The sequence below is a fragment of the Giraffa tippelskirchi genome, chromosome 4 (assembly GCF_054371585.1).
Source record: "Giraffa tippelskirchi isolate mGirTip1 chromosome 4, T2T-mGirTip1v1.2.pri, whole genome shotgun sequence".
Classification (NCBI taxonomy): Eukaryota; Metazoa; Chordata; class Mammalia; order Artiodactyla; family Giraffidae; genus Giraffa; species Giraffa tippelskirchi.
The window spans coordinates 191,835,542-191,966,204 of NC_137278.1; the positions used below are offsets into that span (position 1 = coordinate 191,835,542).

Here is a 130,663-nt window from a genome sequence, read left to right on the forward strand (position 1 = left end):
AAAGGTCAGGCATACACAATGGGACAAACAGACAAGACTTCCTCATCAGGACCCTCAAACTGTCATTTTATCTTAGATGCTCCTGTCTGGTGGTTTTCTTTTTCTGACACTAAGCAGAAATGTTTTTGGTCTAGTAAACAAAATTTAGGTCTAGGGGCTTTTTCTCTATAAATATTACTCTTCTGCTTCTATCAATGAAAGAGGAAAGTGAGTTATTTCTTGCATTGTGTGTGGCTCATTCATCCTTGTACAGAAAAATTATACTTGGCTATTATCTTTGAAATGTTGCAAAAGTCAACCATGAGAATTACCACAGCACCAACTTGGAAGAAGTTTGCAAGTCAATCATATTGTTGCAGTTTACGTACACAGATACCAAGCTGGTTATCTATATCAAAGGAATAAAAACAAGTTTCATTCCTTTGTTTCTGGCTAACACACTGGAGTTGGTTCAAAATGCTTTCTTGTAGGACATGCAGAATATGACTTTGGATGAGGGTGTCACAAGCAAACAGGATAACTGGGAGAGGGTTATTAGCTCAGCGGTGGCTTAGCTTCTCTGGTCAGGGGAAGTATGACAGTTTCAAAGACTGTATTAAAAGCTTTTAGCATAAATCTTGCTTCACTATATAATAAAAGGTAGCTACAGGAATTTGCCTTGATTGGTAAATAAAGTTAATCAAATCATCGATAAGTTCCAGCCTGTCTTATGTTGACACTGATGACCCTGAACAAACTCCTTAGAGTATGGACACACACACACACACACACACAGCCAGCCCACCACATGAGTACTGCTTATACTAATGAGCAACTAGATTCAGTTGCCAAAAAAGTTTTAACATTATGGTTTGAAGCACAGGAATAATTAAGTTTTCTGGTTACCCTTTCCTTCTGTAGTCCCAACATCTGCATGGGAGGTACATGCCTTGTGTGTGTGCAAGAAATTCAGAGTTACCGACCACAAACCAGAAAACAACAATGACATCTCTTAGGAACTGTGTAGCTCTTAACAAAGGAATGAAAGTCAGGGTGAGGGGAAAGCAAAATTACTTCTCTTCCAAGAAAAAAACCTACACCTAAAAATTCCACAAGAAAACATTTCCCTTCTCTCTACTCTGCCCTTCAGGTTTTAGCATCAACATTTCAAGTAATTTCCGACTGAGTACTACATATCCAGGTTTAGCTGAGGGGTAAACAAAATAGGAAGATAAAATTTTCAATTACTCTAGGAAACAGCAAACCCATCACATTCCCAAAATCTGTTCAAAAAAGTAAAGTATTGAGGAGGAAACAGTAAAATGTTACCAGTCAGGGTTCAATCCATGAAGAACCATTAGGAATGATATAGAATAAGGAGATTGTTCAAGAGACTTACCTTAAGCAATTAATTACAGCAGCTGGTCAGAGTCCTAGTTCGGCTGTTTCTTCTTCACCGGAAGTCGTTAGGCAGGTGGTCGCGAAAGCAGCTAGATGGGCGGTGGGGAGGGATGGATGGGGTGATGGGGATGGGCGGTGGGGGATAGAGGGACGGGCGGTGGGGGATGGAGGGATGGGCGGTGGGGGATGGAGGGATGGGCGGTGGGGGATGAATGGATGGATAGGCGATGGGGGTGGATGGATGAGTGGTGGGGGATGGATGGATGGGCAGTGGGGACACATGGATGGGCAATGGAGGATGGAGGGATGGGCGGTGGAGGACAGAGGGATGGGTGGTGGGGGATGGAGGGATGGGCGGTGGGGGACCGAGGGATGGGTAGTGGACAGAGGGATGGGTGGTAGGGGATGGAGGGATGGGCGGTGGGGGACGGAGGGATGGGCGGTGGAGGACGGAGGGATGGGCGGTGGAGGACGGAGGGATGGGCGGTGGGGGATGGAGGGATGGGCGGTGGGGGATGGAGGGATGGGCGGTGGGGGACCGAGGGATGGATGGGTAGTGGGGGGTGGAGGGATGGGCGGTGGAGGATGGAGAGATGGGTGGAGGGGGAGAGCCAGAACACCTGAAGCCTACAACAAGCTAGAACCAGCATCTGTCTTCACCAGAATCCACGGTGGCCTTGTCCCTTCTCTAAGCCCTCATCCTCTGCTGCAAAAGACCTAAGGAGACGCTGGTGCTCATACCTGACCCAAGATGCTGAAAAGCTGAAGGCAGAGTTCTGGAGAGCTGGCTTGACTGCTGCCCGCACCACAGGTGCCACAGCTCCCTGAAAATGTGCACGAGATGCAACAGGGGCTGACCGACAGATACTTTCATCAAACACGCATGCATGTTGCTTTACTACCACTAACAAATCTCATACAAATTTCTTTTGTGGCCAACCCTAATCGAAAAGAGACAGGAAAAGGAATTCCGGGAAACATAATCCAATTTGGCCAAAGTTAACAACACTACAAAACCACCACATACCATAAATATTCAATTAACTAGAATTATTTCAAAACACATCAGATCTGCCTATTGTTCTCAGTGCCCTGCCTCTTCCCAGTAATAAGTAGCCTGTGGACCCAAATCTAAGTTAATACCATGTTTTGTCTAACATCTTTATAAGAAGGAAAAGAACTGGGTGGAGAGCTGGCTGGCAGAGTAGTTTTGCACACTGTGCTCGGTTGCCTTTTTGCCATGTACAAACCATCTCAGTTGCAGCGAAACAGTGAGAAAGCTCTGTCCTCATAGGCTGAGTCTGTGTGCCACTGTGTTATGTACTTTTATTTATAAATTGTATTAAGTGCAGTGAGGATAATGGGACCTGACCCCTGAGCTGTTCTTACAGCTCGGTAGACAACCAGCCCTTCCTTCTTTGAAGGCTACAAGCTACTTAGTGTTCAGAACCACCAAGAAACTCAAAAAGACGGTGATGGTGAGGGCTGAAAAATGCCATGTTCTGTCAGTCTAGTGGAAGGGAAGATGAGAAAGCCTTGTATTATTTTTTTCCGCTTTTCTCCCAGTCTGAAGTTAAAAAAAAAGTGAAGTTAGGAAAAAGGGGGTGTTTAGTGTAGCTACATCAGATACTAAAATGTATTACGAAATGTGTCAAAAAAAGAAAAACAGCATGAAACAGTATGAAGACAAAGATCAATGGATTCAAACCGAGTCCAACACCAGATTCTCAATTACATGAAAATTTAATACACGGGAGGAACACTGCAGTGTGGCAGTGTGGTGGGGGTGGGGGGCATTATTTAGCAAACCTTGTGGCCTTCCCATCTGACATTTCCTAGAATAACCTTAGCTACTCAACAGGTTTCTAAAATTACAGAACATCTTTCCTTGATGTGAACTCTGATGAACTGCTCTAGAAATGGTTTAAAGCCCCACTGAAATCCCGACCATCAAAGGCATTTATAAAGACAAGCTTCTCAGGGCACCCAGAGTCGGTGCTCTGGGACAACCTAGAGGCATAGGGTGAGGCGGGAGGTGGGACGGGGGTTCAGGAGGCGGGGGGACCACAAGTATACTTGTGGCTGATTCACACGTTGATGTATGGCAAAAACCACAATATTGTGAAATAATTACCCTCCAATTAAAACATAATTTTTTTAAAAACAGGAGGGAATACAACTTGTAAAAAAAGAAAAAGAGCTTCTTTCACCAGAACGGCCCCCAAACCCCTGACCTCTGAAGGTCTAGCTTCCCACTCCCAGTGCAGGGCTTCCTACCCCTCCCCGGCTCCCTCAGGCCACTTCACCTCCCTGGGCTGGGTGTCCACCCACTTTCCTCAGGTTCCTAGAAGCGTGCCCTCCGAGGAGGGCGGATGCCATCTTGGCCTCTTCACTTGGCTCTGGGTTCCAACCTGTCTTTCCGGCTCCGAGAGAACCATCTTGCTATGTTTTGGTCCTTAAAGAATTCTAGAAGCTGTTGATTTTTACACCATGTCTAAATTTTAGAAAATTATATTTTCCATTGAGCTTGGTATGTTTATACTTAAGCCGTCATGCAGTTGTTTTATGCTCTATATTTTACTCTGGGTTCTAAGAACCTTACAGGACACTGTTCGATCAAAATCTGATTAGAAGAATCAGATGACGTTTACCCGAGAGAAGCTAAATTAAGTGGGATCAGTTTTAACCTTATAAATATACCGAAGGCTGTCTGGATCATAAAAAGTCACCCTCTGAGGTTTGGAGAAATCTTGGGGGCCCCATGGGCCCCAGCGATCTCCCTCTATCCCTAGCTCCTGGTCTCCGTCTGCTGGCCTAGGTCAGTCTTACATTCCATTTTTTGGCTTCTGCAGTCTTCTCTTCCACTAGAACCTTTATGACGTGCAAAGTACTGTGCTAAGAACTTCTGTGGGTCCTCAAATTGCTTCATTTCCTAAACTCCCAGAGAAATTCAGCAGCGCTTGAGGAGTTTTTTTCTCTTCCAGAAAAGAAGGGCAGGGACTACAGAGCCCTTTTTGTATGCAGACACAGTGTCTGGCCCAGGCAGTGGGCACCGTGCTTGCCTGCTAGGTGCGCGCTCTCCTCTGCTCCACGCGTCTGCGAAGCTAGTAAAGCAATGCTGGCTAAAACCTGGAGGACTCCTAAAAACTGGAGTCTTGCCAGCACTGATGTAACAAGAGGAAGCCTAAACTATGGCTGCATCAAGGAAACCCATTTTCAGTGGGAGAGGAACCCAACCAGGCTGTGGAAAGGCAGGCTTCAGTTTCTGATGACGACACGGCAGGGACACCCTAAGCTGACACAGGAGTGATGCCAGCGCCCTGCCAGGCCAGATCGAGACTGGCTGCGATGGAAACATGACACGCACACCTGGATTAAGTTAGTTCTTTATGTTTACAACCTGGACAGCCTATGGAGAAAAATGTCACAAAGGCATCAGGGACACAGGGCTTCCTCAAATCTTCTTCCCCCTTCTCTTCAGTTTCAGTCTGCAAGCTAGATAATATACACTGTCAATTAAAAAAAAAGCAAACTAAATTAAAAAAATAATAATTCCCAAGGCAGGGTCTGTACAGAATTCCTAAGAGTTCAAATATTCCCACTTCAGAGACCACGGAGAGCAGGTTGGTTGGCTTTGCAGGGTAAAGCTCGTCAAGGGGAGGGCTGGGGCATCGCAGGTCTCCAGGGCAACAGACTGCCTCCCGTGCCCTCGGGGAGCACCACACTCCCCTAACCTTGGTCACCTCCTGTGTCTCTGGTTCCAAAGGCCCCGGGGCCCTGGCGGTGCCGGGGGACGTGGCTACAGCCTGAGCTCGCGGTCGGGCTTCACGCTGAAGGGCTCCAGGCGCTCGGCCTCGGGCAGCAGGCTGTTGAGCCGCTCCAACAGCGGTACCGTCTGGTCGATGCCCATCTGGATGCGGCGCAGGATGGCCGACATCTCGTTGACCTTTTGGATCTGCTCGGCGTATTTGGCGTACCTTTTCTGGCGCTCCTGCATGAAGCTAAAGAGGGTTTCTACAGACAAATCCATCTGCAGGGGCGAGAGAAGTGAGACACTTTCAACCCCGTGGAAACAAGTCCCGGCGAGAGGATGGGGCGGGGGCGGTGGGCGGTGAGCAACAGGCGTGGGACCACGGGCCACGTGGGGGAGGACCAGCGTTCCCGGAAGTGGAAGCGTGGGGGAGGAAAAGCTTCCGAATGTGGCTGGAACCCTCTGCAGGGGGAGTGAGGTGAAGGCCTCCAGCTCCCGTTCTGGTTCTGGGCGGTGTGGAGCCATTTAGTCCCGGGTGAGGCCCAGGGAGTTTCTAGCTCTTTTTCTCTATAGAAGGAATCCTGGGCTGGGAAATCAGGCAGATGGGGTTTGACTCTGGCTCTGCCGCTTTTATAGATGGAGAACCTCTATAAATCAGCAAAAACAAGACTGGGAGCTGACTGTGGCTCAGATCATGAACTCCTTATTGCAAAATTCAGACTTAAATTGAAGAAAGTAGGGAAAATCACTAGGCCATTCAGGAATGACCTAAATCAAATCCCTTACGATTATACACTGGAAGTGACAAATAGATTCAAGGGATTAGATCTGATAGAGTGCCTGAAGAACTATGGACAGAGCTTTGTGACACTGTACAGGAGACAGCGATCAAAACCATCCCCAAGAAAAAGAAATGCAAGAAGGCAAAATGGCTGTCTGAGGAGGCCTTACAAATAGTTGAGAAGAGAAACCTTCCTAAGTGAATAATGCAAAGTAATAGAGGAAAACAACAGAATGGGAAAGACTATAGAGATCTCTTCAAGAAAATTAGAGATACCAAGGGACCATTTCATGCATAGATGGGCACAATAAAGGACACAAACAGTATGGACCTAAGAGAAGCAGAAGATATTGAGAAGAGGTGGCAAGAACACACAGAAGAACTGTACAAAAAAGATCTTAATGACCCAGATAACCACGATGGTGTGATCACTTACCTAGAGCCAGACATCTTGGAGTGTGAAGTCAAGTGGGCCTCAGGAAGCATCACTACCAACAAAGCTAGCGGAGGTGATGGAATTCCAGCTGAGCTATTTCAATCCTAAAAGACGATGCTGTGAAAAGTGCTGCACTCAATATTCCAGCTAATATGGAAAACTCAGCAGTGGCCAGAGGACAAGATCAGTTTTCCTTCCAATCCCAAAGAAAGGCAATGCCAAAGAATGTTCAAACTACCACACAAATGCACTCATTTTACATGCTAGCAAAGTAATGCTCAAAATTCTCCAAGCCAGGCTTCAACAGTACGTGAAGCAACAAGCTGGATTTGGAAAAGAGAGAGGAAGCAAAGATCAAATTGACAACATCCACTGGATCATAGAAAAAGCAAGAGAATAACAGAAAAACATGTACTTTTGCTTCATTGACTACACTAAAGCCTTTGACTGTGTGGATCACAACAAACTGTGAAAAATTCTTCAAGAGATGGGAATATCAGACCACCTTACCTGCCTCCTGTGAAACCTGTATGCAGGTCAAGAAGCAACAGTCAGAACCAGACATGAAACAATGGACTGGTTCAAAATTGGGAAAGGAGTACATCAAGGCTGTATATTGTCATCCTGCTTATTTAACTTTTATGCAGAGTACATCATGTGAAATGCCAGGCTGGATGAAGCACAAGCTGGAATCAAGATTGCCAGGAAAAATATCAATAACCTCAGATATCCAGATGATACCACTCTTATGGCAGAAAGTGAAGAGGAACTAAAAAAGCCTCTTAATGAGGGTGAAAGAGGAGAGTGAAAAAGTTGGCTTAAAACTCAACATTCAAAAAACAAAGATCATGGCATCTGGTCCCATCACGTCATGGCAAATAGATGGGAAAACAATGGAAACGTGACGGATTTTATTTTCTTGGGCTTCAAAATCACTGCAGATGGTGACTGCAGCCATGAAATTAAAAGACACTTGCTCCTTGAAAGAAAAGCTATGACAAACCTAGACAGCGTATTAAAAAGCAGAAACATTACTTTGCCAACAAAGGTCCTCTAGTCAAGGCTATGGTTTTTCCAGTGGTCATGTATGGATGTGAGAGTTGGACCATAAAGAAGGCTGAGCGCCGCAGAACTGATGCTTTTGAACTGTGGTGTTGGAGAAGACTCTTGAGAGTCTCTTGGACTGCAAAGAGATCAAACCAGTCAATCCTAAAGGAAATCAGTCCTGAATATTCATTGGAAGGACTGATGCTGAAGCTGCAATATTTTGGCCACCTGATGCGAAGAGCTGACTCATTAGAAAAGACCCTGATGCTGGGAAAGACTGAAAGCATGAGGAGAAGGGGATGACAGAGGATGAGATGGTTGGATGGCATCACTGAGTCAATGGACATGAGTTTGAGCAAGCTCTGGGAGATGGTGAAGGACAGAAAAGTCTGGCGTGCTGCAGTCCATGGGGTAGCAAAGAGTGAGACATGACTGAGCAACTGAACAACAACTGCCACTTGAGTTGCTAATACTCATCCTTCCTGTCTCAGGTTTCTCATCTGCAAAAATCAGGAGACTGATGGCAGATTTGTAGGGTTGTTGGGAGGACAAAATGAGATGAGGTGTGCTAACACACCAGCTCCAATACTTTACTTTGGCCACCTGCTGTGAAGAGCTGACACACTGGAAAAGACCCTGATGCTGGGAAAGATTGAAGGCAAAAGGAGAAGGCGGTGGCAGAGGATGAGATGATTAGATAGCATCACTGACTCAATGGACACGAATCTGAGCAAACTCTGGGAGATAGTGGTGGCTTCCCAGGTGGCGTAGTGGTAAAGAACCTGCCTGCTAATGCAGAAGATATAAGAAACATGCGTTTGATCCCTGGGTCAGGAAGATCCCCTGGAGGAGGACATGGAAACCCATTCCAGTATTCTTGCCTGGAGAATCCCGTGCACAGAGGATCCTGGTGGGCTACAGTCCACAGGGTTGCAGGGAGTCAGACATAACTGAAGCAACTTAGCAGATACACACGCATGCATGGGAGATAGTGGAGGAGAGGGGAACCTGGCAGGCTGCAGTCCATGGGGTCACAAGGAGTCGGACATGACTTAGGGACCGAACACCACCACCACCCCAGCTCAGGACTCGGCCTGGCACTGAGGAGTTTTACAACTCGCTTGGTGCTCTGTCCTTGCTGCGGAGCACAGTCAATCTACATGAGCTGCCTGGAGGGAGTGGCACTCTCTGGCAGAACCACAAACGTCAACCAAGTCAACAGCACGAGAGGTAAATAGAGGACTGTTTCATGTACCCTCCCTCCAGTCAGACAAACTTGGGGTTCTGGGCTCCCCTTCTGGGATCTCTTTTCCTCCCTTGATGGGGCTCTTTGGAACTGATCATCTGGATAAAAGCAGGGAGAGGACACCACCAGAGTGTCAGATGCCCGTACCCGTCCTCTGCCCGGACCCACATGCACTCCCTCTCTGCCTGCTGTTGTTCCCTGACCAGGGAACAATCACACCACCAAGACTCAAGTTTCTGTCCCAAAGCTCAGATGCTCCTCAGTCCTTCCTTCTTGCGTCTCCCAGAAGCATGGCCCTTCCTAGCCCCGGCATCAGGCAAAGTGCTGGCAGGCGCTCAACGCTTGTTTCTGCAGAGAGAGCCCGAGAGCATGGTGTGATCAAGACAAAGACAAAACACTCTAACCTCTAAGAGAGCCTGCCTTTCACTCTCTTACCACTGCTCCTGACCACTAAGCCCTAATCCCTACTGTAGTATGTACCCATGAGCCCCACGTACAGACTTACTCTAGCATATCTGACACCACTTTAGGCACTGTCAGTATCTAATACAATTTGGAACCTTTTACTGTTTTTTTAAAACCTTTTTATTCTGTATTGGAGTATAGTTGATTGACAATGTTGTGATAGTTTCAGGTGCACAGCGAAGTGACCCCGCCCTGAATCTTACCATCTGGACAAACTGGAACATGTTTACCTTTCCCATTTTTATTCTGGCACCGAGATTCCAACAAAGAAGCATAAATACAATATACAGAGACAGCAGACATTTACTGCCACACATCATGTAGGGTCCTAACGATACAGATATTGAGAATCTTTACACCCACGCAGCAGACTGTGTACATTAACATGACTTTTCTCTTCCACTCCCTTTGTTAACATGACTTTACTATTCTAGAAAACTCAGGCCCAGAAGGAAAAATATTGCAAATAACCTTGTTTCAGGAACTTTCAGCAAAACCATTTAAGTTCAAGAAAAAAACTATTAGACTTTTCCAACAGACAGAGAATGACTGGTCTCCGTGACTCTTGCCTCAAGATCCTGGCCTTGCTGTGACCACGTGACTAAGGACTAGTCAGCAGCATGTACAGGAGGAAGTCTCTCATGGAGCTTCCAGGCGTCTTCCTTAAAAGTTAGCAGGCCTGTTCCTCCTCTTCTCCTTCATCCCTTCCCTCCCTCTGCTGATGCTCAAAGGCAGATGCAGTCCTCGTGGGTCACCAAGAATAACGAAGGTCACAATCCATGGGTTGGCACAGTGGTGAACCAGATGAAGTCAGGGCCCATGAGGACTTTTGCCCAATGCAACTTGTACCAGGAATGGGAGAGAACAACAAATTTCCATTCTGTATGAGCCACCATAACTCCAGGTCTCAGTAAACCAGTGGGATTTAATCTTACACTGATAGAATGAATGTGATAGAGTCCCTACCCTTACGAACTTGCTGTTTACTCTTAAATTCATACTTTAAAACTTGCCCCACATATTCACACATTGTCACTGGTGGCAGTATATTTCAAAGGGCAGGTGAAAAAGGAGATAAGATTACTTGTACAAGTACAAGCTTTACTAAGACATGAGACATCTGTAGAAGGGGTTTGGACTCGTTCCAAATACCTAATGTGGATCTGCCCATCTGGCTGGTCCATTGGCAGCAATGGGTCCAAAATATTAGCAAATCAAAGCTAGCAATATGCAAAAATATCACTACCAAGTGGAGTTTATCTAAAGGATGTAAGCTTTCTCAGCATCTGAAAATCAAAGTTTGTCATTTTGATATAGTAAAGGTTAAAAATCACAATCATTTCAAATCGATGCAGAAAAAGCACTCGACAAATTCAATTATAAAACATTTCAGCAAATTAGGAACAGAAAGAAACTCCCTCAATCTGATAAAGGTGTCTGTGAAAAACCAACACTTAACATCAAAGTCGTAGACAACACTTCTCTCCCTAAGAGCAGGAATAAGGCAAGGATTCTTGCCCTCTCTCACCACTTCTCTTCAACACTGTACTAGAGATCCTACCCAGTGCAATGAGGCAACCAAAGGAAATAAAAGGCACAGGAACTGGAGAGGAAAAAATAAAATGGTCTTAATCTACAGATGACATTGATAGTGTGCCTAGAAAATCCTATGGATACTTACAACCAAAACCTAATAAAACCAACGAGTGAATTTAGCAGGGTTGCAAGATACACAGTCAATATACAAAAATCAATTGCATTTCTACATATTTGCAATGAACAATCCAACAATGGAATGAAAAAAAATATATAAAACTTAACAACTGCATGAACATTAACTTAGAGAAAATGTCAAAAAAAAAAAAAATGTATAAGACCTGAACACTGATATTACAAAACCCTGCTGTGAAAAATTAAAGGAGATCTCAAAAAATGGAGAGGTATATACCATGTTCACGGAAGATTAAATATCAAGATGTTAATTTTACCAAATCAATTTATAGATTCATTTGCAATCTAAATCAAAATTCTAGATGGCTTTTTTGGGGGGTGGTGGTGGTAGGGATTTGATTGGTCAAAAGAACTATGAAAAAGAACCAAGTTTGGGAAGCTCCCTGATGTACTGTGGTTAGGATTCCAGGCTTTCACTGCAGTGGCCCAGATTCAATCCCTGGTTGGGGGACTGAGATTCCACAAGCTGTGCAAGGTGTGGCAAAAAAAAAAAAAAAAAAAAAAGCACAAAAGAACAAAGTTTGAAAGACTTATAGTACTTGTTTCAAGACCTAATATAAGCCTACAGTAATCAGAATAATGTGGTAGTGGCATAGAGACAGACATATATAGACCAGTGTAACTGAACAGAGTATAGAAACAGATCTAAACATATGTGGTCAATTGACTTTTTTTTAACCAAAGTTTCCAAGGTAATATATTAGAGAAAAGAAAGTTTTTCAACAACTTATAGAACAATTAGATATCTATACAGAAAAAAAAAACCCTGAACCCACACATCTCACTCCCTTCACAAAGATTAGCATGAAATGAAACACAGAATCTAAAACTATAAAACTTTTAGAAGAAAACACAGGAGAAAAACCTTTGCTATCCTGTAGAAAGCAAAGATTTCTTAGGTCTGAAAAACATTAACCATAAAACAAAAAATGGTTAAACTGATCATCAAAATTTAAAACTTCTCTTTGAAAGATACCATTAAGAAAATGATAAGACAAGACACAGACACAGACTAAGGTATTTTATATATATATATATATGTATATGTATATATACACACACATATATTCAGAATATATAAAGACCTCTTACAACTCAATATTAAGAAAAAAAAAAATTGAAGTTTTTTTTTTTTTTTTTTTTCAGGAGAACTGACCTGGGCCTCTGTCTCATTAAAACATTCACTGAATTTCTAAAGAAAATCTGCTTTTAAGATCTTTTTGCATGCATGCTTAATCAGTTAGTTGTATCTGACTCTTTGAGACCCTTTGGACTATAGCCCACCAGGCTCCTCTGTCCATGGGATTGTTCAGGCAAGAATACTGGAGTGGGTGGCCATTTCCTTCTCCAGGGGATTTTCCTGACCCAGGGATCGAACCCACATCTCCTGTGTCTCCTACATTGCAGGCAGATCCTTTACCCGCTGAGCCATCAGGGAAGCCCTGAAAAGGAGAATCAAGATCCCTTCCAGGAAAGTGAGCCTCCAACTGATCAGCTGAATGTCAACTGAATTTATTATGAAGGAAAGGAGGGGAGCCCCTGGAAATCGTCTGGGAGCCCAGGGGAAAGTCCTGCCGGAGGTGAGCTTGAAGTAGAATCTGGATCTCTTGGTTAAAAAAGTAAAACTTGCCTGAAGATTGAACCCATGGGCACTGCTAAGTAAGTTGGACTACAGATCAGGAAAAAGAGTAGCTAGATATTAACCAGACAGCATTTTCCACAGAACTACCCAGGGGAAGCCCCAACACAATGTGGAAAGGAAGACATTGTGGTCAATGGCCATATCACTGTGAGGACACTGGAGGCTTTTTGTCCATGATCAAGATGACCCCGCATGCCATGCCTATCTCTAGATAGCTACTGCTCCCAGATGAGAAGTGGCTGCTCATGACACCAGCGCCCACCGGGCTGAGCACTTCACCAGGGCTGAGCATTTCACCGCCAAGGGACCTGTTTCACAGATGCTCTTGTCCTTGCTGAGCTGGGGTGGCAGAAAAGCACTCAGTGGTTTTCAGATCCATTGGCTTAAACCCTCAATAGCTTACCTCCTAAGGTTTTGCCAGAGCTTTCACCTAAGGTGTGAACTAATCATCCAGACCCTGAATGACCTGCTCTGACATCTGAGGCATTTCTGAGCTGGAGCTGAGTGATTCAGAGTCACTCTGAGAGCGGTGGGCTTCTCTCAGAAGTGGGGCAGGGGCTTCAGGAGAAGCAACAAAATAAAGGATGACTGTGACCATGTCACCATTCTAGCTTTACGGCCGACTGTATATAGCTTGCAGCTGAAGACAGTGCTGTCAGACAAAACTGGGTCAAAATCCCGGTTGTGCATATGATTGATCACCTTTGTCACCTTGAACCAATTACTTAACCTCTTTGAGCTTCAGTTTCTTCACCCTTAAACTCAGCATAATGGTCGGACTTACCTCATGTGATTAATGTGAGGAATAATGAGATAACACGCACAAAACACATAGAGGACCTCCAGATAAACACACCACCAAACACATGTGAACTGAAAGAGAAACTATGTCTAGAAACCTCTTTTATATGAAAAATGGAAAAGCAAGATTAAGTAAACATGGGCAGAAAAAATTATGACCTTTGAAGATATCCACATAGGCGCATGTATCTCTGTTTTATAAAGGCCCTGGTGGTGTAGTGGCTAAGACTCTGTGCTCCCAATGCAGGCCTGAGTTTGATCCCTCATCAGGGAATTGATTCCACATGTTGCAACTACGAGTTCTCATGCTGCAACTAAGACCCAGTACAGCCAAATACATAAAGAAATAAAAACATTTTAAAAAAAGGAATTTTAAAGGCAGGTGAGCAATTTTTATGCCTCATCACTATTACACTATCTTCAAGGTTTACACACTCAGAGGACAATCTACCATTGTGTTTTTTGCTGATAAGTTTTATTTTTGTTCTGAACTTTTGCTACTGAAAATCTTACAACACAGTCACATTACTTACCCCCAAGTTCCCTTACAGAAACATTTCACACTATGTAATAACTGAAATCATTATTTACCTACAAGTCCTTCCATATGTTTTTGATTTATATGTTCAGCCATGAGAATGAGTTACTATTACCACTGTTTGGTGCTACCAACATGGCAAAATAAAAATATATACATATACTTGCATGTATATATATTTTTTTCAAAAAATATTTTGAAAGCAAGCAGAAGAGCTTCAATAAATGATACCCTCTCTAGCGAGAGTACACTGCTTCAAAAATTATTTTTTAAAATTTCCTGATAGAATAAGCTTTGATGCTGGTTTGGGAAAGGTAGGTCATCCTATGGAAGATGTCTAAATGCTTCACAGAACTTCCCTTCAAAGTAAAGGTAACCTTGTCAAAGTAGTGATACATACTTCAAGAGTAAATAGCTCTAAGTTAGAAAAAAAGATGCATGACAACAGCAAGAGCTTCAGAAAGAAGAGTGTACATCTTCTAAATTCTAAAACCCTAAGCTGTAGATAGGTCCAAGATGGTGAAAGGCAAATTCAACTTTTTCACAGATCAAAAGAAAATGAGTAGACAAACTGTGTTTCACAGTTAAAAAAATTCAACTCTATACAATCAACAGATTATTGCTTTTCCTCTTCTTCTTAAGTTACTTAAGTCTTTTTAAAAAACTGTTAAAAAAAAAAAAAAGACTGCTTAAGGACATGGGACTCACCTGATGGTCCTGTGGTTAGGAATCTGCCTTGCAATGCAGGGGACACAGGTTCGATCCCTGGTTGGGGAACTAAGATCCCATATGCCTCAGAGCAAGTAAGCCCACACACGGCAACTAGTGAGTCTGTGCACCCCCCCAGCACAAGATCGCACATGATACAACTAAGACCCAATGCAGCCTAAATAAATATTTTTTTAAAAGGATTACTCAAGAACTTGAGACTATTTTAAAAAGTCACTCATCTTTTCCATCCTTTAAAAGTAACGTTCAGCTTTTAATGTGATGTCTCAGTTAACTTAAGTTTCAAGGTCAATTTTTATTTGGTCTCAAATAGTCCACTTTCTCTGCGTTCATTCTGCCTTTAAATTCTGGTTTCCCAAGTTGGTCAATTTAGGAATATGGGAGTTGGGAGCTGGAGGCTACGATGGGCTGAGGCCAGCGAACCAAGGGCTTTCTGCCTTCTCCTCACATTTCAAATCCAGCCCCAGCTTTGTTCTTTGTATAGATATCCTTCAGCGCCCCCAAATGTAGTGAATACACAGGGGTACACAACTCTGCTCTTTTATTATAATTCTTTTTCTAGCTAGATGGGTTAAATGGAAAACTGAGAATTCATTCTAGTTTACATATATCCAAATAATGAATTCTCAGGTCTGTAACAATCTATAGGGATGTGGCCAAGCCTTTAATGTCTTTTTGGAGATGGGCATATCACTGATTTTTAGCAATGCACGCTCACCCCCCAATCCTTGACTTGGCTAATAATTAATTCACTACCATAGCAAGATAGAAGTCAGAAGGCTTGAATTTAAATCCTACTATTTGTGTGAGCCTGAGTTTCTACTTCTTAAAAATGGGAATAGTAATACCAGTCCATCCATCCACCTATTATTTTACAGCAGTATTATGAAGATTACAAATGAGATGATATATTTAAAAATGACCTAGAAAGAGACCAGAGCTATAAAAATGTAAAGTTATATTATTATAAGAAATTCCATCGGACGGCCAAATCTGTTTGGAGATCTGTTTTTCATAAGTACTGACATAAAACTAAGAAATTCCCCAATTATATGATCACATTCAAAAGAGACTGCTTTAATGCTTTATAAAAAGCTTCACTCTTTCTCCCATTCTGAATCTCAGAACTACCAATTGTGATTAGAGAGCAGTTGACATAACTAAGTAAATTAGTACTGTCCCAAGGGCAAAATCTGGGGCTGCAATTACAGCTTGACATTCTGTCCAGTGGGCAAACAGAAAGATGCTCAACATCTTCAGTCATTAGGAAAACGAAAATCAAAACCACCAACAGCTACACTGGACACTCACTAGGATGGCTGAAATAAAAAGCTAGGCAGTAAGTGCCGGTGAGGACGCGAAGAAACTGGAATCCTCATGCACAGCTGGTGGGAATGTGAATGGTACAGCACACTTCAGTCTCTCCAAGAATTAAATACAGGGTGACCATTAAGTACCACATGACCCAGCAATTTTACTCTTTGATACATATACTCAAGAGGACTGAAACGGCTATTCACAGAAAAACCTGCAAGCAGATGTTCATGACAACATTATTTCATAATAGTCACAAGGCAGTAACAAAGAAAATTCCCATCAACTGGGAAATGTATAAACCAAATTGTGACATATCCATACAACAGAATAGTGCTCACCCATAAAAAGGGAACCACTACTGATATAAGCCACACCATGGATGAACTCTGAAAACACTATGCTAAGTGAAAAAGCTGGGCACAACAGGCCACATCATATGATTCCATGTATGCGAAATGCCCAGAAGAGGCAACTCACAGAGACAGAAAGGAGATTAGTGGTTGCCAGGGGTGGGAGGATGGGGAGTGGGGAGTGATGGCTAATTTATACAGTGCTTGTCTGATGAAATATTCTGGAACTAGATAGTGATATTGGCTGCACAAGTTTGTGAATACACCAAAAACCACTGAAGTGTATCCTATAAAACAACGACAGGTACCTCAAACTCAAGTTCTTAATCATTGCCTGGAACCTTCCTTCAGTTCAGTCCAGTCGCTCAGTCGTGTCTGACTCTTTGCGACCCCATGGACCGCAGCACGCCAGGCTTCTCTGTCCATCACCAACTCCCAGAGTTTGCTCAAACTCATATCCATTGGGTCGGTGATGCCCTCCAACCATCTCATCCTCTGTAGTCTCCTTCTCCTCCTGCCTTAAATCTTTCCTAGCATCAGGATCTTTTCCAATGAGTCAGTTCTTCACATCAGGTGGCCAAAGTATTGGAGTTTCAGCATCAGTCCTTTCAATGAATATCCAGGACTGATTTCATTTAGGATTTGTTCTTTTTAAAATTTTTTTTTGTTTTATTATTTAGCCATGCCACATGGCATGCAGGATCTCAGTTCCCCAACGAGGGGTGGGACCTACATCCCCCACAGTGGCAGTGCCGAGTCTCTAACCACCGAGCCACCAGGGAAGTCGCGTTCCTGACTTGTTCCTGCACTGACCCCATAATGGCCACCTTCCTAACGTCATTCTGACTGGAAGCATCTTCCGGAGGTCTTTCTTCAGCTCTAAGAACCTGATGCTGTGGCTTCGTTGCTCGAACTTTCACACATCTGTTACCTCCTGATTTTGCCCGTGACCCATATGATCAGCTGTCTCTGCTCCAGACAGTGGACTGCCCCTTGCCATCAACCAAAGTTTGGCCCATTCTAGCCCACCATCATCCATCCATTCCCATGGGGATTCAGACAGATTATAAAGGTGAGGGTTTCCTAGGTTGCAACAAAAACTCTTCTGAGTCAGCTCTGTGGTTTCTGGCTTCTGACCCTTCTCCAGACGACCATCCCCAAAGAGGACCGGGAGCTCTGTGGGAATCTTCTCCGCGGTGCCGCCCTCTTGCACAATGGACAGAGGACAGGCAGATGTTTTCATCAATTACACCACAGGCTCTATGACATCAATTACCACACACTGGATGTTTTGAAGTGACTGTTTTCAAAGGCAATCATTTACGGTGACAGCTTATAAGAGTAAACTCTTGCCACTCATTCTCATATCACACCTTTGATCTGTAAGTAGGACAGTAGGGAAATCCTTCCTTGGCAAATCTCAGTCTACAAGATCTACTGAAAACAGAAACTGAAATCCATATTAGTTGGACTGTTTCTTTTAGTTATCTTGTACATCATATTAGGATAACTACGAAGGTAGAACACAATATATAATTTAGTAATTCTCTAGATATTTTAATGAATGTAATAAAATCATATATAACGGGGACTTCCCGGGTGGTCCAGTGTTGAGGAATCCGCCTTGCAGTGCAGGGAACATGGGTTCGATCCCTGGTCAGGGAACTAAGATTCCACATGCTGCAGAGCTGCTAAGCCTACACACCGCAACTATGGAGTCCGAGCACCACAACTAGAGAATCCATGCACCGCAATGAAAGATCCCACATGACGCAACTAAGACCTGATGCCGCCAAATAAATAAAAGTATTTTTTAAAATAAAATAATGTTTAACAGTTACAACTACTATCCACTGTGCATGCATGCTCAGTCGCTTCAGTCGTGTCCAACTCTTTGCGACCCCATGGACTGTAGCCCCCCTAGGCTCCTCTGTCCATGGGGATTCTCCAGGAAAGAATACTGGAGTGGGTTGCCATGCCTCCTCCAGGGGATCTTCCAAACCCAGGGATCTAACTCACGTCTTTTAAGTCTCCTTCAGTGGCAGGTGGGTTCTTTACCACTAGCACCACCTGGGTGAGTGTCAATTAAATGTCAGGCACTGTACTATGTACCACAGATACATTATCTTTATTTCTCACAAGAGGCCTATAGGGAAAATACTCTTCTACTAGAGCTGCAGAATCAGGGGTCAGAGATCATAAAATGTGTCCAGGGTCACACAGCTCATACTAGCAGTGAAGTCAGAATTCAAACCTATGCTTTTTAGCCTAATCTCCCCCTATCTTTTCTTCAGAGACCATTAATTCAAATATCGATTCACTTCAATGAAATATATACCATGTTGGGCCATGAGTTTGGGACCTTTTTGACAGATGCATTAATATGGCAGTTTTCACCGTTTTCCAGTAGAGCGAAAGGACACTTTTGTTTCTAATTTAAGCATCATTTCCTTTTTAATAATAAGGAGAACAAGCTGCCAGACATAACACGAACATTCACAAAACAAAAACCAAGAGGAGACCAAAGGGAATACACTATTTATTAGCAGATAACTTGAGTGACATTTTCTCTGGCAAAGTCTGTTTATACATTCTGTACTCTGACATTTCACTTATACAAGAATTTCACAATCCTTGACTTCACGGAGGGGGCTCAGAACATGGTGGTTTAGCACAGCAGGGGGCCTCAGAGATCATTTTGTCCCACTCCTCCTCACTTTATAGAAGGAGGCCACCCCGGAGAGGGTCAGTCCACACGGCAGGGACTGCCAGCGCCAGGGCTGGACTCCAGATCTGATCGAAGGGCCACCCCACCACACTACCACCAGCTTTTCCACAGTGAGCTGTACCTGGTCAAACGGACTGTCAGTGTGTGTCACAACTGTGACCTAAAACAGAAGTTTTCCAGACTCACAGACACAGAGGACAGACTTCGGTGGCCAGGAGGGGAGGAGGGGAAGGGGAGGGATGGATTGGGAGTTTGGGGTTAGCATATGCAAACTGGTACATACAGGATGGATAAGCAACATGGTGCTACTGTATAGCACTGGGGGCTATATTTAATATCCTGGCATAAACCATGATGGATAAGAATACAGAAAAAGAGTATATGTGTATAAATGAATCACTCTGCTGCAGAGCAGAGATTAACACAAGACCGCAAACCAACTATGATGATGTGCGTGCTTGGTCTATACTTCGATCATAAAAAAATACATACATAAAGTTTCTCAAGACACCATTTCTGGCCAAAAGGAAAATAAAAGCCTATCGTGAATTGATGTCAAAATCAAATGACAGGGTCCAATCAGTCAAGCGTCTCCATGTCCATTAGGAACAGGAACCTGCTCAGGTGGCCTCGACCTGCAGCTAGGAAGGAGGGTATCATTCACAGTGGTGTGCAGTTTCTGTGCCCTTCTGGAATTACATAAGCCTCCTCCTGCTCCCGAGTAGTCGGCCATTTCCTGTTGCACAAGGGACAAACAATGGGCAGACTGTCGCCAGTGTTTTCATTAATTACACCACAGGCTGAATGGCATCGATTACCACATAATGGACATTTCACAGTGACCCTGCTTCCTTTGTTCAAACAATGTATCTAAATGTCTCAGCAAAGGAACCCATTCTATTTGGGTCTTTAAGAGAATGAAAAGACACCAGGATCTCAGGAATAATTGCATCACTTTGCCCCAGTAATGATTTTATGACTCGTCTAACTTCCCATGTGCCTTCTTACCCTTGGAGGCGTTATGTCCAGGCAGGATGGGAGGGAAGAAACCTCAAAACCTTTAAGTGGGTCTCAAAGGTTAATACATCAACTGCAGGCGGGTCACCCCGCACCCCGCTGCCCTGCCCTGAAAATGGGCTAGAGAGTGACACCGAAAGGCAGCCAAAAAGGAAGAGAAACAGATTAGGGTCAAAATCAAAGCTCAAGGGCAGAAACTCCACTCTTCCCTCCCCCTGGGAGACTTGTCCTGCACTCTACAAAAGATACTAGTTCAGGGCCCATAAACATTCTAGAACAGGGGTCCCCAACCCCTGGGCCCCAGAACGGTATTGGTCCATGGCCTGTTAGGAACAGGGCCTCAGAGCAGGAGGTGAGCAGTGGGCAGGTGGGCAAGACAGCAAAGCTTCATCTGTATTAACAGCCGCTCCCCATCACTCACATTACTGCCTGAGCTCCACCTCCTATCAGATCAGCGGTGGCATAATAAACATAATGAACTTGAATCATCCTGAAACCATCTCACTCTCCCCTGCCCCACCCCGGTCCATGAAAAAATTGTCTTCCACAAAAGCAGTCCCTGATGCCAAAAAGGTTGGGGACCGCTGCCCCAGAAGATCTGCCTCCCTGGGAAGTCTCTGTTCTGCTTTCTCTCTCATTAAAGCCCCACTTTCTGCAGCCCTCCTGAGTGGGAGAGGGGGCAGCATGAAACCACTGTCCAGCTTCCCAGATGGTGTCCCTCTGTCCACCTTCAATTCCACCACAGTCCTCTGAGATACTGGTAAAAACCCCTTTCTCAAAAAAGTGACTGATCAAGCGTATGGAAAAGTTAGCCTTAAATCGGCAGAGCTGGCACCTTCGAGATGGATATGTGGGGTCTTCAGGGTTATTTTCTTAAGTGTGGCTGCATCCCAAAAGGACTGCATTTGAAATAAAAAAGTGTGCTGTGAAACCACAGAGAGAATACTAGAAAGGAATATGGGATCAGGGAAAGAGAGCATTAATTGTGATCAAGGAGAGGAGTTGGGGAGTAAAAAGCCTTTGGATAAAGAAGTAAAGAGAGGGACTTCCCTGGCGGTCCAGTAGTTAAGACTTCATTTTCCAATGCAGGGGGTGTGGGTTCAACCCCTGATCGGGGAGCTAAGATTCTACTTGCCTAGCAGTCAAAAAACAACAATATCAGACAGAAGCAATAGTGTAACAAATAAAAGACTTTAAAAATGGTCCATAAAAAAATTTTTTTTAAAAAGAAACAGAAAAAGACAGTAGAAAAAGCAAGGGCTCTGGAGTCTTCCACGTGGGTTTCAGATTTGGATTTGAGTGTCCGGCTCCACCATTTAACAACCACATGCCCTTGAATGGTTTGCCTTTCAGGTCTCTGAACCCTGGTTTGTATCTGTCAGAAGTCTATGACAAGGTACATCAAATGCCTGCTCTAGACCTGGCATATGGTAAACATGTAAAAGAAATGACAGTGGTCTTATTATTACTATTCTTACTCCCACATTAGGAGAAGAGAAGTGAAGAAGAAGAAGTGAAGTCGCTCAGTCGTGTCCGACTCTTTGCGACCCCATGGACTGTAGCCTACCAGGCTCCTCCGTCCATGGGATTCTGCAGGCAAGAATACTAGAGTGGGTTGCCGTTTCCTTCTCCAGGAGATCTTCCTGACCCAGGGATTGAACCCGAGTTTCCCGCATTATAGGTAGATGCTTTACCATCTGAGCCACCAGGGAAGTCAGGAGAAGAGAGCCTTGCTAATAGATGGAAGTGGGTGGATGTGAAGAAAATCTGGCCACTAGCCAGGTTACTGTGTGTAACCTGGACACAGTAACCTGGACTCCCCTTCCCAATGTCCAGGATTATAGGGAAATAAAAGTAAGCTTGTACGATCTAAGCAACACATTCAATATTTTAAAACCTGAGCTAAGCAACCAACCAATGTAAAACTGGGTTAATAATGTGCTCTATAATCCTCTCACTTATGCAAATTGGACATGAATATAACCCTTTCTCTGACTTAGAGAACAGACTTTGGAGGTAGTGTGCAGGTAAATATTTTACACCTAACATCCTCTATGCTACTATGCTTGAGGAAAGAACCAGATACCTAAGATAAGACAGTGATGATGCTGACAATCAAGTTTATACTAACATAACCATCTGGTCGACCTCAAGTGACACCAGAGTCTGTGCTCTTAAACACTGTGCCAAGTGACCTCTCCTGACATCTGAGGGCCTGACACAGAGTCCGGAGGCCCATGTCATTGACACCTCGACTCCCCTACACAGACTCATGCAGTGAACACTTCCTCGGCACAAGGGGAGAAATGAGGCAGAGACCCCTTGACCGGGCAGAGCAGGAATGTTTTTAGACAGGCTGTTGACATATCTGGAGGAGGATGAAGATGCACCGGGCAGAAATGGGGGCAAAGTCCAGCAGAAGGGAGCACACAGAGGGCATGGAGTGAGTGGAGGTCAGAGGAACACTTGAAGCGAGTGGATTCTGTGGCACACAAATGTGACAATTACAAGACGGAAAGGCAGGTATGTGGTGACATGGAGTCTTGGTCTCAGCAAGGGTGAAAGAGAAAATGGTTGATAAAAGACTGAAATAATGCCATTTGCAGCAACATAGATGGACCTAGAGGTTATCAAACTAAGTGAAGTCAGACAAGAAAGATTAAATATACACACTACAATATATAAAATAGATATACCTACTGTACAACACTGGGGTCTACACTCAGTATTTTGTAATAACCTATTAGGGAAAAGAATCGGAAAAAGAATATATATATATATGTATGTACATGTATGTATAAATGAATCACTCTGCTGTATACTTGAAATTACTACAATGTTGTAATCAACTCTATTTTGATAAAAAATTAAAAAAAAAGAAAACAGCTGAGGTGTGCTAGGATGCTTCCCTGATAGCGCAGTTGGTAAAGAATCCACCTGCAATGCAGGAGACCTGGGTTCGATCTCTAGGTTGGGAAGATCCCCTGGAGAAGGGGAAGGCTACCTACTCCAGTATTCTGGCCTAGAGAATTCCAGACCATATAGTCCATGGGGTTGCAAAGAGTCGAACACAACTAAATGACTTTCACTTTCACTTTGACTTTGTGCTAGGATCCAGGAAGAAATCCCTACTACACGCTATTTTAATTGTGCCATTAACGCTCATTCTTCTACAGTAACATCCTGCAAGAACCCCACTGGTGGTCTTGCTGCATTTTAAAGAAATGACTTTTACTCACTAAAAGAATCCTTTCATTTACACAGCTCCTTAGAGTACTGCAGAGAGCTTGCATCTTCACTGTCCCATTTGCTCTAGAATGCAAGTTGGCTGTCGCCTTAATTTGCTGCAAGAGCAGTTCTAGCAATGGTTGGATACGTCCCTGGACAAGTGTCAAGATCTCTACTCATGTGCAGAATGAGCCCTGGGGAGTGAGGCCAGGACGGCATCTAAAATCTCATGATACCGGGATTACCCTGGTAGTCCAGTGGTTAAGACTCTGCACTCCCACTACAGGACACATGGGTTCGATCCCTGGTCGGGGAACTAAGATCCCAAATGCCACATGGCGAGGCCAAATGAAAATAAAATGATGGAGCATTTTAAAAAATAAATTAAAAAATATAAAAATCTCACAATACCAAAATACAGTCTGTCAACAAGGGCAGAAAAAAGCTAACTGTTGCCTCAAGCTCTAAGGACACTTCGTCGAGAAAATCTTTGGGAATCCTTGAGACCTGAAAGAATGACAGATGTTTTTCAAAGGAGTTTGGCTCTGGAAGTGTCCTCTCAAGAAACAACAGAGACAGCAAATGAGTCTCTGGTTCAGGACATCCCAACAAGTGTGATAATGAACACACTGTTAATAGTGGATAGACTTAGGTACTGTGACTGTCATTGGTCGAAACATTTTTTATAACTTTTAGGTGTAGACAGTTGTGAGGAAGAGTCCTCCTGGCTTGCTCTGTCCTAGCCAAGAGGTCGCTATATAAATGTTTCTTTTCTAATAAGACTTTCTGGGCCTACCCTACCTAAAATTTACACCCCACTGACACTTCAAATCCTTTTTCTTGCTTTCTGTTTTGATTCTTGGCATTTTTCTTACATGTGATATGTAAAACTACTTTTTTCATCTTGTTTATTATCTGTTTCCTCAACGGAACGTTAAGGTCTATGAGGAAGGGAGTCTGTCTCTTTTGTTCAGCAATACATCCTTACCACCTGGAGCAGAGCCTGGCCCTGAGCTGAATGAGTTCAGAAATGAAGCGAACATGTAGAGGTACATGCATAGAACGTTCTGAAAAGCATATTCTTATCTCAGTGAGTCAAGCGGCAGCCAAAGAGACAGAACCCTAATTAGGCTCATATAAATGAGAAAAAGAGAAAAGAATTACTCCAAGTTGGGGGGAAAAAAAAAATGCACGTTCAAGATAGAGATTCGTTAAAAAGGAAAACAGAATAAACCAGGCTAAAAGCAAACACTGGTCTTCTCATCACTAAAGTTAGCAACCATGGCTAACTGTCACATTTCCTTCTAATCTTTTTAAAAAAGAGATTTAACATATCTGAAATTCTATTAACTATATAATGTGTATGAATTTTTTCCACTTAATATTAATGATTTAACTGTTTGCTTAATATCACTTAATTTTCACTGACAGAAGGACCTAAATCAAGTGAAATTTACTTGGGACCTCGGGGCCTTGCACCAACCCCTGTGAATCTCAAAGTTAGAATGAAGATGCATTTTAGAATTATAAGTTCAAAGATGGCACAGAGGGGCTTCCCTGGTAGCTCAATGGTAAAGAACCCACCTGCCAATGCACGAGACATGGGTTCAATCCCTGGTCTGGGAAGATCCCACATGCCACAGAGCAACTAAGCCCATGCACCACAACTATTAAGCCTATGCTCCAGAGCCCAGGAACTGCAGCTACTCAAGCCCGAGCACTCTAGAGCCCGTACTCTGGAACAAGAGAAGCCACTGCATTGAGAAGCCCGCACACTGCAAAGAGTAGCCCCCGCTCACTGCAACTAGAGAAAAGCTCACACAGCAACAAAGACCTAGCACAGTCAAAAATAAATAAAGTTACCAAAAAAAAAAAAAAAATACTAGAAAAAATTGAAAAAAGAAGAAAAAAAAATGAGATGTTCAAAATGTAGCCCCAAACCACCCCGGGCACACAACAGACTACATTTCCCAGCTTCCTCTGGAGTTAGCTGTGGCCATGTGACTGAGTTCCAGCCAAAGTGACCTGCAACATTTATAGGTCTGATCCAGGAGAACCTCACATCTGTGCTACTCTACTGTTTTCCCCTCCTGCCAACTGGAATGCTATCAGCAATGTGGCCTTGGATATGGCAGGGCCATAAAATGGGAGGAGCCTTGAATTCCTAACTCAATGGAGGAGTCACCTGCTAATCAGAAACATCTTCCCTGAATATAAGCAAGAAATAAATTTCAGCGGCATTTGAGCCATTACACATTCTTCAGTCTATTTATAGCTGCAGTCTAGCCTACATTTACCTAATGTGTGTGCTGTGTGCTTAATCGCTCAGTCGTGTCCGTCTCTTTGTGACCCTTTGGACTGTAGCCTTCCAGGCTCGTCTCTCCATGGGATTCTCCAGGCAAGAATACTGGAGTAGGCTGCCACTCCCTCCTCCAGGGGATCTTCCTGACCCAGATCACATCTCCCGTGTCTCCTGCATTGGCAGGCGGATTCTTTCCCCACTGAGCCATCAGGACATTTACCTAACAGAACTCTCATAACCTTTATATTCTGTAATAGAATAAGAAAGCTTATCAGTCACTATGACAAAGACATTGACACGTGAAGAATATATTAACTTGTTCATTTAACAAGCATTTATTAAATGTCTACTATGTGCCAGGCATGTGCTGAGCATCGCAGCAACATTCAAATGTATTAACACACATTGATTGGGAGATTTCTGCAGCAGCTAATGCCTGTGGCTGGTGATTTATTTTGCAAGTGAAGACTGAAAGTCTCCAGTCAGTAATATTTGGGTAACAAAAGACCTATTTATACATCTCTGGCCAATAATGTGTTACACTTCCTTATTTTTCTTCATTAAAGAGACACAGGACAGGGACTGTCTTTCCCTGGTCCTACTCCAGTTCTGTTACCATGTGCCTGGAATACTGCTCACCTGCTGGCTTACAGACTGCAGTTCCTCTGGCTTTCCTCACAAGAGAGGTGGCTGAGGGGCCTCCAACATCACCCATCCTCTCAGGCTGGAAAACGAGCTGGGGGACAGAGCGGAGTGGGGCTCCAGCGCCTGGCCCGTGAGGCCTGTACTAGGAAAGCTGGCCGAGCCGGCTGTCCAGGGGCATGACTACGGCAGGTGACCTGGAGGCAAACCGGGCTGCTGCTCACACGTGCTTCACATCAGTATCCAGAGCCTGAATGGAGGGGAATCTCAAAGCAGTCGCATAATTGGGTTTTGCTCAGGCCTCGCCAAAACACACAGGCCCACATTTCCAACAGGCGAGTAATAAACTCGATTGGGCCTTCGTCCAGGATTTCTGCCTTTTGGCAGGCCAGTGCTGGTGCAGAGGAAGTGAGGGGCCAGGTCTGAGGAAGTGCTGTACGGCGTCCCTTACAGCCAGATACACTAGAATGTGCCCAATCCCTTAGCTGGATTTCCTGCCACACAGGGGACCAGCTGTGTTTCTTACTGGAGAGAAAGGCTGCCCAAAGGACAAGAAGGGGGCACAACTCTGTCCCAAGGGCTCAACCTGAAATTCACACCAGGGTAGCTTGTCAGACAGAAAGGAAACCCAGAACGTTCCAGAAATGCCTCGCCCTCAGCCTTTCAGCAAAAAAACCCCCAACATTTCAATGCTCTTGTCAAAATTTATAGCTTTAACCAATGCTGCCAAACCCATTTTATAATGTGAAGTCAAGCAAGCAGTGACCAATGCCAGGATATGTTTAAAGGCAGCAACAGGAATCTAACAGTGTTGTCATTTGGAGGACATTGGTTCAAGGTGGCTGGCAAAGGGTAACAGCCTCACCTGGCCAGCAGCTCACACAAAGCAGGTTTCTCGCTGAAGGGGCTCAGAGTGAATACTAACGCCAATTCAGACACGGATTCTCTGTGCAAACTGTGAGAAACTCACTTAACCTTCGTCAGCCTCTCCCCCAGCCCCATGGGAGGAAACATGGTACAGGAAGTCAGGTCAAATACTTGGAAAATGGCTCCAGCTGGGTATCAAACATTACAGTATTGTCGACTGAAAGAAATTCCTGCCCAAGAACGGGATCTCACTCCTTCCAACACTAGTTGAGAGCCTACAGCACGAAAAAGGAATAAAAATCCGATGATAAGGTTCCGTGGAAGTGGAAAGTAAGTAGTAAGGTAACGCAAAAAAAGAGGATGGGAAATCAGAAAGATTCATCTTCTATTGTCTTAGTTATTAACTAGGAGAAAAACCTTGGACAAATGCTCAGTAAACTCGGGGACCCCTGGTTTTCAGTGTGCCATGAAAGGGCTGAATTAGAGAAATTTGAGGGTGTCTATAATCCCAAGTAATCATGTGGCTTACATGTCCATCTAAAAATGCTTCATTTGGATTAATGTTAAGAGAGCATGCTTTCAACACAGGTAACAATGAAACACACATGAATTTAATGAAACACACATGAATTTAGTTTTAAGGCCTTTAAGCAAGCACACAGAAACTGTAACAAAGTTAACCTAGTGGGTCAGCGCAGCTAAGAAGGTATTCTAAAGCGTGAACACATTCCCTCACTGACAGCAACGAGAGTGGGGCAGAAACAAGATCCAGGTCAGTGACTGTGAGCCACTCAGCTGTCTCAACTGTATCTTCCTTGGGCTTCCTTCCAGGTCTTTGCCACTGGCCTTCCTCTCCACGTCCCCCACCCCCCACCTGTGGAAAGCCCTTATGTTAGGAGGATGCATGTTCCTTTCTTCCTTACCTTTCAGTAACCTTGACTTCAATGGAAGATGTGACCTAAAACTCAAAGTGTCTGCCTGCCAACCTTACTCCTTAACTAGAAACGATGAGATACCAACAGAAATCACTGAAACGATCAGAGGCGAGACATTCACAGCTTAAAGGCCGAGGACCACTCACGTGTCACGCCCAGCTTCACATTTCTCGTGGTCCACACTCCCCAGGCACCAGTTTGCTTTTCACAGAGCAGAATAAACAGTTAAATTAACCACAAAAACTCCAGACAGCACGTATCTGTGGCATGAAGGAAATCAGGCAGGGCTTGCAGCCTGGGTTAAAAATGGTCAGTCTTGTCTCTGTGTAGTTCTTTGTGATACTCCAGTTGTTGATAGTACTGAAGATGAGTCAATATTTAGGCTGTTACTGGTATCAGGAAAGTTCACACAGGCCAATCCAGAGCAGTAAGGTCAGGCTTTTCTCTCTCAGTCATTATTTTCTGTTGTTATTTTTTTTTCTATTAGTCATTATTTTTATTCAAAACAATAACAAGAGCTAATACCACAGTGTTTACTATATGGCAGACATGGTCCCATACTTTACACAGAGTAACTCATTTAACCCTCACCAGAACCTTTCTGAGGCGGACTACTATTTTTATCCTCATGTAACAGAAGAGGAAACAGGCTTAAAAGAATCAAGTCCCAGGACTTCCTGGTGGTCCAGCGGCCAAGATTCTGCACTCGCAACGCAAGGGGAAAACCATCCCTGGTCGGGGAACTAGATCTCATGCACTTGTCACAACGGAGAGTCTGCATGTCACAACTAAAGACACCACGTGTCTCAACTAAGAGACATGCCTCAACTCAGCACAGCCAAATTTAAAAATAAGAAGAATCAAGTAACTTGCTTGAGGTCACACAGCTCATTAAAGGCAGTGGCAGGGTCTGAACTCGGGCAGTGAGGCTCTGGAGTTCACACTTGGAACCTCTACACAGAACTGCTGACAAATCAAGGCCCGTGTTCCTTCCACCTCCGTTGAGCCCTCAATAACTCCTGGACTCACAACTGTGCTACTTACTACTCAATAGTTACTCTCAACAGATGGCCTCCCCTCTCCTTCAGAGAATACACAGGCTCCTCAGGCATGACTGGTCTGTGCCAGGCACCCTCTTTTTAAAAACGTGCCTAGTTCCCCCCCGTTCTTTCAAAACAAATGCCCCCAGGGCTCTTGCTACCTCAGGGACCTCACTCAGAATTCACCTTGTATCCTTTATCCGTCATCTCTTCTCTTCTGTCTCTTCACCCTCAACCCATCAGTCTGTTCTAATATACTACCCGCAAAAAAAACCAAACCCAAAACTCATTCGATCTTCATCCACTTTGAATTCCATAGTTTCAATTTCTGCGTCTGCGTAACGAGGGCCTCGGACCAGAAGCTCTCTCCGGTCCTTCCAGTTCTGACATCTGCTTCTTACCAGAGAGATTTCCTGGAACAAGTTTAGTTTCTCCACTGTCCTCTGAAGCCCCGAGGTTAATTTTCTTCTGAGACTCTCAGCTGGTCCCACAGCCGGCAACGCTCTCCCCTCTCCATTCATTTCCCAAATCCCAGTTTTCCTAGAAGACGTGGCTTTCGCCTCACCCAATCCAGAATATTAGATCTTGACCTCTCCCAGGCCTTCGGTTTTGAACTACAACTGAGTGCTCCACATTGGTGGCACCAATCTTTCATCTTACTGTTCTGTGTATCTTTGTTCCCTTGCCTAAATGAAGCTCTCGGCGAGCAGGGACCATATTACGCTTCTCTATCACCCTTAAAGCCCCTCACTCTAGGTCAGTCGACAAGAGCTGCTCAGCCATGCTGGGCAGGGAAACTACGAGGGAAACTAGTGGTCAGTGGACAAGACTCTCTGGTGTGAAGGAGGATACCCCTAGCTTCCACTCCTCTCTGATAAAACAAATTCCCATCCACTTTTTATTCAAGAGCATCATCCCAATTTAGCAATAGGAAAGCCCAGCTAACTTCTTGGTTTTCTTCTATCTGAATCAGCAATGGTTACAGCCACATTTCCCTCTGAGCCAAACGGAAGTGATCCCAAGCGCTGCAGCTTTCAGGGCTTCTGGCTGATCCGGGCTCTACTTCCACTAACACACATTCTCCACGGTTATTAAGTTCCTTGATTTTTCCACACATATAGCATTATGTTACTTCCTTATACTTGCAACCCAACTTCCAGGAAACATCTGGAATAATATGAGTGAGCTGCTGTTTGATCAAAACGACATCCTCTGTTTTATTCCTTTGGAAGTGACTAATTTCAACCCTGGGGTTTGAAGTGAGCACACACAGACACGTGTGTTTCAGGAGTTTGCACCAAGAGAGATGACACGTCTCCAACAAAAACCTGCAAACTGTGCTCACCTCCTTGGCCCTAAGAGAGCTAATGAGGCACTGCTCATACCGGGCCTGCTGTCTCTGCTTGGCAACAATCCTGGCCACTACTGACGGCTCAAAGTGAATTCCAAGGCTCCTCAAACACAGAATTTTAAACTCAGTCTAACTGTCTTTAATGAATGCTCCACAGCACTGGTGCTCAACCCTGGTCACTCGTGAGAATTATCCAGAGCGTGTTCACGATACCGAGGCCCAGCTTCCTTCACCCGCCACCCACCTCCCTTCAAAAGTTTTCATCTAACTGGTTTGGAGTGAAGTCAACACGTTACTTAAAAGCATCTCAGCTATACTGCATGAATGAAGGTGATATTTTAAGTATGATAATGGCACTCTGGCTGTGTTTTCGAAAAGGAGTCTTTCTTCAATGGAAAAACTGGTTTAAAAAAAAAAAGATCTCCATTTAGTTAATGGTGTTGTACCAATGTGAATTTCCTGGTTTTGTCATTGTGCTAAGGCTTTGTAAGATGCTTGCTTTAGATAAAGTAATGAAAGGCATATAAGAGATCCTCTGAATTATGCATTGAACTGTTTTCTAAGTCTGAAAGTAATTCAAATTAAAAGGCTTTTTAAAGGAGTCCTCTATTTTTAAAGATATATATGCTTAAATATTCATGAATGAAATAATATGCCTGAGATTTCCTGCAAAATAGACCAGTTGGGGAGGTGGCAGGGAGTGAGTGGGGGTGTGGATGAAACAGGGGTCTTCACAAGTTGATGTCTATAGTAGCCGGACAGGACAGGACAGGACAGTAGCAGTGAGGACAGGAAAGGTGCCAGGATTTGTCTACTTCAGTGTATGTGTAAAGTTTTCCACCATATATACTGGAGTAAAAATTCCCAGGTGATTCTAACACTCATCAGGCCCAAGAAACCACTCTGGAGTTGAAAGTGTGGTATAATGAACTCTGTCTGGTACTATCAACTACAAAATACTTTGCCCAGATCTTTGACAGTGAGCTAGTCACTTAATCTTTCTGTACCACATTTTCCTAAACTATGAAGTGACAGGTATGGAGTAGAGGACCCTATCAAAAAGAAGATAGGAAACAGTAAAATGTTGATTTATTCTAAAATCTGAAAATTAATGACATAGTTAATTTCTAACATAGTCAAAAATGGTAAGGTCTTACGTCTACAGAAGCATTTCCCAAAGAAGGCTCTAAAAAACACCACTCCTGGGACTTCCCTGGTCGTCCGGTGGTTAAGAATCTGCCTTCCAATAGAGGAGACTCAGGTTCAATCCTTGGTCAAGGTACTAAAATCCCATATCATGCAGGGCAATTGGGCCCACATGCTGCAGTGAGGAACCCGCATGCCGGAATGAAGATCTTGCACGATGCAACTAAGACCCAACACAACCAAATAAATACTGTTGTTGTTTTTAGAGAGAGAGAGAGAATCCAGAGGGTATGTGTACTGTGAAGATGCTAAAGATCAACTTTAAAAACAGACTACTCATATAAGATGTTAACAGATGTTACCCAAGATAAGAGTTCCAAAATCAAATAAGTTTGAAAAGTGCTTATGTTCTTTACTGTAACATTGCTAAGAACTTTTAATAAGATAATATGCATTGGGACTTTCTGAGGATGGTAATAAAATATGCAAAAAGTCTGACCTTCTTTGTAAGGAAACAGTTTTACAGAACTTATCTTGGAAAATAATGCTCTAGATCAGTGATTCCCAAACCCCACGTAATGGAGAACTGCATTCGTATCATTCAATAAGTTTATTAAAATAATGATTCATAGACCACATGCTAGGCCTACTGGAGAGGAGAGAAGAATTCAACACTAAAACTAACAAAAAAATCCAAGTGATTCTAAGGCATAGTCATGTTTGGAACTTCAAGTTCTGCAGACCATAATGTAGTAAAATAAGTCTAATATCGAATAGGCCACATGCATGCTGACCAGTAAAAAAGTCATATTTAATACCTTTCCATATAAAAGTAGTTAGCCCATAAGAAAAGCATATATGCACACAACATTCTATGGAGAGTAAATAGTAAAATAATGGAGGTGTTGGCACATTTACATCTATCAGTAGAGCTAACGACTACTTTGTCATCTCAAGGATGTAGTACTTCTATTACTAACTGATCATTAATTTGCAATGATTCTACATTTTTTCCCTGTGTGTTTCCTCATGTCCATCTTCTCCTGCCAGAAGTCAATGACCAGGACTACTTTGTTAAACTCCAGGAAATGCCATTCACATAGGTGATTTCTCCAAGTTACAGCTCCTGACCTTTTCTTTATATGACATCACTTCAAGGTATCAGAAGAGAAATTTCTTCTTGATTGAAAATTTTTGAAAACATACTTATACCTTGGTGCTCCCAGAGCTGTGTGATGTGCTGGCCCAGTCAATGATATATTTAAATGTTTAAAAGAAGTATCCACTTATTGTTATTCATAATTACTTAACATGTGTACCACACACTCTTTCACTTACTAAGTACTTTCATGTGAATTATCTTCTGTCTTTCTTCACAAAAACCGTGGGTTAAGTAGGCACAATTGTTTTTATCTAACCAATAAGAATCACTGAGCTCTTCCTGCTAACGCAGTGAAAAATATAATTGAGGAAGATGTCAGATGCTTTGCTCTCAAAGTGATACTCGATTGGCAAACAAAATATAAACTACACACAGGAAAGAGTTGAAGTGTTAGTCAAAGCAAATTAGTATGGCAGGACTTCACACATACTAACAACAGTTAATACTTACTGAGCAATTTAATCTTCACTCAACCCTTCAGGAAGGTTACTACTATTAGACCCATTTTTCGTATGAGGAAACTGAGACCAAGAGAAGGGAGGTAACTTTCCCAAGCAAATAAATGGGGAACCAGGATTTAAACTCCAGATTAGTCTACTCCACAGACCACTCTTTTCCATCACCATATTTTACTGCTGGGAAAGACAATGGGGACACCACTGACCCCAAAGCCATGGGGACAAATGTCAAGACACTGAAACAGAAAATGACTACTTCCCAGAAAAGTGGGGTCAGTGGTGCTATACCCCAGGAGAAGAGGACTCAGGAGTCACAGGGAATCACAAGACTGAGTCAGCCATGCTACTTTCTCATGATCCATTACCTCTTTGATTCGTTTCACCAAAGCGTTCTGATCAAAAGCAACAGCCTCAGCGCACTGATGGAGGTGGTCCTGATAGCGGAGACAGAGCTGCAGCACTTGCTGAGAATCTAGTTTCTCCAGTTTGGTGTTTGTTGGGGAAGTCTGGCCACTCAACTGCCCTTCAAAGCAGAAAAAAAGAAAAAAAAACCCAAATGAAATGAAAAATTACTAGTAAATTTGTGGATAAAGTAGTTTAGTAACAAGTTCATTGAAGATAGAGTAAGAGGTTTAAATTTAACCTTGCATCTTTTGTTGGATGCTAGTGACAATCACAGCAACTATCATTTATGGAGCGTCTAGTATGTACCAAGCACTTGGCAAAGTGCCTCCTGGGCATTATTTTTCAGACTTATAATTGCCCAGGAAAGTAAATGATCATTAGCTGCATTTTACAAGTAAGGAACCGAAGATGCAGAGAGGTTAAGAAACTTTCCTAAAGTCACACAGTAAGTGGTTTCTCCAAGACTGACCTTATGGCACTACTTTAAGATAATAAGAACATAAATCCCTTCTTGACCAAAAGAACTGTAAAATGGTTGTCTGAGAAAGAGACAGAAGAAAAAATATATATAAGGAAACTGTTAGGAGGAAATAAAAACATGAAGACATTTAAAAGCTGAGCAGGATGTCCACTAACATACCATGAGCCTCATCCTTTACATTTTCTTCCAACATCAGTTTAGCTGGATAACTATTAAATTCCCTTAAATTTGAACAGGACATTATTTTTCAAAGCCTTTCACACAGAATTACCTTACCTTTCTTTAAGGTGTGTAGACCAGGATAATTATTAGCAAAAGACAAAATATAAGTTAAAGAGTTTAAATGACATGCTAAGGGTCACACAACAAAGTCCTGACCAGAACTCAAGTCCCCTGATTTCTCATCAAGTGCTTCCTTCCAACTCAAAGGTTCACAAACTTTTTAGTGTCAGGACACTCTGATCCTCCCAGAAATTATTGAGGACCCCAAAGCACTTGTGTATGTAGTTTAAAGCAATATTCAAAGCTGTTAAAAATTAAAACTGACGAGACAGAATAAGAGACACAGATGCATAGAACAATCTTATGGGCTCTGAGGGAGAAGGTGGGGGGGGACGTTCTGGGACAATAGCATTGAAACATGTATATTATCATATGTGAAACAGAACACCATTCCAGGTTCGATGCATGAGACAAATGCTCAGGGCTGGGGCAATGGGATGACCCAGAGGGATGGGATGGGGAGGGAGGTGGGAGGGGGGTTCAGGAAGGGGAACACATGTAAACCCATGGCTGATTCATGTCAATCTATGGCAAAAACTACTACAATATTGTAAAGTAATTAGCCCCCAACTAAAATAAATAAATTTATTAAAAAATAAAATTAAAAAAAAAAATTAAAACTGAGCAGGGGGAGGAGAAGGTGAGACGAATTGAGAGCAGCACTGAAACATATACATTACCGTATGTAAAACAGATAGCCAGTTAGAAGTTGCTGGTGAAACTCAGGGAGCTCAATCTGGTGCTCTGTGACAACCCAGACATGTGGGATGGGGTGGGAGAAGAGAGGGAGGGGACATATGTATACCTACGGCTGATCCATGTTGATGTATCGCAGAAACCAACACAACACGGTAAAGCAAATGTCCTCCAACTAAAAAATGAAAAAAAAAACCCAGAAAATTCTTGAACATTTATCATTTTAAAAAATAATATTGCTGCTAAGTCGCTTCAGTCGTGTCCGACTCTGTGCGACCCCATAGACGGCAGCCCACCAGGCTCTGCCATCCCTGGGATTCTCCAGGCAAGAACACTGGAGTGGGTTGCCATTTCCTTCTCCAGTGCATGAACAGGAAAAGTGAAAGTGAATCGCTCAGTCATGTCTGACTCTTAGCGACCCCATGGACTACAGCCTACCAGGCTCCTCCGTTCATGGGATTTTCCAGGCAAGAGTACTGGAGTGGGGTGCCATTGCCTTCTCCGAAAATAATATTACTCAGCTATTAAAAAGAATGCATTTGAATCAGCTCTAATGCGGTGGATGAAACTGGAGCCTATTATACAGAGTGAAGTAAGTCAGAAAGAAAAACACCAATACAGTATATTAATGCTTATATATGAAATTTAGAAAGATGGTAACAATGACCCTATATGCAAGACAGCAAGAGACAGAGATATAAAGAACAAACTTTTGGACTCTGTGGGAGAAGGCGAGGGTAGGATGATTTGAGAGAATAGCACTGAAACATGTATATTACCATATGTGAAACAGATGACCAGTCCAAGTTCAATGCATGAAAAAGGGCACTCAAAGTCAGTGCGCTTGGACAACCATGAGGGATGGGATGGGGAGGGAACTGGGAGAGGGGGTCGGGATGCGGGACACATGTACACCCATGGCTGATTCGCATCAATGTATGGCAAAAACCACTACAATATTGTAAAGTAATTAGCCTCCAATTAAAAGTAGTTAATTAATAATAATAATAACCCCATTATGTGTTAATGTAAATAACATATTTTAAACGATGTAACTATTTTCCCAAACAAAGAAGTGCGAAGAGTGGCATTCATTTACATTTTTGTAAGTCTTTTCACTGTCTCCGCTTCATAGCAAACAGCTAGAGTCTCAGACCTACTTCTGCATTTAATATGTTGCTATTTTACATCATGAAGCTTCTGAAAAACTCCACTGTACACTTTTGTAAGAGGATGAGAGTAATTAACAATCGTCTAAGTATTACTGTGAAAATAGTTTTGACCTCTGAGAATCCCTACTGGGAGCCTGGGGATCTCGGAGACCCCCTCCCACTCACACCAGAGCCTATGGCACAGCACAGGTCCGAAAAAAACATGACGATGGTGCGTGCACTGGGCACCATCAGGATGGACTTGCACGCATCTGAGCTTGTCTTGGGAAGCCTTCCCCACTCCTGCCTCCCAACCGCCAATGTCAAACCTCCACTAGTTCCGAGGAACTGGAGTGTAAGCCAAGTTCTTCATCCCCTAAAGAAGCTGGAGGCTGGCTGACCTGATGGAGCTGTTCCAGAGAATTCTCTCAGCTCCTCCTCTGGCCTGACAGCAGAGTGCAGGCTACACCCCAAAGCGCCCTGCTCCCCCCGACCTCCGCTGCTGATCCTGGCATGGGAGAGCCTGGAGCTCCTCAGAGCCTGCCTCTCCATAAGAGCTTTTGACAGGGTTAACTTTGGCAGAAATAAGGATTTATTTTTTAGATCTGACATTTTTATTGAGATCCTGTGTACAAGATCTTGTGTATTCCTTTACCTAGCTTCTCCCAAAGGCAACATCTTGCAAAGCTATAATACAGTATCACAGTCAGGACACTGACATGGGTACTACCCACTGATATCTGCTCAGACAGCCCCACTTTACTTGGACGTGTGTGTTTAGCTCTGGACAGTTTTTTAATATGTGTAGATTTGTATATCACTACCACAGTCAGATACTGAGCCATTCCAACACCACAAGAAGTTCTTCTGTTGCTTTGTATAACCACAACTACCCCTCTTCCATCCTCAGCCCCAACAACCACTAATCTGTTCAACATTTCTGAAATTTTGCTATTTCAAAAACGTTCAAAAAGGGAAAAATCCAAAATGTGACCTTTGGGATTGACTTTTTTCACTCAACATAATCCCTCAGAGATTCATTTACTTGTTGCATGTATCAGTAGTTTGTTTATTTTTATTTCTGAGTAGTACTCCACGGTATGTATCACCCAGAGTTTGGTTAACTATTCACCTGTTGAAGGACATTTCGGTTGTTTCCAGTTTGGGGCTATGACAAACAAAGCTGCTATGGACAGTTGCCATACGGGTTTTTCTGTAAACACAGATTTTCATTTCTCTGGGATGAATGCCCAAGAGTACAACTGCAAAACAAAACAAAGAGTACCTCATCAAAGACAAGACCAGGAGCTGACTGTGGCTCAGATCATGAACTCCTTATTGCCAAACTCAGACTTAAATTGAAGAAAGGAGGGAAAACCACTAGACCATTCAGGTATGACCTAAATCAAATCCCTTATGATTATACAGTAGAAGTGAGAAACAGATTCAAGGGATTAGATCTGATAGAGTGCCTGAAGAACTATGGATGGAGGTTCATAACACTGTACAGGAGGTGGTGATCAAAACCATCCGCAAGAAGAAGAAATGCAAAAAGGCTAAATGGTTGTCTGAGGAGGCCTTACAAATAGCTGAGAAAAGAGAAGCAAAAGGAAAAGGAGAAAAGGAAAGATATACCCATCTGAATGCAGCATTCCAAAGAATAGCAAGGAGACATAAGAAAGCCTTCCTAAGCGAACAATGTAAAGAAACAGAGGAAAACAATGGAATGGGAAAGACTAGAGATCTCTTCAAGAAAATCAGAGATACCAAGGGAACATTTCATGGAAAGGTGGGCACAATAAAGGACAGAAATGGTGTAGACCTAACAGAAGCAGAAGATGTTAAGAAGAGGTGGCAAGAATACACAGAGGAACTATACAAAAAAAATCTTAATGACCCAGATAACCACTATGGTGTGGTCACTCACCTAGACTAGTCATCCTGGAGTAAGAAGTCAAGTGGGCCTTAGGAAGCATCACTACAAAGCAAGCTAGTGGAGTTGATGGAATTCCAACTGAGCTATTTCAAATCCTACAAGATGATGCTGTGAAAGTGCTACACTCAATATGCCAGCAAATATAGAAAACTCAGCAGTGGCCACAGGACTCGAAAAGATCTTTTCATTTCAATCCCAAAGGCAATGCCAAAGAATGTTCAAACCACCGCACAATTGCACTCATTTCACATGCTAGCAAAATTCTCCAAGCCAGGCTTCAACAGTACGTGAACCGAGAACTTCCAGATGTTCAAGCTACATTTGGAAAAGGCAGTAGAACCAGAGGTCAAATTGCCAACATCCGCTGGATCATCGAAAAAGCAAGAGAATTCCAGAAAAACATCTACTTCTGCTTCACTTACTACGCTAACGCCTTTGACTGTGTGGATCACAAGCTGTGGAAAACTCTTTAAAGAGATGGGAATACCAGATCACCTTACCTGCCTTCTGCAAAACCAGTACACAGGTCAAGAAGCAACAGTTACAACTGAACATGGAACAACAGACTGGTTCCAAATCAGGAAAGGAGTATGTCAAGGCTGTATACTGTCACCCTGCTTATTTAACTTCTCTGCAGAGTACATCATGTGAAATGCCAGGCTGCATGAAGCACAAAATGGAATCAAGATTCCCAGGAGATATAGCAATAACCTTCGATATGCAAATGAGTCCACCCTTATGGCAGAAAGTGAAGAGGAACTAAAGAGCCTCTTGATGAAAGTGAAAGAGGAGAATGAAAAAGCTGGCTTAAAACTCAACATTCAAAATACAAAGATCATGGCATCCAGTCCCATCACTTCATGGCAAATAGATGGGGAAACAGTGGAAACAGTGACAGACTTTATTTTCTGGGTCTCCAAAATCACTGCAGATGGTGACTACAGCCATGAAATTAAAAGACACTCCTTGGAAGAAAAGCCATGACAAAACTAGACAGCGTATTAAAAAGCAGAGACATTACTTTGCCAACAAAGGTCCGTTTAGTCAAAGCTATGCTTTTTCCAGTAGTTGTGTATGGATGTGAGACTTGGACCATAAGGAAGGCTGAGCGCCACAGAATTGATGCTTTTGAACTGTGGTGCTGGAGAAGACTCTTGAGAGGCCCTTGGACTGCAGGGAGATCAAATCAGACAATCCTAAAGGAAATCAGTCCTGAATATTCATTGGAAGGACTGACACTGAAGCTGAAGCTCCAATAGTTTGGTCACCTGATGCAAAGAGTCAACTTATCAGAAAAGACCCTGATGCTGGGAAAGGCAGGAAGAGAAGGGGATGACAGAGGAAGAGAAGGTTGGATGGCATAACTGACTCAATGTACATGAGTTTGAGCAAGCTCCTAGAGATGGTGAAGGACAGGGATGCCTGGTGTACTGCAATCCATGGGGTTGCAAAGAGTCGGACACAACTAAGTGACTGGACAGCAACAGCAATTGCTGGGTTGCATGACAACTGCATGCTCAGTTTTATAAGCAATGGCCAAACATTTTTCTAGAGTGTCCATACTGAGAAAATGCAGGGTTTTTCAGACTACTAAAATCTCCTAACAAAGTTGTCAATGGCTACACTACTACTGACAAAGAATACAGTTTCAGGAACACAGACTTGGGAAGAAAGACACCTAAAGCATTTTGTTGTCAATCCAGGACTGAAGTAGTAAAAGACTGAAGACAAACTGTGAGAAGAGGAATTAAATGATTTTGTGCCATCAAAAGTGGGCCAGGATTGAAAAAAAAAAAAAGTGGGCCAGGAAAACACAAAGACCATAAAGGAAACATTGATATATCCAAGAAGATAAAAATCAAGGTTCCTCATGGCAAAAAGCACTGTAAGCTAAAACAAAACAAAAAACCTGCAAGAAATATTTGCTACATGTATCATAAAGGGTAAGCTTCCTATTAGATAAAGAGCTCCTAGAAACTGGCAAGCAAAAAATCAGCAAAAGCAAGACAGACAAAGGATATGAATGGCATTTCACAGACAAGTAAATACCAGTGCCACAACTCTAAGATGCAGAAGTTCACTCATAATAAGAAAATAAAAAAGAAGACTTCACTGGAAGTGCCTTCTTCTCTCAAACTGGTAAAAATCCAAAAGTGTGATAAAAACTCTGTGGGTGGAACTATGAAGAAACAGGCATTGCTGATTTGTATGTAAGCTGCTAACGATGTCATAGAGGGTTATTTGGCAAAGATATCAATTTATGCAATTACAAATGCATAAAGCCACTAATGCAGCAATTTCTCTACTAGGTAATTTACATGTTAGCACACATGCTAAACGACATTATCATTATTTAAATGATTATTCATTGTAGCAGTGACTATACTAATAAAAGGAGAGCGAAGAGCTCAATATCCATCAAGGGAGCTTGCTATCAATATCAGTCAAGGTACATCCATAAATGGTATCACATGGCCACGGAAAAGAAAGAAGACGGTCTGTACATGTGTGTGTGTTAGTCACTCAGTCATGTCCAACTCTTTGTGACCTCAGGGACTGTAGCCCACCAGGCTCCTCTGCCCATGGAATTCTCCAGGCAAGAATACTGGAGTGGGTAGCCTCTCCCTCTCCAGGGGATCTTCCCAACCCAGGCATCGAACCCAGATCTCCTGCATTGCAGGCAGTTTCTTTACCATCTGAGCCACTAGGGAAACCCAAGGTCTGTACATACTCACATGGAAAAATCTCCCAAGGATATGAAGTAATAAAAGAAAGGTATATATACAATGAAGAAAATACGTTGCCTTGGTGAATTTATCATGTTCAAATTGTCTTATTAATAAAGTTTTTCTAGCGTATCTTGGCTTTTTCAGGTGATATCTTTAAAAAGACTTTTTCATTTATGTATAATGTTAATATATAATATATATAATGTATTTATAAGACTTTCTTAGACAGTTAAATGTAAGTGTAAGCAGGAATCTCAGTCAAGCTCTTGAATTTAAATGTAAAGATTTAAGTATTTTGCTGTTTATTGTGTAATTGCTATTGGTAGTTATTAAATAGTCTTTACCATATTTAAATATTTACTTTAATTATCAAGAATGAGGGACTTCCCTGGTGGTCCAGTGGTTATGATTCCAGGCTTACAGTGCAAGGGGCCCGGGTTCAATCCCTGGTCAAGGAACTAGATCCCACAGGCTGCAAGTAAGATCCAGGGCAGCCAAATTAATAAATTATTTAAAAAAAAAACCCAAAGAGTGAGCTGAGGAAAACTGCAGGAGGAAAAAGGCTTCTCAGGGTCCCTGCTCTGCTTTCCCACATATACTTCAGAGTGAGGCCTGCTCTCAGCCTGCACCTGCTCCTCCAAGGCGAGTGGGGAAGATTCCAGAGCCTGCCCTGAAGAGTGGCAGGGAGGAGAGCTCCAGGGCTGGCCATGGCACCAGAGGCTGAAGCAGAGCGCCTCCAAACCAGCGTCAGATCTTCAATCAAAACCCTGACCCTACTTCCGACAAAAATGGGGGAGGTGGGGGGAAAGTTTGCTAAGTCTAGAAGGCATCCTAAGGTGTTCAAATGAAGCCGCTCAGCAACTCCAAGGTCAGAGAAATTACACTTGAAGGGACTTCCCTTGTAGTCCAGTGGTTAAAACTCCATACTTCTAAAGCAGGGGGCATGGCTTCTAACCCTGGTTGGGGTACTAAGATCCCACATGCTGTGTAGCCAAAAATAAATAAATAAATAAAATTAAATTTAAAAAAGAAAAAGAAATCACCCTTATAAATTGCAACTGTACCCTCCCCTAAACACCAAACAACAAAGCCCGGGTACACAGGTCTATCATCAGAATGTGCTTCTTAGACTCACAGGAATCTCTGAAAATCGTCCACAAATCCAGCTCCAGGACAGGGAAGGAGCAAGACAGAAAGAGAGAGAGGAAAAAAAAAAAAAGATGGGTCACTTTTTTCTACTCCTGAAGTTACAGAGCTCCAACAAGACAGGCTGGTCCTGCAGGCAACGAGAACAAAGTTTTCCCAGGTTCTCAAGTGTCAGGAACTCAGCTCCCTCATTCTGATGCCTGAAGCACCCCTCTATCTTCTGATGAGAGGAGGAGAACAGACAGAAAGCTGGGTACATTAAGAGATGGTAAATTTTTTCATTTGCAGGAGATCACATACTGCCAGCCCTCCAAGAGGTTTTCATTTGGAATACAAGTTCAGTTTTAGAAACTGTTGATGCTTTAACTGTGTGCTCTCCTGCTCTGTCAACCTCTTCCTCAACACAGACAACCAGCATCCCTCATTCACATTACCTGCCTGGCCTCTAAGGGCCTCTAGGCTTATACCTCTATTTTGCGTCTTACTTACCAACTCTAGTAATAACCTAAACCTTTAGCTTAGGTCACAGACAATGAACCCTACATACCCTTGAAATGATCTTTTGCATAGTTTTATAAATGCTCTTTATGGTTAAGTCTTTTTTACATTTTATTACATAAATTTTCAAATATACAGAAAAGGAAAACTATATACCCAAATACCATCTAGAATCAGCCACTGACATTTTATCACATCTATTAATACTTCATCCTTCTGTTGTCTTTTCCTAAGCCATTAAAAAATTAGCAGTCATGATACTTCATCCCTGATACTCTAGTCTTCTATGGATTTATGGTTAGTTTTTCATGTTAAACAAAAGTTTCTAAATTATGTCTTCCTTACTGTGTTAGGGAACAGGGCCATTACCCTCAGCTTGCTAACTCTTCTTTAGCTTAACACAGTGATGTACACAAAGTAGAGGTTTATTGAGTTAAAAACGTGATTTAATAGATTCCATATTTGCAAATGGTAAATACTGAGACATACCCTAAGATCCTGTTGAAACCACTTTGTTTACACAGGAATGAAGAGTGGGCTCTGGGGAATGGGTGAGGACCACGCCTGAGTATTACACAGATACAGCAACTTGCCATTTGTACTTACCTCCATGTGTAAAGTGTTGAGTGGAAAAACCATCAGGGTTAGAAATTTGGAACAGATTTTTGCTGAGAAATCTTTTTCTTTCTGAAATGTCAGGTAGGAAAAAAAAAAGGTTTTCTAAAGTATAGTACAGAGCCATATGGCTATTAACCTATGCTATTACTAAGCTGAATTCCTTAACTTTTAAAAACTTAGTTACTTCCAGGAGTAGAAATCAGTATTATGAGTAATGGTACTCAAATTTGGGAAATAGTATAACAAGCGTCATTTTCTTTTGCAGAATCCAGAAAGCAGAAGCTATGTAACTTTGACAACAGCTATTGTGAAGGTACAACTAAGCAACAGATTATAAAAAAAAAGAAATCACCTCCCCACAAAATCAAGGATTTTTGACTCTATTGGTCACAGAATATTTCAAAGTCAAAAGTACATAAGCCATGTGTATTATTTACCTAAACTCTAGATCCCAAAGGCACTCAGGTCTACAAATACCTGCCTATTTAAACAGGACCTTATGATGTACATTAGTGAGCGATTCTTTTGTGGTATTCAGAAAAGGGTGCCCTCTATGACTGGTTCCTTGAGGAACTTTTATGTCCACCTCAGAGGCACACCAATCTCACTCAGGAGAAGCAGCCACCCAGAATGGCTACCATTATTGTTTTGGTTAATCCATGTGGCAGAAGAGACTGCAAGTATAGACAGCCCCAGTGTAACAGCCAATCTATCCCAGTTTTCAGTGTGGACAGAATGCTCCCTCCTAATGATTTCTACCAGAGGTTCTAACTACCAGAGGGCCAAGGAAGAATTTCCTCATTGAGGTAGTACTACGTACAGACTAAACGTTTGTATCCCCCCCCAAAATACATGTGCTGAAACCTCATGTGAGAGTATGAGGAGGCAGGGCCTTTGGGGGCGATTAGGTCATGAGGGTGGGGCCATCACAAATGGGATTAGTGCCCTCATAAAAGAAAGCCCAGAGGGTGAAATTGATTCCTTCACTATGTAGGACACAGTAAAAAGACTGCCGTTTTTGAATCAGGAAGTGGTCCCTCACCAGCACTGAATCTGCCAGCACCTTGACTGTGGACTTCCTGGCCCCCAGAACTGGGAAAAATAATTTCCCGTTGTTTGAAGACATCCAGTCCATGATATATTGTTATAGAAGCCCAAATGGACTAAAACAGGGAACATGGGGAAAGCTAATTTGAGCCCCATTATTTATGAACTGTGTAAACTTAGACAATTTACCTTATACCTCTGAGCCTCAGTTTTCTCATGTAAAACTGGGATAATAATCACTTTCCTTTCAGGATTTACTTAGCATACAGTAGGATCCTGGTAAATATCTGTTCCCTTTCATCTTCCCTGTCTTAAGACTCAGGAGGTAAAGGGGTATTCAGGCTTGGGGGGAATCAGCAGTAGAGCACAGAAAGCATTTCACCCCTCCAGGTTAAGGCACCCATTTGTCCATGGTCAATGCCCTGGTTTATGGTACTAAAGAAACAAGAACAGAGGATGTCAACAACCCAAAGCAGATACAGCTTTTCCAAGCATGATCAGTACCCACAAATGAGACACTTCACCATCTTCAAGGAATCCTATCCACTGGTATGAACTTAACTTAGCTTTTTATAATCTCCTCCACTTTTTCCTCCCAAAGAGTTAAGTAAAGGTTCAATTCATTACCCTACTTCAAGAGTCTCCAAGTTCAAAGCCTTACACTCTTGTTGAACTTACTGGGCAAGGAAGGGAGGCAGCTTGACATAATGAAGAAAGTATAAGCTTTGGAATCAGACAGACCTGGGAATTTGAATCCAGGAATTGATGTTTATCACCTGTGTCATGGGAGGGTGGATGCTTAACTTTCCTGAACTCAAACCCTTCATCTGCAAATTAAATACTATCTACATTAAAGGAATACTGAGAAAAATATACCAAGTTATGCCTGCCACAGTGTAAGGCACAGAGTAGGTACTCAATTCATGTTAATTTTCTCAATGTCCTCAATGTCCCCAAGTCCCCAACTACCAACTGTTGCCATAATCAAATAAGCAGGGCCAACCCTACCATATACAAATGTCTGCTACTACCACCTTCTATATATTACTATATATATCAGCACTGTGGAAAATAACAAAAAAGTGATCCCCCTTCTCAGGCAGATTACCAGAAGAAGCAGGAGTTAAATACAAAGAACACAGAGGTGAATAGGGACTAAAATGAAAGTAACAACAAAACCCAGTTCAAAAATGGGCAAAGGACTTAAGTAGACATTTCGCCAAAGATACAAGGATGTCACAAAGCACATTAAAGATGCTCAATATCATTACTCATTAGGGAAATGCAAAAAAATCCCAAAAAACAGAAAACCCACAATGAGATCCACTTTTAACTGACATAGTGGCTATTATCCAAATAATAGAAAATAATAAGTTCTGATGAGGATGTAAAGTGTTTTGAAAACAATGTTTCAAAACATTGCTGAAACTGAAACCCTGAGGCATTGCTGGGAAGAATATACAATGGCACATCCACTGTGGAAGACAATATGGTAGTTCCTTTAAAAATTAAACAGAGAGGATTCTGGGATGATGGCAGAATGGGATGTACCAGGAATCCGTGTCTCCACCTAAACAACAACTGTACTGGCAGAATCTGTCTGATATAACTATTTTGGAACTCTGGAATCTACTGAAGGCTTCAACTTCCAGGGGAAGGTCTGGATGGTAAATGGTGCTCGATTTCAGTCACTTTCGGCCTTTTAGCACAGTAGCATCTTACCATCCCCAAACCCCTGTGGCAGGCAGCGGTGAGCAACTTACATGCAGCTTATAGGAGCCAGGGTGGGCAATAAGGAGCCTGTCCCTCCAAACACCAGGGGTCCCTGTTCTGATCACAAAGGGGAAGACAAGCAGGCAGTGGCCACTCTTGGTGCACATCCTCCACTGTTGCAAGGCTGCTCACCCTCCAGCTGAAGTGATTTCCGGGGACTTAAAGTGTTGGCACCTTTTTTCTTCCCTTTCATTTTTCTCTTTTTTCCTCTTTTGGAGCTAGACACTGAACGTGAGAACATCTGGAGCTAGACATTGGTCATGAGAACAATCAAAAGCAACCATATATATGGGGGAAATCAGAAATTCACTGTGTATGCCCAGGAAAGGTGCAGGCTTAGAAAAGATCTGGGAAGTCCTGATCCTCAGCAGAGAGACAGCATGGTAGCAGGATACAAATTTAACACACAAAAATCAGTTGCATTTCTATATGCTAACAATGAACAATACAAAAAGGAAATTAAGAAAACAATTACATTTACTGAAGTATAAAAAAAGGATACTTAGGAGTTAACCAAGGTGACAAAGCATCTGTACAATGAACACTGTGAAACACTGCTGAAAGAAGTTGAAAAAGACATAAATAAGTAGAAAGACAACTCATCTTTCATGATCTAAAAGACAAGATTATTAAGATATCAATACTACTTAAAGTGATCTACAGAGTCAATGCAATGCCTACTGAAGTTCCAACAGTTTTAACAGAAATAGAAAGGCACATGCTAAAATTTATATGGAGTTTCAAAGAAACCTCAATAAGCAAAACAATCCTAAAAAAGAAGAGCAAAGCTGGAAGACTCATACTCAAAACTTACTACAAAGCTACAATAATCAAAACAATGTGCTGCTGGCATAAACAGACATATAAATCCATGGAATAGAATAAGAGTGAAAGTGTTAGTCACTCAGTCACGTCTGACTCTTTGTGACCCCGTGGACTGTAGCCCACCAGGCTCTTCTGTCCATGGAATTCTCCAGGCAAGAATACTGAAATGGGTTGCCATTTCCTTCTCCAGGGGATCTTCCTGACCCAAGGATTAAACCTGGGTCTCCCACATTGCAGGTAGACTCTTCACCGACTAAGCCACCAGGGAAGACCTATGGAATAGAATAGAGAGCCCAGAAACAAACCCTCATGTATATGGTCGAATGATTTCCTACAATGGTGTCAAGACCATTGATGGGGAAAAGAACAGTCTTTTCAGGAAATGGTGCTGAGAAAACTGGATATTCATGAGCAAAAGAATGAAGCTGAACTCTTATCTAACACCACATACAAAAATTAATTCAAAATGGATCAGACTTAACTATAAAACTCTTTGAGGAAATGACAGAAGCTTCACAACATTGGATTTGGCAATGATTTCTTGGCTATGACATGAAAGATACAGACAACAAAAGAAAAAACAGAAAAGTTGGATTTCATGGAAATTTTAAAATTTATGCAACAAAAGGCAGTAACAACAGAGTAAAAAGGCAGCCCACAGAATGGGAGACAATATACGCTAATCATATATCTGGTAAGGGGTTAAAATTTAGAACACATTAAAAAAAGACTCCTAAAACTCACATTAAAAACCAAACCTCTGGGTACAAAAATGGTCAAAAGACTTGAACAGATATTTCTCCAAAGAAGATATATATAAATAGCCAATAAACACATGAAAAGATGGTCAAAATCACTGTATCATATGGGAAATGCAAATCAAAACTGCAATAAGTTACTACCTTCCAGTCATTAGTAAGGCTACTATCAAAAAAGCAGAAAACAATAAGAGTTGGTGAGAATGTGGAGGAATTGGAACCCTCCAAAGTGTTTTTTGCATTGCTGATGGGAAAGTAAAATGTGTAGTACAGTCACTGTAGAAAACAGCATGGTAGTTCTTCAAAAAATTAAAAATTACTGTATGACTATCAGCAATTCCATTTCTGGGTATATACCTCAAAGAACTGAAAGCAAGGACTGAAAGTGATATTTGTACACTCATGTTCACAGCAGCATTATTCATCCGAGTTAAGAAGTGGAGGCAAGTCTAGCATTCATCAATAGGCTAATGGATATGCTGAAAGTGGTATATACATACAATGTTATATTATTCAGCCTAAAAAGGAAGGAAATTCTGACGTAGGCTACAACATGGATGAACCCTGAGAACATTATGCTAGGTGAAATAAGCCAGACACAAAAGGGCAAATATTGTATGATTCCACTTACATGAGGTACAAAGAATAATCAAATTCATAGAGAGAGAAAGAAGAAGAATGGTTGTCAGGGGCTGAGAGAGGAGAAAATAGGAAGCTACTCTTTAATGGGTGCAGAATTTCAATTCTGGATGATGGAGAAGTTCTAGAGATGGATGGGGGTGATGTTACACGATAATATGAATGTACTTACTACCACTGAAATGCACATTCAAAAAGGGTTAAGATGGTAAATTTCGTTCCTGTACATTCTACACAACAAAAGAAGTCAAGTAAGCTGATTTTCATTTTTGCTCAATAAAAATATTTCACAATACCTAATAAAGTGGCCAAAAATGTGTGGCCAATAGGGAATAAAAGGAAAACTATAAAAGGATAAACCAAGGGAAAACATCTAAGTCTCATTTCCTTCTCTGAAAATTGAGTGAGTTGAACCATGTTTGCTTCCAAGTCTAAACTTCAAAAATTCCAAGTTTCTCTGCAGAGAGAGACAAATAGTAGATTGCTATACCATGTTTCTTTCTTTTTTTTTTTTAAACAAAGTCAAGACTAATTCAGAATTATCTGCAGAAAGGAACATATTTAAATTCAGAAGACTCTTACCCTGAGTATGAAAATAAAAGATATGAAGGGGGAGAATGGACACATGCATGTATGTGGCTGAGTCCCTTTGCTGTCCACCTGAAACTATCACAACACTGCTGATCGATTATACTCCAATATAAAATTAAAAGTTAAAAAATAATCAGAGAAATGCAGTCTACTACAAACATACGTAGTTCAGATGCCACGGCTTTTCAGTATCTCTCACTGAATGAACGCAGAAAGCCCACTCTGTCTCCCTCCTCTGAAGAATGAATGCCAGCCTGTAAACTGGGCACCTGGGTCCTCCTCGCAACTTGGCAGCTAGCATCCACCACCCCCAGCTGTTCTCCACTTACTGAAACATCAATACCCTCAAAATGTAGCTTTCCAGACAAAGTAAGGATGGTTTTTTTGGAGCATCAAGGCCTTCTTCCCCTTCTAAAAGAGTCTGCTTTAAGGAACAAAGTGTTCTTTTAAACACTAGCATCTAACACTTGATTCCACTGACGCTTAGTTTGAGGTGTGTGTGGCACAGCTCCTTCCAGTACAGACTCTGCAAGGGTCTTTACAGAGTCAACAGCAAGCACACTGGAGACCTGAATTTTTTTTTTTTTAAGGTTTTCAGAAAGATGAATCACAGATTTGCTTTATACAAAAACAAATGAAGTACTAAGAAAAGGATGCAACGAAAAAGATATCGGAAATATTAATGTCAGGACTTCTTTGTTCAGAGGAGTCACCCTTCTTGTCGGTGTTAACTCATGGCTTCCTTGAAGGATTACATACTCTGTCCCACGGAGTAGGGGACACATTGAATAAATTGTTTACACTGAACAAAACACCCTGAACGGACAGAATGTTCTCACACTCACTAGTAGCTTAAAATGCTCAGGCAATATTGTTTTAAATTAACAGCTAATTTCTAAGAATGAAATGGATTTTAGAGAAAAATTGATTTTTTTCCACACATGAGGCCTACTAATAAGGAAAACAACCTTGATTTCTACTCAGCTTATATACAATTAACAGGAAATAAAAGAGTATTTTTTTTTCTTAACACAGAGAGTTAAGACCCAAGGAGCTGGCAATAAGGCAAAGTGTCACCCATGAGAGTCTAGTCACCTATTATACCGAAACTGAAGAGCCAAAAGCCTCTTTTTTCCCACCTGCCCTGCAGCCAGAACACAAGCTCAATGACTGAAGTTCCATCCATCTATCCACCCGCCCCAGCTTCTAAATAGGGAGCAAATGTTGCAAAACAGGGGTCTTCCAAGAGGTGCATTCCCCAGTTTCTGGAGAACCAGCGTTTCTGAGGAAGCAACAGAAGCAGAAAGAGTGGCCAAGTCCAGTCTCCAAGGCCAGCCGTCACTGTTTGCGGTACAAGGTGTGTCAAGTGCTTGGTCATGACAGCCACAGTGACCTCACCGGGTCAGTTCTGTGGCCTGATTTTGGCCATCTGCTTGAGTAGGTTGTCCAAAATCTGATTCTAGAGTTCTTCAGGAGATTCTGTAAACCAGTCACTGTCCTTTCGGTAAATTCTTTCTCGGCTTAAATCAGACGGAAAATCTGACTGACAAACTTAACTTCAATTTCTCTATCAGTAAAAGAGGGGTAAAACTATGTACCTTGAAGGCAGCTGAGAGGCTTAAACAGGTATGTGAAAGCCCTTTACAACCACGTATTATCAAAATTTACTAAAACCTAACTATATGGCAGGCACTGTATAAAGCATTAAATTTCAAGAAAAACAACAGTGAACGTTAATGATGGCACTCTCTTAGCCAAGCACTGTGCTAAACATATATGTTTTATTTTAATTGTCAGAACGACCTTAGGAGACAGATTTTAGTTCCTTCTCTACCAAGAAGGTAAATAAACAGTAATAATAATCATGACAACAAACCACAGTGATGGGATTAACAAAGAAGAAATACTGTAAATTAATGATTTTTGGTGACAGAAATACTACTGTAATTTAAGGGAGATAACAGCCAAACCAAGAGAGCTGTAGAGTTGCCAATTCTTGAAATTCTAGTGTTCTAAATTTGGCAACTCACTTGAGGAATTAATTTAAAATACCATTTTCCTTGTGATTTATGCTTAGGCAGTTTTGCTTCTTTGAAACTTGGTTATACTTTGGAGTCAAAATGTTTTCAGCCACAAAATAGCTCATTTATTACTAAATCTTACTCTTCAAGGGGCTGGAGCTCTGGAAAACACCTGGTTGAAGATTCATTTTTGGCAGTTATCATAGAATCCTTTTTGTATATTGTTATTGACCTTCTTGCTTTCTTTCCAGTTATTGGGCAAGGTCCTAGAGGAAGGAATCATGTACTTCTGTCTCTGAAATTCAGACACAAAGCACATAAGTAGCTCACAGATATATACAAAGTAGTACTCCATAGATGTCTGCTGTTTCATATACTGAGGAGTGCTCACTTTTGTATGAATTCTGCAAACACACAATTGGTGCCCCCTTGGGCCTTGGCTGAAGCTCCCAAATTCTAGAGGCTTGAGGGCTCGGTCACTCCATTCCATTTCCTCAAAGTAAAGTTCTGATTTAAATTTATTTTTCCCTAGAAGGGTGGGATGGGAGGGGGGAGGCAGGCTCAAGAGGGAGAGGATGTATATATCTATAGTTATGACTGATTCATATTGTACAGCAGAAACCAACAGAACACTGTAAAGAAATTATCCTCCAATTAAAAATAAATAAAATTTTCAAACCAATACACTATTCAGTTAAAAAAAAACTTTCAAGTGTGCTTGCCAAAAAAAAAAAAGAAAGAAAGAAAATTATTTCTCATGAGAGCAAGAGACGCACATTCTGTTCATATCTCTCCAAAGAAATGAACTCATTCCTGTCTCTAAAGTAAACTTACGTCACCCGTATTGAAAGATATAGGCTCCTCTTGTGCAAGCAGTACATGAGACCTTAATCTGTAAATCACTTGACTGCAGTCTTTTGAAAATTCGGCAAAGGCAGGTCTATGGAACTACAGATAAAAGTGATACCAAAGGTCAAGAAAACCGCAGATTAAACTTTGTTCTCCTCCCCTAGCAACTACTGAAACACACACACACTGTCCCGTCATCACTCAGCCAAAGCTTGATTAATCTAGTGTAATTAAACCATATACTCAACAAGTCCCCTCCTTGGTCTTCGGACCCTTGGTCTCAAGTTCACTAAGGTGACATATCTGGATCCCAATGTGACCGCAAATGCAAGGTCACTATGACAGGGCTGAGAGGACGGGTTTCCACATTCCAAGTTCATCAAACCATGTGCGTCACTCCCTTTGTGGTAGAAGACACCCAAGTTATAAAAATTCAGACTTTCCCCGCTACCCCTAAAGCACACAGCTGTGAAAACATCCTTCTTTACAGAACGTATCAGCTGACAGCATTCAGAAAAAAAAAAAAAAATGTAATTATTTGTGACTTTTTCTCACCCTGTGCTTCAGTTTCCCCAGAGACAGGAAGGAGCCCCACAGGGCACCAGGGAGAGGTGGGCTATCATAGGAAGGAAACCCTTGGTGTGTCCAAACCATGGATCGAGGAGCTGGGGTTATGAAATGGGAAGCAAGCAGAAGTAACACACCTCTGATAATCATGCCACACTACCAATACGATATCCCAACTGAGTAAGCCAAAGGTGCGAACATCCTTTGAACAGAAATACATCTGATTTTATGATGAAATTCATGAAATATGATGGCAAAATTAATCGAAATAAGTTACAGAGACAGACCTGTAAACTGGTTTAAATATACAGGTTTGAGAATCAGACCCAAGTTTAAAACTGGCACTCCCTTTAACAGCTATGTGACAGAAAAAGTCTTTAAACCTCTCTGAGCCTCAGCCTTCTCATTTGCCAAATAAGGAAAGTGCCCACTTGAAGAGGTTAGACAGGTTTTAAAGGAAGTAATACATGTAACACCTTTGGGGGAAAGAAAGAGAGAGAAAGATAAAAGTTGCTATTATTATTAGTGGAAAAGTGAGACTATAAACCAAAACCTCTGATCATAGGCAACTTAGAAATAATAATAAAACAAATAGTCCCCACAGACACTTTGGAACTTTTCTATCAAGAATATGTGGAAGATTTTTCTAGCCTACCTATGTTCACATATGTAATTTTCACTACAAAATCAAAATAAAGCTAAATTGTATCTTGAAAAGAAATAAGATAAAAAGTACGTCAAACATAACGTTTGTTTTCATATTAGTTATAGTAGAAGCTAACAAATAAATAAAGGTGAAGAATTTCTAACCATACTTTTAGGGAGACTTTCATTAAAAAACAAATGAAATGGTAAGTGAAAGTTACAGAAAATCAAACTTGGGCTTAAGTGACAGAACCACATTCAACTAACTAATCAAAGCTGAGCAATAAGGGAACAGTTGCCTGTGTTGCAACAATCCGCTTGGAATCAGATATTTAGCAAGTCAAACCTGTAAGTCTACTTCAATGAGATAGTCTACAAAATACACTCAATTTAAGGACTATGCAAGTAGAAGACTGGGTGATAAAATTTCAAAAGTCCTTCCCAATTCAAAAATTCTATAAACACTATAAAATTCTATTGACACTACAATACACAAGAAACTCTCTGGTGTCCGTGGTCAGATAGAGTTCACCTCTAAAAGTGAAAGTCATTCAGTCTTGTCTGACTCTTCCCAATCCCATGGACTGTAGCTCACCAGGCTCCTCTGTCCATGGAATTCTCCAGGCAAGAATGGATTGCCATCCCCTTCTCCAGGGAATTCACCACTAAAATCATCCCGATTAAGAGAAAGATTAAAATTCAATTAAAGATTTGCCACTCAATTCAAGGGGCTTCTCTGGTGGCTCAGTGGTGAAGAATCCACCTGCCAATGCAGGAGACCGAGTTCAATCCCTAGGTCAAGAAGATCCCCTGGAGAAGGAAATGGCAACCCACTCCAGTGTTCTCGGGGTTGCAAAGAGTCAGACATAGTGACTTAATAACAACTCAATTCAAATATGAGAGAAGCTAAGTTAATAGATCTCATGACCCCCCTCTGTTTCCTCTCCAACTGATTTTTTCTTCTGTATGGATGCCTTTCTCATAATCTCTTTCTTCAATCTAACTCCACACACACATGTACTGACCTTTTCCAGAAATCTATCCCAAAGAAACAACCTGAAACTCATAATATTTACATACCAAGACTGTTTACTGCTGTATTATTTTAATATCAAAGATGTCCTCAAAGGGTAGAATGCTTAAATTATAACATTAATATAAAGAAACGTTATGCATCTATTAAAATAGTGTTTTAAAATAATAGTCAATGACAGGAAATGCCACAATATAATCTTAAGTTAAACTGTGATATAAACTAAATTTAGCATGATTCTAATTGTAGAGTAAATGTATATCACATATATGTTTACAATACAAGGAAATACATAATAAAATGTTAACAATGGCTATGTCTAGGTGGTGGAATTTTTCATCTTTTTTTTGTAACTTCTGTTTTCTGAACTATCCAAAATAACTATGTATTCACTTTGTGATCATAAAAAGAAACATTAATTGTTAAAAATAAATGTGAGCAAAGTAACCTGTTATAGTTACCTTGATTCTATAACTCTGAGAGTGAAAACAATTCCTTTAAAAGGAAGAAGGCTGATATAAAAAAATAAGTTTACATCTGTTGACCCATGTATGAGCTGGTTGCTAAGCACAGAGCTGTCTTTAAATGAATCAGTAAACAAGGAACAGCTGGGACAATATCTAGTGTGATTGAGGATGCAGAACAGGAACTCACACACAGCTAGCAAGGATATAAATCGGCACCATCTTTGAAGAGCTGACTATATCTAGTAAAGTTGAAAATACCTGTGCCCTTCAGTTCAGCTCACTCAGCCATGTCCAACTCTTTGTGACCCCATGGACTGCAGCACGCCAGGCTTCCCTGTCCATCACCAACTTTCAGAGCTTACTCAAACTCATGTCCATCAAGTCAGTGATGCCATCCATCTCATCCTCCGTCTTCCCCTTCTCCTAGTGATTTCAATCCTTCCTAGCATCAGGGTCTTCTCCAATGAGTCAGTTCTTCACATTATGTGGCCAAAGTACTGGAGCTTCAGCTTCAGCATCAGTCCTTCCAATGAATACTCAGGATTGATTTCCTTTAGGATGGACTGGTTTGATCTCCTTGCAGCCCAAGGGACTCTCAAGAGTCTTCTCTAACACCACAGTCTAAAAGCATCAACTCTTCCACACTCAGCTTTCTTTATAGTCCAACTCTCACATAAGTTCATGACTACTGGAAAAACCATAGCTTTGGCTAGACGGACCTTTGTTGGCAAAGTAATGTCTCTGCTTTTTAATATGCTATCTAGGTTGGTCATAGCTTTTTTTCCAAGGAGCAAGCATCTTTTAATTTCATGGCTGCAGTCACTATCTGCAGTGATTTTGGAGCCCCCAAAAATAAAGTCTGTCATTGTTTCCATTGTTTCCCCATCTATTTGCCATGAAGTGGTGGACCAGATGCCATGATCTTAGTTTTCTGAATGTTGAGTTTTAAGTCAACTTTTTCACTCTCTTATTTTGCTTTCATCAAGAGGCTCTTCAGTTCTTCTTCGATCTCTGCCATAAGGATGATGTCATCTGCATATCTGAGGTTATTGATATTTCTCCCGGCAATCTTGACTCCAGCTTGGGCTTCATCCAGCCCAGCATTTCTCATGATGTACTCTGCATATAAGTTAAATAAGCAGGGTGACAATATACAGCCTTGACGTACTCCTTTCCCAATTTGGAACCAGTCTGTTGTTCCATGTCCAGTTCTAACTGCTACTTCCTGACCTGCATACAGATTTTTAAGGAGGCAGGTAAGGTGGTCTGGTATTCCTATCTCTTTAAGAATTTTCCACAGTTTGCTGTGATCCACACAGTCAAAGGCTTTGGCATAGTCAATAAAACAGAAGTAAATGTTTTTCTGTAACTCTCTTGCTTTTTCAATGATCCAAAAGATGTTGGCAATTTGATCTCTGGTTCCTCTACCTTTTCTAAATCCAGCTTGAACATCTGGAAGTTCACCGTTCACGTATTGCTGAAGCCTGGCTTGGAGAATTTTGAGCATTACTTTGCTAGCATGTGAGATGAGTGCAATTGTGCGGTAGTTTGAGCATTCTTTGGCATTGCCTTTCTTTGGGATTGGAATGAAAACTGACCTTTTCCAGTCCTGTGGCCACTGCTGAGTTTTCCAAATTTGCTGGCATACTGAGTGCAGCACTTTCACAGCATCATCTTTCAGGATCTGAAATAGCTCAACTGGAATTCCATCACCTCCACTAGCTTTGTTCGTAGTGATGCTTTCTAAGGCCCACATGACTTCACATTCCACGATGTCTAGCTCTAGGTGAGTGATCACACCATCGTGATTATCTGGGTCGTAAAGATCTTTTTTGTAGAGTTGTTCTGTGTATTCTTGCCACCTCTTCTTAATATCTTCTGCTTCTGTTAGGTCTATATCATTTCTGTCCTTTATTGTGCCCATCTGTGCATGAAATGTTCCTTTGGCATCTCTAATTTTCTTGAAGAGATCTATAATCTTTCCCATTCTATTGTTTTCCTTTATTTCTTTGCACTGATCACTGAGAAAGGCTTTTTTTATCTCTCCTTGCTGTTCTTTGGAACTCTGCATTCAAATGGGTATATCTTTCCTTTTCTCCTTTGTTTTTCGCTTCTCTTTTATTCACAGCTATTTGTAAGGCTTCCTCAGACAACCATTTTGCTTTTTTGCATTTCTTTTCCTTGGGGATGGTCTTGATCTCTGCTTCCTGTACAATGTCACAAACCTCCCTCCATAGTTCTTCAGGCACTCTGTCTATCAGATCTAACCCCTTGAATCTATTTGTCACTTCCACTGTATAACTGTAAGGGATTTGGTTTAGGTCATACCTGAATGGTCTAGTGGTTTTCCCTACTTTCTTCAATTTAAGTCTGAATTTGGCAATAAGGAGTTCATGATCTGCTGCTGCTGCTGCTAAATCGCTTCAGTCGTGTCTGACTCTGTGCGACCCCATAGACGGCAGCCCACCAGGGTCCTCTGTCCCTGGGATTCTCCAGGCAGGAATACTGGAGTGGGTTGCCATTTCCTTCTCCAATGATCTACTAGACAGCAATTTATTCCTAGCTACATACCCTAGAGAAAACTCTCGGACTTCCCTGGTGGTCCAGATGGTTAAGAATCTGTCTGCCAGTGTGGGGTACAGGTTTGATCCCTGATTCAGGGACGATTCCACATACCTCGGGGTAACTAAGCCCATGTACCCCAACTACTGGGGCCGAGCTGTAGAGCCCACAAGCCACAATTACTGATCCTGCATGCCACAACTATGGAAGCCTAAGCACCCTAGAGCCCATGCTCTGCAACAAGAGAAGCTACCACAGTGAGAAGCCTGAGCACCGCAACTAGAGAGCAGTCCCTTGCCCTTGTTGCAACTAGAGAAAGCCCTTGTACAGCAATGAAGACCCAGTGCAACCAAAAATAAATTTTTTTATTTTTATTTTTTTGGATGTGTAATTTATGCACTTTATTTTTTTAATATAAATTTATTTACTTTAATTGGAGGCTAATTACTTCACAATATTGTAGTGGTTTTTGCCATACATTGACATGAACCCTCCATGGGCGTACATGTGTTTTCCCATCCTGAACCCTCCTCCCACCTCTCTCCCCATCCCATCCCTCTGGGTCATCCCAGTGCACCAGCCCCGAGCACCTTGTCTCATGCATTGAACCTGGACTGGCGATCCATTTCACATATGATAATATACATGTTTCAATATCATTCTCCCAAATCATCCCACCCTCACCCTCTCCCACAGAGTCCAAAAGACTGTTCTATACATCTTTTTTAAAAAAGAAAACTCTCATACATGTGCACAAAGAGACATACAAGGTGCCCACAGAAAAACTGTTTAATAGTTAAAAAAAAAAAATCTGAAACTCCAAGACTAACAGGACAATGGATAAACTGTGAAATATTCACATAATGGAATACTATGCAGCAGTATAAAAAATAAGGTATATCAACATAGACAAATATCAAAAATATAAACCAAAAAAAAGTTATAAAAGTGTATGAAGGAAACATATGATACAATGCTGTTCATAAAGACACAACACATTAAGAATATATTAGATACTGTCTAGAGACACATAATATTTGATAAAAAGTAAAGCAATGAAAAAACGCAAGGCCATGGAAAACACCAGTCAGATCAATGATTCCTTGCAAAGAGAATATTAAGGAAGGTTACAAGGGACAGTGATGGAGGCTTTAACTCTATTTGAAATATTTTTCTCCTGGGAGCAAAAAAAAAAGAGACATGAAGCAAATATATCAAAATATTAAAGTCTGATCAAAATATTAAAGTCTGACAAAATGGTAAAAACTCAGGTGTTTGCTATTTTTGCTACATGCTAAGATATTTCTAATGAAAAAAAAATTTTTTAGGTAGCAGCTGGTAATTTCTATTGAGGGCAAGGCTCTCTATCCACATTCTTAAACTCTTTTGGGTGTGAAAATTAATAAAGGGAACCCTCACTAATATGGAGTTGGGAGGGGGAATTCTCACACGGTACCCACTTGACATCAATCACAGGAAGAATGGTCAATTTCAGAACTCAACTCAAGAATCACCAACAGGAAAGAATAATCCAATGTACCAATGTACCTCTTTTTCCAGACAGGAGGTACAGTGTACCTCCTACAAGAAATTAACTACCCCAGCAATTCAACCAGTGAAAAATCATCATCAACCTGAACTCTCCTTTTTCTCCAATGGACTTTCATTCAAAACAACCCCTTCCAACTTCCGTCTTTTTCTCTCTACATTCTTCCTTCACCTTTATTTATTAGACTTGCCTATGGTTTTTGCAGTAACTTGCTTGTCCTAATTCCAATTTCCTACTATTCCTGAATAAACCCCTTTTGGGGGTTAAATAACTGACTTTTATTTTTAAGGTCAACATTACTTGGTGTCAGAAGTGGGATCCAGAAATGAACCCCCCCCCAAAACCTCTGAGGCTGGTAAGTGAACAGAGCCAACTGGGCCCACTAGTTTCTTACCAATCTTGGAGTTTCAGGGTAAGTTCTCTTGGATTTTGAGCCCTGATGTCTTTGCATTTTGAGTTCTCCACAGGCTTTTTTGGGGATCTGTTTATAGGCCTTGTCCTTTCTGAGACTACTATTGGGCTTTTGGCTCAATTCCTTTAGGAACGGGGCTGTTTCTATTAGAACTATGCTGGCTTTTGATCCAGTTCTTCTTGGGCTTTTCTTATTGAAACTGGTGTTTAGGAATTTTTCTTTTTGCTCTAGAGAAAATGCAGATGACACCACCCTTATGGCAGAAAGTGAAGAACTAAAGAACCTCTTGATGAAAGTGAAAGAGGAGAGTGAAAAAGTTGGCTTAAAGCTCAACATTCAGAAAACTAAGATCATGGCATCTGGTCCCATCACTTCATGGGAAATAGATGGGGAAACAGTGGAAACAGTGTCAGACTATTTTTTTGGGCTCCAAAATCACTGCTGATGGTGACTGCAGCCATGAAATTAAAAGACGCTTACTCCTTAGAAGGAAGGTTATGATCAACCTAGATAGCATATTTAAAAGCAGAGACATTACTTTGCCAACAAAGGCCCGTCTAGTCAAGGCTATGGTTTTTCCAGTAGTCATGTATGGATGTGAGAGTTGGACTATAAAGAAAGCTGAGAGCCGAAGAATTGATGCTTTTGAACTGTGGTGTTGGAGAAGACTCTTGAGAGTTCCTTGGACTGCAAGAAGATACAACCAGTCCATCCTAAAGGAGACCAGTACTGGGTGTTCATTGGAAGGACTGATGTTGAAGCTGAAACTCCATTACTTTGGACACCTCATGTGAAGAGTTGACTCACTGGAAAAGACCCTGATGCTGGGAAGGATTGGGGGCAGGAGCAGAAGGGGACGACAGAGGATGGGATGGTTGGATGGCATCACTGACTCGATGGACATGGGTTTGGGCAGACTCCAGGAGTTGGTGATGGACAGAGAGGCCTGGCGTGCTGCGATTCATGGGGTCGCAAAGAGTTGGACACGACTGAGCAACTGAACTGAACTAGAGAAAAACATCTATGAAATCAGATCCCAGTCATCAAAATGCTTTGAGGGTGCCTCCTCTTTGGCGACCCTAATCAGTTTTATGTTTTAAAACTACAGTCCTGCCTCATGCACATTTCTAACTAAATGGAACAACTTAATCTGAAAGTGTTAATAACTGAGAACAATAATGGCCACTATAGAGAACTTCCAAACTCCCCAGACTTACTTTTCTTAAAACAGAATTGGACAGCCATGGCTCTAAAATGGTTAAAACTGAATGAGATGTCTATTTTGATTGGTATTTTGAGGCTTCCAAATGCTATCAAGAGCCTAAAACTGCCTCTCTGCAAAACACAAATTATAAATTAACTGAGGCAAACAAACAACTAAAGAAGGAAAAAAGGTTTCTGAGGTCTCTCTTTCACCTCCCCTACTTTCGTTGACTTCACCTCCAGGGCCCTCATTCCCCTTTCCTTCTGCACCACCTCCACCTCCTCTACACCCTGTTTCCACTTTCTAATTCTTTCACCACACTTCCCCCTGAGCCTCTCTCCATTTCCTCCCCTTCTGAGCCTCTCAGAATGTGCCCCTTTAACTCTTCTGAGGATCCAAATAAATCCCAAATATCTTATGTTCCCTGGGCAAAGGCCAAATTGCAAGCCATAGTCAAAGCATTTCCTAAAGTAACCAAGAGGCTGAGACCTCTTAGCATAGTTTAATGCTGAAATTCCTTTCTCCCAAATGGGGAAAGTAATTCCAGAATTTGACAGTAACAATCAATATAGCCAACCTAATGAACTAAATGATCCTTTGACTTCTTTTATTTGCTCCATTTCTGATGGCACTACAGCAGAATCTGGGGACACTAATCAATTGCCCCTATTGGCTCAGCTACTATCCTCCTTATGGGCAAACTCATCAACTGATATTGGCAGAATTCACAGTTCATCTCCTATCAAGATTCAAAGAGATCCCTCAAAACCTCTCCCAGAATTAATCAATATCTTGAATAAAAAATAAGACATTTAATATATCAAGCCCATAACAGAGAATTATAAGGCCCAGGGCCACAATAGTATCAACACTAGTCCCTGTAATACCCCTATTTCACCTGTGAGAAAACCCCATGGCCAAGGGTGGAGGTTTGTCCAGAACTTATGAACAAGAAACAACACGATTATCCCCTGACAGCTGGCTGCTCTTAGCCTGAACATACTACTGACATTCATTCTACTGAAAGCTTATTTTCCATTCTAGTTGATTTATGCAGTGCATTCTTTAGTATTCCAGCTGATAAGGCTAACCAATACCTTTTTGCTTTCCTTTGAGAAGAAAGGCAGTACACCTGGTTATGCCCCCAAGGTTTTACAAAGTCCCTCTTATTTTTCACAAATCTTGAAAGCGGATTTAGATGATATAAAACTAGACATTGTTACAATATGTAGATTATTTGCTTCTTTGCTCCCCTTCTCAAACCTCTTCATAAGAAGACAGCATCCACCTGTTAAAACTTTTGGCCTTGGTGGTCCAGTGGTTAAGAACACTCCTGCCAATGCAGGGGACACAGGTTCCATCTCTGGCCTGAGGAGATTACACACGCCGTGCAGCAACTGAGCCAATGCACCAGAACTATTGAAACCAGCGCTCTAGAGCCCACGCTCCTCAACAAAAGAAGCCACTGCAATGAGAAACCCACACCACAACTAGAGAATAGCCCCCCAAGCAGCAACAAAGGCCCAGTATAGCCAAAAATAAATTTAAAAAGTTTTGTTTAAAAACTTTTGCTTCCTACACCTGTGACTCAATTTCTGGTTTGTAAATAAGTTCATTTGTACCATTTTTTAAGATTCCACATATAAATGATATCATACGGAATTTGTCTTTCTCTGACTTAGTTTTCTATCAGCTTTAAAATTTCATGACAGTACCTATCACTGCCTGTGATTATGCTTAGTGCAACTTATGGTTACTATGGGGGAAGAGGGAGAGGGATAAATTTGCTGAGAGATTGCAAATGCAAAGTGAAGTCACTCAGCCGTGTCCAACTCTTTGCGACCCTATGGACTGTAGCCCAACAGGCTCCTCTGTCCATGGGATTTTCCAGGCAAGAATACTAGAGTGGGTTGCCATTTCCTTCTCCAGGGAATCTTCCAGACCCTGGGATCGAACCCAGGTCTCCCACATTGCAGGCAGACTCTTTACCATCTGAGCCACCAGGGAACCCCAACTGAGAGACTGGGACTGACATATACACACTACTATATATAAAACAGATCACTTTTATGGATCTACTGTACAGAACAGGGAATTCAACACTCTATAGTGACCTACATGGGAAAAAATAATCTAAAAAAGAGTGGATTTATGTATAACAGATACACTTTGTTATACACTTGAAACAGCTTTTGACTTTGAGGGGGCTTAAAGTCTCCAAAGAAAAATAAGTTTGCTCAAACTCAGTTTCAATATTTAAGGCACTAGATCTCAGAACAAGGACTACATTTGGATCCATGGTTAGTCGAATGCACTGACAGCACTATTAAGACTCAACAGGAAAACTTCACAAAACTACTTCTGAACGCTGGCAGAGGACATCAGACATCCACAAAGACAGCGCATTATCCTCAAAAGGAGGTAGGAGAAATTATAAAAGATAAAAAGAGAGACAAAAGAGTTAGGGACGGAGACCCGTCCCGGGGAGGGAGTCGTAAAAGAGGAGAAATTTCCAAGCACCAGGAAACCCTCTCACCGGCGGGTTTGGGGGAAGATTTCTTATCTCGGAGGGCAACATAACTGGGAGAAAAAATAAATAAAACCCACAGATTACGTGCCTAAAGCAACTCCCAGCAAAGAACCCCAGACGCTCGCATCATCCGCCACCAGCAAGTGGGGGCTGAACGGAGAGGAGCGGGCGGCACTGCCTAGGGTAAGGACTGGGCCCGAGTGCCCCGAGGGCAATCTGAGGGAGCTAACGCGAGATAGTAACCTAAACTGTGGGACAGCCAGAGAGAGAGAACTATCCCGCGAAAAGCCCAACTCTAAGGCACTGCCGGCCCGCTCACAGAACAAAGGACTGAGCGATACCAGAGGAGAGCTAGCCGGCTGCGGACCGCCTCATCCCCCCGCCGGACACAGCAGGCAGGCAGGGCCCGCCAGAGCCGGAAAGGGGCAAACTCGGCCCCAAAGAGGACACCCCCTACCAAACTGCAAACAGGCTCCCAGTTTCTAAGCAAAGACTGCCTGAGATCCCGGAGGGTCGACAGCCGCGGGAGGGTCGCAGCTAGAGACCAGCTCCCCAGAACCGACACAAAGCACACCGGAGCCGGGCGCGCCCGTAAACCGAGGCGGGGACCAGGGAGGTGATAAGCCGCACCGCCCCAACAGGGGAGAGTGCGCTCGCCAAACTCCTGGCCGCCTAAGCAACTCCGACTGGGAACGGCACAAGCCGCGGGCGAAACCGAGTCTGTGCCTTTGTGGAGTAACCGGGAGCCTGAACCTGAGAGGCTTAGACCTGGGAAGTGCACGCATCTCAGGGCCCACTCCCCAGCTGAGTAACCTGAAGCCTGAGCAGGGTAGATGGGGAAAGCACACACGCCGTGAGCGGGGGCGAACCCAGTGCGGCCGAGACACTGCGAGCTCACCACACACACGCCAGGTTTGCAGTGTTCCTCCCTCCCCACAGCACGACTGAACAAGCGAACCTAAAGAGACCACCTCCACCCCTTTGTTGCAGGGCGGAAATTAGATACTGAAGAGACCTCCAAACAGAAGCCAAATAAACAGAGGGAAGTGCTTTGGAAGGGACAGGCAAACAGATTAAAATCCCTGTAGTTAATACCGACTGCATTGAAAGGGGCCTATAGATCTTGAAAAGTATAAGCAGGAACAAGGATCTATCTGAAACTGAGCAGACCCCACACTGCTCACAACAGCTCCAGAGAAAGTCCGGGATATATATATATTTTTTTACTATTCTTTATTTTTTTAATTAAAAAAAAATTTTTTTTTTCTCTTCTTTCCTTTTTCTTCAAGTCCTCTATTACACCTTTAACTTTCATTTTCATAACCCACTATTAACTTGAAAAAAAAAACCCTATTTTTAAAGCAAACTGCATATATATATATTACCTTTTGTGTTTTCTTTTGTTACTGTTTTTTTCCTGTTTTACTTTTTTTACTGTTTCTTTTTTTACTGTTTTACTGTTTTTCTGTTTTTTTTCTTTTTACACTGTTTCCTTTTTTTTCTTTTTTTTATATTGTAAGCTTTATAAGAGTCTAACCTCTACTCTAGATTTTTAATCTTTGTTTTACATATTTGATATCAATTTTGTACATTTAAGAACCCAATCTTTAGGACTCATTTTTACTCAGGAGTGTGATCACTGGCCTGATTACTCTCTCCCCCTATTGATGCTCTTTCTTCTCCCCCAGGGAACCTCTATCTCCCACCCTCCTCCTTCTCTTCTCAACCCAATTCTGTGAATCTCTGAGGGTGTTCTGGGTACCCGAGAACACTTCAGGAACAGGATACTGCCCAGATCTCTCTCTCCCCTCTTGATTCCTCCCTTTCTACTCATGCTCACCTCTATTACCTTCCTCCCCCCTCTCTATGTATCTCTGTGAACCCCTCTGAGGGTTCCAGACTGTGGAAAGCATAGAGGGAAGTGCTTACCGGCTAGATTGCTCTCTCCTCATTTGAATTCCCCTCTTCCCCTCCTGGTCACCTCAACCCCGCCCCTCACCTCATCTCTCCATGTAACTCAGTGAACCTTTCTGGGTATCCCTCACTGTGGAGAATCTTTTCACCATTAATTTAAAAGTTTTATTATTGATGCTGTATGGATGGAGAAGTCTTGAGGCTACTGCAAGAATAAGACTGAAAGCCAGGGGAAACATTAATTAATAAGAGACCATCCAATAGCCTCCACATATACACTGAAACCAAGCTCCACCCAAGAGCCAATAAGTTCCAGAGCAAGACATACCACGCAAATTCTCCAGCAACGCAGGAACATAGCCCTGAGCATCAATATACAGGCTGCCCAGAGGCACACCAAATCCATAGACATCTCAAAACTCAATACTGGTCACTCCATTGCACTCTAGAGAGCAGAAATCCAGCTCCACCCACCAGAACACCGACACAAGCTCCCCCAACCAGGAAGCCTTGACAAGCCGCCTGTCCAACCCCACCCACAGTGAGGAACCTCCACAATAAAGAGGAACCTCAAACTACCAGAATACAGAAAGGCCACGCCTAACACAGCAATCTAAACAAGATGAAAAGGCAGAGAAATACTCAGCAAGTAAAGGAAAATGAGAAATGCCCACCAAACCAAACAAAAGAGGAGGAGATAGGGAATCTATCTGAAAAAGAATTTAGAATAATGATAATAAAAATGATCCAAAATCTTGAAAGCAAAATAGAGTTACAGATAAATAGCCTGGAGACAAAGATTGAGAAGATGCAAGAAATGTTTATCAAGGACCTAGAAGAAATAAAAAGGAGTCAATATATAATGAATAATGAAATAAAAGAGATAAAGACACTCTGGAGGGAACCAACAGTAGAATAACGGAGGCAGAAGATAGGATAAGTGAGGTAGAAGATAGAATGATGGAAATAAACGAAGCAGAGGGGAAAAAAGAAAAAAGAATCAAAAGAAATGAGGAAAACCTCAGGGACCTCTGGGACAACATGAAACGCCCCAAGATTTGAATCATAGGAGTCCCAGAAGAAGAAGATAAAAGGAAAGGCCATGAAAAAATACTCGAGGAGATAATAGTTGAAAATTTCCCTAAAATGAGGAAAGAAATAGTCACAGAAGTCCAAGAAACCCAGAGAGTTCCAAACAGGATAAACCCAAGGTGAAACACCCCAAGACACATATTAATCAAATTAACAAAGATCAAACACAAAGAACAAATATTAAAAGCAGCAAGGGAAAAACAACAAATAACACACAAGGGGATCCCCATAAGGATAACAGCTGATCTTTCAATAGAAACCCTTCAGGCTAGAAGGGAATGGCAGGACATACTTAAAGTAATGAAAGAGAATAATCTACAGCCCAGATTACTGTACCCAGCAAGGATCTCATTCAGATATGAAGGAGAATTCAAAAGCTTTACAGACAAGCAAGAGCTGAGGGAATTCAGCACCACCAAACCAGCTCTCAAACAAATGCTAAAGGATCTTCTCTAAACAGGAAACACAGAAAGGATGTTTCAACACGAACTCAAAACAACAAAGTAAATGGCAATGGGATCATACTTATCAATAATTACCTTAAATGTAAATGGGTTGAATGCCCCAACCAAAAGACATAGGCTGGCTGAATGGATACAAAAACAAGACCCCTATATATGCTGTCTACAAGAGACCCACCTCAAAACTAGGGACACACACAGGCTGAAAGTGAAGGGATGGAAAAACATATTTCATGCAAACGGAGACCAAAAGAAAGCAGGAGTCGCAATACTCATTTCAGATAAAGTAGACTTTAAAATAAAGGCTGTGAAAAGGGACAAAGAAGGACACTACATAAAGATCAAAGGATCAATCCAAGAAGAAGACGTAACAATCATAAATATATATGCACCCAACATAGGAGCACCACAATATATAAGGCAAATACTAACAAGTATGAAAGGGGAAATTAACAATAACACAATAATAGTGGGAGACTTTAATACTCCACTCACGCATATGGATAGATCAACTAAACAGAAAATTAACAAGGAAACACAAACTTTAAATGATACAATAGACAAATTAGATTTAATTGATATTTACAGGACTTTCCACCCCAAAACAATCAATTTTACCTTTTTCTCAAGTGCACACGGAACTTTCTCCAGGATAGATCACATCCTGGGCCATAAATCTAGCCTTGGTAAATTCAAAAAAAACTGAAATCATCCCAGCCATCTTCTCTGACCACAATGCAGTAAGATTAGACCTCAATTACAGGAAAAAAACTATTAAAAATTCCAACATATGGAGGCTAAACAACACGCTTCTGAATAACCAACAAATCACAGAAGAAATCAAAAAAGAAATCAAATTATGCATAGAAATGAATGAAAATGAAAACACGACAACCCAAAACCTATGGGACACTGTAAAAGCAATGCTAAGGGGAAGGTTCATAGCAATACAGGCGTACCTCAAGAAACAAGAAAAAAATCAAATAAATCAACTAACTCTACACCTAAAGCAACTAGAGAAGGAAGAAATGAAGAACCCCAGGGTCAGTAGAAGGAAAGAAATCTTAAAAATTAGGGCAGAAATAAATGCAAAAGAAACAAAAGAGACCATAGCAAAAATCAACAAAACTAAAAGCTGGTTTTTCGAGAAGATAAACAAAATTGACAAGCCATTAGCCAGACTCATCAAGAAACAAAGGGAGAAGAATCAGATCAACAAAATTAGAAATGAAAATGGAGAGATCACAACAGACTCCACAGAAATACAAAGGATCATAAGAGACTACTACCAACAGCTATATGCCAATAAAATGGACAACTTGGAAGAAATGGACAAATTCTTAGAAAAGTATAACTTTCCAAAACTGAACCAGGAAGAAATAGAAGATCTTAACAGACCCATCACAAGCACGGAAATCGAAACTGTAATCAGAAATCTTCCAGCAAACAAAAGCCCAGGACCAGACGGCTTCACAGCGGAATTCTACCAAAAATTTAGAGAAGAGCTAACACCTATCCTACTCAAACTCTTCCAGAAAATTGCAGAAGATGGTAAACTTCCAAACTCATTCTATGAGGCCACCATCACCCTAATTCCAAAACCAGACAAAGATGTCACGAAAAAGGAAAACTACAGGCCAATATCACTGATGAACATAGATGCAAAAATCCTTAATAAAATTCTAGCAAACAGAATCCAACATCATATTAAAAAGATCATACATCATGACCAAGTGGGCTTTATCCCAGGAATGCAAGGTTTTTTTAACATCCGCAAATCAATCAATGTAATACACCACATTAACAAATTAAAAGAAAAAAACCATATGGTTATCTCAATAGATGCAGAAAAAGCCTTTGACAAAATTCAGCATCCATTTATGATAAAAACCCTCCAGAAAGCAGGAATAGAAGGAACATACCTCAACATAATAAAAGCTATATATGACAAACCCACAGCAAACATTATCCTCAATGGTGAAAAATTGAAAGCATTTCCCCTAAAGTCAGGAACAAGGCAAGGATGCCCACTTTCACCACTACTATTCAACATAGTTTTGGAAGATTTGGCCACAGCAATCAGAACAGAAAAAGAAATAAAAGGAATACAGATAGGAAAAGAAGAAGTAAAACTCGCACTGTTTGCAGATGACATGATCCTGTACATAGAAAACCCTAAAGACTCTACTAGAAAATTACTAGAGCTAATCAGTGAATATAGTAAAGTTGCAGGACATAAAATTAACACACAGAAATCCCTTGCATTCCTATACTCCAATAATGAGAAAACAGAAAGAGAAATTAAGGAAACAATACGATTCACCATTGCAACAAAAAGAATAAAATACTTAGGAATATATCTACCTAAAGAAACAAAAGACTTATATATAGAAAACTATAAAACACTGATGAAAGAAATCAAGGAGGACACAAACAGATGGAGAAATATACCGTGTTCATGGATTGGAAGAATTAATATAGTGAAAATGAGTATACTACCCAAAGCAATCTATAGATTCAGTGCAATCCCTATCAAGCTACCAATGGTATTTTTCACAGAACTAGAACAAATCATCTCACAATTTGTATGGAAATATAAGAAACCTCGAATAGCCAAAGCAATCTTGAGGAAGAAGAATGGAACTGGAGGAATCAACCTGCCTGACTTCAGGCTCTACTGCAAAGCCACAGTCATCAAGACAGTATGGTACTGGCACAAAGATAGAAATATAGATCAATGGGACAAAATAGAAAGCCCAGAGATAAACCCATGCACCTATGGACACCTTATCTTTGACAAAGGAGGCAAGAATATACAATGGAGAAAAGACAATCTCTTTAACAAGTGGTGCTGGGAAAACTTGTCAACCACTTGTAAAAGAATGAAACTAGAACACTTCCTAACACCATACACAAAAATAAACTCAAAATGGATTAAAGATCTAAACGTAAGACCAGAAACTATAAAACTTCTAGAGGAAAACATAGGCAAAACACTCTCCGACATAAATCACAGCAGGATCCTCCATGACCCACCTTCCAGAATATTGGAAATAAAAGCAAAAATAAACAAATGGGACCTAATTAAAATTAAAAGCTTTTGCACAACAAAGGAAACTATAAGCAAGGTGAAAAGACAGCTTTCAGAATGGGAGAAAATAATAGCAAACGAAGCAACAGACAAACAATTAATCTCAAAAATATACAAGCAACTTCTGCAGCTGAATTCCAGAAAAATAAACGACCCAATCAAAAAATGGGCCAAAGAACTAAACAGACATTTCTCCAAAGAAGACATACAGATGGCTAACAAACACATGAAAAGATGCTCAACATCACTCATTATTAGAGAAATGCAAATCAAAACCACAATGAGGTATCATTTCACACCAGTCAGAATGGCTGCTATCCAAAAGTCTACAAGCAATAAATGCTGGAGAGGGTGTGGAGAAAAGGGAACCCTCTTACACTGTTGGTGGGAATGCAAACTAGTACAGCCACTATGGAGAACAGTGTGGAGATTCCTTAAAAAACTGGGAATAGAACTGCCATATGACCCAGCAATCCCACTGCTGGGCATACACACCGAGGAAACCAGAATTGAAAGAGACACCTGTACCCCAATGTTCATCGCAGCACTGTTTACAATAGCCAGGACATGGAAGCAACCTAGATGTCCATCAGCAGACGAATGGATAAGGAGGCCGTGGTACATATACACAATGGAATATTACTCAGCCATTAAAAAAAATACATTTGAATCGATTCTACTGAGATGGATGAAACTGGAGCCCATTATACAGAGTGAAGTAAGCCAGAAAGAAAAACACCAATACAGTATACTAATGCATATATATGGAATTTGAAAGATGGTAACGATAACCCTATATGCGAGACAGAATAAGAGACACAGATGCATAGAACAATCTTATGGACTCTGAGGGAGAAGGTGAGGGTGGGATGTTCTGGGAGAGTAGCATTGAAACATGTATATTGTCATATGTGAAATACAACACCATCCCATGTTCGATGCATGAGACAAATGCTCAGGGCCGGGGCAATGGGATGACCCAGAGGGATGGGATGGGGAGGGAGGTGGGTGGGGGGTTCAGGAAGGGGAACACATGTAAACCCATGGCTGATTCATGTCAATGTATGGGAAAAACTATTACAATATTGTAAAGTAATTAGCCCCCAACTAAAATAAATAAATTTATTAAAAAAAAAAAAAGACTCAATAGGCAAACTCTGTGAGGACTCTCCAAATATTTTTGCCAAAAACATTACCACTGGACCTTCTAAATTTCAGATTCACAACTTTTGGAACTCAAAAGCTCTCACCTTTTGATACAATCATGGGACATCCAATGCATCTAGCCCCTGCCCCTTTTGATATGCAGCTGATAAAAGGAGATATACTTCAATACCATAAAGGTTTAATTGCTCCTATTAAAAACAACCATCTTTGGGGGACTTCCTTGGTGGTCCAGCAACTAAGACTCCATGTTCCCAATGCAGGGGGCCTGGGTCCGAGCCCTGGTTAGCGAAGTAGATCTCACATCCACAGCTAGCAGTTTACATGCCATAGCAAAGATCGAAGGACCCACATGCTGCAACTAAGACCCAGTGCACCCAAATGAATAACTTTTTTTTTTAAATAACCATCTTTGGTAGAGTAATATTTTCATAGCATGCTCTCAGGAGATGAAGATCTTAGACATCACACGTCGTAACCTGGAATTTTGTGTACTGAAAAAGACACCTCTAGAAAGATTTTCTTCAACTTTGCTGGAAGGGTAAGGTTCATCAGGGTTTGGTGCTTTCTTTAAAATGTGTCACGTGAATTCAAGATGACACGAGGGTTGGTGAGCACTACCTGAGAGAGGCTTTTAAGTGAAAGTGTGAAAGTATTAGTCGCTTAGTCGTGTCCGACTCTTTGTGACCCCATGGACTGTAGCCCGCCAGGCTCCTCTGTCCGTGGACTTCTCCAGGCAAGAATACTCGAGTGAGTAGCCATTCCCTTCTCCATGGGATAGGGGCTTTTAGGAACATGTGAAATTGGTCATCAGGTTGCCCCCATTCCCAAGGCTGCATAGAATTTTGGGAAGATGGAGGCAGGGGGTGTCACATACGCCACACAGTCTGCAGTGTTACCTCCAGGTGCCTGCAAATCCTAACAGAAAGGATGTTCTGGGTTTGCTAGTACTGGGTTGCAGGGATGTCTTCACTCATACTTGCTGCAGCCCTCTACGGAGTCAGAACAGCTACAGGGGCCATTCTTCCCTGAAAATGAGTGACGGCGATTACACAATCCCCTCCCCAGGGATCTGCGCACAACAGGCTCGCTGGGAGTGTGGGAAGAGCCCCAGGGACCTCTCTCTCCTTCAGCAGTTCAGGTTCCAACTCAGATGCCCTCTGACAAAACAAACATGGCTTTTCCATCATAGTAATGTTTCTGTAACAAGTAACTCATTCTCCCACTCCTTCTCCAGCTTATTTTCTCCCCCTCATTCTTTACCCTTTGCCCGAAATCCCTCCTCCCCACCATGTTGTACTATTTGTTTGGAAAAAAATTTTTTTTTCGGAGCTACTTCTTGCCAAGAGTGACATCAACTCATTCTTATTTACTGATGTCCAGCGAGAACTCACTCTTCCTAAACGTTTACTCATTCTGAAGCAAGATTACTAACTGCATTTTGTTTTCCCTGTCGCTGTTTCTGATGCATTGGTTATCTTCTGGAGCAAATTACATAACACCTTGTTTCTATGACCTGAGGCACTGTACCTGTATACAGAGATTTTTTCTAACAGCTTCAAGAAGACAAAATATAGCTTCTGTTACTAAGAAGGTAAAAGAGAACTTGATAAGGTAACATGATCATTTTAACTTCCCTGAAAACGATACCACTGCTTTCAGTAACAAGAAAGAACTATCAAATTAAAGAAAATGTGAGCCCCAAAAGTCTATTCCAGGTAAAGAATTTTTGTTACTTAGGGGGAAAAAGAGCAAAACTGGATATTCTTTAAAATAGTAGGATATGCAGACATAGAGAACAGACTTATGGACGCAGAGGGGGAAGGAAAGGATGAGACAAATTGAGAGAGTAGCATTGATACATATACATTATCATACGTAAAACAGATAGCTAATGGGAATCTGCTCTATAACTCTGGGAGCTCAACTTGGTGCTTTGTGACAACCTAGAAGGATGGGAGGCGGGGAGGAGGGAGATTCAAGAGAGAGGGGATGTAGGTATTGTTCAGTCTCTTGTGTCTGACTCTCTGCAGTCCCCATGGACTGCAGCACACCAGGCTTCCCTGTCCTTCACTATCTCCTGGAGTTTGCTCAAACTCATGTCCATTGAGTCGGTGATGCCATCCAACCATCTTATCCTCTGTTGTCCCCTTCTCTCCCTGCCCTCAGTCTTTCCCAGCATCAGGATCTTTTCCAATGAGTCAGCTTTTCGCATCAGGTGGCCAAAGTACTGGAGCTTCAGCATCAGGATATAGATATACTTATGGCTGATTCATGTTCTTGTATGGCAGAAACCAACACAATATTTAAAGAAATTAAAGAAAAATAGGCAGATGTATTATACTACTTCCTGCTCATCATCACTCTGGCAAGCCACTACTCAACGCACAATTTTGAAAAGCCAACAATTTTATTGGTTGTAATTATTATATTCTACACATAAGATAGGGCTTCCCAGGTGGCACTAGTGCTAAAGAACCCATCTGCCAATGCAGGAGACTTAAGAGATGTGGGTTCAATCTCTAAGTCGGGAAGATCCCCTGGAGAAGGAAATGACAACTGCCTCCAGTATTCCTGCCTGGAGAATCCCATGGACAGAGGAGCCTGGCAGCCTACAGTCCATAGGGTTGCACTGAGTCAGACATGACTGAAGTGACTTAGCACATACATCACAAACACATAAAATAAGCTACAATTCAGAATTATTTTCAGTTAGTTTGCTGGAAAAGTCGGTGCTGGTATTCCTAAAATGTGTCCAACTGTGATGGAACCACTGAGCTATGTAAGGTACTAATCGTCCCTCATGAAATCTTTCTTAAAACCCTTCCCATTCCATCCATCGATTAATTAAAAGACATGATTGGAAACAACATTAATTCCCTCGCTCTCCTTCCTTTGGGGAATATGAGCAGCTAACCTCACTTAATTATCAGAACACCGACGTGAACTCCCAGTGTGGGTTGGTCCCAGGCACGACTGCCAATTCTATCACATTCCAGGACTTGCTGACTAGGATGGCGCTGAGGAACCTAATCCACACACAAAACGTGTGATGACGCTCACATTTTCCTGGTGCATTGTCTAGGGTATCAAGGCATTTGTTCCAAGGCACTCAGACGTACTTTCAGAGGGGTCCCTCATAGCTCAGACGTCTAGATAGACAGCTAGATCTGTCTGGGGGTTTCCAGCCCTCAGAGATGCCAGGTTTCAAATAAAAAATAGGAGAGGAACAAGGAAGTATATACCTTCCTGGAGAACTGCAGCTATTTAACAAAAACAAGCGCAAAAGGTTTATAAAGAAAAAGAAAATCATAGCTTTGCGAATGTGTGTGTATGTGTGTGCGCCCACGCACGCAACGTGTGTGTGTGTGTGTGTGTGTGTGTGTGTGTGTGTGTGTGTGTGTGTGTGTGTGTGTGTGTGTGTGTGTGTGTGTGTGTGTGTGTGTGTGTGTGTGTGTGTGTGTGTGTGTGTGTGTGTGTGTGTGTGTGTGTGTGTGTGAAGTCAGTGAAGTCAGCCAGAAAAACACAAAGGAAAAGCCCTTGAAAGTTGTAATTATAGAAAATTGCTCAGGTGACTTCATCCCACCCACATGCTTTTTGATTTTCCAAAACTATGACGAGTGATTTTTAAGTTAGTGCTCCGGAAAGGCTGCAGCTGTTTGGAGCGGATTTCAATGCTCAGTGAAGAACAATATTTTATCAACATAAAGGTTAATGGCTTCTAAATAAGGGTGGCAATTTCCAACCTGAGCACTGTAAATTCTCACTCTGTTTGAAGACACACAGACCCAGAAGAGTGACTTGGTCCTTGGCCTGAACAGTAAAATAATAACCTCAACGGTCATAATCCCCCCGACTCCTACCCAAGATTTTTAGCTTGCCTTTTACAAAACGTCACACCTGTGTTTACGTACATCAGCATGGAGGCATTTGCCTTGGCTGAACTCAATGGACCCACAGCCAATCAAGTCAGGAAAACAGAGCAGATTTTGTTTTTGTTTTGGCTGGGCCATGCGGCATGTGGGGTCTTTAGTTTCACAATCAGGGATCAAACCTGTGCTCCCTGCAGTAGAAGCTCAGAGTCATAACCACTGGACCACCAGGAAGTCCAAACAGAGCAAACTTTGAAAGACACCTGCCCCTCCACTCCCTCCTACACCCCCCATCTTACCACCTCCGTCTAAAGTGTCTTCTCCAGGACCAGATGGGGTGCTAGAATGGTGTTCAGCCAGGGAATGTTCTGTGTGCAGCACCAAAACGCCTCCTCCTGGCTGTGGTTTTGCAGGGCCAATTTAAAAGAGAAATTTCCCTTCCCAATTCTGTCATTTCACTCTCTCCTGGTCTAGCAACCCTACCGGTGTTTTCCCTTTCCTTTATTTCCTGCACCTAATCTGTCAGGTCCTGTTATTGCTTCCTTGAAAATGTCTCTCAATTCGGTCTTCCTTCCACTGTCCCCATCCCAGTCTGGACTTTTATCAGCTCATCAAAACTAGAATACTACAGTAGTCTTGTAACTGGTGTGTCCATCTCTGTTACTGTCATACTTAGCATCCAAAACACATAACTCTCAACCTGTCAACACCCTGTTCCCTACTGCAACGAATATAAAACACCAACTGTTTCTTACAGTATCACCTCCAAATTCCTTTCCCAAATGCCTTTCAAGAGCACCCATGATCTGGCCATGGTTTCGCTTTCAGACCTTACTTCTTACTCCTCCTTAGTATGTGTGCACCTTTCTCTTTGGTCAAGTGTTTCTTTCACTGTCTCCACTCCAGCTCCCTAAAAGCAGCAGACTCAGGCCCACTTTGCTCACACTACCCACCCACCCAGGAATTCCTCCCACCCCACCCCCCCCGCCCAACACAAGCCAACACATCCCACCAAAATCCTGCCTGTTCTCACAGGTGCAGCTCAATTAATAACTCCTCTGCATGACTGTTTCCTATGACTATGGCCTACCGCACCCAAAACTGTGATCAAAAGAACTGAGTCTTTGGAATATGACAGACCTAAGTTTCAATCTCTGTGGAAATTGATCAAGTTGTCTAATTTCTCTTTCTCATAGCTCAACTTTCTTACCTACAAAATGAGGATGACATTAATGCTTCTTTCATAAGACTGTTTTGCAGATTAAAAAAAAACCAAAGCATTCTGCATGGACAGCAACTAGTGTAGCTGAGTACATGGTACAGGCATGCCACAAATGGTAGGTATTATAACATCACACAATATGAGCAACTATGCTTCTATGATTCTTGACTTTAAGTCAATCATTCTGCTTTGATTTTTCTACTACATTGTTAAACTATTCAGGAGTAAAATTGTCACACCCAATTGCATCTCACTTATTTAGTAATTTCAACTCCCTAGAAAGCCAAGAAAACAAGGAAAAACAAATAAAATGTCTTAAAGGTTGCCCAAACAGTTATTATAAATCCCCCACATTAATGCCTATGTTTTTTATTAACAGGAAGCCCTTCAGATGGGCCCTGAGGGCCTACTGAATTTTATTTTGGTTTCCAAGCTGACAGTAGAAATTAGGAGGTGGCTGCTATTTATCAGCAAAGGAGATAACAGAAAAAGTATAAAAAGTAAACATACACACCTGATCTGTACAAAACGGTAAACAAAATCAAGTCTAGCAACCAAAGCTTCTGTTCTAATTGGGATATTTAGCATGTATTGTCTCAGAGATAAAGTATCTCAGAGATAAATTTCTGTTAAAAAATACAGAAACATACAAAATTAAAACGATGGTTGTCTAAGTCTAATGATCACAAGTGTTAAAAAGTTAAAAGAATGTTTTGCATGACTAAAGCAATTATTTGTCGAGTCCTTGATATGTACCAAGTAAATATAACACATAAGCCATGCTGCTTACTTATTTGTCAAGTCCCTGATATGTACCAAGTAAATACAACACATAAGCCATGCTGCTTACATAGATTACTCCTCCTACTAGCCCCCATACATTGATATTAAATGGGGCTCAGAGAGGTTAAGTGCCTTTCCCAAGATCACATGGCATGTGTGACATTTTCCATCCCTCAGCTAACTCCAAAGTTGGCGTTCTTTTTCCATCATGTCACACTGCCCCTCCATGCCCTTGTAAATTATACGAAGTGATCCTAAGTTATGCGAGAGGATCCTTTCAGTTCCACTTAAACATCTGAAATGGAGAGTTCATGACTGTGAGACAGCTTAGCCATTGTAAGCACGGGGTTTCGAGACCAGCTAAATCTAGGTTATGAACAGCTGTTTTACTACTTTCTAGCTGCACAATACTGAACAAACCAGTTTCACTGAACAGTTTTCCTTATCTATAAAACGGAACTAAAATGCACCCATATGACAAGGTTGCTGTGAGGATTAACTGTGAGAGGCTGCACAAAAAGTGCTTAGCTCACAGCCTGATGTACTGCAACTGTTCAATAAACATGACCACTAAGATGATGATAGAATGTCCTTTACATCATTCCAAACTCCACCTCCCAATCACTTCTCCCCTTTGACCTCAGTTCTGATCACTGGGACTTCACAAAAGATCTCATCACACATTTGCTCAGCAGCCATTTAGTATTAGAAGAGAGAGTAGGGATTTCCCTGGCAGTTCTGTGCCCGCTCCTAATACAGGGGGCATAGGTTTGACCCCTGGTCAGGGAACTAAGATCCCACAAGCCGCACTGTGCGGCCTAAAAAAATAAAAGACTACAGCAACTATACTTCAATTAAAAAATGTTTTTTAAGTCATTAAAATTTAATTTAAAAAAATATTAGAAGAGATGTATTCCCCTAATTCATCTCTTTTCCAACCTAAAAACTCTTATCTGCTTCAAGACTTCTTTACATGACAAGGTTTCCAAACAACGGCCTTCTGGGTGTTTACTCAGGATATACCTTAGCTTATAAATAAACACCTTCTTAAACGCGACACCAGGAACACTCTCACAGGTACAGTACTCAGCTGGAGACTATCACTTCCACGTCCTGATCTTGCTCTCGCTAGAAACCCCCACTGAACTGCCAGTGAGCCAGTTTTCCCACACCCTGTCCTTATGCAACTGACTGTTTTTCATCTAAATGCTGGACTTGACATTTATTGCTTTTAAATGTCATTGTGGTTTCAGCCCATCTTTCAAGTCTGCTGAGATAATTTTGAACCCTGGATCCCTGGATCTGTCCTCCATCATGTTAGATATTCCTTCTAACATTTTATCATCTGCAAATGTGATTAATATGCTTCTACCTCTTTATTTAAGGTCAGTTGACAAACCTTTACTGAGTTATTCAGTATGCCCAGAGTCCTTTGATAGAAGCTAAATAACTGATACAATGTTGAATAAGAAAGTCAGAACCCTGTGGCATCTTATTTGCAAACTTCTTGCGGGCTTGCCTTGAAAATGTTTAGTTTGCAAAAGACAAGGCTGATAAAGGCACAATAGTCATATTTTCAAAGGCAGCAATCTCTGCAGGTACAAAGAGTTGGCACAAATGGGCAGAATCTTACAGTGACGCACATTTTGGACTTATCTTTCCTCTTTCAATTGCCCCCTCTTCCTTCATCCCTCCCCTTTTTAGTGAAAATACTTTTTCTATGTCTAAGCTTCCAGCACCTCTTCTGTTCTAAAGAATTATAGATGAGGCTACAGTCCATAGGGTTGCAAAGAGTTGGACATGACTGAAGCAAATTAGCGTGCACACTCATTAGAAAAAACCCTGATGCCGGGAAAGACTGAGAGCAGGAGAAGAGGGCAACATAGAATGAGATGGTTGGATGGCATCACCGACTCAATGGACATGAGTGTGAGCAAACTCCAGGAGACAGTGAAGGACAGGGAAGCCTAGTGTCCTGCAGTCCATGGGGTCGCAAAGAGTGGGATACGACTTAGCAACTAAACAACAACAAAAACCTCTTAGAATCTTCATGTCGAGCCCAGTTCAGATCTGAATCTGGCTGTCAGTATGGAGCAACCCAATCCTTTAAGCAGGAATCACATAACTTGAGCTAGGTTTAAAAAAGATTCTCGCACGAGGTGTGCGTAATTAGAAAGAATTTTAAACGTTCATTGAAAACGGATTTGCTTGAATGGGCCTAGGGGAAAATATCTGGCTAGGGATAATTAATTAGTGGCTCAGACAGTAAACGATATGCCTGCAATACAGGAGACACAGCTTCAATCCCTGGGTCAGGAAGATCCCCTGGAGAAGGGAATGGCAACCCACTCCAGTATTCTTGCCTGGAGAATCCCATGGACAGAGGAACCTGGTGCACTACAGTCCATAGGGTCACAAAGAGTCGGACATGACTGAGTGACTAACACAACAATAACAAAAACATACTTCCTCTGTTGTTTTTAATTAATTAATTTATTTGGCTGCGCCAAGTCTTAGTTGCGGTACACAGGATCTTTGTCTTCGTTGTGGCATGCAGACTCTCGGAGTCACCTGCCGCAACTAAAAGATCGCAAATGCTGCAGCTAAGATGTCACATGCTGCAACTAACATATCTTCTCTTTGAACCTGTAACATGTGTCTCAGCAACCTGCATCCTGTCCCCGTGTTGGAAAGAGTAAGTCATTGAGTGTTTTCAAAACAAAAGGAGGGATCAAACAAAGCCAAAATAAAGAGGGCCCAGATCTGCAGCTTCTTGCCAGGATTTGCTACAAGTCAGAGGAGGGCTGGCTTCAACTTGCTAGAAGAATGGCTTAGTTGTCTAATCAAAGGGAGTTAGGCTCATATCTGGGAACGTTTTTTTTTTTTTCATTTCCATCTCACACTTCTGATGTGTGGGACTGCCTTGATATTGTGTTTCCATCTCTTCCAGTACATTGGCAGGAAATGGAAAGAATAGTAGAAAGATAAAGCCCATCTGGCCACAATGTTAATATTAGTCTTCCTCTCTGGTCCTTGGACCAGACTTCCAAACGATGCATACCTTTTCTTATATGTGCCACTCATGACTGCGGTTTCCCTCCCATAATTACTCACACCTTGCCCATTTTTCCTTACTGCATTACTGCAGAACAGCTGTCACAGTCGTTTTACTAATACCCTTATCTACTACCGCTCAACAACCACATCCAAGGAAAACAGTGGATGTCATGATGAAACATTTTAATTCTTTAGTGACAGATATATTTCTTTTGCTTTTGAATATCAACTATCCCTGGCTAGCAGTTACTCTTTGTTGATTTCATGTGATCTAAATTAGCGGCAGCCATTGACACTACTAGCCTATTCAGGTTTGGGGCAAGTCTTTAAAATAAGATTTTTTCTCCCCTCAATGGTACATACAATTCTCATCTCTCTGGTGACTCTCACTATGTGTTTGGAAAGCATTGGTCCTCAATGTGGTTTAAAGTCTCAGGAAAAACACCTCAACAATTTAAATGAGTACTGTGATAATATACATAGGGTTACACATAGGATATCATAATAAATACTGCATCAGTGACATATATAATAAAACACAGCACTAAGAAAAAGACACCAAAATGAGACTCAATAAATTTTACAATATTGAACATTACCTCTCACTAATTACATGTAAGGTGGCAGTCTCTTTATCCCAAAGAACACTAAATAGAAATTAGAAAATAAAAAAATATATATATCCTTAACAGATGGCAAGAGTTCTGTGTCTGTTGACTGCAATATGGCTTGAGCTCTTCTCTGGCTCTCTGATGTGGGTCCCATCCTGTTAAGATTTTTCAATGGCTTGAATGAGCTCCATAAAGTATGTTAATCAGGCTGCTGCTGCTGCTAAGTCGCTTCAGGCATGTCCGACTCTGTGCGATCCCATAGACGGCAGCCCACCAGGCTCTGCCGTCCCTGGGATTCTCCAGGCAAGAACACTGGAGTGAGTTGCCATTTCCTTCTCCAATGCATGCAAGTGAAAAGTGAAAGTGAAGTCGCTCGGTCGTGTCCAACTCTTTGCGACCCCATGGACTGCAGCCCACCAGGCTCCTCTGTCCATGGGATTTTCCAGGCAAGAGTACTGGAGTGGGGTGCCATTGCCTTCTCCATGTTAATCATGGGGATCCAAAAATAGCCTCAAGAAGTTAGAGACACAGGTATATCTGACACTGAACTATGGATGCTTGTAAAGCCTTTCATTGAAGGCTCAAATGACTATTTGGAGTAATACAGAAAGAGAGAGGTATGCCTTCATATTAGCACATGTGAAAGAGGCCTTAAGATTTTAGATGATTCAATGTGACTCCACTGCATGAGGCTGCCACAAGAGCAACTTCAAACCTAGGCTGTCTTAAAAGAAATACAGTATGCAGAGCAGGCAGTAGGCTGGCCCTCACCACTCTATTCAGTGCTGGGGGTCACACTCTAAAAGGGAAAATGGAGGGTGTCTGAGTTTCAGTTCAGAGGGCTGGAAGAGGCAGTGCCATTTTATACAAGGCACTGAAACTGTTTTGTCTAGAGAAGAGCCTGGTCTATAATTTTTAAATGAGCACATATGACTTTTATGGTCAGATTAAAAGATATTTCCACTTTGGGTTAAAAAATATGTAAATAATGCCCTGTGTTAAAGAGGATATTATGAAACTAACATGTCCAAGCCCTGCTGGTTTTACTATAAATTGGCTTATTAAATCTTTGGAAAACAATCCTGCCATACGTGGTGACAGATGTGAAACTGCTGTTATAGTGGCTTCACAGACAAACCATGGTAGATTCATACGATGGAATACTGATCAGCAACAAAAAAGGAACAAATTACTGATATAACCACATGAATGAATCTCAGAAGCATTATTATTAAGTGAAAGAAGCCTGACTCAGGGATTTTCCTGGTGGTCCAATGGCTAAGACTCCATGCTCCCAATGCCAGGGGCCTGGGTTTGATCCCTGATCAGGGAACTAGATCTAACATCCTGCATCTATCTAAGAGTTCGCATGCCACTACTAACACTCGGTGGTGGTGGTTTACTTGCTAATCTGTCCGAATCTTGTGACTCTATGGACTGTAGCCCACCAGGCTCCTCTGTCCATTGGATTCTTCAGGCAAGAATACTGGAGTAGGTTGCCATTTCCTTCTCCAGGGTATTTTCCTGACTCAGAGATCAAACCTATGTCTCCTGCACTGCAGGCAGATTCTTTACCCACTGAGCCACCAAGGAAGCCCTTAAGACTCGGTGCAGCCAATTAAAAAAAAAAAAAAAAAGCAGCAGCAGCCAGACTCAAAAGGCAGCATACCGTATAATTCCATTTAAACAATATTCTGGAAAAGGCAAAACTACAGGAGTAGAACTACTACAGTAGTCAAGTGAAGAGTGAAACTGACTTCAAAGCAATATGGGAGGAATTTGGGAGAACGATAAAGCTGTTTCATATCTTGATTGTTTGGGTGGCTATACAACTGTACGATACATCAACACTCACAGAACTGTATTTTAACATCCGTAAATTTTACCGAATTTAAATTATATCTTAATTGAAAGAAAAAGGGGGGAAAAAAAGAGAAAATATTGAAGGCAGCCAGAAAAAAGAAATACACTACAGAGAGAAGAACAATAAGAACTGTCTTTTAAAAATTAAGAAAAAAGACTTGTTCAGACCAACAAAAACTGAAGGAACACATTTCCAACAGATCCATACTACGAGAAATGCTAAGGGGAAGTTCTTCAGGCAAAAGTAACGTGATATTAAACAGAAACTTGGATCAATACAAAGAAATAAAGTTCTCCAGAAATGGCTGAAATGAAGGTAATATGAACTACTTTTTCTCTTATTTTTAATAGCTCTCAATAATGATCATCTAAAGCAGGGGGTCAATAAGCTATGGTGTAAGGGCCAAATCGCACCCTCTTCCTGTTTTTGTAAGTAAAGTTATGTTGGAACACAGTAACACCCATTCCTTTATGTATTGTCTATGGCTGCTTTCATGACAGAGTTGAGTAGTTGAGACAAAGACCAGATGGCCTACAATGCCTAAAATACTGACTATCAGGCCCTTTACAGAAAAAAGTTTGCCACCCCTGGTCTAAAACAAAAATAGCAATGTATTATGGGTTTACAGCATATGTAGAAGAAAAATGTATAACAACAATAGCACAAAATGTGAAGAGGAAACTTAAGTATAAATACCTTCCTGCGATAAAAACTCTACACTTTGTGTGAAGCAGTGATTAATTAAAGACGTGCATTATAAACCCAAAGGCAACCACACAAAAAGCTTTTAAGATCTTAATGATATGCCAACAGTGGAGATAAAAACTGGGTCATAACAAGATGTGATTAATGCTAAAGTAGAGAGGAAAAGAGGGGGGAAAGGATTAAAGAATAAGTTGAGTAAAGAGAAAACAGAAAGGTGAAGAGTTTAATCCAATCATGCTGAAACTGTACCAAATATAAGAAGGCTAAAGACATTATTTAAAAGACAGAGGCTTTTCATCATGAATAAGAAAGCAAGACTCTTTGCAACATGAATAAGAAAGCAATAAGAAATTTAAGAACAGAGTTAGATTAAAAGCAAATGAATGGGCCAGGCATGATTTAAGTGAGGTGATCAACAAGTCCTCTCCATAAAAAGCAAATACAAAGCTGGACAAATTTTAAAAAACAATCACTTTGAAGCTTGAGAAATCAACCAAAGGCGTACAATAATATGAGAAGCATTTATGCCTAAAAACAGAAGAAACTGGACAAAAACAGTGGGAATCTGTGGCATTCTAACCTGGAGCTTCTCCTATCCTTCCTGCCTCAGCTGAAGCAGATGTTGTGCCAGAACGGGGCAGGTTGAGAATAAGCAACTTTTCTGTTGCAGGAGAGAGGTTCACCTGATTTGGAGCAGTAGGTAACACCCATGCCCAGTGACGGTGTCAGCAGAATTCATGATCTCAGAGACGGGCATGTGGGAAGGGCTAAAAGCTACACCAGCCCAAGGTAATGGTCACGATGGCACATGTGCTCAGTTGCTCAACTGTGTCTTAGTCTTTGAGACCCCATGGACTGTAACTCGCCAGGCTCCTCTGTCCATGGGATTTCCCAGGCAAGAATACTGGAGTGGGTTGCCATTTCCTTCTCCAGGGGATCTTCTTATCCCAGGGATCAAGCCCACATCTCTTGCATCTCCTGCACTGGCACGCAGATTCTTTACCACTGAGACACCTGGGAAGCCCTGTGGTCATGACTGGGGCAAGTTTATTCCTGGCTAAGGCTGCATACATTTATAGCAAAGATCCAAGAGGGTCTAACCAGTCACAAACTCTTGGCTGAAAGTGAGGCTGTGTGTATGCCAAGAGGACAAGGTGAAAGGACCCAATGGGATGCAAAAGATGGGAGAGTCTCGAAAATGACTTGAACTTTGAATGTGCTACTTACCCACACACAGATCCATTAACAGATGACAGAAACCTTACTGGATCAAGGTGGCTGAATATAAGCTGTCTAATCCCTGGCTGACTAGCAAGCCATGGAAACATAAGGACAACCCCTGGGAAAGCAGATTTAAAAACAAGTTTAAAAAGAAGCAGAGACATCAGTGGCTACAAATCACAGGGAAGAGAGATTTGACAGGTTTAGAAAACATATTACTAAACAAAGAAACAGTGAACAAAGAAAAAGTAATAATAGGATATGTTAATTAGCTTGAATGTGGCGATTATGTCATAGTGAATATGTATACCTAATCAAATTATATACTTCAAATATATACAATATTTAATTGTTAGATATTCCTCAATTTAAAAAACAAAACAAAAATCTTGAGGAGATAAGAATCCAGAGCTGCTTTAAATCTTGTCAAAAATGTCCAGTTCTCACACACAAAAAATTGTAAGACACAAGAAACAGTGAAGTGTGACTCATACTCAAGAAAAGGAGAAGCTGATAGGAACCGTCTGAGTATCACAGACACTGGATACAGCAGACAACTACTTCAAAGAAGTTACTATATATATACGTTCACAGAACGAAAGGAAATTAAGGGGAAAAAGTAGGGCAACAATGAATATACAAATAGAGATCACCCATAAGGAGATAGAAATCCTGGAGTTGAAAAGTACAATAGCTGAAATAAAAAAGATTTCCTAGAGTAGTTCAACAGTAGTTTTGAGATGGCAGGAGAAAGCGTCAGTGAAATTGAAAGCAGAAATTATCCAATCTTAGTAACAGAGAACAGAGATTAAAGAAAGATGAACAGAGCTTCAGAGACCTGTGCAAAAACATCAAGCATATCAACACATACTCAATGGATATCCCTGAAAGAGAAGAGAAAGAAACTTATGCAATTTGATGGAAATATTAATCCACACAATCAAGAAGCTTAATAAACTCAAAGTACGACCAATGCAAAGAGATAAACACTGAGTTACATAACAAACTATTGTAAGCCAGAGTCAGAGAAAAACCATGAAAAGATCAAGAGAACAGCAACATATCCGAAATAATAGAGGCTAGAAGAGAGTTGAATGACATACACACAATACTGAAAACATTTGTCAACCAAGAATTTCATATCCAGCAAATATATATTTCAAAAAGGAAAATAAAGATATTTTGAAATAAGCAAAAACAGAAAATTCATTCATAGTAGGCTTATATTACAAGAAATACCCAAGGAAGTCTCTTCAGTTCAGTTGCTCAGTGGTGTCCGACTCTTTTCATTTGCAAAAAGGCAAATGAAAGTCCAAAAGGCAGAGTGTGTCAGACTGGATAAAACGGCAAGATCCAACTACATGCTTTCTATAAGAGACAAACCCTAGATTAAAAGACACAAGCTGAAAGTAAAAGGATGAAAAAAAGATATATACTGTACAGAGGACTATAATGGAGAATGGCTATACTAAAACCAGATAAAACAGACTTTAAGGCAAAAAGTATTAATACAGAAAAAGAACATTTCATAATGACAGAGTGACTACATTAGTAAGATATAATTAGAAATGTATTTTACACCTAAAAATGCAGCCTCAAACAAATGAAAGATAAACTGACACAACTGTAAGGAACAACAATTTAACAATATTAATTTAGTTCCTCACTCTCAATAACTGATAAAACTAAACAAAAAAATCAATAAGGATATAGAAGACTTAAACACAATCAATCAACTTGACATAACTTCAGCCAGTAACTGCAGAGTACACACACTTTATAAGTGCACATGGTTTACACCTTTCCCAAAACTTAACTTAAAATGGATCAAACCCAAAATGTAAAACACAAAATGATAAAACTCCTAAATTGTAAGAATAGAAATTCTAGGTTTCATTGTGTTTAGTGATGACTAAAGCTGTGCTTAGAGGAAAATTTATGGCTTTTAAATAGTTATTTCAGAAAAAAAAAGATGTCAAGTCAGTAAACTAAACTTATGTCTCAACAAACTAGAAAGATAAGTACAAATTAGGTCCAAACCAAGCAGAAGAAAAGAAAAGAATGAAGATGAGAGCAGAAAACAATAAAACAGAAAACAGGAAAACAATAGAGAAAATCAGGAATATATGACTTACTTCACTTTATAGATCAACAGAACCAAAAAAACTGTAGCCAGAGTGACCAAGGAAAAAGGAGAAAAAACTCAAATGATCAAAATCAGCAATGTAAGAGGAACACCTCTACTGCCTTTACAGAAATTTAGAGGATTAAAAGGGATTATGAAAAACTTTATGCCAATAAATTAGACAAGTGACATAAATTTCTAGAAAGACAAAAAGTACTAAAACTGACTCAAGAAGAAATAGAAACCTGAATAGATCTACACCAAGTAAAGAAAATCTCAGGCCCAGGGGCTTCACTGTGAATTACATCAAATATTTAAAGATAAAATAAAACCAATCCTTCATAAACTCTTACAGAGAAGGAAGGAGGAAGTATTTCCCAACTGATTTCACGAATCCAGTGTTCCCTCACACCAAAGGAATCACAAGAGGAAGAAAAAAAACTAGAAACTAATCCCTTATTTATGCTAGGTTCCTAAGCTCTGATGTCCAGATATATCCATGCAGATTTTCCTCTTATCTTAAACATCTAAAGCACAGAAGCATAAATATTTGAAAGTATGCTTTACTGATACTTTAAACTTTTTTCCCAAGGTTATAAGTATAGGGGTGGCCAAAAAGTTTGATTGGATTTTTCCACAACATCGTATGGAAAAACCAGAACAAACTTTGTGGCCAACCCAATATACATAAGAGTCTTACACTGATTTAATTATATGCAACAGCTCTACAAACACGAGATGTTCCTCCACTGTTGTTCTGGGCCCACAGGGAACCTGAGTAAAGATGATGAAAACATATAACAAAGGCTCATAGGCAGAATGCTATAGGAAATCATTTTTTATTGAAAACCAACAAAGGGATGGATGGCAAAGCCCTGGGAAGTCTCATTAGACTACTGTGAACATTCTGCAAAGGGGCGCTGAGGGTATTAAACTGCAGTCTGAAGAGCCAAATTTCAAGTGACCTTAAAGGCCAAGACATTGGACAATTTTATGTATTAGCCACAATACGTTTACAGGGGTTAAAATGGACTCAGGGTCTTCAAAAGCTCTACTTCTCTGTCTTCAAGGGAACTCACTCTCGACTTAAGCCATCCTAGTAGAAGTTCATCCTAAAAATTCTACAAGGCAGGAGACTGTAAAACTTCCAATATCTGAACTCTCAGTAGAACCCTTAGTTCAAACATGGAATTGCAATCTTTTCTAAGCCATCACTATATTTTTAAACTTTAATATTTAAAATACCTTTAAGAAAAGTTGTATAAAGTACAGGATTCCTATCTGCCCTTCAGAGCTTCCTCTAATATTAACATAGTACATAACCATAGTACAGTGATCAAAACCAGGAAATTAACATTGGTACAATGTAATCAACTAAACTACACACCTTACTCACATTTTTTTTTTGGCTAATCCCTTTTCTGTTCCGGGATGCAATTCAGGACCCCACATTACTAGGTCTCCTTAGTTTCCTCCAGTTCAGTTCAGTTGCTCAGTCATGTCCGACTCTATGCAACCCCATGGACTGCAGCACGCTAGGCCTCCCTGTCCATCACCATCTCCCAGAGATTACTCAAACTCATGTCCAGTGAGTTGGTGATGCTATCCATCTCATCCTCTGTCGTCCCCTTCTCCTCCTGCCCTCAATCTTTCCCAGCATCAGGGTCTCTTCAAATGAGTCAGCTCTTCACATCAGGTGGCCAAAGTATTGGAGTTTCAGCTTCAGCATCAGTCCTTCCAATGAACACTCAGGAATGATCTCCTTTAGGATGGACTGGTTGGATCTCCTTGCAGTCCAAGGGACTCTCAAGAGTCTTCAACACCACAGTTCAAAAGCATTAATTCTTCGGTGCTCAGCTTTCTTTATTAGTTTCCTCCAATTTATGACAATTCTTCAGTCACTCATGTCCTTCATGACTTTTGACTTTTATGAAGAACAGTAGTCAGTTTCTTTATAGAATGTCCCTAACATTTTTTTCTTGTTTAATAATACTAGTAACAAGAATCATTTATTGAGGGTTTACTAAATATCAGGCACAATGCTGAGCCCTCTATTATCTTTTTAAATAAGTGTTTTTAACAGACTTTAGAGCAGAAGCATTTTAAAAATCAAACAGTAATCACCTTTAACTCACATTTCTTCAAGTGCTAGGGTTTTGTAAATTAAAAAGCATAACCAAACAGATTATTATTCCCCTACTGCAATATCCTTTCATGTTCCCTACCCCCCTAGAAAATATTAAGTCCAAGGATAAGCCTCAAATTCAGAGCCCTTGAGTTGTTAATCCGTCTCAATCTTTACAGCCCACATTTTCCTACCCATGAACCCTGGTTCATAGTTTTATTTATACCTGCCCTCCTTTTCCATCTCAAATACCTTTTCTTGAAGACACCTTTAATCACTGCCCCTAGCTCCCAAGAGCTACTGATCCACTGAAATCCCACAGAATTTAATGACTACACTAGTCATTTGGTACATATACACCACCCTGAGCTGTAGGCATATGTTTTTGCAGACTGTCTCACAAATAAGGCTTTTTGAGAGCAGTAGGTGTGGCTTCCTTTCCCTTTGACATCTCCTATATATACTACCTTAGGGGCTTCCCAAGTGGCGCTAGTGGTAAAGAACCCGCCTGTCAATGCAGGAGACGTAAGAGACACGGGTTTGACCCTGGGTCAGGGAGATCCCTGGAGGTGGGCATAGCAAAATCACTCCAGTATTCTTGCCTGGAGAATCCCATGGACGGAGGAGCCTGGTGGGCTATGGTTCATACAACTGCAAAGAGTCAGACATGACTGAAGAGACTTAGCACATACTACCTCAATGCTTAACATCATTTACTGAATACCTACCAATTGCCAAGCTTTTGGTGGTGGTTTAGTTGCTAAGTCATGTCCAACTCTTGCGACCCCATGGACTGTAGCCTGCCAGGCTCCTCTGTCCATAGGATTTTCCAGGCAAGAATACTGGAGTGCATTGCCATTTCCTTCTCCAGGAGATCTTCCCAACCCAGGAATCGAACCCGCATCTCCTGTTTTGCAGGCAGATTCTTTACCGACTGAGCTATGAGGGAAGCCCAAAGCTTTTGGTAGCCACTGAGAAATTAGAGATGATTAAGACACAATCCTAATTCTTCAGAAATTTTTGATGTAATAAATATTTCTTTGAGTATAGTGACAGACTGAACGTGGAATTTCTCTCCAGAAACTTAAGGTCACTGAAAGTTTCCTGCAGTAGTAATTTTTCTCCTTTTCTGTCCTGATAAGCAGTAAAATAACTAATTATAGATTACTGATGTGTCACAGAACATGTATATTTTCCAACCAGCTTGGGCTCAAAGCAAGCCGTGACCTGGTTTTATGAGAAATCCAGAGGAGGTACAGAGTAAACTTAAGGCTTTTGCAAATATTGCCACAGGTTGTAGCAAGTTTTAACCAGCTTGCCAACTGTTTTAGTCTAGTGACATCTAGCGGCAAAAGTGTCAAAAACAACACTGCTATAAATTAAACTACATTAAAGGGAAGCCATCTTATGAAAACAAGTGGCAAAATATGACAAAGAACTACGATACTTACCAGCATTAAAAAATGTGTTAATGTCTCTTTGGCCTATTTGATTATTAACCCCTCTCATTGGAATTTATCATTTTTTCCTTCTCTTGAAGCTATGTGTGGGTGCTCAGTCACTCAGTTGGACCTCATGGACTGCTGCCCGCTGGGCTCCTCTGTCCATGGATTTTTCCAGGCAAGAATACTACATAGGGTGGGTTGCCATTCCTCCTGCAGGGGATCTTCTTGACCCAAGGATTAAGCCCGTGTCTCCTGCACTGCAGGCAGATTCTTTATCACTGAGCCATCTGGAAAGCCCATTCTTGTAGCTGCTTAAATATTAATTTTGACATAAAATTTACTGAAATAAATGATACTAATATTTTAATTATAAGTTAGAGAAAAGCCCTCAATTTAAAAGACTCAATGAAGAACAAAGAAATCCCCAATGGTTGTATGTCTGTTCCAAAAATCTGGAAAATCAAAACTGTACTTTTATTTCTACACATTTGTCTACTGACAATTTCATATGTAAGTAAACATGTTTAGAAACTTTTGTTACTGATTTTCATCTGCCTATATAAGGCAAATAATTATCCAAACTCATTTTTTAAAATAACATTTTGCATCTCATTGAAGTTCTATGAAACTGAATTTTGGTGGAGATAAAACACTTAAACATTATCAAAAATCTGTGACTTTTTTAACAGATTCTTCTACAATGAATTACCAATGATTTAAAATTTAATGCCCAAGTATTAAATGTGAATCATTGTTTTAATAATTGAATTCATCCAAAAATAGCAAAAAACCTAGTAACATTTTCCAAAATACCTTTTTGATAACCACATCTCTTTAAAAAAAAAAAATGTCTAAATCATTTAGTTGAATGATCTATTAGTTTTTGTGATTTCAAGAAGGACTCAAGGTCATAAACTTTGGCTCCTTGTTTTCCAAAGTGTTGTTTATGAACCCATTTCAGAATCCCTAGCTCAACACACAGATGGTTGTCTTACATCTGAACCTACTGATTCAGACTCTCTTGAGTTTTGGGGCCCTAAAATCGGCAATTTTTAAAAAGTTTCTCCAAGTGGCTTTATTATGCATAATAAAGTTCTGGAAATAATTACTATCAAGACCACAAATATAAATTCTTCTAAGTTGCTCTGATTCTAGTCAACCTTTCCTGCCTCTTTCAGACACAGTAAGTTGTTCCATCCTTAGGTTCTCTGATGGTTCCACTCTTTAGGTTCACTTTATTTACACCACTTACCATGTGGGTCACAATTTATCCGTTAACAATATATTTGGTTGACCCAAAAGTGTGTTCGTGATTTTCTGTAAGATGTAACGGAAAGACCCCAGTGAACTTTTTGGGCCAATCCAATAGTTTCCCTCTATTGGGATTGATATATATACACTATTGATACCATGTATAAAATAGAAAACTAATGGGAACCTACTGTATATCACAGGGAACTCTCCTCAATGCTCCCTGGTGACCTAAGTGGGAAGGAAATCCAAAAAAGTGAGGATATATGTATAGCTGATTCACTTTGCTGTACAGTAGAAACAACATTGAAAAGCAACTATACTACAATAAAATATTTTAAAAACTATATATATATGTAAATGTATATATATGTAAATATATATTTCCCTCACTAAACCTGTGAGCTCTTCATGGGAAGGAGTTATGTTTTTTGTTTTTGTGTCTCTAGCCCAACAATATCTGATGAACAGCAAGAGCTTAATGAATTTGGTTAAATGAATGAGCAAACGTATGAAGTATCACAGTTCTAAAAAAAAGAATGTGGCTTCCACTTGTGCTCAGAGTGAGGAACCTTATGTAGTACCAATTCCAAATATGATTAAAAATTAACATCAAAGTAATGTCTAATAATCAGTTAAAATTTGGGGGCTGGGAGAAATAGAATTTTTTCAAAATTCTGCGAATACCTTTTAAACTTTGACTTTCCTGAAAAACCATTTCAGTCTTAAATACTGGAGTGTTTTAAAATAGAAGAACTTTTAAAAACTATTACAATAAAAAAATAAAAATAAAAATAAAAAAAATAAAATAGAAGAATTTTTATATGTGATTTTTGGAAAAAAGAAAAATTGAAAACGACTAACAAAATTTTACACTGTTCAGCCTTAGACTTTTTCTAGGCTGTCACTTAGCAGAAACTACTGACAAAACTAGAACCTTAAAAGGAAATATATACTGTACACCCATCTTTAGTGCCATATTCCAGGGGTAAAAGGCTGACTCAATCAGGAAAAATTATTGCTTAGAAAGATACATTCTTCGTTGTTGTTGCTCGGTCGCTAAGTCGTGTCCGACTCTTTGCGCCCCCATAGACTGCAGCCTGCCAGGTCTCCCTGCCCTTCATCATCTCCTGAAGCCAAAGGACATAGCCTTGGGTTCTAGCTGAAGTAAAATAAACCATGTATATTTTGCTTCAAATCATAATATAACACAAATTAAAAGTTTAAAGAAATAGAACACAATGAATAGTCAGTATATAAACTATCTAATAATTATTCCAGTAAATTAATGTCATATGGCTTAAAATTAAAATCAGAATTTAACCCGCATACATTTGGGTAACCTGCATACATTGGCTAAGAACAGAAAATTCAAGCAGTATGTTTGAGGTGTAATTTTAGTCAAGAACTCTTTAGGCATCTTTTACTTCTCTTTAGTAAGTTAGCCAAAAAAGTTCATTCGGGAAAAATCTGAGTGAACCTTTTGGCCAACCAATATTTACTTGAAAGATTTTAAACCATGAATCCCCTCGTTGGCCCTGTCTTCTCAAGGTGGCTACCTTCCATTCATTTCCGGAAGCCCAGCTAAAGTGTTACTTCCTCTGTGAAGCCTACCCTAAACTCCCAGGTCAAATTAATGAGTCTCTCCTCCATGCCTACCTAGTCTGTTGGGTCCTGGCCAGTATTACACATACTATAACACTACGAGTTATTCACCTGTTGAAATAATGAACAAAACAACACGCTCTCAAAGGGCAGCAGCTGTGTCTTACACTCTTGGTACCTCCGCTCTCTGGAGGACTACCAGAACCTGGACAGGAGTTTACCAGGATTTTCCAGAAATGAATGCCCAGTGTAGTAATCAAAAGCTGTGGGCAAGAGGGGCTTATGTAAAATGAAGAACTGGCAACTGACAGAAAAACATGGATGAAAAAGCATCTTTCGGGAGGATTTCTGCTTCTGCCCATGAAGGATTACCTGCTATTATGCCTTCCATAGACAGCTAGAAAACCAGAGAAAATACGCAAAACACTCTTTTCAGATACTGTGTAACAGGCAGTGCGCTACTGTGAGCCCCGCGAGAAGGGAGACGAGTGAGCTCTATCACTTCCCCAGCTTCCTGCTGAAAGGCAGCTCCCAGGATGCAAACCAGAGAGGAACGGCAGCCACAGTGAGCAGAAGAGGGACAGAGCTAACCAGGACGAAGGTGACTAGCACTCACACGATGGAAGATGGGAGGGGAGGCTGTTCCATGACCACACCTGGCAGAGTGCACAGGGCACCCCCAAACATTCGGCACTAACCTACGAATTTATGGGCTGAAACTTCACAAGGCTGGAGCAAGGCCCAGGACAGCAGTTAAGCCAAACAATTTCTGAAACTCACATAGGGCTCAGAGTAGTTCATGTGCCCAGCAGCCGGAGTGGGAAGACGTCATAATACACGGGGCAGTGGGCAGCATGATCAGAAGGGTACTGCCTTAGGAGGGAGGCTTAATAAACCAGGCTAGGCTGCTCTAGATGACCCTTAACCAAACTCAAAAGGAAGCCTAGAAAGAACCAAACTGATGACAACTTGTGCCAGAACCAAGTCCAATATCCTTTAAAGGAATCAAACAAAATCCAGCACCTAAAATCAAAATTTACAATGTTTGGCATACGGTAAAAAATTTCCAGGCATGAAAAAAGTAGGAAAACGGGCAAATGTGACATGGGAAAGCTCATTTGTTTAGGAAAAAAGAAAGATCCAGAAATGATAGACTGACAAGAGTTAACACTTAGTATAAAAATATCTGATATGTTCAAAAAAGAGACAAATGAACATAGGTACGATAAAGAAATGGAAGACTTTTTTTAAAGGGGGAAGTGACACCGAAAGCTCAAAAACACAATTATCTGAAATTAAAAATACATTTCCCCTCATAGCTCAGTCAATAAAGAATCTGCCTGCAATGCATGCGACCCGGGTTCGATTCCTGGGTTAGGAAGATCCCCTGGAGAAGGAAATGGCAACCCACTCCAGTATTCTTGCCTGGAGAATTCCCTGGACAGAGAAGCCTGGCAGGCTACAGTCCATGGGGTCGCAACAGTCAGACACGACTTAGCGACTAAAGCACCACCACCACCAAAAATACATCGAATGGGATTAAGAGCAGCATAGACACAACAGAAAAAAAGACCACTGAACCTGGAAACATAGCAATAAAAACTATCCAAAGCAGGACAGAAAGAAAAACAAAAAAGGTGCATCAGCGATCTGTGAGAAAACACCAAAACTAGTCAAACATAGAAACTGGGAGAGGCAAGAGCAGGAAAACTGTCTAAGAAATAATGGCCAAAGTATTTGCTAAAAAGCTATAAACCTACAGATCAAAGACCATGTGGAGCCCATAAGTATGAACTCATCCTTTTCAATATATATCAGCTCAGTTCAGTCGCTCAGTCGTGTCTGACTCTTTGTGACCCCATGGACTGCAGCACGCCAGGCTTCCCTGTCCATCACCAACTCCTGGAGCTTGCTCAAACTCATGTCCATTGAGTCAGTGATGCCGTCCAACCATCTCATCCTCTGACGCCCCCTTCTCCTCCTGCCTTCAATCTTTCCCAGCATCAGGGTCTTTTCATGAGTCAGTTCTTTGCATCAGGTGGCCAAAATATTGGGAGTTTCAGCTTCAGCATCGGTCCTTCCAATGAATATTCAGGGCTGATTTTATTTAGGATGGACTGGTTGGATCTCCTTACAGTCCAAGGGACTCTCAAGAGTCTTCTCCAGCACCACAGTTCAAAAGCATCAATTCTTCAGCACTCAGCTTTCTTTATAGTCCAACTCTCACATCCATACATGACCACTGGAAAAACCATAGCTTTGACTAGACAGACCTTTGTTGGCAAACTAATGTCTCTGCTTTTTAATATGCTGTCTAGGTTGGTCATAGCTTTTCTTCCAAGGAGCAAGCGTCTTTTAATTTCATGGCTGCAGTCACCATCTGCTGTGATTTTGGAGTCTCAGAACATAAATTCTGTCACTGTTTCCATTGTTTCCCCATTTACTCGCCATGAAGTGATGGGACCAGATGCCCTGATCTTAGTTTTTTGAATGTTGAGTTTTAAGCCAACTTTTTCACTCTCTTCTTTCAATATATATAAGTAAATATAAAAATAAATACTGATGTTAATGTGTGAGCTTGTATAGATGCTGTTGCTGCTGCTAAGTCGCTTCAGTCGTGTCCGACTCTGCGCGACCCCATAGATGGAAGCCCACCAGGCTCCCCTGTCCCTGGGATTCTCCAGGCAAGAATACTGGAGTGGGTTGCCATTTCCTTCTCCAATGTGTGAAAGTGAAGTTGCTCAGTCGTGTCCAACTCCTAGCGACCCCATGGACTGCAGCCAACCAGGCTCCTCCATCCATGGGATTTTCCAGGTAAGAGTACTGGAGTGGGGTGCCATTGCCTTCTCCAGCTTGTATATATACACGTGTGTATATTTCCTTGCTTAAACACTGAGAGGGTATGGAAGCGGTTTCTGAACACCCCTCTCCACTGAAAGAACAGCACTCCTGAAGAAATACTCAATTCTAGCACTGGGGCCGGGGAAGAACAAAGTAACTCTGGAACATTATATTGTGCCAGAAATTAAAAATATGCTCAAACAATAATGAGAACACATGAAAAGGACACAGGAAGCTAAACTGACAGTATTTCAACTGACCAAATTTGGAGCATTTTGAGACTGAAAATAAATAGTCATCCCTTGGTGTCTGACAGTATTTCAATTGGCCAAATTTGGAGCATTTTGAGATTGAAAATAAATAGTCATCCTTTTGTGTCCATGGAGGCACTGATTCCAGGACTCCCACAGTTACCAAGTGCCTGGATGCTCAAGTTGTTTATATAAAATGGTGTAATATTTGTACATAACCTATGCAATGCTCCCGTATACTTTAAAACATCTCTAGATTACTTATAGTGTCTAATACAATGCAAATACTATGGAAAATGATGCAAATGCTACATAAGTAGTTGCTGGTGCTCAGAAAAATTCAAATTTTGTTTTTTGGAACTTTCTGGAATTTTTTTCCTGAATATTTTCAATCTGCCCTTGGGTGAATCTGTGGGTGCAGAACCCACAGATATGGAAGGCTGAATGTAATGACTTTAACAGATCATAACCCACTGAATAAAATAGGATTTCACTGTTCCACACTGACTTAAATAAATGAATAAATACTGGGGAGAAGAGAAGGGTCTTCCTTACAGTAAAATGCAAACCAATAAATGTAGAAGGAATGATAAAAGTCAGAAAACCACTATTTGGAAACCATCACTGTATAGTTAATTCAAGCAAGAAATATCAATGGATATTGTAACCGGTGAAAGAAATGGTCTTGAAAAACAAGATTACACAGTCTCACAATATCTCCTCAAAAACAGTCATCATAAAAAAAAAAGAAAAAACCTTATAACAATAATGGGCAAAACTGACATTCTTATATAAATAAAAACAGAAAGAATTTGCTTCCAGATGACCTGCACTGTAAGAAATGCTACAAGAAGTTCTCCAAACTAAGAACAAATTTCATCAGTGGAAGCTTCAATCTATAGGAAGGGATTAAGAATTCCTGAAATGATAAGCACACGAGTAGATATTCTATATATAGATTTTCTTCTCTTAATTTCTTTACAAGATATTATTTAAGGGTCTTTAGTAAAAGGCACAGACACACCTTCTTAGAGACTTTATGGAAAGAAACAAGAACGGATACAGGCTCAGATTTACTGGGTGAGGAACAAAGTGAGGTTGCTCTCACAAATCTTCTCCATGGTTTAGAGTGACCACTCTCCTGGTACGTCCTGCTCTCCTGAATAAGACTCACACTTTGCTGGTTAACGGTCACATGTAAAAGGTTAACTGAAGCGCTATTACACATACAACGTAACAGGTAATAAAGGAATGAATTATCAACATTTCAAAGACAGTACCTGGGGGGAAACTATACTCTTAGGATCAACCATGGGTCTGGAGGTCACGGTTAAGCCATTCAGAGAAGACTGTGGCTCTGATTAAGAATCACCCCTGGTTCCCTCCTTTGTCACTCCACTTTCCAATGTGGAGGTAAGGCCTGGCAGGTGGCAGAGGCAGGTCTCCGATGAATGCCAGGGCCAACTTCCTTTATTATTTTATTTGTCTGGCTAATAGGTGGGTGAGTGAGAAACACATGAATAAACTGGTCATTTGAAACCCAGCTCCCTCGTGTTCTTCATATCAACCTTTTCCATCGATTCATGCTTCTCCCACCCACCATCCTCCACTTAAACTTCAAGCACTATCTCTCAACTTTACACATGATTTCAGAAGCTTCACTGCTGTTTTGCGAGATTTTGCTCCACCAAGGAAAGTCTCAGGCTCGTTTTAATTGTCAAAACCTCCTTCATGTATATCATCTTCTTAACAACCAAGCACAGAACTCCCAACAGATCTGCTTAGTACCACTGAAGCTTTTACACTATATATGCTGGTAATAAGACAGTCCCTTTCCTAGGCAACAAGACAATATTATGTTTGTATCCAAGGTCAGTTGCAAACAACATCATACGTGTACACACCACCATGTCCTCACTCCCATGCATATATATTTATCACCAGGAGTGAACAGTCTTATAACTTTGATACATAAAACATCAATATTGCATTTCTCTTGTATTTCATTTCTGTAGAATAACATAAAAAACAGTGAGATTCATTGAAAAATATGAGTGGTTGAATTTTAAGTAAGAAATCCTCTGGGAATCTAATTTGCATCAAATCTACATTTTGCTTTTGTGCTCTGTCACAGTCATTTGTTGCTACTTTCTAATTTTTTAATTTCTCCTTTTCTCTTAAGTGTGTTACATTTCAAAATAAGTTGCTACTTCAGAGACCTCTAGGAAAGAAAGGAAATTCTTTAGGCTTAAAAGAGGAACCATGCTAATGTAACGTTACTTGGCATGCATGTGGAGCATAAATTATACCCTGCGATGTTTACCCAAAAGGGTTAAGACCAAAGAAAGAATCTGCTTGCTTATTTAAAAGAAAAAAACACACACATTACCTCAGTCAGAGAATCGCCCCAAACTCGCCCAGGCACAGCCTCGGCAGATCACCCACCAGCATTAGCATTGTATCAGATGACATTACGGAACAATAGTGAACTCTGTGCAGGGCTTGAATATATTGTTTTGAAAGAATACACTGTCATTAACTTGAATAAAGCTTTCTGAAATCAAACCTGCGGGTACAGCCCTCACTGTGTGGCCCTTTTACTACTTTGAGAAACAGCCTCATCCCAAAAGCATCAGAAGAGGAAAAAAAGAGATTAGGAATAATGGCAACAGTGATGAGTCACCCCTGCCCAGTCCTGCAGGCAGATGCAGGGCTTTATACCAGGCGGAACAACGTCAAAGCAGAAGGCTCAGGACTTCCTTCCCTGGTGGTCCAGTGTTTAAGAAACCACCTTCCAATGCAAGGGACGTGGGTTCCATCCCTGGTTGGGGAAACTAAGGTCCCACAGGCCATGGGCCAACCAAGCCTGCACACGGCAACTAAGACTCAACACAGCCAAAAATAATAAGTAAATAATTAAAAAAAAAAAAAAAGGTAGGAGGCTCTGTAAGGAACAAAGCACCTGAAAATCCAAACCAGCTGATGTCCATCACCTTATTTCCCTTTATAGCCTCGTGATTCTTATCATGCGTTTCCCTAGAATTGGAAACTGAGTTGTTTTTTTAAAAAAAGCATATCTTCTAATATATTTGTTTCAGGTGTACAACAGTGATTTGGTATTTTTATACCTTACAGAAAGATGACCATGATAAATCTACCATCTATCAACACCAAGAGTTATTCCAGTATTACCAATTGTATTCCTGATGCTGTGCTTTACACCCTGGGACTTGTCTATTTTATAACTGCAAGTCTGTACCTCTTAACCTCCCCCACAACTCCCCTCCCCTCTGGCAACCACCAGTGCATTCTCTGCATCTAGGAGTCTGAAACTGAGTCTTATTCCACGTACAAAATAGTTTAAACTCGATATCTAGATGCCAACTTGAGATGGCAGTTCTCTAGGCCATGAACTGAAGCTCTCTAAATGCCAATGTTTAATCTAGAAAGTGGAAAGAACAGAGGACATCCCTGGCGGTCAGGTGGTTAGGATGCCACCCTCCCAATGCAGGTGGCCCAGGGTTCAGTTTCTGGTCAGGGAACTAGATCTCACATACCGCCGAGGAAAATTTTGCATGCTGCAACCAAGACCGGTTGCAGCAAAAGAAAGGAAGGAAGGAAAGAAAGAAAAGAAGGGAAGGAGGGGAAGGGGGAAGTGAGGAAAGAAAGAAGGGAGGAAGTGGGAAAAGAAAGAAAGGTCACACATAGTACGGGAGGTAAGGATTAGCTACAGTTACTGTTAATATCATGACTATACTCACTATTTCCACCCAACTATCCCCCTGGCCTACCTTTTCTAATCACCATCCAAGACGTTTACTTCTTCCTGAGTGAAGCACGAGCGGTAACTTAAATGCTCACTGGGTTTTTTGGTTTCCCTGCAGCCTGGCCTCTGCCTCTTGTTGCCATTTCTGTTTTCACATCCCTCTCAGCACTCGCATAAAGTGATTTTCCTACCTTCAGTAGCCAAATCCCAAGATTCCTCTTAACTACAAGCTACTTTTCGCGAGCTTTCCTCTCTCCGGCACCTGTTCTCAATGATCTCAACAACCAAGGTTCAAAGAGGTGAAAAACAAAGCCAGGGAAACAGAGCCAGTTGGTAGCTAAGTCCCAATGAAAATCCAGGTTATGGAAGCTTTGTAAACTGTTGGTGAGAATATAATTTGGTGCAGCCGCTATGGGAAAACAGTATGGAGGTTCCTTAAAAAACTAAAAAGAGTACTACCATACGATGAAGCAATCCCACTCCTGTGCATATATTCAGAAAAAAACAAAAACACTAAATTGAAAAGATAGAAGCACCCCAATGTTCACAGCAGCATGATTTACAAGTAACAAGATACGGTAACAACCATGTGCTCATCAGCAGATTCCCGGATTAAGATGTGGTAATATATGTACAATGGAATATTAGCCTTAGAAAAGAATGAAATACTGCCATTTGCAGCAATGTGGATGGACCTGGAGAATATTATGCTTCATGACAGAAGTCAGACAGAGAAAAGCCAAATACTATATGATATCACATATATGCAGAATCTAAAGCATAATAAAAATGAATGTATATGCAAAACAGAAGCAGACTTACAGATGTAGAAAAAAAACAACTTGTAGTTACTAAAGAGGAGAGGAAGGAGGGAGGGACAAATTAGAGGTATGAAATTAACACATGCAAACTATCATACATAAAATAGATAAGCCACATGGATACACTGTATAGCACAGGAAATTATGCCCATTATATTGAAATAACTTATAATGGAACATAATCTACAAAATACTGAATCATTATCCAGTACACCTGAAACTAACAGACTACTGCAAATCAACTACACTTGGATAAAAAATAATAAAACCCAGGGAGCAATGCAACCATGTTCAGCTGTGTTGCATTAACTGCAGTGCACTAACTATTCACTCCCAGGGTTCCCAGGGACGATTTTAAATCTGAGGTTAACTTGCCTTCACACCAAACCTTCTTGTAGATGCTTCCCCTACTAGTCACCTTATCATAAAGTATGAGTTAGTTCAAATGCTCAAAGAAGAAACAGTAATTCCAGAAAAATATTAAATATATCTCAAAGTTCTGGGTGTTTTTTTTTTTAAGTTTTTTGTTTGCTTTCAGAATTTCCCTGAAGTGGGACAGGGGCTTCCCTGGTGGCTCAGACAGTAAAAGAATCTGCCTGCAATGCAGGAGGCCCAGGTTCAATCCCTGGGTTTGGAAGATCCCCCTGGAGAAGGGAATGGCTCCCCACTTCAGTATTCTTGCCTGGAGAATCCCATGGACAGAGGAGCCTGGTGGGCTACAGTGCAACGAGTCACAAAGAGTTGGATGAAACTGCGTGACTAACACTTTCACTTCTTAAAGTGGGGACAAAAATAGATCACACAGGCCTCATTCAGTTATATAAATGTAACATGTTTTCTATATTATACTATACCAGGTTAAGTAAACCAGGGTAGGTCAACTAACTCATTTATACTTCCTCATGTTTTGTGAGGAGAGGAAGACAGAAAGACTTTGGGAGGAGAGAGGGCATAGTTAACAGGAAGAAGAGGCATGATCAGGGTGACTGTGAGCAGCGCTACTTGCAACTCCAGAAGCGATCAAGGACAGCACACAAGTGTCCACCTCTAAGTTTCTAAAGATAAAGGTGTATCTTTTAAATCTGATTGCACAAGGATATATGAAGATGGAAAATTCATTAATGCCAGCTTCTTTGGAGGATCACATATTCCTTAAAACAACAGAAACTAATGAGAAGATGGGTAACAGGATACAACGTGCTGTTTTGTGTAAGAACCAGATGAGTTTACTGAAGTCTGACACTGAGGCCTGCGGGGAAAGACTGAAAGCCTGTATTTCCTCATCTGTAAAGCAGATGAAGCACTGGGAAGAATGAGGTGGTACATGGATCATTTATAAAGCACCATTTGGGTTTATTTTTGTTTTTTAAGAACAGCCTGGAATAGTGTAACTAGTAGATTTGACATCAGTGATACAGGTTGAAGTTCAACCTCTATATGCTAGTTGTCTGATCAGGCACAAGTCATTCAAACATATGTAATGATGTAAGAACTAAAGAGTTAATATATATGTTGTGTAGGGGAAGGAAACTTTTAATATAAATAGTTCTATAAATGTAAGATGTTTTCTATTATACTGGACCAGGTTAAGTAAACCAGGGAAGGTCAACTAAATCATTTATAGTTCCTCATTTTTTGTGAGGAGAGGAAGACAGAAAGAGTGATTCTTACAGCAGAAACCCCATTCAGTTAAGAGAAAATCATTGGTCTTTGGGACACCCACATATACTTTGTAAGTGTGCTAGTTGCTCAGTTGTGTCTGACTCTTTGTGACCCATGGACTGTAGCCAACCAGGCTCCTCTGTCCATGGAATTCTCCAGGCAAGAATTCTGGAGTGGGTTGCCAGGCCCTTCTTCAAGGGGTCTTCCCAGTCCAGGGATTGAACCCAGGTCTCCGACATTGCAGGCAGATTCTTTACCATCTGAGCCACCAGGGAACCCCAGAGTGACCTACAGATATCAATTAAGTATAATTGTTCTATTGTGTCAGTTAGGATCTGTGCTACCTTACTGACTTTCTGTCTGGAAGGTCTGTCCCCTGATGTCAGTGGGGGACTTACTATATTCAATATCCTGTAATAACCTATAGTGGAAAAGAATCTGAAAAAGAATATACTCACACACAAACACATAACTGAATCACTTTGCAGTATACCTGAAATTAATACAATCTTGTAAATCAACTATACGTCAATAAATTTTCTTTAATGCAAACCCTTACCTTTCAAAAGTGGCTGGAAGGTTGGAATCTCTTGTAACTTGATGACATCAGGATCGTTGCTGACGTTCCTTGAGGCCTGGGAGCCTTGAGCTACAACCACAATATCGTCCATCTTGGCTCTATGCTTAGCTGGAGAAGGGGTCACTGAAAATAAAGTTACATTGCTCAGGAGTTGCATGTTATTTAGCCACCTCTGTCTCAACAAGGCTGTTTTCACTGTAGTCATTAAAAAGGACATTCTTACACATAAAAAAATGCTAACCGTACTTACCCTGGTGGGGGGGGCTGGGGTGGGGGAGATGAATTACAGAGAACCTCTGTTTTCTATGGTATTAAAAAATCCTCAAACTTTACAGGAACGTATTCCATCTATTGCAGAAGGAAATGGCAACCCACTCCAGTATTCATGCCTGGAGAATTCTATGGACCAAAGAGCCTAGTGGGCTACGGTCCACGGGGTCGCAAAGAGTCAGACACGAATAAGCAACTAACACACATGTGCCATCTATAAAAGTGCTTTTGTAACTAAAAGTTTATTCAACACACAAAATAAGCAGATTGTTTTTAACTTTTGTTTCTCTGATCCTCCTGATGTTTGTCCCTATTTCCCAATGAGAAAATAAGGGTACAAGATTTAGCTGTGACTTATTCAAGATCAACAGTGCTAGAGACAGTTAAGAAGGGAATGGGAGGTAAATGGATTATTGGTATACATGGCCCATCACTGCCATGCTGGGGTTGCAAAGCTGTAGCCACCCTACCACAGTAAGCATGGTATGTTGAATAGATCCTACTTACAGCTAAAAAAAAAAAAAAACTAACCCTGATTCTCAATCCTAGATGACCACACCAGCCCCCTGGCCCCTTAAAGTCACAGGGCAGAAAGAACCAGTGGGACAACAGTAGGCTGAGCCAAAATTAAGAAATTTGAAGGACTGCTAAAGAGGCAGATCAATTTCAGGTTTCTAGGCAAATGTAATCCATTTAGAAGGAAGTGATTTAAGGACACCTCAGACCAAGACATCCTGCGTTCCAAACATCTGGTTGGGGCAAGAATGAATCTTTATTGCTTTACACTCTAGAAGGTAGTATTTGCAGGCTTACCATAATCATGTCTCAAAGGTTGATCCAAACATGCCATAGAACCATCCTGCCTCCTGCAGGCTAAAGTCTCTGGAGGCTTGGCCTTCACTCTTAAAATCTCAGCTGCTTTCATTGCTCTTCAAGAAATCTCTCTTAGCCTCTTTTGGTAATTTACCTAATGTTTTTACAAACCTCAAGCCAGAAATCTTTCCTGGGACAAAGTGATTCCTCCATCCCCAGACTCCAGAGGAAAACAGACTTCACTAGATTCTAGGTAGCCTCTATTACTTGTCTGTAAAATGGGGCTACAAAGAGGATTAAACATGAACACATGTGACGCACTTAGCCTATACTATTCGGCAGTATTGGTTAGTATGCTCTGGTACTGGTCAGAGCCCATGCTATTGGTTAGAAGGTAAACAAGCCTATTAAAAAGATGACACACTTCTTGCAAAATATGATTCTTGCCTGACACAGAGGCAAGAAAGTAAAGGGTAACAATTATTACCGTATTTGTTATAAGATACTGCATTCTGGATCTTCCAAAGAAATAAAAATGTAGCTGTAGATACTGCTCACAGTTAAAAGCTATTTCAATCTAGCCCCCAGAATGGTCTGAACTAGCCTTGACGGTCACATTTCAGTGTGGAATACCTTTAGCTCTGTTAACTTCTATATTTCTGAATTAAACGTCCTACCAAGGTCAGAGCAGTCCTATCTATGACCAGAGCTCTTTTTAGGCCCCAGATATAAGCCAGTTTGGATTAACCACTCCAGAGCTTATTATCCAGGGCAGCCCCAGTGGTCCTAGGGTTTCGTGCGTAACAAATTAAAAATAAAGGTGAAAACGATCCTCAATTAAGCATCAACTGTTTTATTAATTGAGCGCTCACTACATTACAGGAACAAAAATCCTCCCATTTCTACATTAAACTCGAAGATAAATATAAAAAATATGGACGGAGAAAGAGTAGGGCAAAACATCAGAACTTGCCTTCATGGCCAACTTCTATATGAGAAAGGGAGCCGAGACACCTTCCGATGGGAAGATGCAGTTTCTGGACATGTTCGCAAGCAAGGGTTCAAAGCGATTGTACACCTGTCACACGCCCCTTCTGAAAAAGAATTTCTAGGACCCACTTTTAAGGAAGAATTTGTTCTTTGAGGTTCTATGACACATCCACTGTGCGACCCCCATCTCACTCTGCCAGTCATGAATACTAAGGCCAAATATTAATTAGATCGTCTTTCAAGGAGTAAGCTGCAGCTGAGACAAATAGCTGTTTTGAAAATCAAAAATGGGCTTGGGCGCCCACGCTGGCTTAGCTTGCAATCACAGCACTGGTTTCCAACAGGGGAATTAAGGCTAGGACAGATGATGGCTTTTTTTTTTTTTTTTTGCTTTTTTAAGAAAAAAAGCACGGCGAGGGCTTTCTGTGCGTTCCCGTCCGCCGGTCCCAGTCCCCAGCAAGCTGGGAAGGCAGCCCGCCCGGCAAGCAGGCAGGGCTGGCTGGAGGAGGGTGGAAGTAGTTAGGACACCGACCTGAGGAGTTCAGATCGTTGGGTCGGCTCTCGGCCTCGGAGCTCTGCTCACTACCCATGGTGCCGGCAGCGGTGGCAGCGGAGGAACGACGGAACGGGTGGCGACCGCTCAGGCGGAGGGGCGACAGAGCAGGGACCGGGGGACCGAGATGCGGAGGCTACACCGGCTGCGATATGGGGATGGCGCGCCCAGCCCACGCAGGGGCGCGGACGGTGGGGGACGGAGAGGCCCTATTTGGGGAAAGGCTTGCAGGGAGGGGCCGCGGGGGTGCACGCCGCTCGCCCGCCCTCCTTCTTTGGGGAAACCAAAGGCAAGGAGGCGGGTGATCGCCGGGAACCAGCCACGCCTGCGACTGGCGGGCGGCGCCGCAATCACTCACTCGCTCCAGGGGCCCGCAGGTTCGTTCCTTCCGCGACGCGGATTGGCAGCGACGGCGGCGATCGGCGGTCAGTTCCGGGTTAGAGTGCCCCGCCTCCTGCCCGAGGGAGGGCTGGGAGACCCACGCTTCCCAGTACAGCGGGCGCAGCCTTAAAGGGCCAGATCGCCTCAAACGCAGAGCCGCTCTAAGATTGCGTCGGTTCCTGCGGTAGTGATGCGAGTCACCTTTAAGCATCATCTACACGCTAGGCACGTTACCTCTATAGTTAGAAATTTACTAGTGGGTTTTTGAGGGGTTTGTTTTTGCCTGTGTTTGGGTTGTTTTTTTTTTTTTAATGTATTGTTCTTTTTTCGTTTTTTAAAATGACATTTGTTTATTTTTGGTTGTGCTGGGTCTTCCTTGCTGCGATAGGGCTTTCTCTAAGTTGCGTGGTACAGCGGCTACTCTTTACTAAGGTGCCTGGGCTTCTCATTACGGTGGTTTCTCTTGTCGCACTGCTTGGGCTCTAGATCACTGGTTCAGTAGTTGTGGTGCATGGGCTTAGTTGTCCTACTGCATGTAGAATCTTCCCAGACCAGGGATTGAACCCCTGTCCCCTTGCATTGGCTGGCAGATTCTTTACCACTAAGCCACTGTGCTATGCTTAGTCACTCAGCCCTGATTGACTCTTTGCGACCCCATGGACTGTAACCCACCAGGCTCCTCTGTCCATGGGGATTCTCCAGGCAAGAATACTGGAATGGGTTGCCATGCCCTCCTCGAGGGGATCTTCCCAACCCATTGATCCAGCCTAGGTTTCTTGCACTGCAGGCAGATTCTTCACTATTGGAGCCACTAGGGAAGCCCTTTTGATATATTTTTTTAATTGAGATGTAATTGACATATAACATTATATTAGTTTCAGATGTACAACATATGACTCGATATTTGCATATGTATGCTGCAAAATTTTAAATCCTCTTTTACAGGTGGAAAAAGAGAGGTGCTGGATAGATGCAGATATGTAATCCACAACATCAAAACACAAAGTTCCTATTTTAGTTCCAAAAGCTGGGAGTTTGTCAGTGGCAACCATACAAAAAAAAAATACTAGATGGTGAAGGAAGGAGCTGGAAATGAGAGAAGAATAAATAGAAAATGCTGATTCTTGTGTTAGGGTGTTTGTGCATCTTCAAAAGAAAGTGGATGCCCCAAGTCTACTTTCTGGGAACCTTGACAGTTTACCCACAGGCATTCTGAAAGTAGAAAAGGCAAGAAGGAAGTAGAGATAATGTGTAACAGAGACTGTCAACTTTGGCAGGTCAAGGATGTCAAGGTAGCAATGCTTTCCCATTCAGGAATTGGGTGGCTATGGCATTTTCAGAACTTTACTGCTCATATTGTTTGTTTCATGAAATTTTCAGTTAATGCCCTGAGTTTTCAAATAAACTATGCTTCCATTATATATATATATGTATATGTATTTACAAATTGAGTCAAAATCTTATTTTTTTAATTTTTAAAAACTTTTTATTTTATATTGGTGTATAAGCCAGTTGGGCTTCCCAGGTGGCGCAAGTGGTAAAGAACCCGCCTGCCAATGCAGAAGACATAAAAGCTGCGGGTTTGATCCCTGGGTTGGGAAGATCCCCTGAAAGAGGGGCATGGCTACCCACTCCAGTATTCTTGCCTGGAGAATCCCATGGACAGAGATGCCTGGTGGGCTATAGTTCATAGGGTTGCAAAGAGTCAGTCACAAGTGAAGTGACTTAGCATTCATAAGCCGATGAACAATGTTGTAATAGTTTCAGATGGACAGAAAAAGTACTCAGCCATACATATACACGTATCCATTCTCCCCTGCAAACTCCCTTCTCCTCCAGACTGTCACATAACATTGAGCAGAGCTCCCTGTGCTGTCCAGTAGGTCCTTGTTAATTTTCCATTGTAAATACAGCAGTGTGTACATGTCAATCCCAAACTCCCTAACTATCCCTTCCCCCCTGGCAACCATAAATTCATTCTCTAGGTCTGTGAGTCTGTATCTATTTTGTAAATAAGTTCATTTGTATCATTTCTTTTTAGATTCTGCATATAAGAGATATCATATGATATTTCTCTTTTCCTGCCTGACTTACTTCACTCAGTATGACAATCTCTAGGTCCATCTATGATGCTGCAATTGGCATTATTTCATTCTTTTAAATGGCTTAGTAATATTCCATTGTTTTATTTTTTTTATATATTTTAAGCTCATCTGATATCCATAAACAGATAACCTCTTCCTGGCAACTAGGTCGTAAGTGGTGAAACTAGGATTTAGGACTCTGATTACAAATCTCATGCTCTTTCTTTTGCTCACCACTACAGTACAATCATCCCTTGAGATTTATATAAACCACCAGGCTGATGGAACTGAAAGGGGTCTTGCCTGGGAAATTCCATGGACAGAGGAGCTTGGTGGGCTACAGTCCATAGGGGTCCCAAAAGAGTTTAGTGGCTAAACAACAACAGCAACAATGCATGTGGAATCTTAGCTCCCTGACCAGGGATTGAGACCACACCCACTACATTGGAAGCCAAAGTCTTAACCACAGGAACACCAGGGAAGTCCCAAAGGGTTTATTCTTGATCACACAGCTAATGAGTGATAAAACTAGGGTTCAAGTTTTCTAAAACTCATTAAGCCTCTATCTACTCCAGACTAGCTCCTTTTTCTGTGTCTTTATCCTGCTGGACACTCTGTGCCAGAAGCCTTGGAGGCTCCCAAGCCAGAAATCTGGTTAACCTCACCACCATATCCAACCTGTCCCCACATCTGTAAAGCCTCTCTCCTTAATTTATCTTCTGTGTCTGTTCACAGTTCAGGGCTTCCTGACTACTTCCATTCCTTGGAAAACAGGAGGCCTTTGGCCTCACTTCCTTCAATGCATCATTCATGTGACTGGCACAGGGAATTTTCTAGAATATCAGTCAGGTCGCTGAACCTGTCACTGCCCTGCTAAAAACCTTCAATAATCCTCATGGCTTCAGGATAAAGTTTCAAATTTAGCATATAAGAACCTCATTACTCTGACCCCAGCCTCTTACTCTATTCCTTTCTATACAGTCAGACTTCATGCTGGTCAGGACTAAATTCCCTGAGTAGTCAGCCTGTGTTTTCTCTGTCTAGAATATTCAGCTTTTCTCTGTCCGTCTCCTTAGCTGAACTTCATTCTTCAAGATTTAACTTAGAGTTGAAAACTTCTGTCCACACAAAACCCTGAACACAGGTGTTTATGGCAGCTTTATTCATAACCATCAAAATTTGGAAGCCACCAATGTGTCCTTGGTAAGTCACTTCAGCCATGTCCAACTCTTTGAAACCCCATGGACTCCAGCCCGCCAGGTTCCTCTGTCCATGGGATTCTCCAGGCAAGAACACTGGGGTGGGTTGTCATTTCCTTCTCCAGGGGATCTTCCCCACCCAGGGATTGAACCCACAGCTCTTATGTCTCCTGGATTGGCAGGTGGGTTCTTTACCACTAGAGCCACCTGGGAAGCCCAAGGTATCCTTAGTTGGGTATATAAACAACTTCTTGTCTAAACATTGGAAAAGAAAAATGAAGAGACACAGAGGAACCTCAAACACATATTAGAAAATGAAAGAAGCCAGTCTGAAAAGGCTGCATAGTGTACGACTCCAAGTACATGACATTCTAGAAAAGGCAAAAATATGGAGATAGTAAAAAAGACTTGTGTTTGCCAGGGTTTAGGAAAAGGGGAAGGGATGAATAGGCTAAACACAGAGGATTTGAGGGGCAGCAAAAATACTCTGTATGAAAACTGTAATGGTGGATACACACCATTATGCATTTGTCCAAGCCTGCAGAATGTACAACACTAGGAATGAAGCTAAGGTCAACTGTAGACTTGGAAGGATTTTGATGGGTGATTATAGGTTCATTGTACGTGCATGTGTGTGAGCTCCCTTGCACGGTTGTGTCTCACTCTTTGCAGCCCAGTGGACTATAGCCCAACAGGCTCCTCTGTCTATGGGACTTTTCAGGTAAGAATACTGGAGTAGGTTACCATTTCCTACTCCAAGGGATCTTCTCAACCCAGGGATTGAAACTGTGTCTCTTGCATCTCCTGCATTGGCAGGTGGATTCTTTATGGAGCCACCTGGGAAACCTGTGTAACAAATATACCTTTCTTCTGAGGGATGTTGGTAATAGAGCAGGCTATGCATGGATGGGGGCGGGGCCTATGGGAAATCTATGTACCTTTATCTCAATTTTGCTATGAACCTCAATTTTGCTATGCTCTTTTCATACTGTTCATGGGGTTCTTATTTTCTTGGGCTCCAAAATCACTGCAGATGATGACTGCAGCCATGAAATTAAAAGATGCTTGCTCCTTGGAAGAAAAGCTATGACACACCTAGACAGCATATTAAAAAGCAGAGACATTACTTTGCTGACAAAGGTCCATATAGTCAAAGCTTTGGTTTTTCCAGTAGTCACATGTGGATATGAGAGTTGGAACATAAAGAAGGCTGAGCACTGAAGAATTGATGCTTTTGAATTGTGGTGCTGGAGAAGACTCTTGAGAGTCCCTTGGACTGCAAGGAGATCCAACCAATCAATCCTAAAGGAAATCGGTCCTGAATATTCATTGGAAGGACTCATGCTGAAGCTGAAGCTCCAATACTTTGGCCACCTGATGCGGAGAGCCGACTCATTGGAATAGACTCTGATGCTTGAAAAGGTTGAGGGCAGGAGGAGAAGAGAGCAACAGAGATGGTTGGATGGCACCACCGACTCAATGGACATGAGTTTGAGCAAGCTTTGGGAAATGGTGAAGGATAGGGAAGCCTGGCATGCTGCAGCCCATGGGGTCACAAAGAGTCCAACATGACTGAGCAACCAAACAACAAAGGTGCTCTTAAAAAACAAAGTCTTAACAATTTTTGAACTTATGCACCTCCTCCCAGAAGTCCAGATTAGATGTCCTCCTCGTGAGCTTCCTTATCTAGCTTTTTCTATTATAACATGTAGTCTTTGCACAATCATTAACTTAACTGTGTTTCTCCCCCCCGAACTATAACTGAACAGTAAGGGATGTGTTTCTCCCCACTGAACTATAAGGATCTTGAAGGTAGGTATGTAGCCAAGCAGGACCCTCTGGGGCCTTCCCAGGACAGGCCCCTCCCTGACATCCTCTGTGGTAGTTCAGGCATATTTAATGAGGTTTTCAGGTGCTAAAAACCACCACCAATTTTTTCCAAATGGAAGAAATTAACTGCTTGATGATAGTAAGCAAGTAGCTCTTAATCCGTTTGGCACCTAAGGATTGATAATGTTACCTCACCATCAACCAATCAGAGAAATATGCTCAAATGACACACAACCTGGGAGCCTCCATCACCTGGCCTCTAAAAATGCTTTGCTGAAATCCTTTGGGGACTTAGGGAATTTTGGGGGGGGCACAAGCCACCTGTTTTCCTAGCATGGCCCTGCCATATACCTTTCCCTGCTCCACACTCCAAACTCTGACATTTTGGTTTGTTTGATCAGGCGCACGAACTTGTGTTTGTTAACAGATCTGTGTCTTATTGGTCTTTAATTTCCCAGTGCAAGTGCTCAATGTATATTTTCTGACTAAAATACTTTAAAAAAATCTGCCTCTACATAAATGGAGAGGTACTGTATTGGCAGAAGAGGATTAAGGCTCTCTTCACATACAGTAGAATATTGTATATGTGTGTCAGTTGCTCAGTCATGTCCAACTCTTTGCGACCCCACGGACTGTAGCTCACCAGGCTTCTCTGTTCATGGAATTCTCCAGACCAGAATAGTGGAGAGGGTTGCCATTCTCTTCTCCAGGGGATCTTCCCAATCCAGGGATCAAACCTGGGTCTCCTGCATTGCAGGCAGATTCTTTACCATCTGAGCAACGAGGAAGCCATTACTCAGCCATAAAAAGGAACAAAATTGTTCCTTGTAGAGACTTAGATGGACCTAGAGACTGTCATACACAGTGAAGTAAGTCAGCAAGAGAAAAATATCATATATTATTACATACATATGAAATCTAGAAAAATACTATGGTGGTTTAGTTGCTAAGTCGTGTTCAACTCTTGTGAAGCCATGGACTGTAGCCTGCCAGGCTTCTCTGTCCATGGGATTCTCCAGGCAAAAATACTGGAGTGGGTTGCCATTTCCTTCTCCAGGGGACCTTCCTGACCCAGGAATCAAACTTGGGTCTCCTGATCTTATTTACAGGGCAGGAATAGAGACACAGACATAGAAAACAAATGTATGGACACCAGGGGTGAAGGAAGGGGTGGGATAAATTGGGAGATGGGGATTGACACATATACACTATTGATGTATGTGTGTGTGTGTGTGTTTGTTGCTCAGTCATGTCTGACTCTTTGCTACCCCATGGACTGTAGCGCTCCAGGCTCCTCTGTCCATGGATTTCTCTAGGCAAGAATACTGCAGTGGGTTGCCATTCCCTTGTCCACACTATTGATACTATGTATAAAATACATAACTAATGAGAACCTACTATAACTCAGGGAAGTCTACTCATGCTCTGTGATGACCTGAATGGGAAGGAAATGTAAATAAGAGGGGATATATGTATGCACGGAACTAACTCACTTTGCTGTACAGCAGAAACTAACACAACATTGTAAAGCAACTATATTCTAATAAAAATTATTTTCAAAACAAGAATCTTTTCAGCAATGAGGTGGCAATGATAGCATTTCTAATTTAAACTCCTGGTCTGTATCAATAGAAAATTTGTCTTTAATCATTATTTTCATCAATGCCTTTCTCCTCGGCCTTTGCTTTTAGCTCCTCGAGTTTCTTCTGCTTCTCCTTCTGCTTCTGCTTGAATGCCTTATCTTCCTCATCCATCTCTTTGGCTTGTTTCTTGGGCTGCTTCAGGGGCTTCTTCTTGCCACCTTCGCAGCTCGACATGGCGCCTGCCGCCCCTTCCGCCAAATCTGAAGTTTCTAAGTGTGAAGGATCTACTTAGCTCCTAGAGTGGATCACCTGTGAAAGGAGAGCCCAAGAGTGTGATCTTGCTATGTACGGGACCCACATGTATATTATCTATGGAGATAAAATGTACTGAGCACATCAGTCACTGATTGCAATAGGAAAATTGCTCCAATGGTAATTCACTCTGGAGTTTTCTTTGGTAACCTTTCAAAACAAATATTTGCAACATTATTGAAATTCAAGAGCAGGTCATCCTTTGGATACAACTAGTCGAGTTAGTTTCACACAATGGACCATTGTTCACAGGCATCTCTAGCACCACATGCCTCCAGTAGCTATTGGTTAAAACTAGAGCTGTGGTTCTTAGGCCTAGACTAACAATCTACAGCTGCACGGTGCCTTAGGCTTGAAAGCTCTTTCATATTGATCAAAGTAGAGATATTGTGAAAGGTTAGAACCTTAGCAAGTGAAGTGTCAAAGGTTTAGTAACTTTGCACTTGTTCTCCTGTATATGGGGGTGGGTGGAGCGAGCATTGATTTAGAAACACACTTATAAAACCTATAACCTAGTCCTTCTTTTCCACTCATGCAATCAACGAATACATTTGCGTTAAATATTTACTATTATGTGTACCAGTGTGTGCTTGCAGGCTCAGTCACTCAGTCATGTTTGGCTCTTTGCAAAACCCATGGACTATAGCCCTGTAGCCAGGCTCCTCTGTCCATGGGATTCTCCAGGCAAGAATACTGGAGTGGGTTGCCATTTCTTTCTCCAGAGGATCTTTCCCACCAAGGGATCGAACCAGAGTCTCTTGTGTCTCCTGCATTGGCAGGCAGATTCTTTACCACTGTACCACCTGGGAAGCCCTCATTATGTATCAGGTACTATGCTAAATATTAGGGGTGACATTTTAATAACAGACACCATTGTTTTCAATAATAGATACTGTGTGGGTCACAACTAACTATGGAAAACTCTTAAAGAGAGGGGAATACCAGACCCTTACCTGTCTCCTGAGAAACCTGTATGTGGGTCAAGCAGCAATAGTTAGACTCTTACAAGGAACAACTGACTGGTTCAAAATTGGGAAAGGAGTATGACAAGGCTGTATATTGTCACTCTGTTTATTTAACTTATATGTAGAGTACATCATGCAAAATGTGGATGAATCAAACTGGAATCAAGATTACTGTGAGAAATATCAACAGCCTCAGATATGCAGATTATACCACTCTAATGGCAGAAAGTGAGAAGGAACTAAAAAACCTCTTGATGAGGGTAAAAGAGAAGAGTGAAAAGCTGGCAATAAACTAAGATCTTGGCATCCAGTCCCATCACTTCATGGCAAATAGAAGGGGAAAATGTAGAAGTAGTGACAGATTTTATTTTCTTGGGCTCCAAAATCAGTGCAGAAGGTGACTGTAGCCATGAAATTAAAAGACGCTTGCTCCTTGGAAGGAAAGCTATGACAAACCTAGACAGCATATTAAAAAGCAAAGACATCACTTTGCCAACAAAGGTCCATATAGTCAAAGCTATGGTTTTTTCAGTAGTCATGTGTTGGAGTATAAGAAAGGCTGAGCGGTGAAGAATTTATGCTTTCAAATTGTGGTGCTGGAGAAGACTCTTGAGAGTCCCTTCGACTGCAAGAATATCAAACAGGTCAATCCTACAGGAAATCAATCCTGAATATTCATTGGAAGGACTGATGCTGAAGCTGAAGCTCCAGTGCTTTGGTCACCCGATTCGAAGAGCTGGCTCATTGGAATAGAACCTGATGCTGGGAAAGATTGAAGGCAGGAGAAGAGGGAGGGCGACAGAGGACTAGATGGTTGGATGACATCACTGACTCAATGGACATGCGTTTGAGCAAACTTTGGGAGATAGTGAAGGACAATGAACCCTGGTGTGCTGCAGTTCATGGGGTCACAAAGAGTCAGACATGCCTTAGTGAGTGAAAAACAACCATTGTTTTCATCATTATTATTCATACCTATAAACAATAAATCCTGCCGAATCCCAAAGCCTTCCTGGAGTCTTGATTTGCACATTAGCTCAAGTATTGCCAACCTAATGAAGAACTCTCCATGCTTTGAACGATTGAATAGGATTCTCTTAACTATGCCTCATATAGAAGGCACTGCAAACTCTTGAATGTGAAGAGCGTGTGATCAGAGGTTGCGTCTGGGGAGGAGAACTAGATTGGGACACAGGGTGAGAGGCAGGGTTTTCACTCTACAGGTGTATCTGGGTTCAGCACAGTTCAGTATCAGACCACCAAAACAAGGCAGATATCTCAATAAAGTCACACAATTTTTTTTGGTTTCCCAGTGCCTATAAAAGTTATGCTTGGGGAAGCCCAGGTGGCTTAGTGGTAAAGAAACCGCCTGCCAATGCATGTGATGAGAGTTCGTCCCTGCTGGGGGGAAGATCCCCTGGAGAAGGAAATGGCAACCCACTCCAGTATTCTTGCCTGGGGAATCCCAGGGACAGAGGAGACTGGTGGGCTACAGTCCGTGGGATTGCAAAGAGTTTGACACAACTTAGCAACCAAATAGCAGAAGCAGCAACATAAACATTATGCTTATACCATATTGCAGTCTATTAAGTGTGTAATGGCATGACATCTAAAAATATACATCCATTAATGTTAAAATATTGCTAAAAAAAAGCTAGCTATCATTATAATCTTTGGGCTTCCCTAGTGACTCAGTGGTAAAGAATCCATCTGCCAATGCAGGAGATGTAGGTTCCATCCCAGGGTCAGGAAGATCCCCTGAAGAAGGAAACAGCAGTCCACTCCAGCATTCTTGCCTGGAGAATTCCATGGACAGAGAAGCCTGGTGGGCTACAGTTACAGGGTTGCAAGAGTCCGACCGGATTTATCGACTAAACAATAACAATCATCATAACATTTAGCAAGTCATAGCAGTAACACCAAAGATAACTGATGACAAATCACAATGCTAATAAACATAATAATTATGAAAAAGTTTTAACTATTGGGAGAATCATCAAAAGGTGACACAGAGATACAGATACTGTTGGAAACATGGCACCAATAGACTCACTCCAGGCAGGATTGCCACAAACCTTCAGTCGTTTGTTTTTTTTTAATGCAAAATCTGCTAAGTGCAATCAAAGGAGGTACGTCTGATGATGCACATTTTGTACTGCTTGACTTCCATCATGGGTTATTTGCCCTGTTCTCAGGGAATCCGAAGATGCAGATTCTCAAGCATACACCAGGGTTGAGCCCCCCGTCCTGCCTGCACGCACAGCCTGGATCCCGGGCATCGATGGGTGAGTGGGAGGTGTGGGAGGGGCTCCCGGCTCTCCGCGGTGCCCAGGGGACCTTTCCAGGTTGCTGGGAAGCAGCTCCGGGTTGCAGGGCGGGAACGTGCCCTTCCCCCTCTGGCAAACTTTCGGCCGCCGCAACGGAAGCAGGAACTCAGGAACCACAAACCCGAGGCTGGGCGGGAGCTGCGGAGCCTCGGAACCCCTCGCAGACCCGCCGCTGCTTCCCGGAACGTGCGGGGGTGCCCTGAACCTGGAGGGCAGCAGGATCTCGGCCCCCGGTTGCAAGGTAAAGGCTCTTCTCCATCGTTCCCTCGCCCCCAGCCCCCGCGGACAGCATCACCGCCTGACCACCTTTCCCGGGGCGAGGCTCCTCCACCCCTCCGGGAGCTCGGACCACCGGGCTCGAGCGGGGAGGGGCTGAGCGGATGCTGGTGACCCCAGTATCCCCGAGGGGGTTTCCGGGCAGGCCAGCTGCTGCGGCAGAAGAATCATTTCGTGAGCCCCGTGTATTTCCTCCAGGAAAGAGCAAATTTCCCTTGTTCTCTTGTATGCTTTGTCTCCTGTATTCATCCAACCTGCTAATTGTCTAATACTCTGTAAGGTATGTGTGTGTGTGTGTGTGTGTGTGTGTGTGCAGTTATAAACACTTTGATAAATTAAGTTAGATTATGCTATGAGAAAAAATGATTTACGATATTTGACCGAGTGATTGCTCGTAAGATCCCGTGACTCTACTCGGCAAGTGTGAAAGCTCAGGTGCGTATTCTTTTCACCTGTATCCCTTTCCCACTGCTGCTGCTGCTGCTAAGTCGCTTCAGTCGTGTCCGACTCCCACTAGTTTTCAACAAAATTCAACTTAACTTTGAACCTTTTTTTGTTTAATTGTGTGCTTGTTTTGATCTTTTTATTGTGGTAAAATACACAAAACAAGGGCTTCCCTGATGGCTCAGACAGTAAAGAACCGCCGGCATTGCCGGAGACCTGGATTTGATCCTTGGGTCAGGAAGACCCCCTGGAGGAGGTCATGGCAACCCACTTTAGTACTCTTGCCTGGAGAAACCCATGGACAGAGGAGCCTGGCGGGCTACAGTCCATGGGGCAGCAAAGAGTTGGACAGGACTGAGCGACTTTCACTCACTCCCTCACACATAACAAAATGTATCATTTTGATCACTTTTAAGGGTAGAGTTTAGTGGCTTTAAGTATCCCATTATTGGGTAACCATCACTACTGTGGTGACCCAACGACCAAAGAGCAGAAAAAAACCAAGGAGGGCCTTGGAATGCAGGAACAGAAAAACCAGACCCTTATCATCTTTCCCTCCCCCATGATAACTATTAATGGATTTCAGGTCCTCCTGAGCAATATAACCTGGCTCCCCTCCTACCCCAGAGGGAGAAGGTATTTGCCTTACTCTCCCCCCAACCCAGTATACTTGACTCATCCAATCAGCAAATGACCCACAAGACCCCTATCCCACTCCTTGTATGCTGGGTATAAAAGTGGACTAAGGACCCCTGTTCAACATTGGTTCTCCCTTGAGCTGGCCCGCTGTTCTAACAGCGTCTTCCAATCTAATAAACTTTATTTCCCTCTCATTCTGTCTCATGTCTGGAAATTCTTTTCCAACCCAAGCCCGGACCACAACAACTATCCATTTTCAGGGTATCTGGGGCACCCCAAACAGAACTCTGCACCTGTTAAACAACAGCTCCCCCTCCCTCCTCCACCAACCTCTGGTAACTTCAATTCTACTTTTTTGTCTCTATGACTTTGCCTTTTCTAGACACTTGGTGCGTTAGTGTTAATAGCCGCTCAGTCATGTCCGATTCTTTGCCACCCCATGGACTGTAGCCCACCAGGCTCTCTGTCCATGGGGTTCTCCAGGCAGGAATATGGGAGTGGGTTGCCATTCCCTTCTCCAGGGGATCTTCCCAACGCAGGGATTGATCCTTGCTCTTCTGCATTGCAGGTGGATTCTTTACCATCTGAGCCACTAGGGAAGCCAGATACTTGGTATAAGTGCACACATTCAGCATTTGTCCTTTTGTATCCATTTTATTTCAGTTAGCATAATGTTTTCAGGAGGTAGTATGTATTAGAATTTCATTCCTTTTTGTAGCTGAATAATATTCTATTGCATGTGTATGCCACGTTTAAAAATCTGTTCCTCTTTGGGGCTTCAAGGCCTAAATAATAAATGGATTGGAAGAATTAATTTACCTAGTAATGGTTGGGTATCGTTAATGAAATAAGCTCTTCATTCCTGCTTGCGGGCACAGAAAAGATGCTGGTACTAGAAGCACAGCTTTCCTCCTGCATCCCACATCACAGTTCGTTTCATTGCAGCAGCTTCAGGAGAGACTCTTAGAATCCATTCAAAGCCAAGTGTTGGTCTGGTTTTTGTTATTTTTGTTTCTGTCGGTTTTTTTTTTTCCTCCCAGTGACTAGAAGAGATTTGCAAAGTGTGGTAGCATATGAAGTAACTTGTGCCAGGATTCTTACCCTGGGTTGGGGGGGGAGTCCATGGTCAGCATTCAGAAAATCTGTGAACTTGGGTGGAAAAGTTTATTTTGCTAACCTCTAAATGCAGAGTCGTATTTCCTTTAAGAGGCGTGTAGGCAAAAGCCGCAGTGGGATTAGTGGTAGGGTTGCTCTGATTTGCCTCTGGCAGAAGTGGTACTTATTTCCGTATCCCATTCCTTACTGAATATGTCCAAAATCATTACATTCGACACTACTTCAAAATTATGGCAGTAATAAAATGGAACGAAATTGGGTCATTTGTATCTGTGTGGATGGACCTGAGTAGAGTCTGTCATACAGAATGAAGTTAAGTCAGAAAGAGAAAAATATCATATGTGAATTAATACATATGTATGGAATCTAAAAAGATGGTACAGATGAGCCTGTCTGCAAGGCAGGAATAGAGATGCAGGTGTAGAGAACTAACATGTGGACACAGTGGGGGAAAGGGAATGTGAGACGAATTAGGAGAATAGATTGACATATATACACTACCCTGTGTAAAATAGATAGCTGGTGGGGAGCTGCTTTATAGCACAGGGAGCTCAGCTCGGTGCTCTGTGATCATCTAGAGGGGGTGGGGTGGGAAGGAGACTCAAGAAGGAGGGGATATATGTATACTTATAGCTGATTCACTTCTTTGTACAGCAGAAACTAGAACAACATTGTAAACAACTATACTCCATTGAAAATTAATGTAAAAATGGGTCATTCAAAAAATTATGGCAATGATTAGTGTACCACTTGTCATTTATCACACAGTTGTCTTTTTTTAACTGAAAGTGGAGCTAATGGGATTTAGCTTCTAGAATTCATGTAAGGATTAAATGACATAATGTACATGATGTGCTTACATAGAGAAACAGTATTGTTTTCATTTTGCTGTTTTGGGAAGTTAGATGTAACAGTTAGCAAGGAAAGTATTGTGCTTTGTTACCATATGTTATTTTTTAAAAACTGTGTTGATTTTTTTACTAACCAAAGTCTACCTGTTTGTATTAGGGTACACTCTTGTATTTTACGGCTCTATAGGTTTTGACAAATGTAATGATATGTTTTCATCATTACAGAGTCATATAAAATAAAATAGTTTCACTGCCTTCAAAATCCTTTGTACTCCACCCTTTCCTCCAGACAACGACTGATCTTTTACTGTCAATGTTGTTTTGCCTTTTCCAGAATGTCATAGAGTTGGAATCAGATACTAGCTTCTTTCACTTCAAGTGAAATTGTTAATCGCTCAGTCCTGTCTGACTCTTTGTGACTCCACGGACTGTAGCCCACCAGGCTCCTCTGTCCATGGAATTTTCCAGGCAAGAATACTGGAGTGGATTGCCATTTCCTTCTTTCACCAAATGATATACAATTGAGGTTTCTCTTTTTGTTGCTTGATAACTCATTTCCTGCTGAATAATATTCAACTGTAGGGATATACCACAATTTGCTTATCCTTTGACCTAGTAATGGACATCTTTGCTATTTCTAGTTTTTTTTGGCAATTATAAAAAAACTATTATAAATATTTGTATGTGGGTTTTTGTCAGGATTTAGTGTTAACGGGTTTTTTGAATTTTAGCCATTCTTGTAAATGTGTCATGACATCTCATTATTTTTTAAAAGTAATTTTATTTATTTATTTATTTTGGTTGTGCTAGGTCTTCGTCGCTGTGGAGGTTTTCTCTAGTTACTGCGAATGAGGGCTACTTTGTAGATGTGGGTGTGCGGGCTTCTCACTGAGGGGGCTTCTCATTGAGGGGGCTTCTCACTGAGGGGGCTTCTGTTGTTGTGGAGCTCAGACTCTAGAGTGCATGGGCTTCAGTAGTTGTGGCTCCTGGGTCTAGAACACAAGCTCAGTAGTTGTGGTGCATGGACTTGTTTGCTCCACAACATGTGGAATTTTCCCAGAACAGAGATTGTACCCTTGTCTCCTGCACTGGCCGGTGGATTCTTTACCACTGAGCCAATAGGAAAGCCTGCATCTTGTTCTTTTAATTTGCAGTTCCTTAATGACAGTGAGATTGAGCACCTTTTTATATGCTTCTTTGGGGAGGTGTCCAGATTTTTGCCCATTTTTAACTGGGTTGTTTGTTTTCTTTTTGTTAAGTTTTAAGAGTTCTTTGTGTATTTTAGCTACCAGTTATTTATCAAATATGTGTTTTGAAAATACTTTCTCCTAGCCTGTGGCTTAGCTTTGCATTTTTTTAAGTGTCTTGCACAGAGCAGAAGTCTTTAATTTTAATGAAATCCAACCTACCAATTTTTTCTTTCACGGATTGGGCTTTTGGTGTCGTATCTAGAAACTCATCATCCAGTCTAAGGTCACAGAGACTTTGTTCTATGTTATATGGAGTTTTATAGCTTTGCATTTTACAGTTAGGTCTGTGATCCATTTTGAGTTAATTTTTGTGAAAGGTGTAAGGTCAGTGTCTAGGTTTTTTTTTTTTGGTCCAATTGTCCAGCACCATTTTTGAGAAGACTATCCTTTGTCTGTTGAATTGCCTTTGTTCCTTTGTCAAAGATCAGTTGACTGTATTTGTTCGGGTCTATTTCTGGGCTCACTATTCTGTCCCATTGATTTATCTGTCTATTCTTTTGCCGATAGCACCTTGTCTTGATTACTGGTGGTTTATGGTTAAGTGTTGAAGCCGGGTCGTGTCAGTCCTCCAGCTTTGTTCTTCTCCCGTGTTGTGCTGACTGTCCTGGGCCTTTCTGCATTTCCATGTGAACTTTAAGATGGACTGGTTGAGGGAATTCCCTGGTGGTCCTTTAGTTAGGACTCTGCACTCTCACAGCCAAGGGCTATGATTCCACCCCTGGTTGGGGAACTAAATCTCACAAGCCACACAGCGCAGCCAAAAAATAAAATAAATTTTTTAAAAACTGGTTTGTTGAGATCTATAAAATAATGTACTGGGATTTTGACTGAAATTGCATTGAATCTGTAGACTAAGTTGGGAAGAACTGACATCCTAACAATATTGGGCAGTGCTGTTGATGAACATGGAATATCTCTCGATTTCTTTAGATCATTCTTGGTATCTTTCATCAGATTTGTACAGGCACTTTAAAAAAAAAAGCTCTTCAATGATTACATTTCAATAGGACTATCTTCCTTTGTAATCCTATATATTTCACTTTATACATTTAAAAACATATCTTTTATACATTTTAAAAAATGTCAGAAGAGGGCCTAAGCATCACCAGAGTACCAAAGGGTTCATGACCGAAAGGTTACCAAAGGCTTCATGACCTAAAAAGAAAACTTGATTAGTAATTCTGATCTAGGCTATCATTAGTGAACAATTTATATTCTAGAAATGAGGATAGTTGCTGGTATAGCATTACCAGTGTAACTTTTTTTTTCCCTGGAAGAACCAGCTCACCAATGGAGTTGGAATTAATATGTATTAGGACTTTTGTGTTTTGTCAAAAAGAACTCTTGCCCTTACACTTTCCTTCAACTAAGCTAGACTATTCCCCCTGCTGATGGGCTAATTCCTAGAATTAGATTATTAGCATTAACCTGCCTCTGGTGTGATACTTAGAAAGAGACAGCAATAAAAAAGGCAGCCTCAGTTTCCTCATCTGTAAAATGAGAAAAATAATAGCTTTTTTGCAGAGCTGATATAAGAATTAACTAGGATAATATATGTAAATTTTAGCACATTGCCTTCCACTCAGTAGGTGATTTAAAATGTTAATTGTTATTACTGAGAAAATATATCCAAACCAATGATCAGTGATCATTTATTGCTTCGTCAATGACTGCAGATTTTATGTCTTTTCCCCTCTTGTTAGGAGAGGCAGGAAAAGGAAGGATTCTAAAACTGAAAGGCAGACTACTATGGTATTTTACTCCTCTTTCTTAGACATTTGTCAGATTTTAATAATTAAGAGGATAGCATTGGGTTGGCCAGATAGTTCATTAGGGTTTTCCTGTACGATCCTATAGAAAAACCTCAATGCACTTTTTGACCAACCCAATATATGTGTGTGTGCTTACTAGCTTTTTGCCAAGTTTTTAATGAAAGATTGTCTCAAATCTATTAAAAGTGAAATGAATAAAAAAAATACTTGTTTATTTCTGGCCTTCTGTGAATTGCGAGTCATTTACATTGATTTGAAGGAAATGAAATGTAGCTTCTCTAGATTCATTCAAAGGAACAAAACTCATTGATGATTTCCTGTTTTCGTCCTAGAGAGAAATTCCATCATCTGTACCATCTTCTTGAAGCAGCCTCAAGCAGGAGGGAGAGTTTATCCGACCTTTGAAGACTAAGACTAAGCTGAAATATAACATGTTCTTTGCGGGAGGATGGAGCTTGACTTACACTTTTGTAATAATTTGTTTCCTGACACTCAGACTGTCCACCAGTCAGAACTGCCTCACTGAGAGCCTTGAAGATGTGGTCATTGACATCCAGCTGTCTCTTTCCAAGGGAATCAGAGGCAGTGAGCCCATACATACATTAACTCAACAGGACTGCATTAATTCTTGCTGCTCAACAAAAAACATATCAGGTAAGTAACAATGCCTTGATGACTCTTTATTCCATGTGTTTTGTGATACAAGTACCTGGTCAATGAGGCTGAGTAGTTTGTACTAGGGATTTTCAGTGGGGTAGAAAAATGGGTGGCACAGTCACTCGGGAATGTTCCACGGTATGCTCTCTTCTCCCCTAAGCTGAGTCAAAGTTACCTATGAGTGTATATGTATCACTTAGGTATCTGGGTAGAAAAAGGTTGAAAACCACTGGTGTTATGTTCTAACAGGCATCTAGGATAGGAAAACCAAAAATTGTATTTAAATGCTTGGCTATCATTATCATGGAATATTGGAAATACAGTGTGACTTTAATTTAATTTGTTTATTTATTGACTGTGCTGGGTCTTCACTGCTGCTCGGGCTTTTCTCTAGTTGTGGTGAGTGGGGGCTACTTGCTAGTTTTGGTGCGTGGGCTTCTCTTTGTGGTGGCTTCTCTTGTTGCTGAGTGTGGGCTCTAGGGCCCACAGGCTTCAGTAGTTGAGGCCTGTGGGCTTAGTAGTTGTGATTTCCAGGCTCTAGAGCACAGAGCCCAGGCTCAATAGATGTGGAACACGAACTTAGTTGCTTCATGGTATGTGGGATCTTCCTGGACCAGGGATCAAACCCATGTATTCTGCATTGGCGGATCCTTTACCACTAACGCACTGGGGAAATGTTTAGGGACTTTCCCGATAATCCAGTAGTTGAGAATCAGCCTGCCAATGCACGGGACATGAGTTCGATCCCCGGTCTGGGAAGATCCCACATGCCATGGAGCAATGAAACCCATGCTCTAGGGCCCACAAGCTGCAATTACCGAGCCTGTGCACTGCAACTACTGAAGCCCACACGCTCTAGAGCCCGTGCTCCAGAACAAGAGAAGCCACCACAACGAGAAACCCCTGAGACCTTAACTAGAGAGTAGCTCCCACTCGCTGCAACTAGAGAAAACCTATCAGCAGCAGCAAAGACTCAGCACAGCCAATAAATAAATAAAATGAAAGTCACGCTGTATTCAATAATAATAATAATGAAAATAGTATATGAAATAAAAAAAAGAAAGAACATTTAAACAGAAAGGGAATTGAGACCAAAAAATAAAATTTTTAAGTCATCTCATAGGAAAATCAGCATTTGCATTTTAAGTGGAAGCACAAAATTTCCATTTCCCCTCCCTTTCCTGAAGCTGGTGGCATAGGTGAGTCAGGAAGCCACTGACCACTCATTGCAGCTTCTAGGACTCTAAGAGGCACAGGAAAGGGCTTGGAATGACCCATTTGCAATATACAAAAGAAAACTGAGGCCCACAGGCTTGAACCACGTCCTTGGACATTTCAGGTTCCAAACGTATGACCTGAAAACAGAAGTATATATCTAAGTGAAAACAATAATCATTTTTTAGTTTCTTATATTCCTGTCCTAATTCCCTAAATGAAAAAAAAAAACAATACCTAAATTTATTGAGTATCTAATGCCTTGCTAGGTGCTGGAGATAAACCATTAATAAGATGGAAAAGGCCCATTGTCAGGGACCCTAGGAGAGCTAGTGAACACTGGACTCGTGATCCTTACTTGATTTATCAGCCAATAAAATCATATGCTTTCTTTTAGATTTTTATTTCCTTTTCATTGTATTATGATTGTGGTATGGTAATATAAATATATATGGACATGAAATTGAAGGACACAAATTTTGCATATTTATTTCTAGTCTTTGTCCCTGATTCCTGGCACAGAGCTCCTAAAACCCTGGCAATTCTCTGAGCAAAGGAGCTTCTTCTGTTATTCATAATGAGCCCCATTCCACCATACTTGAGCTTATGATAATGAGGTGCCTCTTAGTAGGGTCCTAGATAGATGGGGTTCCTAGGTGGTGCTAGTGGTAAAGAACCCACCTACCAGGAGACATAATAAATGCAAGTTCGATCCCTGGGTTGGGAAGGTCCCCTGGAGAAGGGAATGGCAACCCACTGCAGTATTCTTGCCTGGAGAATCCCATGGACAGAGGAGCCTGGCAGGCTAGAGTCCATGGGGTCACAAAGAGTCAGACACGACTGAAGTGACTAAGCCCAGCACAGATAGCTTTGGGAGGGTTGCTAGTCACCAGAAAGACCAAGCTTTGCTTAGACACTTAAACTTTCAGTCTCCCCACCCACCTCCAGGTAGGGGAAGTGGGGTGGAGACTGAATTCAGTCACAATGGCCGATGACTTAATCATTTTGCCTACACAATGAAACTGCCATGAAAACCCCTAAATGGTGGGTTCGGGGAGCTTCCAAGTTGATGAACATCTCCATGTGCCTGGAGGCACCCCAGCCCCACCAGGGACAGAGGCTCCTGCACTCGGGACCCTCCCAGACCTCACCCTGTGTACCTCTTCATCCGGCTGTTCATTTGTATCCTTTATAATACATGGTAACAGTAAGTACTGCATTTTCCTCCGTTCTGTGAGTAGCCCTAGCAAATTATTGAGCCTGGGATGGGAGGTGGTAGCCTAGTCGGGCATATGTGTGAGTGACCTGGGCATCTTGTGACTGTGATTTGTGACTGGCATCTGAGTGGGAACAGTCTTTTGGGACTGAGCCTTAGACCTGTGGGGTCTGACACTCCAGGCAATTAGTATCAGAATCGAGTTGAGTTGTAAGACACCCCATTGATGTTAGAGAACTAGAGAATTCACGTAGAAATGACACCATATATTTGCTGTCATGCATGCCTGTTCAGTTGCTCAGTTGTATCCGACTATTTTGCGACCCCGTGGACTGTAGCCCACCAGGCTTCTCTGTCCATGGGATTTCCCAGGCAAGAATACTGGAGTAGGTTGCCATGCCCTAAGCAGAGGTAACTGTGGGTCTCAGTTAATGGATCTCAGACTTCTCCTTCTTTTACCAAGCATTGGTTTTTAACTGTTTGGGGCTCAAAAAAAACCACTTTGGTAATTTGCCCATAGCCACAGACTCTAGAAAAATGCCCACAGATACAAAGGACACAAAATTCTGTGTACAGCGTGGACCCTATGGACCCTCCCCTTTACCTAAGTGTCGGCTAAGATGGTACTGCAGAATTGTCACACTGCTGGGAGAAGAAAAGTCAGAGAAACTGGAGTGCCTTTCTTGTTACCTGGTAGTGGGGAGACGACAGGATACAAACCCCTGCAGACGTGAACTCGGTCTTCTTTCCATTGAGGGAATCAAGGGTGATCTCTGACCTCTGCCTAATTGGGAGACAAACAAAAATGATAACGAAGAGCGGAAATTTGAAGACCCAAAAGAAGAATGGTACTGATAAAAGTAAAGCTATGCAGATTCATTCTTTGGAAGGAGGCATGATATACATAAGGCTAAATTTACTGATTTCTACCTCCCTCAAGAAAACCAGAACTGATAGCTTCACAGGCATCTAAGATGCCTTCAGGATACAAGAGATTTGTAAAATCATTAGGGTTAAATCCATTTCCTAAAGTCCAACTCAGTACTGAATTGTAGAGTCAGTATTTCTATGTATATTTTCATAAATATTTTAGCAATGGAAGGCTTCTTTCTAAAGAATTAAATGTACTTTTAAAAATGGGTTTTGCCAGCATCTTTTACTATTGTGATGATCTCAATTGGTAAATATCACATTACACTTGAAAATGTGTTTTATTTTCAAATATCTTTTGATATTGATTTCTAACATCATTCCACAGTGACAAGAGAACAGATTCTGTATGATTTTAATACCTTTAGACCATGAAATTTTTGCACCTTGTTTTAATGTCCCTGGATATGTTCCAGTGTCTCCTGGCTTATAGTCTATGGGAACTTGAATAGGACTTTGTATCCTGCTATTGTGTGAAAACTGTATAAATCTTTATTAGGTTGAATTGGTTTTTTTTCAGGTCTACTGTATCCTTCTACTGTTCTATTTTTTCTGTTAATTTTTGAGAGCCGGATATTGAAACTCCAACTAAAAATCTCTATCTACTTAAATGTAATGTGTAGTAGAACTATATGTAACTGTTTTCTGTATTTTCCAAGTCTCCTGTAAATGTGTTATTGTATTCATCATTTTTAAAAAATGTATTTTGCCAAGACTTCCCTGGTGACCAAGTGATTGACTCTGAGCTTCAAATGTAGGAGGCAGGGATTCAATCTCTGGTTGGGAAACCAAGATCTCACATGCCGCACAGCCAAAAAAATTTTTAAATTAAAAAAAAAATTTTAATATGTTTTGCCAAAGTTACCTTCATTCAGAGTTTTAAACCCAAGGTCTTTAAAAATTGCTTTCCATGACTAAACTAAGGAAAAGGAAATGACTCAGCAGGCAGCAAACAAAAAGGTTTTTATGTTGGCTTCCAGAACAAATGAAGTTTTCCTGCTCTCCATACTTTTTGGAAAATCCTATTTCAAAATAGTTACTTGTGAAACCTTTCATTACAGGGGGCAAAGCATGTAACTTGATGATCTTCGACACTCAAAAGAAAATTAAACTACCCAACTGCTACCTGTTCTTCTGTCCCAGTGAGGAAGCCTGTCCCCTGAAACCAGCAAAGGGACTTATGAGTTACAGGATAATTCGAGGTAATAAGAACCTTGTTCTCTTGTCTTTTGTGATTGGAATTATTTAAAGATATGGTTCACTTAGAAAGGTTTTCTACCAAAGAGTCTAAGAAAAACTACCAAAGGGGATCACAAATACAGAGGCACATCAGAAAAATGTCATGATTTAAAATTCAGCTGATTCAACCAAACATCTTTTCTTTTCCCCAGTGAAAGACTTATGAATGAGAGTATTTTGTTTTGTTTTTGTTTCTGTTTTTCTTCCTAAGATAAAAGACACACAGACCTTTCTTGAAAACATTTTGAAACACCTCTGTAAACTACGTCAGCAACACTGGTATAAGTATACAGGTCTCCAGGGTGACTATTTTGAAAAAGTTAAGACCTGTGTAAATACAGTATATAAAATTCCATTTGTTATTAGGTTGCAACTATTTTATTATCACATTCGCTGAAATCAAACTCAATGGATTTTGTTATCCAGACCTAAAATGAAGCACATTTAATAAGGTCTTGAGAATCTGCCATGTGCCAATTTCTGTGCAAGGCATTGGAAATACAGTCTCTATACTTGGAAATTATGTATTTAATCAGGATACAGAAAATAACCAAGTAAAAATAATATAATTATTTGGATCTGTCTTGGTGAGACTTTGGGTTGTTAATTTCTCAGGATGCAATGCTTTCAAGTTTCCCTTAAGTTTTAGAAAGTTTTTATCTTTGTACCCTTAGGTAGAAACAATATTATCTTTTTTTCATTTATTCAATAAGCAACAAATTTTACTTAGCATCTCTTATGTGCCAAGCACTTTTAATACCCTAATGATACAAAGATATGATATTAAACATGAAAACCAAGGTTCTCACTTCTGGCACTAATGTTTTAGGAGAGAGAGACAATAACCTTAATAAATAAATAATAAAAAATAGAGTCACCATGGGCATAGAGAACAGACTTGTGGTTGCTAGGGAGTATGGGTTTGGGGCAGGGATGGAGTAGGAGGTTGGGGTTAACACATGTAAGCTATTGTATATAGAATGGATACATAGCATAAGGTCCTACATACAATGTGCTACTTTAACCCTTTTAAGAGCAAAGTCCTGCTGTATATAGCACAGAGAAGTCTATTCAGTATCCTATGAAAAATCATAATGGTAAAGAACATAAGAAAGAATGTATTATAAAAGAATATGAAAATGTATAAAAGATTATACATTTTATAGCAAAATGTATAAAGAATATAAAATGTATATATAAATGAATATAAAAATGTATGCTAAAAGAATATAAAAAAGAATGTATTATATTCAAAATTTAATCACTTTGCTGTACAGCAAAAATTAACACAACATAGTAAATCAACTATACTTCAATAAGAAATTTGAAATTAAAAAATAGTACTTAGTAAAATACAGAGCTAGTGGAAAGCTACTGTATAGCACAAGGAGCTCAGCCTGGTGCTCTGTGATGACCTAGAAGGGTGGGATTGGGGTGGGGTGGGAGGGAGGCTCAACTAGGAGGATATGTATCAATATATACTTACAGCTGTTGTACAGCAGAAACTAACACAGCATTGTAAAGCAATTATCCTCCGTTTAAAAAAATAACACTTAGTGATCATGAAAAAATGAAACATGGCCTTTATATAAGAATATATTTTCAATGCAGAGAAACTGAAAACATAAAATTCCCATTAAAAAAAAAAATAGAGTCACAAGAGCAGATAATTAAGCTAAGACGACATAATAGATTGTCACTAAGTGGACCGTCCCAATTAGGTGATCAGGGACGCATCTGCAAAGTTGTAACCCCTAAGCTGAGATCTGAACACTGAGGAGCCAGATGTGAGAAAATAGTGGGAAGACCTTCCAGGTAGAGGAAACAACCTGATCCAATATCTTAAGGCAGAATGGTTTGGGAGTGTTTGTTCAAACACTCCAGTCTCAGTGGCTGACTCATAGTGAAGCATGTAAAGAGTGATATGCAAGAAGGAAGGAAAGTGGGGCGAGCCCATCAAACTTTGTAGAGGGTAGGGAGTTTTTATTTAGACGCGTGATAAGAAGCCATTGGGAGTTTTTCAGCAGGTGTGTTTCTTTGTTTTGATTAATTTTTATTGGAGTGTAGAAGGCAATGGCACCCCACTCCAGTACTCTTGCCTGGAAAATCCCATGGATGGAGGAGCCTAGTAGGCTGTAGTCCATGGGGTTGCGAAGAGTCGGACACGACTGAGCGACTTCACTTTCACTTTTCACTTTCATGCATTGGAGAAGGAAATGGCAACCCACTCCAGTGTTCTTGCCTGGAGAATCCCAGGGACGGCGGAGCCTGGTGGGCTGCCGTCTATGGGGTCGCACAGAGTCAGACACGACTGAAGCGACTTAGCAGCAGCAGCAGCAGCAGTTCCTTTGGCTTCCCTGGTGGCTCAGTGGTAAAGAATCGCCTGCCAATGCAAGAGACACGGGTTCAGTCCCTGAGTTGAGAAGATCCCTTGGAGAAGGAAAGGGCCATCCTCTCTGGTATTCCTGCCTGTAGAATTCCATGGACAGAGGAGTCTGGTGGGCTACAGTCCATGGGGTTGCAAAGAGTTGGACATGGCTTAGTGACGAAACGAAAACATAGTTGCTTTACAATATTGTGTTAGTTTCTGCTGTACAGCAAAGCTATAGGTATGTATACATGTATCCCCTCTTTTTTGGATTTCCTTCCCATTTAGGTCACCACAGAGCTTTGAGTAGAGTTCCCTGTGCTCCACAGCAGGTTCTCATTAGTTATCTATTTAATACATAGTATCAATAGTGTGTATATGTTAATCCCAATCTCCCAGTTCATCCCCCCTCCATAACGTGCTGTTTTAAAGATGATTTCTCAAAACTCACCCTGACTGCTCTGTTCGGAATGGACAAGCACAGATCAGCAAGAGGGCAAGTGGGAAGGCCGGGCTGGAGGCGGGATGAAGATCATGGTGGAAGGCCATGGCCTTGGGGACCAGGGAGGCGGTGGAGGAGATGGAAGGAAGTAAACTGCGGGCCATTTCAGAGGTAGTGTTGGCAGGGCTTGCTGGTTGGCGTGGATGTAGGGAATGAGGAAAAGAGGAGAGTGAAGCTGAATCCTAGTTCTTTTTCTCTTTTAATTTATTTATTTTTGGCTGTGCTGGGTCTTCGTTGCTGTGGGTGGGCTTTCTCTCGTTGCGGACAGTGGGGGCTACTCTCTAGTTGTGATGCCTGGGTTTCTCATCGCAGTGGCTTCTCTTGGTGTGGAGGACAGGCCCGAGGGCATATGGCCTCAGTAGTGGTGGCTCCTAAGCTCTAGAGCTCAGGCTCAGTAGTTGTGGTCCACGGGCTTAGTTGCTCCTTGGCATGTGGGATCTTCCTGGACCAGGGATCGAACCCATGTCCCCTTCATTGGCAGGCGGATTCTTTACCACTGGACCACCAGGGAAGCTCCGAGTTGTAGTTCTTGACTTGAGCATCTAGCTGGACAGTAGCGCTGTCTGCTGAACTAGGGAAGATTTGAAGAGAAGCGATTTGGGGGTTGAAGGGAGAGTACAATGGAGATTTTCTGGGAAATGGTGCTGCCCACGGAGCCCGGACACTGACCCTGCTTTGTCCCCTGGATGAGGCTGTGTCTGAGTTTTGTTCATGAACTAGGAAAGCTTGATGTATCCAACATTCCTTTAAATAGGAGCGTAAAGCATAGATTGCTTGTGTAAATTCTTACTAAATAGTGATAGAAGCCCAAGTCCTAAAAGATTGGCAGATAAGGTACCGAGTTTCAG

The 130,663-nt window shown here is 41.5% G+C and overlaps 2 protein-coding genes and 1 long non-coding RNA gene across 16 annotated transcripts in view; 2 read left to right on the plus strand and 1 right to left on the minus strand.

Annotated features, from left to right (window-relative positions):
- Window positions 1-4,754: 4,754 nt before the first annotated feature.
- Window positions 4,755-105,051, minus strand: BORCS5 (BLOC-1 related complex subunit 5). Of its 12 annotated transcripts, none has more exons than XR_014081977.1 (6): window positions 104,639-105,051; window positions 102,013-102,156; window positions 43,021-43,101; window positions 33,456-33,613; window positions 5,115-5,410; window positions 4,755-4,889 (listed from the first exon to the last, which is right to left on the minus strand). XR_014081977.1 is itself a non-coding variant. In XM_081589293.1 (6 exons), exons 1-6 carry the CDS (start codon window positions 104,694-104,696, stop codon window positions 5,180-5,182), a joined length of 738 nt encoding a protein of 245 aa, XP_081445419.1. In that variant the 5' UTR covers window positions 104,697-105,051; the 3' UTR covers window positions 4,755-5,179. The 12 variants fall into 12 exon arrangements, 8 of the variants coding, with proteins under 8 accessions (XP_081445419.1, XP_081445421.1, XP_081445420.1 ...); XR_014081980.1 differs by adding an exon at window positions 8,789-8,989 and having other exon boundaries at window positions 4,755-5,410; XM_081589293.1 differs by adding an exon at window positions 35,064-35,129 and having other exon boundaries at window positions 4,755-5,410.
- On the plus strand, window positions 97,350-104,701 carry LOC145545260 (uncharacterized). Its single transcript, XR_014081981.1, has 2 exons — window positions 97,350-100,373; window positions 101,881-104,701. It is a non-coding gene; the product is annotated as an uncharacterized LOC145545260 (long non-coding RNA).
- Window positions 105,052-115,463: 10,412 nt separating the features above from the next.
- MANSC1 (MANSC domain containing 1) overlaps window positions 115,464-130,663 on the plus strand; it is a 21,672-nt gene continuing 6,472 nt past the window's right edge. The window contains exons 1-3 of one of the 3 annotated variants that reach the window (XM_081589302.1): window positions 115,464-115,581; window positions 122,021-122,342; window positions 126,768-126,908. In XM_081589302.1, the coding sequence (XP_081445428.1) occupies window positions 122,120-122,342; window positions 126,768-126,908 (364 nt within the window). In that variant the 5' untranslated portion in view covers window positions 115,464-115,581; window positions 122,021-122,119. Of the gene's footprint in view, window positions 115,582-122,020; window positions 122,343-124,571; window positions 124,768-126,767; window positions 126,909-130,663 lie in introns of those variants that run through there. The other 2 variants (XM_081589304.1, XM_081589303.1) reach the window with 2 other exon arrangements.

Bases quoted from the DNA above. Each gene is read 5' to 3' on its own strand.
- BORCS5 (XM_081589293.1), bottom strand. From the start codon at position 104,696: ATGGGTAGTGAGCAGAGCTCCGAGGCCGAGAGCCGACCCAACGATCTG. The intron at 102,157-104,638 runs GTCGGTGTCCTA...CTTTATTTTCAG, and splicing joins CAACGATCTGAACTCCTCAG to TGACCCCTTCTCCAGCTAAG. The intron at 43,102-102,012 runs GTAAGGGTTTGC...CTGACATTTCAG, and splicing joins CTTCCAGCCACTTTTGAAAG to AAAGAAAAAGATTTCTCAGC.